At 41.0% G+C, this 144,179-nt stretch overlaps 1 protein-coding gene across 1 annotated transcript; it reads right to left on the bottom strand.

The window, feature by feature from the left end:
- Window positions 1-21,272: 21,272 nt before the first annotated feature.
- Window positions 21,273-70,743, bottom strand: LOC122548648 (axonemal dynein light intermediate polypeptide 1-like). Its single transcript, XM_087976633.1, has 7 exons — window positions 70,574-70,743; window positions 59,696-59,819; window positions 38,747-38,853; window positions 30,020-30,189; window positions 25,589-25,767; window positions 24,189-24,353; window positions 21,273-21,399 (listed from the first exon to the last, which is right to left on the bottom strand). Exons 1-7 carry the CDS (start codon window positions 70,741-70,743, stop codon window positions 21,364-21,366), a joined length of 951 nt encoding a protein of 316 aa, XP_087832759.1. The 3' UTR covers window positions 21,273-21,363.
- Window positions 70,744-144,179: the final 73,436 nt, after the last annotated feature.

Consider the following 144,179-nt stretch of genomic DNA (forward strand, 5'->3'; position numbering starts at 1 on the left):
AATCTTAAGGACAAAAAAATCTTGTTAAAGTGACAGCATTGTCTCAGCTGATAGGTGTAACAGGGCAAATTCACAGGAAATTGGATGGGAAGAATGTCAGATCAGCTATTATTCTAATGAATAGCAGAGCAAGCTCAAAGGACCGAATGACCTCTGTCCATCCTTATTTCTTACCTGTTAAGGCAAGACAAGGCAGGAATAGTGGAAGCATGAGGGTAGGCACTAAGTGAATAAGCAGTGAGACAGCAAGAGAGCAGCCCTGAGATTTAACCTGGTCTAATTTATGAGCTGAGTCCCGGTGCATGAAGTGTCCCTGCAGCATCTTTTCAGTGCTAGTGGCCAGTGCACCCTGGAGTGCATGTCTATACTTCCAAAGCAGCCTACAAAAGAATCAGCGAGCTGCCATATTGGTCATGAGTGATTGGCAAATGCCAATGTCCTTTGCCAAGGGGTGATACAGATGTCTGACTTTGTCTTCCCACTGCTCAAAATATTTTGTTTTGCTTTGTGCGTGTCCATGTTGGAATTTTAAAAGAGGGTAAAGGTTAAGTCACATAAATTAGAAATCCCTACTTTTACTGTTTGAGTTAACCTTTCTGGGATAATCCTGGTACATTAGCAGTTTTCGGGACAAAGAGTTGCGGAGCCTTTCATGAGCTTGCACAATATACTGTGAGAAATGATCTGATCATGATAGCATTATCTAACAGGATAGCTTTGATAAGCCCAAAATAAAGCATTAATGGAAGAAGTTATCAAGTTGTCAGTACATTCAATCTTATAATGTGTGAACTTTTAGGAATCCAGAGTGTGTATTGACCAAAGCAGGTTTGCAGTATATAATAGTAGAGAACCGCCTCGCTGAATATAGTATAAATATCAGGTGTCCATTTGAATTGGTACTCTTGCACATTATTCTGTTAAGTGTAAGATGAAAAGCTTCAATGAATGTGGTTTTTTTTTGCATACAAAAGTAGAACCAAGTTTGGAAATCAACAAAAGAGTTCAATTTACTGGTAAATTAAGAACAGGGAGCTTCTACTGAATTTCTTCAAGAATATATTATATCCAAGATTGTGCCGGTTTTCATTTCCAAGTAGAAGGACAATGCTAAAGTGATATACAATCCCAAAATTGAACAAACGTTTGTGAGATGAGATTGAGGAGATTGGGAATAGGGTTACTTATTTGGACTGTGCCCCATGTTGAGCTTGGTCTGAAGAGGGCAAATTTATTTTTCAATATGATCTTTTGGTGTCACTATATTGTTTCAAGAGATGACTGCACTATAAACAGTACCCATTTAAAAAACGTCTGCATCGTAAACCCACTTAAGTGTGTACAGCACTAACGTAAAGTGATAAGTTGGTCCTTGTGTATGGTTTCAATCAGTGTGCCATTATTCCACAACAAACAGGAAAAATTTGGATGAAAAAGGAGTGAGAATATGAATTGCCAACAGATGTCCCAATGGCTTACACAAGGAACACAGCTTATTTGTGTGGGGCTCATCCAGATCCTGTATAAGTGATGAGATGAAGAGATGCCTGCAAAGAAATAACACCCACATTGTACTGCCCATAGAACAAACTTTGAATGCATTCCTCAACAAGAAAACCTTCATAAAGAGTTAAAATATGTGTGCTGATCCAATAGATCTTTTGTGTGGTTTCATCATCAAATCATGTGAACCTATTAATATACAAACATTATAATTAAAGTATTCTCACAGTAGACCAGTGCAAAATACTATAATAATAGAGTAAGCTCATTTAACACCTGAAGTGTATATTGTAGCTAAGCCCCTCACAGCTATTACCTTAGAAGAGGTAGCAGAAAGCTATCCCTTATGAGGGGTACAGATCTCTCACCCACAGTTTGTCTATTTCTTCAAGGAATCACTGCAAATCCCGGGTCTGGTCTCCACTCCACATCCTTCCTATATCCCGGTTGTGCTTTCAGACCTGACAGACGAAAAGTTATTGGACTTCCATTCGAGCAACATAAATAGGTACAAGGGGCATATTAGACACAAGCAAAGTTTCCAGAAGGCAAACAAATGGAATAAATATTGAAAAACACTTTTAAAATAACACTGATTAACCTTGTACTGGCAAGCATAGCTTCTGAAGAAGTCTGCAGTCATTTTGAATTTACAAAAAACCTTTATTGACCCAGATTTGTCTTGGGTGTTGTATAAATACCTGCATAAACCTTATGCACTGAATGGCCTGTTTCTGTGCTCTAAGTACTACAGTTCTCAATAGATATCACTTGCAGTGAATGCACTTCTAATCCAAACTCCAGCGGACATATTACATTCAGCAGAAATTTATAGAGTTTATGTAGGGTTTTTGGCTGTAAGATCCTTAATGGAGCAATTTATGTAAAAGTGACCAATTAAAAGCACTGGTAACCCTCATTCACACATGTATTGCAGTGGTCAAATAGATAGTCCCTGTTAGAAGTTCTTGAATGAGTTAACATACCTCAATCTCGCATCTGAATCTGCTCATACTGTAGTTCATTCTCAATGGGCTTAGTCATACCCACTGCCTTTGTACTTGTTATTACAACACTTATGCTCTGAGTACTCTTTGGCTCCTTTCCCCTCTAAATGACGAGCTGTAAGGTGTTTGTCAGTGATCACAATGCCTTTGGTTCCCCCAGAACAGAACCAAAATGCAATACAACTCATAATTTGGTTCACCCTATCTAATTTGACAAGTGCTTTTTTTTTCATATTTGACCTTTCACAAGACATTAACAATCCACTTTTATATTGCCTTTTCATTTGTATTCTTGAGTACATTCTTGAGTAGATTTGAATGATTCTGTAATCATCCACTTCAATCATTCTTTGAAATGCATCACTATTTTTTCAATAAAATAAGTGAACAGAAGAAAATTATGCCGTAAAAATGCACCATGACAATTAGCTGATCTTTTAGAGTGATGCACTAAAATCAGTGCTGTAGTCAGATTTAATTATTTACATTCACTATTGAAATTTACCAGGAAGTTCAATACTGTTACTATAAGTAGATATAAATATTTATATGAACATACATATTTATTCAAACACTGAGCTCCACAATGACATGGCACAAGTTTTCGCTTCTTACTTCAGATGTAGCATGCTGACATAGCAGGGCATATTAACCTATCAGCTTGGATTTCCATTATGAGCTCCCAGCATGAGAAGTTTGGTACTGGAGGCAAAAATTCATTCCTATATTATTGCTTAATGGGAATTTTGGAAACACTGTATTTCTTGTGTATACAATGAGATCCCATTTAGGTATGCAGTAAATATTTTTGCAGAAGTCAATATGAGAGTTCTGAATTCTCTTTTTCAAGGAAAATTTTCATTTCATGGAAAATGAAATCATCTTGTGGGGTACTGTAATTTCTAAAACCCGGCATATATAAATCTACCAATTCAATACTTTTCCTGGAACATTTTTGGCATAAATTTACTTCTTGACCCTAGTTGTGTCAGATACATTTATGGAAGGACATTTATTTTCTAGCCTTCAGGAACACTGTGTGCTGCTACTCCAGATATTTTCTAGAGCTGTCATTTATATTGTTTGCTGATTTCTCAAATGGATTTAGGACGTTAGAAAACCTCATAGATTTCTGCTCCTGCTGCTGCTTTCTATCAGTGCTGAAGTCATAAGGAAGACATTAACCTGTCAACATCTTTGATGTACAGTTTTTGTTGTCCAAAACCAGTGATTACATCTAGGTCTTGCTGACAGCATGTCATCCTCCTTTTGAAAATAAAGGTATGGTGACATTCATCTGAAATTAATGTTCTCTTGCATCATGTTAAACAAAGTCTCACCTTCACAATTATTACATAACATTGTCAGAGTGAAGTAGGTGTTTAAAGGTAAAAAAAAGTACATTAAGAAAATGTAACCAAAATGTTATAAATGGAAGTAATTTTAATTAACCACAGAAATAGAAATTGTTCAGTGTTTCAACCTATGCTCATAAGATTAGAAAGGTCACAGCTTAGAGGACCAAAAGCTCTGCCAATAATTTAACATCAAACAAAGGTGCTTTGAAGTTTTTTATGTTACTAGTTTGCAAATACTTTGATATTAAAAAAATTGTCAACATCATTGAAAGCCCTTGGGGTACATTCATCTACTTATTTTAATAAAATTATTTCTTCAAATAGAACTTGTGATTTTTAAATCATTAACAGAGTGCCAGATTTTTCAAACCTTTTGGATGTAATTGCTGGAGTAAAATTCGACCAATTACAGTTACTGAAACATGCAATATAATCCGTTATACAGAAGGCAAATTATTAACATATATTGGACAGAATTCAATAAAGATGAAGCCCATTTATGTTAGATTTAACATTCTTGTAATTTCTTCCCTCTTGCCTTCCACACTATTTCTGATGTTCCCCTCTAGTCTTTTCTTGCTTTCCTCTCTTTCCCTATCCGTGTATTTGCTTAAATCCTGATATATCTCTAACTTTTCTGGTTCGGAGAAATAGACATTGACTAGAAATAATGGATGAAAGTTTGTCTTTTTAGTCCCTGCCATTGGAAACATTTTTTCCTCAGGAATCTCTTTCTGGGTGGAATTGGGAAGGATAAGCTGAGATTTCCAAACAAGCATTGATGGATTGTTTTTTGGCGCAATCCCAGCATGATTCACAATGCCAGCCATAATTACAGCATCCAGTGAGATGTGAAGGAACAAAAACTTGCAAAATGGTTGGAAGAATCGGAAAGTTTGTCCTGTAGTTTGTAGTCTTATTCCTGGAGGTGATCATTGATGCAGCAAGGGCAAGTATAGAAATCCTGTTCCTGAGGACAGCAGCGAGCCTCACTAAGAGGCGTGGCTACAAGTCACTAACTTACTTCTTTTATTTCCTTCAGTTGTGTTTCAGGTTCTGCCAAAGGAGCTACAGATGAACACAAAGTCTCAATTTCAAATAATGATGGGAATAAAACAATGAAAGCTTTCCGATTAAATCTGAAGTCAGATAGATGTACCCTTTCTCCACTATCCTATTTCTGTGAGTGTCAACTTTTTGCGGAGTCATAGGACATAGAACAGTTTAGCACAGTACAGGTCCTTCGGCCCTTGATGTTGTGCCAACCTTTTATCCTCAGCTACATACCCTTCATTTTACTATTATCCACGTATCTATCAAAGAATCGCTTAAATGTCTCTAATGTATCTGTGTATCCCACATAACCAGCACTCTGTGTAAAGACGTGACCTCTCACATCTCCCCAAAACCTTCATCCAATCATTTTAAAATTATGCCCTCTTGTGATACCCATTTTTCCCCTGGGAAAAAGTCTCTGGCTATTCACTATGTCTATACATCTCATCATCTTGTACACTTCTATCAAGTTACCTCTCATCCTCCTTCACTCCAATGAGAAAAGTCCCAGCTCCCTCAATCTTTCTTCAGAAGACATGCCGTCCAGTTCCAGCAGCATCCTAGTAAATCTCCTCTGCACCCTCTCTAAACCTTCCACATCCATCTTATAATGAGGTGACCAGAACTGAACACAATATTCCAAGTGTGGTCTAACCAGGGCTCTCTAGAGCTGCAGCATAACCTCGCAGCTCTTAAAATCAATACCCCTGCTAATGAAAGCCAACACACCATATGCCTACACCTTCCAGCCCGACCTCAAATTTACCTGGACCGTCTCAGACTCCTCCCTCCCCTTCCTAGACCTCTTTATTTCTATCTCAGGCGACCGAATTAACACGGACATTTACTATAAACCGACCGACTCCCACAGCTACCTAGACTACACCTTCTCCCACCCTGCCCCTGTAAAAACGCCATCTCATATTCCCAATTCCTTCGTCTCCGCCGCATCTGCTCGCAGGAGGACCAGTTCCAATGCCGAACAACCCAGATGGCCTCCTTCTTCAAAGACCGCAATTTCCCCCCAGACGTAATCGACGATGCTCTCCACCGCATCTCCTCCACTTCCCGCTCCTCTGCCCTTGAGCCCAGCCCCTCCAATCGCCACCAGGACAGAACCCCACTGGTCATCACCTACCACCCCACCAACCTCCATATACATCATATCATCCGTCGTCATTTCCGCCACCTCCAAACGGACCCCACCACCAGGGATATATTTCCCTCCCCTCCCCTATCAGCATTCCGAAAAGACCACTCCCTACGTGACTCCCTCATCACGTCCACACCCCCCACCAACCCAAACTCCACTCCCGGCACCTTCCCCTGCAACCGCAAGAAATGCAAAACTTGCGCCCACACCTCCCCCATTACTTCCCTCCAAGGCCCCAAGGGATTCTTCCATATCCGCCACAAATTCACCTGCACCTCCACACACAACATTTACTGCATCCGCTGCACCCGATGTGGCCTCCTCTATATTGGGGAGACAGGCCACCTACTTGCGGAACGTTTCAGAGAACACCTCTGGGACACTCGGACCAACCAACCCAACCACCCCGTAGCTCAACACTTCAACTCCCCCTCCCACTCCACCAAGGATATGCAGGTCCTTGGACTCCTCCATCACCAGACCATAGCAACACAATGGCTGAAGGAAGAGCGCCTCATCTTCTGCCTAGGAAGCCTCCAACCACAAGGGATGAACTCAGATTTCTCCAGTTTCCTCATTTCCCCTCCCCTCACCTTGTCTCAGTCCCAACCCTCGATCTCACACCACCTTCCTAACCTGCAATCTTCTTCCTGACCTCTCCGCCCCCACCTCCACTCCGGCCTATCACCCTCACCTTAACCTCCTTCTACCTATCGCATTTCCAACGCCCCTCCCCTAAGTCCCTCCTCTCTATCTTTTATCTTAGCCTGCTTGGCACACTTTCCTCATTCCTGAAGAAGGGCTCATGCCCGAATCGTTGATTCTCCTGCTCCTTGGATGCTGCCTGACCTGCTGCGCTTTTCCAGCAACACATTTTCAGCCTTCTTGATAACCCTATCAACCTGGCTGGCAAGTTTGAGGGATCATGGACATGGACCCCAAGATTTGTCTGTTCCTCCACACTGCCAAGAATCCTCTCTTTAACCCTGTATGCTATATTTAAATTCAACCTTACCAAAATGAATGACTTCACAATTTTCCAGGTTGAACTCCATCTGCCACTAATCAGCCCAGTTCTGCATCCTGTCAATATGCCGTTGCAACCTACAACAGCCCTCCACAACCACTCCACCAACCTTTGTGTCATCAGCAAACTTACTAACCCACCCTTCCACTTCCTTATCCAAGACACTTATAAAAATCACAAAGAGCAGAGGTCCCAGAACAGAACGCTGCGGAACACCACTGGTCACCGAGCTCCAGGCTGAATACTTTCCATTTACTACCACCCTCTGTCTTCTATAGGCCAGTCAATTCTGTATCCAAACAGCCAAATTTCCCTGTCTCCCATGCCTCTTTACATTCTTAAAAAGCCTACCATGGGGAACCTTATCAAACACCTTGCTAAAATCCATCCACTGCTCTAACTTCATCAATGTGTTTTGTCACATCCTCAAAGAATTCAATAAGGCTTGTGAGACATGACCTGCCCCTCACAAAGCCATACTGACTTTCTCTAATCAAACTGCAGTTTTCCAAGTAATCATAAATCTCGTCTCCCAGAATCCTCTCCAATAATTTGCCCACCATAGACATAAGACTGACTGCTGTGTAATTCCTATGATTATCCATATTCCCTTGTTTGAACAAGGAAATAATATTTGCCACCCACCAATCATCTGGCAGAACTCCAGTGGACAGTGAGAACGCGAAGATCATTCTCAAAGGCACAGCAATTTCTTCCCTTGCTTCCTGTAGGAACCTTGGGTATATCCTCTCTGGCCCAGAGACCTCTCTACCCTTATGTTTTTCAAAACGTTCAGCACATCCTCCTTCTTAACATCAATCAATTCGAGTATATCAGCCTGTTTCACACTGTCCTTACAAACAGGTCCCTCTCAGTACTGAATACTAAAACAAAGTATTCATTAAGCTCCCCCCTACCTCTTGCTACTCCAGTCACTAGTTCCCTCCACTATCTCTGATCGGCCCTACCCTCACTCTTGCCACCCTCTTGTTCCTCTCATAAGTGTAGAATGCCTTGTGGTTTTTCTTAATCTTACCCACTAAGGCTTTTTCATGCCACCTTTTAGTTCTCCTAAGTCCATTCTTCAGTTCATTCCTGGCTATCTTGTAATCCTCCAGAGCCCTGTCCTGATCTTTGCCTCCTCAAACTAAATTAAGCTTCCTTCTTCCTCTTGACTAGATGTTCCACACCTCTTGTCATCCCAGGTTCCTTCGCCCTACCATCTCTTCCCTGCCTCAGTGGGACAAAGCTATCCAGCAATATCAGCAAATTCTCCATAAATAACCTCCAAATTTCCGTTGTGCATTTCCCTGAGAACATCTGTTCCCAATTTAGGTGCCCCAGTCCCTGCCTAATAGTATTGTAATTCCCCCTCCCTCAATTAAATACTTTCCCATACTGTCTGCTCCTATTCCTCTCCATGACTATAGTAAAGGTCAGAGAGTTGTGATCACTATCACCGAAATGCTCTCCCACCGTAAGATCTGACACCTGGCCTGGTTTGTTGCCAAGCACCAAAGCCAATGTGGCCTCCCCTCTAGTCGGCAAAAGTGAGTACTGCAGATGCTGGAGATTAGAGTCAAGACTGTGGTGCTGGAAAAGCACAGCAGGTCAGGCAGCGTCCGAGGAGAAGGAAAATCAATGGATTGGATATACGTGACAAAATCTACTCCATCCAAATTATTTGGACTAAGGAGGTTCCAATCCCTAAGAATCTTGTAGACTGGATCCGAGACATCCCTGACCCTAGCACTCGAGAGGCAACATACCATCCGAGAGTCTTGTTCGCGACCACACAATCTCCTGTCTGTTCCTCTCACCATCTCACTATCGCTCTCCTATTCGCCCCTCCTCCCTTCTGAGCCACAGAGCCAGGCTCAATGCCAGAGACCTGGTGACTGAGGCTTTCCCCTTGTAGGTTGTTCCCTCCCAACATTATCCAAAATTGTATACTTAATTGTTGAGGGGGATGGCCACTGGGGGGGTCGGGGTCCCTGCACTGTCTGCCTTTTCCCTTTCCTTCTTCTAATGGTCACACAGCTACCTTTATCCTGTAACTTAGATGTGATGGCCTCCCTTTGACTCCTCTCTGTCATCCTCTCTGCCTCCTGAATGATCCAAAGTTATCCAGCTCCAATTCCAGTACCCTAACATGGTCTATGAAGAATTGGAGTTGGGTGCACTTCTCACAGGCGAAGTCAACAGGGACTCTAGTGGTGACCGTTACTTCCCACATCCTACAAGAGGAGCATGCAACTGCCCGAGCCTCTATCTCATCTGATCTAAATTGCCAAGAGAGATTGAATAAATTTTTAAAAATGCTTACCTTACCAGCCCTCCACACAGTGTCTTGTTTTTTTGGTTAGATGAGGACAGGTGGGAGACACTACACGTGTAGTCTCTCCTGTCAACTCTCCTGTTTCTCGGATGCTGGCTGACCTGCCGTGCTTTTCCAGCACCACACCCTCGACACTACCACATGTAGTGTCTCAGGTTCCGCCACATCCCGAATATATCAGTTCACGTAATCGCAGTCCCCATATCCACTTTCGTTCCTGTTGAGTCTTCGCTCTGCCTATTCATGTGGTAAGTATTTAACAGGCAAATTTACCATCCAAGCAGCCCCCTGTTCTGCACTCTCACCACTCCCGCTGCTGCCATCAGGAAGGACGTAGGTATGTGGAGTAAGAATCCCAGGTAGTACAAGCACTTGGGTCAATGTGTCCCTGTCCATAGATGTTGCCATCATCCTATGTTTGGTTCTGGTGTTGGAACGCAGACTGTTGAGCATCTGAAACCAGTTTGAACTGGTACAAGGTAAATTAAAACAAGAGTGAGGTTCTTGTCAAAACAAATGTCAACAAATACAGGCAGATGTTTCTGTGATCTTTGCTGATGCTGCTTGCTCAAAAACCCACTCTTGAGGATTCTTCGCAGTACTCTTCAGGAGGATGGTCAGGGTTCAAAATGGGGCAGAGCTCTAATTACTGAACTGAACCCAGAACAAGTTATTTTTCTAGAAACAGGAGAGCTGGACAGGGAAGCTCTTATCCTTCTCTACTCAACTGAAAAATCCAAACAAACAAATTCCAAGACAGATGAAACTCCAGGTATACGTAAACAAGCAATTATCACAAGATAAGTTACTTGTTAAAAGCCTATTTAAGGTAAAGCTAGGTATCCACAATCCTTTAAACTCAAGTCCACAAACAATATTGAATATGAAGCCTTCATAACACCTCCAACCTTGCAAAAAAGATAAAGCCATTTTAAATTTTTTTTATGATAAAGAGTTGGCAAAAACAAAATATATTTTAAGAATTAAGATATATGTATCCACTCATTCCTATTTGCCTTTCTCCCCACTATTATCTACCCTGTATATAGGTTTTCTCACACACTTCTGGATAGTTAGATAATTCAAACAAAGTTACATTCTTAAAGCATTGGCAGTTACATTTTTCCCCTCCACCATGTGAACAATTGTTGTTAAATAGTGAAGCTAAAATATGGAACTCCACTGAAGAAGCCTAGCATTTTGTTTGTTTTTTAACTTTTTCTACAAGGGCTCAGGGGATTTGATCAGAATAAACCAATGTCTCCCTGTAGCTATGACACAGACTTCAAAATATTTAAGCACCAGGAACAATTTTCGGGTTGTTTCAACATTCAAAAGTAACTCATTTAATGTTCATTTAATTGTGCCAACTCATGATCTTGCAATAAGGATGCACCTACCTCAAAGGCATCAGCAGCAATTGCTACCTAAATTTGCCTATGACCCAAAGATAAAGAGGAAAGTGATTTGTGAAGAGGACAGAATGAGCCTACAAAGGAATATGGATAGGTTAAGTAAGTGGACAAAGATCTGCCAAATGGAGTACAATGTGGAAGATTGTGAAATGGTCCATTTTGATAGAATGAATAAAAAAGAATCATATGATCTAAATGGAGAGATTTCAAAAGTCTAAGATGCAGAGAGAACTGGTATCCTCATGCATGCCTCATTGAAGGTTAGTATGTAGCTACAGCAAGTAATCAGGAAAGCTAATAGAAATTGATGCTTTATTGCAAGGGGAATTAAATGCAAGAGTAGGGAGGTTGTGCTTCAGTCATATAATGCATTGGTGAGTCTGCATCTAGAGTGCCATATACATTTCTGGTCACCATAATAGAAGGATGTTAGTGTGTTGGAAACAGTTGAAAGAAGTTTTACTAGACAGCACTTGGAATGAGTGGATTGCCTTGTGAGGAAACATTAGGCAGGTTAGGCCTGTATTTTTTGGAGAGTCAGAGGTGACTGAATTGGTACATACAAGATCCTAAGGGCACTTGACTGGTGATGTTGAAAGGATATTTCCATTTGTTGGACAATCTAGAACTAGAAGTCATAGTTTAAAAATAACGAGGTTGCCCATTTAGAAGAAATGAGGAAATATTCTTTTTCTTTCAGAGAGCTGAGTCTTTGGAATTCCATTCCTCAAAAGAGAGTAAATGTAAAATCGTGAAATATTCTTAATGTAGTGGCAGATAGTCTTGCATAACATTTAAAAGTCAAGAATCTCTCATGGATATGCAGGAATGTGCTGTTGAGGTTAAAATCAGGTCAGTCATGATCCCATTAAAAGGCAGAGCAAGCTCAAATGGTCGAATGGCATACTCTTCTTTCTTTGTTCCCGTGTTCACTTTATTAAAATAAGGGGCAATCAACATAAGTTCATTGATCAAAACGTTTTGCAGTCTCTCAAAAGCTGCTTGGCAATCCCCTGATCAAGCTACCTTAACTAACTTTCTTCTCCAGCAAATCACTGGAGCAACAGTAGTGCTGAGGTTTGATATAACCCATCAACAGAAACTACACATGCCCAAGAATCTTAGTTTCTCATTTAGTTTCAGGAGCAGGCGATGTAATGGAAGCGCATACTTCTGCTCTTCATGATAGCACTTGTTCTTCCTCTACTACTTACCCTATGTAGATGACCCACACTTTTGAAAATGCACTTTTGGCAAGGCTAAGCACTAAATCGGTTAATTTTCTAAGTAGTATTTCTATTTTTAATAAGTTTGTACTTCCAAGTCTCAATATATACAGAGTGTCACCAAGTTTGGAATATTGTCTTGATTCATCAGTCTTTGGAAATTGTTTAGGACATTTTTCAGCCAAAGTGGCATCACTCTGCATTGGAAAAGACCAACTAATATGAAAAAGGCTATTGTGTGTTTAGCTTTGAATGTCAAACAAACCTATCCCTTTAACTCATCTGGTTTAGTAAGAAATCTGGTGCTGCCAACTCTGTTGACAGTCTTCCAAGCAAAGAATTGGATAAGAATTGGTCTTTATCACTGCTTTCATCTTTCTGCAGTCTACGCAGAATCAAGTGAACCATCAAGTTTAGAAACTAGCACAATTGGGGAACTACAGCTACTTTGACTTAAATCAGTTAGATAATATTCTAATGTACATTGGTTTCTACTTTTACCTTGACGTATTTCTCTGGATCTAAATGAGAAGCCTGTGTTTTGTAATACATAGGAGAGGGTTCTTCTACACCTATATCAATCCTGGTTAAACATGTACACCTTGGTTTATCTTTACACACTTGTTTAGATTCTGAGCAGCTTTACTGGGTTTTCTCATTCCACTGCACCTAAATAAGAAGGCATGATGTATAAGCTTCTCTAATAGTTCATTGTCAGCTAACCTGACAGCACATGGATTAATTTGAAAATTGTCTAGTCCTCCTTCTGCCTCATTCTCATTAGACCTTTCATTCTCCACTGTTGTTACCACCTGACGTACCATGCTTGCTGATTCACGTCCCAGTGGTGACCATAACACCATAAAATCTAGGAGCAGAAGTAGGCCATTCAGCCCATTGTGTTTGCTCCACCACCGAATTAGATCATGGCTATTCTAATAATATTCAACTCCACTTTCCTTCCAGTTCTAAATATCCCTCGATTCCCTTACTAATTAACAAAACTCAAAATCTTAGCCTTGAATACTTTATGACCCAGCTCGACAGACCTCTGTGGTAAAGAATATCACAACCCTGTGAGAGAAAATATCCTCTTCATCTCTTACTTAAAACGTGTGACACCCTTTTCTGAAATGATGGCCTCTGGTCTTACTGTCCAATAAGGGAAACAACCATTTAGCAACCACCCTGTCAAATCCACTACGAGTCTTGTGTGTTTCAATAAGGTTTCTAAATTCCAATGAGTACGGGCCCAACCGATACAATCTCATATGTCCCTCTATACCTTTCTATCAACCTAATAAAGCTTCTCTGGACTACCTCCATTGCCAGTGTTAGATAAAGAGGCGCAAAACTGACTCTGCTTGATTATGTGATATTATTTGAATATATTGATCTGAACAGCCGATTCCTCTTCTGGCTATCTGGGATGTCAAACAAACAAATTGCTTTGCCAATCCTATATGATCCACTAAACTGTGGTTTCAAACATTCACACTGTAAAGGCAATAATACTAAGGGATCATCCTTTGGTTGAAATGTTCAGGATATGTCAAGCTTGTTGGCCCATTTCTTCACGGTTGTCTGCAATGCTCTAACATGTTCTTGAGCTATTATGCAGGCTCCCATGAGCCACTCCCAAAGAATGTTTGAATAGTCTAACATGGAGGGTTCATCTTTCTGCTCTAAAAGCTTTTCTTTGACGAGCTTCAGAGAATCTCTTTTCTTGTGTCTCCAACTAATTAAAAAGAACCAAACTCAATAGACTCAATGGATGAATCTCAGGTGGCAAACAACAAATTTCTGTCTGTTGTTTCAATCATGAGCATTCTTATGACAGCGTGCCTTGATCATCATTTTGAAGATTTGACAACAACATTCTCAAGTCCTTCATGTCTGCAGTTGGTATGCTGAAGACTTTAAATGTTCTTCCCAGAAAACTCATAACTTCGTGAAATATCTAGACATAAAGTTCAACAGGATGTCCAATGGTAATCCATCTTGCATGAAGAACAGGGCTAATTTCAAAACACTACCTTAACAGTAATTGTCCTCAAGCATATGGCATCTGAGAATTAATGTCCATATTCAAAACAGCACTGGTGTCCTACTTTCATTTTTGGTAAGGGTTCTACACCAGCTCCTATCACCATACTCAATAATTCCTCAAATTTCGGTACAGGAATTAGAAGTGCTGGCTTGATTTATTTTACGGTTTTCCCAGCATTTGGCTGACACATTTTACAAATCTGCATTAAATCCTTGTGAAGAAGAGGCCAATAAAAATGTCAACTTATATGTGCTTGGCTCTTCCAGATTCCTACATATCATGCCATAGGAATTTCATAAGACATGTGCCTTTCAAGAAACGCCTTGTTGAAAAATGTGTCCTTTTATTGACCTCAACAAAACAATCCAAGTCTCCATAATTATTCAAACGCAAATTCAAGATAAAATTAAATGTGTAGCCTTCATAATGACAGGTAGAGGAGAAAAAGGCAAACCAACTGAGCACTGATGTAACCAGCCAGGCTGTCAAGGACTATAACCTGCAGTGCCATTAAAGTGAAATAAAGGAGCCTGCAATCCTTCTGAGAATCTGTTCTACTCTATCTAACTGTAGAAGCCTCAAAGTATTCAACTACTGGTGCCTTAGAGCTGCTGAATTCTCAGTCACAAGTTTACAACCCCTACGTTTCAAAAGAGAATTTTCAAGCAAGTAGCAGGCTTGCAATGATAATAGTTTGATATGAATATGACTGTACCAAGTATCTTTTATTCTCATTCGTTTGGCCGAACTGGTCCACACCCTCAATAATTTCTCCTTTGAATTCTCCCACTTCCTCCAATCAAAAGGGATAGCCATGGGCACCCGCATGGGCCTCAGCTATGCCTGTCTCTTTATGGGTTATGTGGAACAGTCCATGTTCAGCAGTTACACTGGCACCATTCCCCACCTTTTCTGCCATTACATTGATGACTGGATTGGCGCCACCTCGTGCTCCCACAAGGAGGTTGAACAGTTCATTCACTTCACCAACACATTCCACCCCAACCTTAATTTCACCTGGACCATCTCAGACACCTCCCTCCCCTTCCTGGACCTCTTCATCTCCATCAATGTTGACCAAATCAACACCGACATCTTCTACAAACCCAGTGGCTCCCACAGCTACATGGACTATATTTCCTCCTACACTGCCTCCTGTAAAAACGCTATCCCTTATTCCCATTCCCCCGCCTCTGCCGCATCTGCTCCATGGAGGATCAATTCCACACAGAACACACCAGATGGCCTCCTTCTTTAAAGACCGCAGTTTTCCCTCCCACATGGTCGACGATGCCCTCCAGCACATCTCATCCACTTCCTGTACCTCTGCCCTCGAACTCCACCCCTCCAACCACAACAAGGACAGAACTGTCCTAGTCCTCATCTTCCATCCCACTAATCTCCATATACATCACATTATCCTCCGCCATTTCCATTACCTACAAATGGACCCCACCACCAGAGATATATTTCCCTCTCCACCCCTATCTGCCTTCCGTAAAGAACATTCCCTCTGCGACTCCCTTGTCAGGTTCATGCCCCCCACCAACCCACCCTCCCCTCCAGGCACCTTCCCTTGCCACCACAGGAATTTCAAAGCCTGTGCCCATACCTCCCCCCTCACCTCTGTCCAAGGCCCCAAAGGAGCCTTCCACATCCATCTGCACTTCCACAAATGTCATTTACTGTATCCACTGCTCCTGATGCAGTCTCCTCTACACTGGTGAGACAGGACACCTACTTGTAGAGCGTTTCAGAGAACATCTCCGGGACATCCGTACCAACCAATCCCACTAGCGCGTGGCTGAACACTTTCACTCCCTCTCCACTCCACCAAGGACATGCAGGTCCTGGGCCCCCTCCATCGCCACCCCCTAACCATCCAATGCCTGGAAGAAGAATGCCTCATCTTCTGCCTCGGGACCCTCCAACCCCACGGCATCATTCTGGATTTCACCAGTTTCCTCATTTCCCCATCCCACCTTACCCCAGTTCCAAAGTTCCAACTCAGCACCGCCCTCATGACCCATCATACCTGTCCATCTTCCTTCCCTCCTGTCCGCTCCACCCTTTTCTCCAATCTGTCACCATTACCGTTACCTCCATTTACCTTTCGCACTCTCAGCTACTTTCCTCCCAGCCCTACCCTGCTCCCATTTATCTCAACACCCCCTCAGCTCACAGCGTCATTCCTGAAGAAAGGCCTTTGTCCGAAACGTCGATTCTCCTGCTCCTCAGATGCTGCCTGGCCTGCTGTGCTTTTCCAGCACTACACTCTTGACTCTGATCCCTAGCATCTGCAGTCCTCACTTTCTTCAAGTATCTTTTATCCCAGTCTACTTTAATATGTATCGATATTTAATAACTGTTGCTTTTCTATGAGGCACTTTCAGCAATGGTTGTGTAAGAAACTAATTTTCGATCTTGTTTAAAACTAAAGCTTTGCTGTACAAATTTACAAATTCACAGTTGTGGACCTTTTAGTGGACATGTCTGATGTAGTCGTATCAACGACAGTAATGCATTATACCACCCTGTTGAGCAAGGATGTAATTAATGATGTGGAAATTTGAAATGGCCTAAAACTTTAGGTATAAAATAGTAAATGGCAAGCAGAAGCAGTAAATAGCAGGAAAGCCACCGGAATTGAGAAGACATTCTCAAATGTGAAGAACACAGAAGACATTCATTTTAAAATCTTTAAAAATGTTGACTTTTAGCAAGCTGATTGCTTCGAAGATATATGACATTATTCCTCATTTAATACACTTAATCAGAGGTATAAACCAGAAAGTAATTACTTTGCAGAAATTTATATATTCATATTGTAATATTTATTTATTATATACTCACATCCTCTGCACACTTGCACACTCTAGATTCATTTCCTCACTTTCTGCTCTCACCCATGGCAGAGGAGGTGATGGCCTACTGGTATTATCACTGGACTATTAATCCAGAGACCTAGGTAATGTTCCAGAGACCTTGGTTCGAATTCTATCACAGCAGATGGTGGAATTTAAATTCAATAAAAATCTGAAATTAAGAGTCTAGTGATGACCGTGAATCCATTGCTAATTTAGCGGGGGGAAACGCCCATCTGGTTCATTAATGTCCTTTAGGAAAGGGAAGCTGCTATCCTTACCTGATCTGGCTGACATGTGACTCCAGATCTACGGCAATGTGATGAACTCTTAACTGACCCCTGGACAATTAGGGATGGACAAGAAATGCTGGTGTAGCCAGTGATGCCCTCATCCCATGAATGAATTTTAAAAATCCATCCTTCCTAGTATCTGGTTCTGATTTTCAAGTTCACCTCTGGCTTCAGTTTGGGCTCCTCACTTCTCCATCCCCTTATCCATATTCCCCATAACTAGCTCCAGTTTATCACTTCTTACACTAATATCCATCCCATGTCTTCTATGTCTGCCAAAATCATAGAAGCCAAGATTCACTTAATTGAATTTGCATCATTTGAAATCAAGAAATGGGTGAAGGCATTGGGAATAGAAAGGTCTCTGAGACCTGGCAACATCCAGTTGAAATGCTGAAAATATAAGCTCCGAACACCTACCTTAACCTTGATGAAACTTCATCACATATTGAGTCCTGTAAGGACTCTATTATATTCTCCCAGTTTTGCTCTCTTTGGTGTGACAGTTCAATGATGTAGCAGTACTTTCAATATGTCTTTCTTTTTCCTCAAATTTCCACTTCCAACCTGCTCCACCACTGTGATTGACAGGGCCTTCAGCCCTTCTGACCCATCTCCTGTTTTCAAAACAACAATAGCATTCCCTTGTCCTTATTATCCATCCCAACAGCCTCCATAACAAAGGATCATCCTCCACTATTTCCACACCTCCTTAGGGATGACACAACCAAATGTCTTTTCCTGTCCTCTTCGCTGGCAGCATTCCACAAGAAATGTTCTTTCCATGAAACCCTTGTTCATTCCTCCAACACGCTCAACATCTATTCACCCACCCGTCGCTTTTACCCATGCAGTTGCAAAATGTATAACACTTGCCCCTTTACCTCCTCCTTCCTCAATGTCCAAGGCCTCAAACACATGTTCCTATAAAGCAGTGATTTAAGTGTTCTTTCTAACCTATTATATTTGCTACTCACAATGCTGTCTCCTCTATATTGTTGAAACCAAACACAGACTGGGTGACTGCTATGCAAAACATCTATACTGTTTCAATCATCAGTACAATGTTATGTCTGTAAGAATAACCCCAACCCTCTGGTTGGGTTGCATTTCGATACACCATCTTGCTGTCATGCTAATATTTCTTTCCTAGGCTCCTGCAGTGTTCCAGTAAAGCCCAACACAAGTTGGTGAAACAGCACCTCATTTTCTACTTAGGCATTTTGCAGCCTTCACGACAGAACTCATGTTCCACAACATCCAACCATGAACTCTGGCTGTCCTCCCTTATTAATACAGCCTAACCCCACACCACCCCTTCCACCCCAACTATTATCTAGTTTGCATAAGTTTTCTCTCAGTAGAGGTGACCTATTTTCTGCTTTTAATACATACTCTGCATCAAACTCTTTTCTGTACTACCGTGAGCACTTTCTTTGGCTCTAGCACTTGGGAAACATTCACATCTGTACCATTTGAATTTCCTTCTCCTTTTACTACAGCATTATTCACATCACTTTTCCTGCCCTCTTCAGTTTTGACCGAAATGTTAACTCTTCACAGATACTGTGAGACCTGCTAAGTTTGATCAGCCCTTTCTGTTTAATTTTTAACATGAAGAGTCTGTATACTTTGCATGGTGTTTAGCCTAGGAACTTATAATATTGCTTCCAATTTTCTACAGTTCAGGCATTTACAGCATTTTAATGTGATGCCTGTCTTCAGCCAATTTAATTCACTCTTATAAAAGTTCCCCAATTAGCTGCACCCTTAGCCAAACTGCTTCAGTACCACTACAACATTGACATCAGTCTGCAATTTCCTCAGGTTTGCCCTGTACACAGGAAACAGGATAAATTCAGCTCAGTTAATTCCTAACCCCATCAGTCTACTTTCAATCAGTAAAGTGATGGAAGGGGTCACAAATAGTGCTATTAAACTTGTATAGCGATAACTCGATCACCAACACTCAGTTTGGACAAAAGAGCTGAAGTTCAGACGTGACGTGGGAATAACTGCCCTTAACATTGAGACTGCATTTGATTGTGTGTGGCATTTAGGAGCTCTAGCAAATGCTGAGTCAATGGGAATCAGGGGGAAGTCTCTCCATTAGTTCAAGTTATACATGACACAAAGAAAAATAGTTGTGATTGATGAAAGTCAGTCATCACAGTCCCAGAACATCACTTCAGACTTCCTCAAGGTTGTGTCTTAGGCCCAACTATCTTCAGCTCCTTCATCAATGACCTTGCTCTGCCTTTAGGTCAGACATGGGATGTTTGCTTAATGTTCAGCACTATCTGCAACTCCTCAGATATAGAAGCAATCCCTGTCTAAATGCACTGTGACCTGGACAAGACCCAGGTTTGGGCAGACAAGTGGCAAGTAAAATTCTCCACACACAAGTGCCAGACAATGACCATCTCTGTCAAGAGAAATATTCTAACCATTGCCTCTTGATGTTCAATAGTATTACCACGGATGAATCTCCCACTCTCTGAAGCCTGAGGTTACAACTTACCAAAAGCTGAACTGGACTACATATTTAAATATTGTGGTTCCAAAAGTATGTTAGGGGCTAGGAATCCTTCAGCAAGTAACTTATCTCCTGACGCTCAAAGCTACTCATCACTATGAAGAACAAGTCAGGGGTGTGCAGAAATACTCTCCACACACCTCGGGAATACAGCTCCACACAGCACTCAGGAAACTTCCAGGACAAAGCTGCCCATTTGACCAATCCGCAAACATTAACTCCAACATTAGCTCAGTGGCATCAGTGTGTACTAGATGCAATTGCAGAAATTCGCCAAGGCTCTTTAGCCAGTATCTTCCATACCCATGACTGCCACCATTTGGTGTCACAAAACCAGCCAATTCAGGAGAACATTATCACCTGCAAGTTCCCCTTCAAGACATCTACCATCATGTCTTGGAAATATATCACTGTTCCTTCAGTTTTGCTGGGATAATGGTTCCAGTGTTCCTGGATTTTAGGTTTACATTTTAGTTTTACATTCAGTGATTTGACTGCAGCAACTCAAGAAGATACCACACTATCACATGTTCAAGGGCAACTCGGGATAAGAAATAAATGCCAGACCAGCAACGATGCAAATGTCATGAATGAATAGCAAACATTATAGTTTTGGGACAAGCTTGTTACATGGCCTCTGCGTGTAGTATAATTATAATGGGGATATAACTATACCTGCAATGCACAATGACAGTGTGGGCTTCAATAAACCAGAAACTTTTCTTTCCTGTATGTCATTTCCATATATTCATAAGGTAATGTACAGATTTTGTTACTGAACTACTAATTCACAAGCATGGATCAAGAATGCAGAAAATTATAGCTTATACCTCACTTTGGCATATTATAATTTGAGTTCAATTCTTAGAAAAATGAAAAGTAAAGCTGTATCAGAAAAAGTTAGCAAAAAAGTATGTGAAGTTGTTGAAAAAACTTAACTGGTCTTCACATATCCTTTAGAAAAGCAAACTGACCAATATTACTGATTCTATTCCATACCAATATCATGACTCTTAACTGTCTTCTTGAGCGGTTTAGTAATCCATACCAATCCCCACAACCACTTCCTCACAGCAACTAGGAGTGGCCAGTGCCAGTGTTGTTGGTGGTGACTGCTTCCCAAAGATTAATAATTAAAAGACAACTAATTTTCAGTTCTGAAGAAGGATCACTAGACTCGAAATGTTAACTCTCTTTCTCTTTCAGAGATGCTGTCAAACCTGCTGAGTTTCTTCAGCAATTTCTATTATTGTTTGATTTTCATTTTATTGTTACTTAAAGCAACACATCATTCACCATTTTATTAAGATGATAAACCAACATTCACAATATCTATGTTTAATTAAAAAAAATTATGGTAAACATTAATTTATGAAAATTGAATTTGAGAATTTTAATTTCTATATTTATGCAACATTAATACATATGTAATTTTCTTCTTTCTTCACTTGTCAGGCATTAACCACAGAACTACTGATGAAAGGTGCATTAAAGGTAATGCCACCTTCAGAGGTAAGGAGTCAGAGCAGGATGCAATTCACCTTCTGTAAGTTATGACACCTTCAAGTTGTAGCTATGTTAAAGAAAAAAAACTTCTTATGCAAGAAAAAGTATGAAAACATTTTATACATAAAAACTGTAGAAAATATAAAGTATTTTGTTCCAACAGGACTATTGCCAGGATTTTGCATTTGGGCCCAGAACTCAATTTCAGTGTGACAATGCATATTCAAACCCTCCACCATGTTGAAAACAGCAATTGGACAGACCATCCAGATTGGTCAATGAGTAGGTTAAGGTCATGCTTATCATCAATGGACCTTGTCACATCATGAGGGTTATATATATTCTAGGTTAAATAAAATTGACATCAAAATCAGGCAAATCCCATTTTAACAATGCATACAGCTTTCTCAGATGTGTTTTTCTGTCATCAAATAAAATATGCTTAAGCAAGACAGTAACCAAAATGTGTAGAAATTCATTACAGGCCATATTGAGTAGTCTTACTTTGTATCACCAGGCCCTGTCTTCCACTTTACTACTTAATCCTCAACAGGCTGACCAATAGTATGGCGGGGGAATCTTTTCATCTGACAATCTATGGCTGAGGCTGTGTTCGGGTAGGTGTAGGTATAGAGATGTGTTGTGCTCAGAGATCTCCTGAACCATTGGCTGTCTGGTCTGCCACCAAAAGGCTACCTTCAGTCTGTTCCCTGGGCTGCTGAATTCCCAGCGCTATGCAAAAAGAATGGGAGTGGTGGGGGCCTCAAAACTGATCAATGACTTACTTAGCATTTTAATAATCCTAACAAGATACCACTTTACAGGTTGACAACTTTTCCATCTCTGATGCAAACTTCAGGAAATGTTTTTTTTCCTGGGGAGGGGGAGAGTAGTGACGAAAGTGTACAACCAGAAGCAGGAAATTACACACGTACTCAGCTCAGACCCTCACCAATTCCTGTCTCATATCTTTATTTACATTCCACCATATTTACTTTGGCATAAAGTCTCACCAATTGTCATAATTTTAAAAGATACTGTTCTGAACAAATCTGACCATCTCCAACAGTTTATATTTTTTCTCTAGATTTAATATTCTAGATTCAAGAATAATAACATAATTATGGGCTTAGGTGTGCGGAAGTAATCAAATTCAGAAATGTGAGTAGATGAATTAACGTATACAATTAAAATTAGAAGATGATATTAGCACCTTTCTGGTGTCCCTTTAATTGGCTATTAAAGATGCACTGCAGAAATTCATTAAAGGTCCTCAGACAGCATTTCTAATCCCATGATTACTTCCATCTAGAAGGACAAGGGCAATTGATACATGGGAACAACACCACCTTCAAGTTCCCCTCCAAGCCTCTCACCATCCTGACTTGGAAACATATCACCATTCATTCACTATCGTTGGGTCAAAATCCTGGAATTCCCTCCCTAAGGGCATTGTGGGTTGACCCACAGCAGGTGGACTGCAGCAGTCCAAGAAGGCTCTCCATCACCTTCTCAAGGGCAACTAAGAATCATAGAATCCCTACAGTATGAAAGTCCATTGAAGTCCACACCAACCATCTGAAGAGCAGCCCACCCCCAAGTAATCCTGCATTCTCCATGGCTAATGCACATAACCTGCACATCCCTGGAAACTATGGAGCAATTTACCACGACTAATCCACCCATCTTTGGGCCATGAGAAGAAACCCATACAGATACGGGGAGAATGTGCAAACTCCACACAGGCAGTTACCCGAGGCTGAAATTGAACCCAGGTATCTACCGTTTTGAGGAAGCAGTACTAACCACTGAGCCAAGGTGGTCAATTAATGGTGACTAGCCAGTGATACCTGCAACCTACAAATGAATGTTCTTATGAATGTTCTGTACAGTCGCAACATGATGTTCAATTCCTTTGCTCAATGCTCTGACCAATGAAGCAAGTGTGCTAAATGCCTTCTTCTCCACCTGTCAACCCCCTTTTTGAAAGGAAGTTGCACCTGGGAGAGATGCTAGTTAATTGGATTGGCCAGCAGTTCTGTGATACCAGCAGCACCACTGATAGCCATTGCTGGGACTACATGTCGTCCCCAGTGCTGAGGAACTGGTATCTGTGAGAGTGTGAGATCAGGGTTTGTGGCATTGGGTGAGACTCAAAAGAATTCCTTCTTAATTGCTCAACACCAGCCCACACTGCTAACACTACTGTGCTTCCTGTGTGGAATGAGCCTCTTCCTCACCTACAGGTGACATTCTATTAGCTCACCTTTTCATTTTATTGATAATCTCTCTTCACTGATAATTGATGGTCCATGGTGCTTTTTCATCAATATACAGGGCTGGATTTTACACACTCCCACAATATGGTATGTGCTCAGCTCACCTTCTACTCACACCCAAGCCTGATAGGCGTCAAAATCGGCATCCCAGCCACCATCTGTAAATCAGTCATTAACGATCACTTGAGGTTGTGGACAGGTGCAGTGGGTAAACCATTTAAATAAAAAATAAATGGGCGTATCCTTCGACTGAGAGACCTGGATTCAAATCCCACATGCTCCAGAGGTGTGTAATAACATCTCTGACCAAGTTGATGAGAAAAATAGGTAAATACGCTAAATTAGAAAAAGCAGACACAGGGACCCTTTTGTGGCATACTGGAAGTGTCTATAGTAAAAAATAGATGGATTGAAGAGATATACTATCTTTGAAGTTACCCTTGGCTATCGGGGCACCACCACCTACTATTCTTAAAAGACACCATCTTAATATAACAATCCATGCATGGCAGCATAAAAGCACAGATATTTTCCAGGGATACCTCTGCACAATTATACTCAAAACTTGTAACTTTACCTTCAGTTGTTGATTTGTTTTTTTAAAGGCCAATGCTTCTTCCGAATGCCTCTTGTCATCTAACATTTTCCTCTCAACAGCTCGTTTCTCAGCTGCTTCATATTTAGCTTCAATTTTACTAAGTTCCTTTTGAAGGTCGCTTTTTTCTCTTTCTAGTACATGTATCTATTAGTAAAAAATTTAAATATTTTCTAGCCTTTTGGATTATGAGTTTTGGAAAGAAAGAACTACATTTATACTCAGAATTCAATATAAAATATGCAAGTAGTTGAGTTAATACAATGACACCAGCATCAAGGTTGCCAAAATATTTCTCTGTTACTCTGTAAACTCAAAGAATACTGACAGAATCCATAGATTTATGCATGAGTTCACTACAAATACTTGCTAGAGTGGATTTTTTTGCAACAAAATTCTCATGGCCCAGTCATAAACCCTGAGGAGGCCCATAATACTGATAGTCAGTTCAGATGATTTTGCTGCAGACTGAGGCTGTCTCGCTCTCAGTTGGGTTGGCCTTTGGCACCGGGACACAGCTGGGAAGTAGAGATTAATGTCTCAGGGTGCAGATTAGAATGGTCAATAATGGAGGAGAGTGGAAGAGCTTTCTGGGAACTCGATTGGGAAATTGACAGATCAGTATGAGAGTGAAAGTGGAATGGGAGTTGGTGGCAGTGATGGAGAGATTGGAGGTAGGTGAGAGCTGGAAGCAGGTAAGCTGACTCTAAAAGGGAAATAAAAGCCAGTTACCTCCTGTAATTAGCAGTTCTTAACCCCCTTTAGCTATTGGATTTCCTGCTTAGGTCAGAAAACCTGTCCAGCAAGGAATAATGTTGAAAGAGTTGTTAATTCTGAGATATATTATCATAGCTTCATGATAATTTTTAAATGATCAACTCAACTCTTGAAAAATGGGTTGGTTACCTCCTTTACTTAACCTCTGTAAAGTGCAGGGGAAAGTGGATGGTAGGGTGCAAGTTTCAGATTTATTAACATTTTGCAGGCAGTAGTTTATCATGATCAGTAGTTAAGTTGTCTTGATCATTTTCATGGTATCTCCCCAATCCAGAATGGCCCAATACCTCAATTGTAATATTTTTAATAGGCATTATATATTATGCAAATGTGGTGACATTATTCATTGGCCTTTAATTGTCTTTAAGTAGTCCCAACTGGTTAATCGTGATCCTGAGAGTGGTTCAGTGACTGCAGCTCATGGACAAACCTCCCAACCCACAGTCAAACAATACCCAGTTCAGAGCCTTGTCACATTGCCACCTAATATGGTGGCTGTTCCCAAAAGGTGACAGCACAGGGCTGATGCCAATTCTTCAGTCAGTGACTAAGGCTCCCATCACATAGTTTAAGTTTTACACATGGCCTTTGTGGTAGCAACTTACACGGTTTCGGAGATGAATCTTTTCGAGATCCCCTTGCAGAGCCTTCCTCAAACCAAACGCAACACTACTTTCATACAATGTCTCATGAGTTTCAAGAGTCATGAGAAGTTCATTACGAATTCGAAGAAGCAATAATCCACGTTCTGGACAGTTGATGGTGATCTGTCTAATGAGCTCGTCTGTAAAATAATTTAAATCAAATGCAGTTATTACTGCAATATCACAGTCACTACTTTTAGCATTGACCTCCATCAATTTAAAAATAATGATTGATATTTTAACAAAACTTGGAAGTTTAAGTTTTATACAACCTGTTCTACTCAGTAGCAAATTAATTTGATCTGTAGAAGCTCTTTTTGATCTGTCATGCAAGTCATAAGAAGTGATATCTCAATCTGGTTACAACTACGGTACAATTGGGTCAATCCTTGGAACTTTGTTTAGCTGAAAAAAAACCTTTAGGTATGACGACCAGGAATAAGCAGCTATTATTTTCAGAGTCAGACTGATTTACAAATAATAGGTTCCAAATCAGTGGAAATCAACTAATGTATTATGTTCGAAGAAATTATAAAGAATGAAACATGAGCCAATCGATATGTTATAGAATCAAGACGACAACAATTTTGAAATAAGGAAAGAAAATACAACATGAAGCATAACAATATGGTGGTGTATGGTTCCAGAAGAGTACTGCATAAATAGGCCTTTCAGAAAAGGTGAGGAAATGGGCAAAAATTAAAAGGGGAAATGCTCTCTTAAGGTATTTACATTAAGACATTAAGACTGGCTAAACTCAGAACACCACAGTTCTTGATTATGAGACTAACTTACAAGAGTGTGCAAAAGTTTAAGAGAAATACTGGTTTGAAATTGCAGCATCTTCTGTCATATTGTGGAAGGAATAACTTTGATTATTGCTACAAATAAAAAAAAGGCATTTCTATAAATATAATACTTGCCAGAATCTACTTTCTCACAAAACATGTACCAAGGTACATAGTTGGAATCTTCCAAACAGTCATTCTAAGTTCAAAATCACATTTTGAGGGTTAGTAAAATACTGAGGAAAAGCAGGCGAGTGGTGATCCTAATGGGTCGGTGGTTGTCTTTGAAGGGATGGCAACCCCAATGGTTTTTAGTTACCCTAAAATATGATTATCAGTCTTGCAAATAACCAGGGCAGAGTCATATATGGCTTTCCAGCCTGCCATTTAACCCGTTTGTCATGTGATAAAATTCCAAACATGGACTGTAAAAATCAATCGATGATGTTGTGAATTTGTTATTATGGGATTCTGCTGAAATATACTTGAGGGCCAACAAATATTATATAGATTTTTTTTAGGTAATAATAGAAGTTAACTTATTATAGGGAAGAAGCTTTGAGTTTTCAAGTATTCCTGCACGGAATCTCCTGGGTCTCTGATATGGTTAACCATAGAAAACTTACATCACAGTCAGAGGCCTTCAAAACATCATGTTTGCGATAACTAAATAAATGAGCAGCCATTCTGCTTCCACTTTTCAGCACCTGGTCCTTATCTTTCCAGGTTAGAGTTCTTCAGGTTCCTTTTAAATTAATGATTTATTTTAAATGCAGTGAAGTTTGAGTGTCTATGTTGAGATTGGATGAATGTGTTGTTGCTAGTTCATTATCATGAGTCACATATGCAGCTAGTATAATTCAGATTATGCACTGATTACAAATTTGGCAAAACTGGTAATGTAGTGAATCTGATCAAGTTAAAGGCACTCAACACTCCTTGAAGAGAACTTGCACTCTGGTTGCAATCATCACATTAAACTTCTGAAAGAAATAAATCGGATTTCAGGAAGTCCGTGGAAGAAGTGGAAGTTCAGAAGTTCTTGATATATCCAGTCAGTGGACAAAAGGACAGTTCAATTCTCCAGAATGCAGGAAACTCATGAGAAAACACCTTCATTGGTAAGTGCAAAGTGGTCAAGGTACCACACTTAAGCTACTTAATAAAATAAAAGCTTTTGATACTGGTAGTAATGAATTAGCATGGATACAGACTTGGATAGCTAATAGAAGACGGAGACTTGGAACATGGGAGGGCACTTTCATGGGAGGGCACAGACGTTAACCTGTAACCACTAGTGTGCTACAGTGATTGGTGCTGGCTCCAAAATTATTTGCAATATATATTCATGACTCAGATGAAGTTAGTGAATGTATTTTTACAATTTTGCAGATGACACAAAAATAGGTGGGAAAGCAAGCGATAAAAATAACCATAAGACCATAAAACAAAGGAGCAGAAATTAGATCATTCAGCCCAACCAGTCTGCTCCTCCATTCTCCACCCTATTTCTCGCCTTTTTCCTGTAATCCTGGATCCCCTTGCTAATCAAGAACCTATCTATCTCAATCTTAAATAAACACAATGACCTTGCCTCCGCAGCCTCCTGTGGCAGTGAATTCCACCGATTCATCACTTGCTGGCTGAAGAAGTTTCTCCTTATCTCCGTTCTAAAAGGTCTTCCCTTTGCTGTAAGGCTGTGCCTCAGGTCCTAGTCTCCCTTACCAATGGAAACATCTTCCCCATATCCACTCTGTCCAGGCCATTCAGTATTCTGTAAGTTTTCATCCCTCTAAATTCCATCGAGTATAGAGTCCTCATATATTAAGCTTTTCATTCCTGAGATCTTCTTGTGAACCTCCTCTGAACATGCTCCAAGGCCAGTACATCCTTCCTGAGATATAGGACCCAAAACTCCAAATATGGCCCAACCAGAGCATTATACAGTCTCAGAAGTACATCCCTGCTTTTATATTCAAGTCCTCTCAAATAACCCAAAGATTCTGCAGAAGAATATAGGCAGGTTAATTGAGTCGATAAAACTGGCAGAATGCCGAAGCAGAGGGATCTGGGCACCATCATGTGTTAACTTACAAAATACTAGCTAGTAAAAGGAAAGGCGAACGAATGTTAGCCTTTATTTCAAAGGAATGGGGTACCAAAATAGGGAGGTCTTGCTAAAGCTATGTAAGGCACCAGTTAGACCACACCTCAAATATTGTGAAGAATTTTGGGACATTTATCTAAGAAAAGACATAATGGCATTGAAGGCAATCGAGAGAAGTTTCACTAGATTGATCCCAGGTACCAAAGGTTTTTATGGGTGAGGTTGAATAAGTTGGGCCTGTACTCTTTGGAGTTTAGAAGAAGGAGAAGACTTTGTTCAGGCATACAAGACTCTTCGGAAACTTGACAGGGTAGATGCAGAAAGGCCATTTTCCCTTGTGGGCAAGTCGAGGACCAGAGGACATAATCACAGAGTAAGGGCGCAGCCATTTAAGATAGAGATGAGGACGACTTTTTTTTCACCCTCAGAGGGTACTAAATCTTTGGAACTTTTTTTTTACTGCAGAGAATTCTAAAGGTGGGTTGCTAACAATATTCAAGGCTCAGGTGGACATTTTTAAATCAATAAAGGAATCAAAGATTATGGGAAAGTGGGGTTGAGGATTATCAGATCAACCATGATTTCATTGAATAGCAGAGCAAATTCAAAAGGCCAAATGGCTTACTTCTGCTCCTTTCCCTTAAAGTCGTATGAGGTCAATGCCAAAAACTTGGATTTGAGCGCATGGTTTCAATACTGCAAAATGTTCACTGACATCATTGAAATTGTCAAAATAACTGCTTTCATTTGTTCAGTTCACACCTTACTCACCTTCACAATTACTATTTACACACGCCCCTCCCCGATTCTTTTTACTTTCTTATATCAGTGCACCACAAATTAGTGAATTCCCTTCCCATCAGATTCACAACTACCACTGTTACAACCATCAGTACTCCACATCTCATTTTAAACATTATGCATGCCATGGTAAAATCGTTGGTATTCACTTTTTAAACAACTTAAGACTGTCACTAACACGTCCACCTCATTCTTATAAAAGAATGTCACAGATAACCTGCATCAAAGGCTGCCACTGTAGATAAAATTAACAGCTTCAACACACCTCCCTGAGAAAGCAAACATATAGGCGATGTTTATGACCAGGATGAGTAGTGACATTGCAACAGATCAAAACCCTGAAGTACCTATAGGTGTACGGAACTTTCAATTACATCATTTAAAAAGGACATATCATTCTAACACCACAGTGTGAAGGGTAGTTCCTGGCTTGCAACATCTAAAGTGAAGTGCTGTACAGCTGGGCTTTAAATATGCACCAGTAGCATGGACAATGGAAGGTGTCACCAGAGCAGCACAATTTCACGATGAAGGTCCCTGAAAGTCCAGTTCCATAATTAGTAAGAAGATAAGCAGAAGATAGTATGAGAAAAATCACGATACGTCTTAATGGAATGGAAGCCATGAATCTCATTCAACTTAATACTGAAAATGGGAACACACCTCCTATAATGTTTGAATAGATGCATCACTCACCAAGACATTGTCCATATAATTCCCGACGAACAGGGCAAATTCCTGTCATCCGAGCTTGCCTTTGTTGCAGTTTCCGATCCAATTGATCCTGCAAATTTATCACGTCTGTTCGTGTGGCTGGGGCGGTAGATATATATTGAATCCACATATTCCCATCCTCCATCCATTGTCTGAATAAAGAAGAAACAAGAAAACTATAACTATCCCATGTTGCCCTCACTATAATGTTTTCCCTGCAATGTATTCTATTGATTGTCTGAAAATATCCCTGTACATACCCTAAAGATGTAGACAGTTTTATAATATTGAAACCTTTCTAGCCTTTGAACCAACATTAGCATTTCTCCAGTAACTTTCACAATGGAACACTAAATATCAGCCACCTTTGGAAGGCAATGCAATAAGGCAATTGTTCTCATGGCACAAACTATTCTTTGCACCATAGAATATGGTTCTTCAGCAGCTTAAGTTTTAAAAAGTGTAACTTTGCATCAGTAGCATTTAATGCCTTCAGTATTGAAAATACTGAAAGTTTTGGAACCAGGGAAAGAAAGAACATATTGAATTAAATAGAAATTATGGGAACAACATGCCACAGCATTTTCCCATTGAAGCAGTTGAGAAAGGCTCCAAGGAGTCAACGTTTCAAGCTCATTTATTATAACCAGATGAGAAAGGGTAAACCAGGTTCCATTTCTTCAGCCATCTCAGCCGATCACTACAAATGTTTTAGCAGAAGGCTATAACTCATTTCAATTAAAATGTTGCTAACTATTTCTGCTGTATGCATCAAGTATACAATTTTCATGCAGACGCTTGGGCTATCACACATGCACGCACACAAATACAATGTCCAGTACAAATAAAGACAAAATAACACACAGTTTTAAGTTCTTTCGGAATCCTTAAGGCTCAAGATTTTAACCTGTGACCATGGTGGATTATTTGGATTCTTGGATGCAGTTAGCAATCATGAATATTGCAGTTTTGTTTTAAATCCTCCATTCCCTAGTGCTTATTTTTCAGCCAGTGTTGTTAACCTGGCACCTTTCTTCTTGGGAGTGAAGGAATCAGCTTTCTCAGTCCATGTTTATTTCAACATTCCATCCTTTGATTTACCAAGAACGTCCTTGAAATGGAAGCTATTTGTACATTTAGTACTTGTGGAGGTTATTGTTGCGGCTGGTAACTACAGCAGATGTTTCATTCCCAATAAATGAAGATCATCATAATGAAGAAGGTTCTCATAATGGGAAACATAGACCTTTTCACTCTTCCATTGTAGGCCTGATTGGTGTGGTTCATTGCCTTTGGAGAAACGTTAATTTCAGCTAAGACTATCTTTGATCTTAATCATGTTGGTTTCATGAAACCTGATCAACCCCTGTGTGGGTCAGGTGGTTCCTGTGAGTATTTGTTCCATTTTTAAAGTATTTCCATCCATGAAAATCCTTGGTATCAAGCAGGCCAATAGAATTCAAGGATCGTTCATTTGTATTTCAAACCATCCCAGAAAAAATGATTATTGAAAGATTTAGTGTTCAATTGCTTTGAAACAGTTTTCTACTAAATTAAGATTTATATGGTCGTTTTCTTCATGCATAGTTTTTAACACCATTTTTAGTGCATATCTTGGAAACTGATGCAGATTTAATCATTCCTGTGATATTTCAAAACATTGAATCCTTTCCTTTTGCCACCCAAATATCATCTATTGGGATTCTGGTAACATCAAGCACGTGATTCTAACGCCCAATAGCTTTTGTTTGTGATTGCTTCGAGGAGTTATGAAACAAAGATAAAATTATCCTGAGCAAACAGCTAACTGTGCAGACAGACCTTTTGCCTTTTTAATTCTTTCATTGGGTATGGGCTTTGCTGGCAAAGCCAGTATTTGTTGCTGATCCCTAATTGCCCTTAAACTGAGTGGCTTGTTAGGCCTTTTCAGAGAGAAGAGTCAGCCATGATAATGGAATCCCAGCCTTTTCTGAACATGGAAGGGCTTGAATTGAAATTCAGCACCGTATTGTCAGATGTTATGACCCAGCCAATGTTATCACTGGACAAGTCAGATTCCAGACTAAAACTTGGCTTAACAGATCTTTTTTTTTATTTAATATTGTGGTTTTTCACTGAAACATGTGAACACAATCTTGCAGCTTTAGTTTTAACAAAAAGTTATAATTAATTACACAAGAGAAAAAGTAAACTAGCACAAAACAAGCAATTTACATTTCACACAATTTAAAAGATTTCAAAATGCACAGTAAAAATAAAATTCAACCAAATCTAATACCAATGCACCTAATATGAATGCCATTACTTTACAGTACTAAAATAATAGAAAGAGTACCCTTCTCTATCACATTTTTGTGCTCAACTTTATTGTTTATTTTAATTCCTTGTGTCAAGAATTTTATTACCCTTTCCTTGATACACAATAGAACTTACATTTTCTTTGCTTCAAATAACCCCTTCAGGTTTCTAACCAAACACTTTAGATTAGATTACATTAGATTACTTACAGTGTGGAAACAGGCCCTTCAGCCCAACAAGTCCACACCGACCCACCGAAGCGCAACCCACCCATTCCCCTACATTTACCCCTTTACCTAACACTACGGGCAATTTAGCATGGCTAATTCACCTGACCTGCACATCTTTGGACCGTGGGAGGAAACCGGAGCACCCGGAGGAAACCCACGCAGACACGGGGAGAATGTGCAAACTCCACACAGTCAGTCGCCTGAGTCGGGAATTGAACCCGAGTCTCTGGCACTGTGAGGCAGCAGTGCTAACCACTGTGCCACCGTGCCGCCCACTTGTGCCACAGTGCCGCCCACTTCTAGTAAAGATTTTTCAAACTAAACCCTTATACTGAGGTAACCTATTTCCTAACTGTTCTGAACTAATTCCTTTCTCTAGGAGAAACTGTTCTCACATCTGACCCCAGGTCATCTGTGAGCTGAAAACTAAAATGTTCCAAATTGATGGTCCATCCTCTAGGAAAATTCATTTCTTCCATCTTCTAAATAAACTAAAAGCAAGCTAATGTCTTTCAAAGTTTGCTGTTGGATTGTAAAACCATTACAATAAGAACAAATTAACATTGTCACTCCAGGAGATGCCTAGTTACCTGATGCCTGAGACTTATTGCTTTAAAATAATGTGTCAAGAAAACCCACCATTTCCCCACATTCTCCTAATGAAGAAGGAAGTCCCAGTAGGAAGGCTCAATGTACTTAGTTATTGTTATTGAGGAGGGGTGGGAGGGACTTCCTTCCTGGAAATGCATAGAGTAATTGATTCAGGAATCTTGCATCTGGACATGAAATGCCACTACTCTGACACAAGTTGTTCCAGTACAAATACTGGCATCTACCCAACAATGTGAAAAATTGCCTAGATATGTCCTATACTTGAAAAGCAGGACAAATCAAATCCGGCCAAATGGTCAACTCTCAATCAAAGTGATAGAAAGGGTAATTAACAGTGCTATCCAGCTGCATTTGCAAAGGAGTATACTGCAGTCTGAGGCTCAGTTTGGATTCCATCAGGGCGACTCAGCTCCTTGGCCTCCAAATGTGATCAAAACAACTGAACTCCGGAGGTAAGATGAGAGTGACTGCTCTTGACATCAAGACAGTATTGGAACATAGGAATATAGGAACAGGAGTCGGCCATTCAGCCCATCAAACCTGTCCATCCATTCAATACGATCATGGCTGATCAAACACTTCAATGCCTTTTACCTACTCATTCTCGTAGCCTTATATGACACTGGTATGCAGAAATCTATTTGTCTCTACTTTAAACACACTCAAGGACTGAGCCTGTACACAATTTTAATTCTGGTTTCAGACTCCCTTAACCAGGGGAAACAACTTACTGAATCGCCATCTCTATCCCTTTCAGTATTTTGTAATTTTTGATGTGATTGCCTCATTCTTTAAAATGAAAAGAATAGAGGCTCACTTTGTCCATTCTGTCTTCCTTGGAAAAAAAATTAACCAAGCACGTTATCAAGGAGCACTAGCGAAACTAGAGTCAATGGGGATCCTGAAAACCTCTCCAATTTTGGGTCATACCTGGCAAAAAGATGGCAATGTTTATTGGAGGTCAGTCATCTCAGCTCCAAACATCTTTGCAACAGTTCCTCACTGTAGTATCCTAGGCCCATCTTCAGCTGCTTCAAATGTCCTCCCCTCCATCATAAAGGTCAAAAGTGGGGATGTTCCCTGATGACTGAGCAATGTGCAGCACCATTCATGCCACCTTAGATAATGAAGCAGTTCAGGTCTACATACAAGAAGATCTGAACACTGAGTCTTGGGTTAAGTGAAATGTAGTACTTAAATCACATAAGTGCTAGGCAAGGCCCAATTCCACATAAATCAGAAGGAACGGGAGTCAGGATGTGACTGAAAATATGAAAACTGTTTCCAATGTTCAATCGGTTTGAGGCTGCTGCAAGTGGGAAAGAAATGAGCAAAACAACCCTGCATGTTCTTCACTGTAGTGAGTGTATTAAGGCATCAAATATCAAACATAAGGCTATCTTTTACTGGAAAGTGGCCAGACTGGGTAAAAATTGAACTAGATTACATTAGATTACTTACAGTGTGGAAACAGGCCCTTCAGCCCAACAAGTCCACACCGCCCTGCCGAAGCGCAACCCACCCATAACCCTACATTTACCCCTTTACCTAACACTACGGGCAATTTAGCATGGCCAATTCACCTGACCTGCACATCTTTGGACCGTGGGAGGAAACCGGAGCACCCGGAGGAAACCCACGCAGACACGGGGAGAACGTGCAAACTCCATACAGTCAGTCGCCTGAGGTGGGAATTGAACCCGGGTCTCTGGCACTGTGAGGCAGCAGTGCTAACCACTGTGCCACCGTGCCGCCCACAAACTATTTACTATCAAGCTGAATGAATGGTCATCCTTTCAGGCACAGTCACACTGGTCACTCCCATGAACAGTCTTATGTTCAGGTCAGTGTTCATACTGCACAAAATATAATTATACCAAAGCATATGAACAACAGAAGCTGCTTGCAATCACTCTGGATATTGTCTTTTCCAGTAATCCTCTTGTATTTCTCCAATCTCTCCAAAAAGAAATTGAAAAACAAATCCAGATGAGAACTGCTTATGGAGAGGAAGTGAATGTAGAGTCATAGTCAAAGCCGATTCCATTTACACCAGTCAATTCCACTTACCTCCTTGAAAAATGAGCCAAAATATGAAGCAAAGGCCTCATCCCTTTCTGATTTATTTGTTTAGATCAGGGATGATGCTGCCGTGGGCAGCCGTTGATATAATATTTTAATGATGCTCCTAATGAACAAGGAGAAAGTGAGGTCTGCAGATGCTGGAGATCAGAGCTGAAAATGTGTTGCTGGAAAAGCGCAGCAAGTCAGGCAGCATCCAGGGAACAGGAGAATCGACGTTTCGGGCATAAGCCCTTCTTCAGGAATGATTCCTGAAGAAGGGCTTATGCCCGAAACGTCGATTCTCCTGTTCCCTGGATGCTGCCTGACCTGCTGCGCTTTTCCAGCAACACATTTTCAGCTCCTAATGAACAAGATAAACTTAATGGGAAAAAAATAGGCTCCAAACATTACCATCATAGCTGTCAGTCACTTAAAACTTGAGAGGCATCTGAGATGTTTTAAGAGTACTCAGCCAGGCCAATCCTAGAGGCACATGTCTTTGGCAGAGAGGATGGGAGGTTCTTGAGCTAGAGTTCTGCTTGTTCTCTTTCTATTTTTGACACTTCTCTTGTATTAATATAATGACTGGGTTATGGGTGCCTTTAGGAATGAGGACGGGAAACCATGCGAGTGAACACTCATGAACATGTATTGACTGTTTACAGTAGTTACTGAGACTCCATGAGAATCTTCTTCCCCTATGTTCTATGTACATGTAATTTTAAATCATCTGATATTACTAACAATGAATTCTTCCTATTAGTATGATAGTTACTAAACCATTATGCTAAAAGTTTTGTCTATGTTTTGGCTTATGAGATGAAGCCCTGTTATATTTTATTCATTCACTCATGGGACATGGGTGTCACCGTCTGGGCCATCTCTAGTTGCCCTTGAGAAGGTGGTGAGCTACCTTCTTGATTTGCTGCAGTCCATGTGCTATAGATAGACCACAATGCCATTAAGGAGAGAGTTCCAGGACTTTTGTCCAGCAATACTGAAGGAACAGAAATATATTTTCAAGTTAGGATGGTGAATGGCTCGGAGGGGAACCTGCAAATGCTGTTGTTCCCATATAACTTCTTCCTTTGTCCTTGTACATGGCAGTGGTTGTAGGTTTGGAAGTGCTAGCCAAGGAGTTCTGGTGAATTTCTGCAGTGTATCTTGTAGATAGTAGAGAGTATTGCTGAGTATTATTAGTGGAGGAAGTGAATGTTTGTGGATGTGGTGCCAGTCAAGCAAATGGAGTCAAGTTTCTTGAGTATTGCTAGAGTTGCATTCATCCATGAAAAGAGAGTATTTCATCACACTCCTGGCTTGTGCCTTGTTGGATGTTGGACAGCCTTTGGAAACCATGATGTGGATGAGCCAATGTTGGACTGGGGTGGACAAAGTTAAAAATCACACAACATCATAGTTCAACAGGTTTATTTAGAAGCACTAACTTTCGGAGCGATGCTCTTCATCAGGTAGTTGTGGAACAGGACCCTAAGGCACAGGATTTATAGCAAAAAATTACAGTGTCATGCAACTGAAATGATAGATTGAACAAACCTAGATTGTTGTTAAGTCTTTCATCTTTTAGAGTGTGTTTCAAGTTTCGGTTCATTAATATGTAAATCCCAGAACTTCTTTTAAGTCACATTCTTGAGATAACAAGGTTTTATAAAAGCTGACATCTCAGCTCAAACAATGCATTAAAGGTGGGAGGTTAGAGTCTCTCTGTATCCCAGTCTTGAGTCAGACTGGTTCTATTTCCAAAGTGGAATTTACAAAATATTACATGGATTGACTGCCTGCATTGACTGCCTGTGGATTGTGCATTTTTTGAGCAAAGTAGAATGTATCTGCAAATATAATTCTGCAAATACAAATTCACCCCATAGACTTATATGTGTGTGCGTATGCATGAGACAGAGAGAGTGAATGCGTGTGAGTGTGAGTACACGTGAGAGAGTGTGTATTTGCGTGTGTGCAAGCTTGGTAAAGTGTATGTGTGAGTGTGATGGAGTATAAGCCTGTGAGAGGGTGTGTGCATGAGTGTGAGTGTGGGGAGAGGGTATATATGTGTGCATGAGAGAGGATCTGCTTGAGTGTGTGAGTATGTAAGAGTGTGTGTATGTGATAAAACAACATGATAGACTTTGTATACTTATGAGGATCTCTGTTGCACAAACATTGTTTTGAAAGGCTTGACTTGCATAGTTGATTCTCAACTTCAGCTATCTTTCTCAAAGGTCACCATTATAATGGTAGGCATTTTCTTCAATGAGATCCAAAGCCTCTCCATCAACAAAATGCCAGAGATGTAGATGCATGTCCAGGAGAGGGCTTGTGGAGAATTGTTCTCACTGATGTTGAGTGAGAGACCGACTCCTTTGTATGCAGAGTTGAAGCAGTATTAAACAGAGTTAAGGACAGATAATGGCACAAGATCATAAGTAGAATAGAAGCAAGAGGTCATACGACCCTAGAGCCTGCCTTTCCAATCATTAAGATCATACCTCTACCTTTACTCTGCTTCACTGCCTAACCTACATATCCCTTAATTCCCTTAGCATCCAAAATCTAACAAACTCTGTCTTGAGTATGCTGAACCCATCATTCAAAGCCCCTAGAGTACAGTGTGTCAAGGATTCACTTCATCTACATTCAATACAGCTAGTCTGTTATACTGGGAAATGACTCCTAGTTGTAGCATCTGCAGCCAGGGGAAATATCTTCCTCGTATTGTCCTTGTCAATCCTTCTAAGAAGTTTAAGTTTTTCAAAGAGATCACCTGCTCATTTTTAAAAATTTACTGTTAAGTTAAACACGTAGAATCTACTGGAAGGATAAGAGTTAGTTTGACTAAGAGCTGATACTGGAGTTTGTTTTGTTTTAAAGGATGTTGTGCAAGAGTTGGACAGCAGAAGGTGGGCTACATAAAAGACAGGAAACTACAAGAAGAAGGAACATATCCTTGTAGTGTAGGAGGGAATAACGAAGCTATTCTGTTGTCATTAAGACAAAGTATAACATACTCATTATTCTTAAATTATACAGAAAATAATTTGTATGAAATAAAGAATGATTCTGACAAGTCCTACCTAAATCTTGCCTTACAATGCTAACCTAGAGATAGCTGCACAGTTATAGGACAATCATTTTATTCAGACATTTTTCATCTGCAATACTATGGAGATCAACTACAAATATTAAAAGTTATTGTCCAAGTTGTTTATTTTATAGTTTGACTGCACCCAAGAATACCATAAATATGAGATTGAAAAATGAAGAAAAGAGATTTTTGAGAAGATTTGTAGCTCAGGTTGATGATAAGTCTGTAAGTTTGCTCGCTGAGCTTGAAGATTTGATTTCAGATGTTTCGTCACCATACTGGCTTCGCCAGAGACGCTCACTGGTGATGTTACCCAGTATGGTGACGAAACATCTGAAAACAAACCTTCAAGCTCAGTGAGCTAACTTACAGACTTAATGAAGAAAAGCCCTCAAATCCACTTACCTTGGAGGTAATATTGCATTTAAAATGCATTCTATTGACTGTTTACTGTGTTCTTCTGATCCTTTAGTTGCTCCAAGAGTACATTTTTTAGGGCTTATTTTATGGTCCTGGGTAAACAAAACAGTTGAATAAATTATCAACAAGTAGAAAGGTCATTCTTCAAATTGATTATTTTATATTTTTGATAAACATTCAAGCTAATATATTACGTTTCTTCCTGTGTGATTTCCCACTTTCAGTCTCATAAACCAGAGTCTGATCCAGAAAATCTCTTTCTATTCTGCTCATTAATACGTCCACTTTAAATTCAGAAAACTAGAGTATAAATCTCTGGTGGTTACATTGATAGCCCCTTAAAATGATCATGAGCTCATGCTCGTAACGTTGATTCTGCTGCTCCGTGGATGCTGCCTGACCGGCTGTGCTTTTCCAGCACCACACTCTTCGACTCTGATCTCCAGCATCTGCAGTCCTCACTTTCTCCGATGAGAATTGTGCTGCCTGACCACCCCGTCCTATTTCATGTGTATGATCGAGTTACAAGAACTGTACTGTTTTTCTCATCACTCACTGCCCCACGGGTCACAACTAAAAGGTACAGGTAGTTCTCCTATAACACACTTTTATGAAACACGATTTTTCTGTAACATGATTTTTGAATTGCTGATCTTTTTTTAATAAAGCGAATTCCCGTTCTCTGTTACGCGATTCTCATCCCTGGTATCAAGAGTCGTGTGCGCGGAGGACTGGACTCCAATTGGCATTACATAATCACTCGGCTTGTGCACTTTCTCATGAAATGTTTTGTGAACGGTATTGTGTAATTTTTATGCTGGTGGACTTGGAAAAGCATTGTGAAAATGTCTCTACAGCCTGAGGACAAGAAGCTGGGAGTAATCTCTTAATTAAAAAACTTAGAGTTGAGATAAGAGTGAAATTTCACTGGATTTGATGAACAGTAAAAGGACAATGTTAAGGAGTAGTTTGAAACTTGATTTGTTGTTTGTATTAAGAGATTTATTTTCCTATTTTTGTTTAAAGATATGTTTAGATGTTAATATCTGCAGATTCTTGTGAATGTTTCAGTGACTAATCACTATGATAACCAACTGCAAAGAAAATACCAATACAGGGGCTTGGACACGGTCAGTCAAATGCTCAGATGGTCAGAGTCAGGAAATTCTGCTCATAGTGGGTGAGGGGGATGGTATATTGTTACTTTTGGTCCATGTGTGGAGATGTCCTGAGGGGCTGAATAGTCTGTGCAGAAGAGATTCAGGGTGAGTCAGGGTCAGATGTTAGTGAGGATGAGTAGGGAAGATGTTGCAAGAAATGGTGGGTACAGTACAGAGATAGAATGAGTGAGGTATCAGCAAGAAGATGGTGGCACTTTCACAGGGAGAGTGGAGAAGGTCATTGATCTTCTTCCTACATTCTGTGCATTCCTTCAGATGGTTGAGACTGCACTGGCCTGGATGATAACTCTGGTCCAGGTTGGTGTGGTTCCAGTAGATCGGTGTCCTCTGGTGGCATGGGAGAAAAGGACATCCTACCTTTGCATCACCCCATCCCCATCAGCAGCATCTCCATGTCCCTGCCCACAAAGAGAGGCACCAATTTTCCATTTTCTCCCACATCCAGGTTGAATATCAGGAACCATGCAGGGGAGCTCTGGTCTGACAGCTCTTGGCTGGGTGTGCAATGTCTTTTTACAGATGGTGCTGCACCACAGATGTTCATCAATTCTGGGATATCCAGGAAGTGGTGAGTTGTTTTAGAAATGGCACATAGTACAATGGCGCTAGAATGTGTGGGAGGAGCACCAAAGGGTGGGGTAGATAATAAAGCAGATGGGTTTTGTAAATTAGGTGCTAGACATCCCCAAGCACCACAATGTGAAACCCTCTGAAAACTTTGACAAAACTGACACTTAGTGAAAGAAATTAAGATTCAGCCCTTGATCTACCAAGGCAGGTTTCATTCTGGGATCTGACTTGTGCAGTGTTACCCTTGGATGGAATCAAAAGACTGGCTAGAATATAGTGCAGCCAACAGCTATAGATACCAATTGAGAGCAATCAGTTGAAGTTTCTGATGAATTGCACTAAACAGTACCATACAACAGTTACAACAGGTCAAACTTTATTTAGAATGTGCTATCATTTGTGTCAGGTAAAAACAAGGACTGCAGATGCTGGAAACCAGAATCTAGATTAGAGTGGTGCTGGAAAAGCACAGCACGTCAGGCAGCATCCAATAAATAGGAAAATCGACGTTTCAGGCAAAAGCCCTTCATCTATTCCTGACGAAGGGCTTTTGCCCGAAACGTTGATTTTCCTGCTCCTCGGATGCTGCCTGACCTGCTGTGCTTTTCCAGCACCACTCTATTGTGTTAGGCTACTACCATTTTTGTTTCAATCTTTACTGGTACTTTTGGTGATTTGTCCCAACCCTGTTTTTCCCATATGCCCATTATTTGTATTGCATGATTTTCTATAACACAGCATCGCAGAGGACCACAATTGCGGCGTTATTTGAGAACTATCTGTAATTGTTTTACCTGGTTTTTAATAATGGCCAATCATATGTCTCCTCTGTATTTGACTTAAAAGAAAAAGGTCCATCTTCCATGTTTTCTTGATAAACATAAAATTACTCATTATAAAGAAGACATATTCAATGAAAATGCAAAATTGGTCAACCTATTTAGTTTGCAAACATTCAGGAAAAATGATTAAAAAACACTTTTGGCCAATAGATCTTAGTCACTGGGTGAAAAATAAAGGATAAAGTGTAGAATGTTCAGACATCTCTTGGTCTGCCATTCTGGTGCACAAGAACAAACATTGCCAAATGCAAGGAGATGTCTCTGCGGACTTTGCCAACACATTTTGCTTAGGAAATATTAGACATAGAACATTACAGCGCAATAAAGGCCCTCGATGTTGCACCAACCTGTGGAACCAATCTGAAGCCCATCTAACCTACACTATTCCATTCTTGTCCATATGCCTATCCAATGACCATTTAAATTCCCTTAATGTTGGCGAGCCTGCTACTGTTGCAGCCAGTGCGTTCCAAGCCCCTTTAACACTCCATTGAATCAAGGATTCTTCCAGACACATCACAGGAGGACAATCAGGGTTCAGAACAGATACTACACTGGACCCACCACAAGAGGTTCCCTCATAAATAGATGGGTTGGATTGGGATGTTCATTCTTGCTCCAGGCTAGCCAAAAACTAGAAAATCCAAATAGACACAATCTCCAAAGCAAAGCTGTAATGTGACAATCATAAACCCGAGTAAGGGATCTGCAGTAAACAAAAATTTATCACAAGACACAGGACTTTCAAGAAATCTCTTTTCTAAAAGAAGGTTTCTCTTTAAGAAAAAACAAGTATCGTAAGGACAAGCCAGGGACCTATAGACCAGTGAGCCTGACATCGGTGGTGGGCAAGTTGTTGGAGGGAATCCTGAGGGTCAGGATGTACATGTATTTGGAAAGGCAAGGACTGATTAGGGATAGTCAATATGGCTTTGTGTTTGGGAAATCATGTCTCATGAGCTTGAGTTTTTTTGAAGAAGTAACAAAGAGAATTGATGAGAGCAGAGCGGTAGACGTGACCTATATGGACTTCAGTAAGGTGTTCGACAAGGTTCCCCATGGGAGACTGATTAGCAAGGTTAGATCTCATGGAATACAGGGAGAACTAGCCATTTGGATACAGAACTGGCTCAAAGGTAGAAGACAGAGGGTGATGATGGAGGGTTGTTTTTCAGACTAGAGGCTTGTGACCAGTGGAGTGCCACAAGAATTTGGTGCTGGGTTCACTACTTTTCATCTTTTATATAAATGATTTGGATGTGAGCATAAGAGGTATAGTACGTAAGTTTGCAGATGGCACCTAAATTCGAGATGTAGTGGACAGCAAAGAAGATTACCTTAAATTACAATGGAATCTTGATCAGATGGTCTCATGGGCTGAGGAGTGGCAGATGGAGCTTAATTTAGATAAAAATGAGATGCTGCATTTTGGGAAAGCAAATCTTAGCAGGACTTGTACACTTAATGGTAAGGTCCTGGGGAGCGTTGCTGAACAAAAAGACCTTAGAGTGCAGGTTCATAGCTCCTTGAAAGTGAAGTTGCAAGTGGATAGAATAATGAAGAAGGCGTTTGGTATGCTTTCCTTTATTGGTTAGAGTATTGAGTACAGGAGTTGGGAGGTCATGTTGCGGCTGTACAGGACATTGGTTAGGCCACTTTTGGAATATTGCGTGCAGTTCTGGTCTCCTTCCTATCAGAAGAATGTTGTAAAACTTGAAAGGGTTCAGGAAAAATCTACAAACATGTTACTGAGATTGGAGCATTTGAGCTATAGGGAGAAGTTGAATAGGCTGGGGTTGTTTTCCCTGTAGTGTTGAGGCTGAGGGGTGACTTTATAGAGGTTTATAAAATCATGAGGATAGGATAAATAGTCAAAGTCTTGTCCCTGGGGTGGGGGTGTCCAGAACAAGAAGGCTTAGGGTGAGAGGAGAAGATATAAAAGAGACCTAAGGAGCAACATTTTCACGCAGAGGGTGGTACGTGTATGGAATGAGCTGCCAGTTGAAGTGGTGGAGGCTAGTACAATTACAACATTTAAAAGGCACCTGGTTGGGTATGAGAATAGGAAAGGTTTGGAGGGATATGGGCCGGATGCAGGCAGGTGGGCCTAGATTAGGTTGGGATATCTGGTCAGCATGGATGAGTTGGACCGAAGGGTCTGTTTCCTGTTTCCATCTCTATGACTCTATTCCTTTGGATATCCATAACTTACAGTCCAAAATTCTCTACGTAGCAGATTTCAATCCTACTATTCACATTCCCTTACAGTTTGTACTCAATGGCAGGTATTAAATCATGACTAGAGGCCTGTGATCAGCAGTATGCCGCAAGGATTAATGACAAACATCTTAAATCCAGCACCAAGCTCATGGTCTACAAGCAGCAGTGTTACCTGCCCTTCTGGAATGTGTGCATCATAGTCATGAACAATGTACTGCAGATGCCTCAAAACCCATGAAAAAAAGCATCAGCAATGCCTCCACAAAATCCTGGAAATCTAATGACAGGAAAGGAACTCTAATATCAGTGTCCTTTCACTCAGGCCAACATCTTCACTACCGAGGCACTGGATACACTCAGTCAGCTGCATTGGTTGGGCCACATCATCCATATGATTGGTGCAAGTCTACCAAAACACATTCTCTATGCGAGGCTTCATCACAGCATGCAGTTATCAAAAGAGAAGAGGAAGGGCTTCAAGGATGTGCTCATTGAAGAAATGCAACATCCCACTGACTTGTGGAATCTCTAGCTGTGTGTCATGATTGTTAGGAGGTCAGCCAGGTGGGTATCATACAATATGAGTTCCCCGATTGGGGCTGTTAATTCAGTCCAATCAAAGCTCTGGCTGACAGATACAAAGAGGAGTATCAGATATCATGTTCATTCTGAGGGCTGGCTCTGAGGGAGCTGGACCAGTGTCAAAGACTTTCCGTGTATAAATACATCTGAGAATGGAATACAATCATAGAATCCCTACAGTATGGAAGCACACCATTTGGCCCATCAAGTAATACCAACCTTTGAATGACCATCCCACCCAGACCCACACCCCTACCCTGTCCCTGTTACCCTGCATTTCCCATCACCTAGACTGCACATCCCTAGACACTATGGGCAATTTAGCATGGTCAGTGCACCTCACCAGCACACTTTGGATTGTGGGAGGAAACTGGAGCACCTAGAGGAAACCCACACAGAGAAGGGGAGAATGAGCAAACTCCATACAGACAGTAGCCTGAGACTGGAGCTGAACACAGGTCCCCACCCCAATCGGTAGCAGTGCTAACTACCAAGCCACCGTGTTATCCATTTATCATTTGTGTGGATTAAACCTGATCTGTCATTTCTCTGCCCAAATCTGCAATCTCTCTATAGCCTGCTGTATCCTTTGACAATCCTCTTCACTATCTGCAACTCTGCCAATTTGGGTATCATCCACAAACTTACTAATCAGACCATCTACATTTCATCCAGACCATTTATATATACAAACAAAAAAGATCCCAGCACTGATTCCTACGGAACACTAAAGTCTCTGCAGAGACTTATTATTCAGCCTGTCCACACTCTACTCACACTATTTTTACGATCTTTTGATCTCTCTGCCTATAAATTATGTGCCTGTGTGCTTCTCTTCACTCCACCTGATGAAGTGTAGTGCTACGAAAGCTCACGATATCAAATAGATCTGTTGGACTATAAACTGCTGTTTTGTGACTTCTGACCTTCTCTGACCAAGCCAGTTTTAGCATCCATCTAGCCAGCTGGATCCCATGAGATTCTATCCTCTATACTAGCCTGCCATTAGGAACTTTATGAAATGCCTTACGAAGTTCCATGTAGATAACATCCATGACCCTTCCCTCATTAATTATTCTTGTCACCCCCTCAAAAAATTCAATCATATTGGTGAGACATGACCTTCCCCACATAAATCTATGCTGCCTATCACTAACAAGTCCATTCATTTCCAAATGTGAATAAATCCTGTCTCTCAGTATCTTCTCCAACAGCTGCTCCAACACTAACATCAGGCTCACCGGCCTGTAATTATTAGATTATCTCTATTTCCCTTCTTAAACAAAGGAACAACATTGGCGATTCTCCAGTCCTGTGGGTTCTCTCCTGAAGGCCAAAGAGGATGCAAAGGTATTTGTTAAAGCCCCAGCTATTTTCTCCCTTGCCTCCCATGGTATCGTGGGATAAATTCCATCTGGCCCTGGGGACTTGTCTATCTTAATATATTTCAAGGCATCCAACACTTCCTCCTTTATTATTTTGATCTGGCTGAGAGTATTCACACATCTTTCCCTAACCTCAGATTGATCTCTTTCCTCACTAACTCCTTGGGTCCCATCCCCCCCCCCCCACCCCCGCACCTTACTAGTTTAAATCCTCCCAAGCAGTTCTAGCAAATTTCCCTGCCAGTATATTAGTTCCCTTCTTGTACAGGTCACTTCTACCGAAAAGAGATTCCAATGATCCAAAAATGTGAATCCTTCTCCCATACACCAGCTCCTCAGCCATGCATTCATCTGCTCTATCCTCCTATTCCTGCCCTCACTAGCTTGTAGCACTGGGAATAATCCAGATATTACTACCCTTGAGGACCTCCTTTTTAAATTTCTGCCTAACTCTCTGTAATCTCCCTTCAGAATCTCAACCTTTTCCCTTCCGATATCGCTGGTTCCAATGTGGACAATGACCTCTTGCTGGACCCTCTCCCCCGTGAGAACATTCTGCACTCTCTCTGAGACATCCTTGATCCTAGCACCAGGGTAACAACACACCATTCTGCTTTTTCTCTGCTGGCCATAGAAACGTCTGTCTGTACCTCAGACTACAGAATCCCTAACACAATTGATCTCTTGGAAGCCGACATACCCCTCGTTGCATTAGAGCCAGTCTCAATACCAGAAACTTGGCTGTTCGTGCTACATTCCCTGAGCTTGAGTTTTTTTGAACAAGTAACAAAGAGGATTGATGAGAGTAGAGCGGTAGACGTGACCTATATGGACTTCAGTAAGGTGTTCGACAAGGTTCCCCATGGGAGACTGGTTAGTAAGGTTAGATCTCATGGAATACAGGGAGAACTAGCCATTTGGATACAGAACTGTTCAAAGGTAGAAGACAGAGGGTGGTGGTGGAGGGTTGTTTTTCAGACTGGAGACCTGCGACCAGTGGAGTGCCATAAGGATTGGTGCTGTGTCCTCTACGTTTTGTCATTTCCATAAATGATTTGGATGCGAGCATAAGAGGTGTAGTTAGTAAATTTGCAGATTACACCAAAATTGGAGGTGTATTGGACAGCGAAGAGGGTTACCTCAGATTACAACAGGATCTGGACCAAATGGGCCAACGGGCTGAGAAGTGGCAGATGGAGTTTAATTCAGATAAATGTGAAGTGCTGCATTTTGGGAAAGCAAATCTTTGCAGGACTTATACACCTAATGGTAAGGTCCTAGGGAGTGTTGCTGAACAAAGAGACCTTGGAGTGCAGGTTCATAGCACCTTGAAAGTGGAGTTGCAGGTAAATGGGATAGTGAAGAAGGCGTTTGGTATGCTTTCCTTTATTGGTCAGAGTATTGAGTACAGGAGTTGGGAGGTCATGTTGCAGCTGTACAGGTCATTGGTTAGGCCACTGTTAGAATATTGTGTGCAATTCTGGTGTGCTTCCTATCGGAAAGATGTTGTGAAACTTGAAAGGGTTCAGAAAAGATTTACAAGGATGTTGCCAGGATTGGCGGATTTGAGCTATAGGGAGAGGCTGAACAGGCTGGGGCTGTTTTCCCTGGAGCGTCAGAGGCTGAGGGATGACTTAATAGAGGTTTACAAAATTATGAGGGGCATGGATAGGATAAATAGACAAAGTCTTTTCCCTGGGGTCGGAGAGTTCAGAACTAGAGGGCATAGGTTTATGGTGAGAGGGGAAAGATATAAAAGAGACCTAAGTGGCAACGTTTTCACGCAGAGGGTGGTACGTGTATGAAATGAGCTGCCAGAGGATGTGGTGGAGGCTGGTACAATTGCAACACTTAAGAGGCATTTGGATGGGTATATGAATAGGAAGGGTTTGGAGGGATATGGGCCGGGTGCTGGCAGGTGGGACTAGATTGGGTTGGGATATCAGGTCAGCATGGACAGGTTGGACCGAACGATCTGTTTCCATGCTGTACATCTCTATGACTCTATAATCTCAATATTCCTGACATCACTCTCTTTGGTGAATACTGATGTAAAGTACTCAGTAAGGGTCTCACCCATTTCCTTCGACTCCACACACAACCTTCCTCCTTTATCCTTTAGTGTGCCTACGTTTTCCTAAACTACTCTCTTGCTCCTGATATATGCACAAAATGCCTTAGGAGTCTCCTTAACTCTGCCAGCCAACAATATTTCATAACTCCTTTTAGCCTGCTAATTCCTCATTTGAGCTCCTTCCTACTTTCTCTATATTCTTCAAGGACTTTGTCTATTTTAGTTACCTTGACCTTTGGAATGCTTCCTTTTGTTTGACTAAACTGATAATTTCCCCCAGGCTCCTGAATCCTGCCATTCCTGTCTTTCATTTTCACAGGAACATATCTGTCCTTCATTCTAATCAACTGGTCTTTAACAGACTCCAACATATTTGATGTGGATTTACCCTCAAACAGCCGCTCTCAATCTACCTTCTCCAATTGTTGCCTAATTCAGTCATAGTTGACTTTCCTGATTCCTGTTGAAGGGCTTATGCCCAAAACATCGATTCTCTTGCTCCTCGGATGCTGCCTGACCTGCTGTGGTTTTCCAGCACTACACTCTCAGCTCTGACCTCCAGCATCTGCAGTCCTCACTTTCTTCTCATAGTTAGCTTTCTCCCAATTTACCACCTTAATTATGGTCCACACTTGTCCTTACCCATAAGTATCCCAAAAATGTATGGAATTATGGCCATTATTCCTAAAATACTCCCCCCTTGAAACTTTGATCACATAGCTGGGCTCATTTCCCAGTACCAAGCATAGTATGATACCCCCCCTCTCTTTGGACTACCCGCATAATGTTTCAAAAAACTGTCCTGGAGACATCTAACAAATTGCTCCCCTTCCAAACACCCATCATTAAGGGAGTCACAGTCAATATGGGGGAAGTTAAAATCACCTACTGCAACAACTCTGCCATTATCACATCTTTACATAATCTGACTACATATCTCTTCCTCTTCAGCGTTGTGAATGCACCCTTCCTATTCCTGAACTCCACCCAAAGTGTCTCGCTGCATGATCCCTCCAGGGTGTCCTCCCTCAACACAGCTGTGATATGCTCCCTAACCAGTAATGCAACTCCCCTACCCCTTTTGCTTCCTCATCTGTCTCATCTAAAACATCAATATCCCAGAACGTTAAGCTGCCAATCCCGTCCCTCTTTCAACCACGTCTCTGTGATAGCAACACCATTATAATTGCATGCATTAATCCAAGCTCTCAGTTCATCTGTCTTCCCTCTTATACTTTTTGAATTGAAGCAAATATAATCCAAGCCTCCAGATCTGCTGAGCTCAGCAACCTCTCCCTAACAGTTCTTCCTCTTCGCGATATTCATCTCAGTCTTATGTTCTTCTCCAGTTTCTTTACTTACTGACCTGCTGCTCCAGTTCCCACCCACCCCCCCCCTCCCCCCCCCCCCCCCCCCCGCCGTCACACTAGTTTAAACCTCTCAAGTGCCACTATAGAACCTCACTGGATATTGGTGCCCCTCCAGTTTAGGTGCAACCCATCCTTCTTGCAGTGGTCTCCACTTCCCTGAAAGACATCCAATAATCTAAATATCTGAAGCTGTCTCCCCTACACCAGCTCTTTAATCATATATTCAATTGTACTCTGTCTCTGTTCCTTGCCTCTGTAGCACGTGGCATGGCGAGTAATCCTGAGATGGCTAGAGATCCTGTTTTTCAGTTTACTGCCTAACTCCCTGAATTGTCATTGCAGGACCTTGTCACTTGTCCTGTCTATGTCATTTGAGCCAATATGGACAATGACTTCTGTCTGCTTACCCTCCAGTTTCAGGATGCCCAGTACCCACTCAGATACATCTATGATTCTGGCACCAGGGAGGCAACATCCCATCCTGGAGTCTCTCTCGCAGCCACAGAAGCAACTATCTATGTCCCTGACTATCGAATCTCCAATTACCATTGCTCTACTACGTTTTGTCCCTTACCTCTGTTCAGCTGCTGTTGCTGTCACCTGATGGGCCAACCTCAGTACCCAAAACTTGTTTGCTTGTTTGACAGGAGAACGGCTGCAGGGCATTCTTGTACTGACTGCCTGCTACATCTAGAGATCACCTATCTTCCAATACATTGGGTGTGACCATATTTCTCTCACTTCTATCTATTATGCTCTCCACCATTTGTGTGCTCCTTAACATCTCCAACTGCTGCCCATGCCAATCCATTCATTCGGTGAGCAGCTGAGTACACTTCCTGCGGATATAATTATCAGGAGTGCACTCAGTGTCCATGATTGACCACATTTCGCAGATGGAGCACAAATCCCTTCCAACTGAAATGACTAACACTCCAGTGGTTGTTAGATTACAACCTATGACAGATTGAGAGTAAACTGGAGCATGGAACTCCAAAGTAGCTATGCTGGCATCAATTAAACATCGCACGCTGCTTGGTATCATGATCTGCCTGCTTCGCACACTGATGATAAAATCTCAATGAATTTCCAGTACAATATCCAGTATATTTCATATCAGTATGAGAAAAGAATCTGATATGAAATGGTTGATATTTTCGAATTTAAGAACTTTAATTGTTTAGTAGTCAAGCTTAAATGAAACTAACACAGCTATTTTGAAGCTCTGTCATCTATTTTACTTTTAATCTCCCACAGCTTTCAACACCATCAAAGGACCCTTCACCAGTATTACTTAAAGAGATCATCAACAACTTATAGATTAATTACCTCAATGACTCAGGGCCAATTAATGGATGGATTATAGTTATCTCTGAAAGAATTCTGAAATGTTATTTTAAAAACATGAGATTTATTTAACAGTTCTTAATAATGTTGATATATTATTTTGATTGTAACAAAATATTTGCATTAATCAGGTTCTTTATTTCTTATTGTTGAAGTTAACAAGATACTGCTGGGTTTGAAAGAATTGAACAGCCTATGCATATCATTGTAAATTAAACATACCATTAATGATATGTATAGATTTATGGATACTAATTTTGAGGTTCGGATATTACAACATCATGAGAATGAAGCTCAAATACAGAGGTTAATCAACATATTTTGTGAACCAGCAATGCTTCAACTAAATTTAAACCATAAGGCAAGTGAGTCAAAAATCTAGATTTTTACAGCCACAAATCAGGCAGTTCGCCAGTTCCCAGAAGCAAACATAAAATAAAGAATCATGTTGAATCTCTTCGAATTATATATTTGATATTTAAGGACTTTCTGAAAGAAAAGCTGAAGTTCTTTTGAAAATATTTAGACATTTGCTAGATTGTGAAAGAGGATTATCATGTGATTTCTTGGAAATTAAGGAAACAGTTTAATATATGCTGTGAATGATCCTTTTTATGGAAATTGAGCAACATTAGAAACAGCTAAGGAAAGTTTTCAGTACAATAAGAGATGGGGCTTACTCCCTTAATAACTTAGGGGGGTGGGGGGAATGGTTTTGAGAGAACTAAGGGCCTCTACATTAGTCGTTGCCTCATATTCCTCTCTGGACTTGCAGTCCTATTCTACAGACCCAGGAGTCATAGTAAGGAAGACATCTTTGAGGCTGCCAGACAGTCTCCTGCAAACCTGTTCTCACTGGAAGTCCCTGGAATCTAACAGAATCCAACTGCAGTCCCCAGGTTGCAAATGGGTTCCGTTCTGGAGTCCACTTATTAGTCAATTTTTTTGCAAATCAGTGCACAGTGCAGGACAATATAAAGAAGCACTTCTTAACTACAGGAAATGCTTGTATGTCAGGTCTTTAAAGTTACAATGCTGTATGAGATCACACTCGTAGCTAGGAGCATTCATAAATTGGACAAGCATAAATTGGGGAATCTTCTGTACCAGTAATCTAGTCTACATGATAAAGCCTGAAATAGTGCATTGTCACCAATCTCCGGAGCCTCAAATGAAAGCCAGTCAGAATCGAAACGGACGTTTATCATTCATCTATGGCTGTGTTCCATTCAGCTTCATCAACAGCAAAAAGTGGGCATGAGAAGTCACCATATTCTATACTTTGTTTCCAGACTCTTGACCCACTTTTTTTTTCCCTTTTTGCATTTTGTCTTAAACCTCTGACTCAGCAGTAACTTGTCTTTTTATGCTGTGTTTGGGTATGTATATGTGTGCAGGATTAAGGGAATATAGTTCTAATTCTCAATCCTAGTTTAGGTGATAACCAAAATATGCCACTTGCTTTAAGAATAGGTTTCGTTGTTAATAAACAGATTATTATGAGTTCATTAAAAGAAGGCTGGTTGTCATTAATTTTCTTTGGGATGGAAGCAATAAAGAGAAGCAATTAACCATTCTGGAGATGGAATAAACACATTTACATCAATGGTGTTTTTGATGGAGTAGTTGACTTAACTACTGATGCCTTCCTCTTGTCATAGTCTTCATAGTGGGCAAGACATCATCACACCAGCCTCAAACATCATGGAAAATGCTCAAATGCACAAGTCGGAAATCCAAACATCATTTTAAATAACTAATTAATGAGTCATTGTGTTTGTTGAAGAGCTTATGTCATGCATTTTTTTGTTCCTGTCTGCACTTTGCAAACATTAAATAGGAGGAGGTTTGGCAGTTATTTACAACAGTTTTCAAGGGCTAAAGAGCAGCCAGTCACTGGGATCATATCATAGCAGCACATGGCAGCAAATTCCTTTAGTGAAGGTGACAGAGTATGTACCTTTTTTAATCTCAATTTTACATTTCTGATTGCCATGAAAAAAAAGCAGAGACTGAGAGTGTGGGGCCTTTAAATCTGTAGCTGTGACAAACTTCCTGCTCACAGGATAACCCTCTGTTATTATTATTTGGGTCGAGATTCCAGCTACACTGCTGAGTGGCTGCCTTCCTGATAGAAGCCACTAATTGGCAATCCAACACTTGATTCACTGAATGGAGATTGGGGCTTGGAGTGAACATATCACTCACTTTCTATTCTGCTAAAAATGTAAAATGGTACAAAAAGAGGTCTAATGACCCAACATGTCTATGCCCACTGTCAGTGGAACAATCTAATCAGTTTCATGCTCCCACTCTATCCCCTTAAGGTTCTGCAAGTTTTTCTTTCTTTGAACTCATTGATCGCCTCTGCTTCCACCATCCTCTTTGGTAACAAGTTGTTATGTAAAACAGTTCTTCCTCATTTTCCCCTGTGTCTCCATCCATAGTCCTTAAATCTTAAAATGCACTATTTCAGATTTTACCATGTAGACAAGATTACTGGTATAGGATGTCCTTGATTTATGAACATCCAACTTACGAACATTCATAGTTATGAATGTGATCTCATACAGGGTTGTAAGTTTAAAGACCCAATATATGAGCATTTTCTAATTAACCGACTCAGAGTTGTTATTATACATCTCTGGATTAGGTGGAAACTGAAGCCAGACCTTTTGGCTCGGAAGTTAAGACTGCAGCACTGCAGTGCAAGGGCCCTTTCCTTAGGCTTTGTTCCATCAGCTATTAACAACAACCTCTCCTAGTCTACCTTAGCAAATGTGGTTATAATCTTGTACACCTCCATTGGAAATTCCTCTTCAATCTTCTTTGTTGCAAGAAGAACAGCACCAGCTTGTCCAACCTGACCTAATCTTCGAGATGAATGAAATATTTTATCTCTTTCATAAATTGTGGTTTGGCACCACTTCTAAAACAGGTATCAATCTATAACACGTTTGTTCCTTTAAAAGTCACAGAACAGAGTTGAATGTTGTGTTGAAGAATTCACAAGAAACAAGTGAGTACTGATTTAAATTTTACCAGTATGTAAAACATGTCTGGAGATGCAATCAATCAATGATCCTTGGCCTGATCAGTGAAAGTGACAGATAAAAGTTAACAGCCAATGGTGCGCACAGATGTATGTTTACAATGTATTGATAAATAAGAACGATTATAAGATGACAACAGCAAACCCAAAGGTTGCAAATTCGGAAGCTGCCCATTTATATATATTTAGTTAATTGGCAAAGATATGGGCAGGAACATGTTAAATCAGATTTACAAGAGTTCTGATGAAATAACTTGCCTTGGATGCCGGTGCTCCAGTATGCACAGTAATTAGATGTGGATTGCTAAACTTCAAAAGTGTTTCAGAGGCTGGGATCATTGTCTTATTGATAATAACAGTTCCAGGCAGCAACAATTAAAATGCAATTAGAAAGCAGGATCCAGGGTAAGATCACGTGCACACTCGCGTTTTGATGATAACACTGTCACAATTAGTTTCCAAGGGAACCGCCTGCACAACACGCCACTGATCCCCGAGCAGAGCAGGGCATGGTCTTCTTCCCTAGTCCCAGTCCGGGTGCACTCGCTCCAAAACAAAAAGACCTGGTGGGTGTTACCGACCTGCCAACATCTTTCCAAAGGCCAGTTTAAACGAAATGTCTGTTTACGATTGCTGGAAATCTGAAATTAAAAACAGAACATGTTGGAGGTACTCAGCAAGTCTTATCAGCATTTCTTAATGAACTGCTGAGTATTTTCAGCATTTTCGATTTTTATTTAAGTTTACTTGACATTAATACTGCGAGAAGACTTGCTATACTCCAAAAATTGCGTTACAACATGTCAGCCACAGAGTGATAATTCAATAGGGATGCTAAAATTAAATTTACTACAATCTTGAACTAAATATTAACTCCTTTTATATAAATTATAATTTATATAAAATGAGTTAATATTTAGTTCAAGATTGTAATCATACGTAGAACGCATTGAGAGAAAGAAACATGCATTGGTAAATAACTTGCAGCTTTTTCCTTAACCAATAACATCTCCATCACTGGTACCTCTTTTAGTTTTGAATTTAATCTTCTGACATCAATTAGTCTTCATCAATTTTACAGAAACAAAATGGCCTCCTTCTGAACCAGTTAAAGTGCTGAGAATACACATCTTATTAACTATCAGATTTTAAGGGTCAACTTGGTGTTTTCCAATGTGCATTTCAAATATCCAAGTAGACCATGGTGTTACTGATGTTACAACTGTCTCCTTTTCTGTAGCTGTCAGACTATCATGTCCAGTTCTCTATCTCTGCTCGATGTTCTCTGTTTTCTTCAAAAAGAGAACTAAAGTATGGATAAGTAATGGTAATATGATAAATGGATGGATGGAGAGCATTTGGTGAAGGTGAATATCAGGGAGAGATGTATCATTGCACAAAGATGGGGAATAATGTCAGTGGTGGTTGGGTGAATGAATTGACTACGCAGAAAGAAAAATGCAGATGCCAAAATCAGAAACAAAAACAGAAATTTCTGGAGAAACTCAGCAGGTCTGGCAGCAAAGGTGGAGAGAAAGCAGGCTTAAAGTTTCAGATCCAGTGACTTATTAAGAAGAAGGGTTCTGAAGAATGTTGCATACACAGAAGGGTGTATTTACAACAAGGTATGTTAATGTGAGTGATGATGTGCTGAGACAGGTTTGAGTAGGCAGATGGAGGATTTCGATTGATACAGAAGAGTGCAAATGAATATGCGACTACTCATCTTTGCCTTATTGCTGACATTATTAAATCACTTCTGGCATTGAGCGGTTGAAGCTAGAACATGTTTCTGCTGCTGACCTGATATCATACTCCAGCCATGCCATCCATGTAGTGAATTAGCACCCTGCAGGCCTTTCACAACTTCTAACATTACAGCCAATTGGTGCAAATAAAACAAAGTGCCAGCCCTTGATCATCTGAAATCCATTCTGCAATTCCTTCTGTTGTACTTCTGTATAGGATGGGCTGAAAGGCTAAAATTGTTGAAGATATTCAACAACTGCATGATCTTGAATGAGTCCTGTGGACATTCCCGTACGTGCTGCAGACAGCACAATCAAAACTTGTTTTCTGTACTAGCAAGCAGTTTGTCTGCTGTATCTGCTTTTTTATGCTGGCTGTTCCATTGAGAGAGAGTTTTGTTCCAAGATTCAGACTTCACCTCGGGCTGGGATCATGAATAATGCCAGAAACAAATCTAAGCCTCCAGATCAGCTGTCGACCGAGGAGTCCCCGATGGGCAGAAGGGTCTGAGGCTTGTTGCTTTTTCTCCTATCTTTTCCACTTATTATTATTACTTAATAAACGTTCGTTGTTAAGCAAATTGTTGTTGTCAAGTCTTCTTTAACCGAATCTGAAAAGAACTGCTTGGATACACTTTGTGATCCACGACACTTTTGGCGACAAGGATAGGATTGAGGAAAATGTTTAAGAGAAGGGAAAGGCAGCCTGATGCCCCAGAGACCTTCCGTATTCCAGGATGGGAAGCAGCAGACTCTGGTTTCGAGTCCATAACTAACTTGTGAGTACAATTAGCACTCCCACGAGAATGAGGTACAGTTACAGCCAGAAAGAGAGAGGAGGGAGTGTTATTCATTCAGGCTGTGTTGTACACAAGTGCTTGCAGGATGCAGGCTTCCTCAAAAGCAAGATCAGCGTACTTCAAATTGGATGGATATTTTCATCTGCTTTCTGTTCTACATGTATGGAGTTGGAAGAGTGACAGGCCAAGGAGAGGCAGCTTGAGGCTGCATGGACGGCGGTAGAACAACATAACCTCATCCTAACAGAAGCAGTTAAGACAACGCAAGAGAGAGCTGAAAATGTGGAGGAGAAGCAAAACCAGATAGTATACCATCTGGCTACGGTACAACAGAAAAAGAGAACAAAACATTGCAATTGGAAAGTTGACCCAGTCAAAGTACGCACGCTATTAACCTCGCAATGGGACCTCAACCATTGGGATGGAGACATTTGGTATTCATCTGATTCAGAGTATGAATGGACAGATGGGGAAGGGAATGCTTCACCTCTGTGGATGACCAAAGCACGATCCTAAATAGCAAATAAGGCTAAACAAGTAGGAGGACAAAACTCACAAAATCTGAGAAGAGTGAGAGATTACTTTGTGTTCAAATTGCAGGATTTGAGGTCACACTTTAAGCAGAAATCGGGTGAACTCTTGGCTGATGCGTTCATGGAACCAGGGTGCTGCCCATATTATGCTGAGTACCACAGAGTGAGGGAATCTGGGAGCATTCAATGTTGATCCACATATGAATAGCATTTTTAGAAGATTAGGCAGACTGGATCGTTGTGGAATGCATTGACATAAGCAGTAGGAAACAAGTACTCTTCCCCGATAGGTTGGTAAGGTGATGTTGAAAAATGGGAGCGCATACCAGAAGGTATAAAACATTTGAGGGATTTGGCTATACAAGTGGGTATGCATTCTCAAAAGTTCCAGGGTCCAGACCAGGAAGCTTTCATAGCCAGAGTAAGGAGCCTGCTAATGTGAAGTGGTCCAGGCTGGATGAGAGGTGCCTTGTTAACCCTAGTAAGCCGGGGATAGGCAGTGGGACATGTATGTTTGTTAGAGTTAGAGGATGTGGAGGATGGTAAGCAAAGAGTGAGCGACAAGGTGGAGATGGGGTGGGTTCGAAGCAAAAGGTAACCAGAAGAGAAATGTTTGCAGCATTATTGAAAGCAGGAATCAAGAGCAGTAGGATATTCGGACTATCTACGGATACCATGTACATTATGTGGAAGATACAATGTTCTTCAAAGGATAAGGAAGAGAGACTAAATCAGATGTGGAGGGAGGAAAGGAAACCACACCGACTGCGTCTCCACAACATCACTATACCCTAGCCTGGAGGAGGTCAGGCAGTTGTGGTGAGGCAGTCAGCCAATTGATAAGGGATGGTGCCAGGAATCCAGGATCTGTGTGAGTGTATTTGTTGGGACAACCGGAAACCCGAGGCTTCATGTCCCTATTACTGTTTATTGAAGGAAGGCAATGTACAACAAGACATTGCGTCATTAAACACTGGGACAGAAGTTACTATTATACATGGCAATCCACATAGACATGTAGGGCTCAGAACCATTATTAATGGATTTGTTGGAGCAATAACATTGGCAGTTAAAACAAATATTAGAATGGCCTCAGGGAATGGACTCTCACGAATAGTCCTGGTATTGATATCCAACATTCCAGAAAAGGTTATCAGTATAGTCTTATTAAGAGGTACCACCTTGCAAACCTCTCTGGACAAATTCTCATTTGGGATATGAGCTGTGATGGTTACTATTGGCAAGACAAAATGGAAACCACTCATTATTCCTCCACTGTCTCAGGTGATTTTGATGAAACAGTATCATATTCCGGGAGGACACAAAGAAATTGGGGATACTATACAGGGTCTGTTAGCTGTGAAGATTGTGCCATATGCAGTATCTGTGTACAATAGCCCTGAATGGCCTGTAAAGAAGCCTGATTGAAGTTGACGAGTGACAGTTGATTAGCACCAACTTAATAAATATGCTCCTCCATGTCGATGGCCATGCCTGATGTGGTCACTGTTATAGAAATTTTGTCACAATAGCTAGATGCCTGGTATGCCGTTATTGATCTGGCAATTGCCTTTTTCTCAATACCGACAGCCCCAGAATCACAAGCTCATTTTGCTTTTTCATAGGAAGGTCGAAAACATACCTTCTGTCAGCTACCACAAGTTCACCTACAGAGCCCAACCTTATGGAATGGGCCAGTACTAAGGGACTTAGACATGTGTCCGCTGCCACCAGACATTCATGTAGCACATTATATTGATGACATCTTGATCCATGGACCAACAGAAGCTGCTGTGGCGGTAGTTGTAGTCACCACAGTGCAAACAACGCGAGACAGAGGCTGGGAAGTAAACCCAAAAAAAGATGCAGGGACCAGCATAATCATTGCAGTTTTAAGGCATTCAGTGGACAAAAGAGGTTAGAAACATCCCTGGAAAAGTAAAGAATAAATACAAAAAAACAGTTGTTCCAACTAGCAAGGCTGAGGCACAGAAGTTTATATGTCTGCTCAGATATTGGCGCAGACCTATACCTCACGACCATATTGCTAAGACCTTTAAATGCTATTACTCGAAAGAAAGCTTAGTTTGAACGAGGCAATGAACAGCGGAAAATATTTATGGCCGCTAAAGATGCAGCACTAGCGTTGCTCCAGCTCCTTGGATATCTGGCTTACCCTTTTGAATTACAAATATCAGCAGTCTCAGATGTAGCCACATGGAGCTTATGGCAGAGACAAAAGGGGAAAGCAATACCTTTGGGCTTCTGGTCCAAAAAACTGACTGAGGCAGCTATGCATTACACACCATTTGAAAAGCAACTTCTGGCGTGCTAGTGGGCCCTAGTAGAAGCTGAAGGGCCCTGGTAGAAACTGAAGGGCAGCCAGGAAAGGGAACAAAGTATTCCTCAGACCTGAATTACTAATTCTGAAGTGGGTGTTACCTGACATTGCAACCCACAAGGCCGATGGAGCCCAACAAAGCTCCACTGTAAAATGGTATAAAGCTGATCTAGCCAAGAAAGGAAAATAAGGCATTGCCAAACTCCATGAACAAATAGCTGAATACCCACCAGGTGAACACACTCCAAGTTTTGACCTGGCCATACCTGCATCTCCCGTTCAATAGGGTGTGCTGTTTGAAAAACTGCCTGAAGATCCTCATGATTTGGAGGTGCTGGTGATGGACTGGGGTGTACAAAGTTAAAAATCACACAATATCAGGTTATAGTCCAACAGGTTTATTTGGAAGCACTAGCTTTTGGAGCGCTCCTCCTTCATCAAGTGGTTGACAACCACCCCTGATGAAGGAGCAGCACTCTGAAAGCTAGTTTTTCCAAATAAACCTGTTGGACTATAACTTGGTGTTGTGTGATTTTTAACTCTGAAGATACTTGTCACTTGGTTCACTGCTAGATCAGCACCTGGAAGAGTGTCCAAAGATGGTGTTGAGTGGCTGTGTTTAATCCCTCCACACAGACAATTATCCATAGTGAAGGAGATGGGGGAATTGAGCCAGTATGCCGAATTGGAAGCTGTGGCCCTACTGCTGCAAGAAGAGGGCTGGTGTCTGCACTTTTATATTAACTAATGGATGGTGGCCAATGAATTGGCTGTATGGATGCCAAACTAGCAGTCAAATGACTGCAAGATTGCTGGAAAGCTCCTGTGGGGAACAGAACTATGGAAACAAAAATGGGCAAAGGCACAGCACATGAAAATTACTAAGTACCATGTTGATGCCCATGTGAAGGATGGCTCGGAATCTGCTGGTCACAACAACACTGTAGATGGAATAGTAAAAGCCAGAACAGTTGAAGATGCATTTGGCGAGTATCACACTTGAAAATGGGCTCCTGAAAAATCAGGACATTTAAAGTATCACAGGACTGCAATGGGCAAGAGATTGAGGTCTTCATTTAGCAGCTGATCTGGTGAAAGAAGTCATTGGCAAGTGTGAGATATGTCAAAAGGACAACGATGTATCACTGCCAATCAAGCCAATGGCACAAATCAAGCAGGAAGATCAGCCTGCTCATATCTGGCAAATTGACTATGTTGGTCCATTACTGTTACAACAACGATATCAATATCTGTTAACCATGGTGGACACTTACTCTTGGCTAATGTTAGTTTTCCCGAAAACCAAAGCAAATCAGAGTAACACTGTTAAAGGCCTAGAGCAGTTGATATCCTACCATGCTGAATCATCAGAAATATAATCAGATAATGACTCACACTTTAAAGGTCAAAAGGTGCAGCAATGGACTGCAGACGATGGGATGCATTGAATGTTTCACATTCTTTACTACCCTCAAGTAACTGGCATTGTAGAATGAATGAATGGGTTATTAAAACAACAAATTAAATTATTGACCCCGATCAAACATTACAGGGTGGCTCAAAGTGTTGCCATGGGCATTGTATAATCTGAAAGGAGAAACATCCAGGAGTAGACTGTTTAAAGGGGGTGGCCAGTTACATCTTCCAAATAAATCTACAATGTCTGAGGATCTTTGTACATGGGGAAAAGTGGAGTTAGACCCACAACACTTGCCTAAGCCTGGTGGGATACTTGCCCATGGGTAATACCTTTTGGGTATTGATAGAGGGGCAGGAAGACTAGCTTGTGTAGACAGAGGGAAGTTAATGAAAAGAGAATGAGTTGTTAAAGTTTGTAAATCGATAATATATGATTTCTTCTCAGAACCATGCAAATTTATTATGAATGGATGCTGCTGTGGATGATTATCAGTTGGCAGCTGCTGTACCTAATCTCACAAAAAAGGCCACTGCGATCATTAATTTGATGATATACCCTATTGTTAGAATATTCGTATTAATGATGGTTATTTTCATTGTAGTTTTAATTTTCTGGTGTATGTAATATGGTCTTATTTACATTCTCACATGGCTATCACTGATTTGCATCTGTATGTGCAATTGTAACATACGCTGTCAAAGGTGGATTTATAGGATGGGCTGAAGGGCTAATATTGAATGAGTCCTGTGAACATTACCATACATGCCACAGACAGCACAATCAAAACTTTTCTGTCCTCGCGAGCAATTTGTCTTCTATATCTACTTTACTGTGCTGGCTGTTTGTTACACTGTAAGAGAAAGAGAGCTTTGTTCCAAGAGTTGAACTTCACTTCAGGCTGGGATCATGAATGATGCAGAGAATTAACTTGAGACCAGACCAGCCATCGATTGAGGAGTCTCCAGTGGGCAGAAGGACGTGAGACTTGTTGCTTTTTCTTCTTTCTTTTCCATTTACTATTATTACTATTATCATTATTACTTAACAAACATTCATATTTACGCAAACTGTTGTTGTCAAGTCTTCTCTTAACTATGTTGAACTGAATCCAAAAAGAACTGTTTGGGTACACATTGTGATCCAAAACAGCTTCCAAAATCCTTAAATTAATATATTTGAAATGTCCAAATGAATACTGGAATTGAAATTGATTAATATAAGTTACTATCATAGCCATTCCACCTTAATTATAGAACCATAGAGACAACAGCATGGAAACAGACCCTTCAGTCCAACAAGTCCACGCCAACCATAGTCACAAACGATAAGACCACAAGACGTAGGAACAGACATTAGACCATTCAACCCATCGAGTCTACTGTGCCATTCTCCCCCTTTCACCCCATAACCCTTGATACTCAAACACCTATCTTTCTGAGTCTTAAATATCCTCAATGATCTGGTCTCCACAGCCTTCTGTGGCAATGAATTCTGTAAATTTACCAGTCTCTGCCTGAAGAAGTTTCTCCTTATGTTCATTCCAAATCCCTTTACTCTAAGGCTATGCCCTCAGGTCCAAGTCTCTCCTACCAATGGAAACATCTTTCCAACATCTACCCTGTCCAGGCCATTCAGTATTCTATATGTTTCAATTAAATCCCCCGTTATCCCCCCTTATCCCAGAGTCCACAAACATTCCTCATATGTTAAACTTTTCGTTCCTGAGACCATTCTTGTGAACCTCCACTGCACAAGCACCAGAGCCAGGACATCCTTCCTGATATATGGGGCCCAAAATTGCGCGCCATACTCCAAATGTGGTCTAAACTAGACTCATCTACCTGTAGTAGGTCCATATCCCTCCAAACATTTTTTATTCACATACTTATTCTAAATGTCTTTTCAAAATTATAACTGTACCCATATCTACCACTTCCTCTGGAAGTTCATTCCACACACAAACCACTCTCTGCATAAATAAAGTTGCCCCTCACATCTTTTTTAAATTGCTCAGGAGGCTTGAAAATCTCACAGTAATGCAGTGAGTGGTTGGCTTTTTCACCCTCTACAGCTCACTTCAGCCTGTGTAAAGTAGAAAAACAGAAGTTGCTCAAAAATCTCAGCAGATCTGACGGCACCTATGGGGAAAAATCGGAGTTAACATTTCGGGTCCAGTTATTCTTTTGCAGAACATGCATTAGCATGAAATAAAATTGTAGTTTATTTTATTTTACATGAAAAAATACTCTTGTGATATTATTGCAAATTTTCAATGTTTCCTACTTCAGAGATGACATCTCAGATGGAAGATATCTCATAACTTGTAATATGACTCAAATAGTTTAATACTGTGCTCCTACAACTGATATTTTTGTACATAATATGCACAGAGTCACAGAGATGTACAATACAGAAACAGACCCTTTGGTCCATGCCAACCAGATATCCCAACCTAATCGAGTCCTACTTTCCAGCACCCGGCCCAGATCCCTCCAAACCCTTCCTATTCATATATCCATTCAGATGCCTTTTAAATCCTCCAACCATGGCAACATGCTTGTAAATCTTTTCTGAACCCTTTCAAGTTTCACAACATCTTTTTGACAGGAAGGAGACCAGAATTGCATACAATATTCCAAAAGTGGCCTAACAAACATCCTGTGCAGACACAGCATGACCTCCCAACTCCTATACTCAATACGCTGACCAATAAAGGAAAGCATACCAAACACCTTCTTCACTATCCTATCTACCTGTGACTTTACTTTCAAGGAGCTATGAGCCTGCACTTCAAAGTCACTTTGTTCAGCAACACTTCCTAGAACCTTACCATGAAGTGTATAAGTCCTGCTAAGATTTACTTTCCCAAAATGCAACACTTGCATTTATCTAAATTAACCTCCATCTGCCACTCCTCAGCCCATTGGCCTATCTGATCAAGATCCTGCTGTAATCTGAGGCAAACGTCTTCACTGTCCACTACACCTCTAATTTTGGTGTCATCTGCAAACTTAGTAACTATATCTCCTACATTCACAAACAAATCATTTATATAAATGATGAAAAGTTGTGGACCCAGCACCGATCCTTATGACACTCCACTGGTCGCAGGCCTCCAGTCTGAAAAACAACCCTCCACCACTACCCTCTGTCATCTACCTTTGAGGCAGTTCTGTATCCAAATGGCAAGTTCTCCCTGTATTCCATGAGATCTAACCTTGCTAACCAGTCTCCCATGGGAACCTTGTCAAATTCCATACTGAAATCCATATAGATCACATCCACAGCTCTGTCCTCATCAATCCCCTTTGTTACTTTCTCAACAAATCTCAATCAAGTTCATGAGACATGATTTCCCATGCACCATTCCATGTTGACTATCCCTAATCAGTCCTTACCTTTCCAAATACGTGTAAATCCTGTCCCTCAGGATTCCCTCCAACAACTTGCCCACCACTGACGTCAGGCTCACCACTCTGGCTTGTCCTTACCACCTTTTTTAAATAGGGTTACCACATTAGCCAACCTCCAGTCTTCCGGCACCTCACCTGTGACTATCGATGATACAAATATCTCAGCAAGGAGCCCAGCAATCACTTCCCTAGCTTCCCACAGAGTTCTAAGGTACACCTGATCAGGTCCTGGGGATTTATCCACCTTTATGTGTTTCAAGACATCCAGCACTTCCTCCTCTATAATATGGGTATTTTTCAAGATGTTACCATCTATTTCCCTGCATTTTATATTTTCCATGTCCTTCTCCACAGTAAACACTGATGCAAAATACTCATTTAGTATCTCCCCCATCTCCTGCAGCTTCACACAAAGGCCGCTTTGCTGATCTTTGAGGGATCCTATTCTCTCCCTAGTTACCCTTTTGTCCTTAATGTATTTGTAAAAACCCTTTGGATTCTCCTTAACCCTGTTTGCCAAAGCAATGTCACGTCCCCTTTTTGCCCTCCTGATTTCCCTCTTAAGCATACTCGTATTGCCTTTATTCTCTACTAAGGATTCACTCGATCCATCCTGGCTAGGCCTGACATACGCTTCCTTCTTTTTCTTAACCCAAACACTCAATTTCTCTGGTCATCTAGCATTCCCTCCACCTACCAGCCTTTCCTTTCAGCCTAACAGAAATTACTGTCTCTGAACTCTCGTAATCTCATTTCTGAAGGCTTCCCATTTTCCAGCCATCCCTTTACCTGCGAACATCTGCCCCAATCAGCTTTTGAAAGTTCTTGCTTCATACCGTCAAAATTAGCCTTCCTCCAATTTCCCAAGAGTAGGTCAAGTTTTGCACCTTCTTTAGTAGGTACATCCACATACTGAATCAGAAAATTTTCTTCTACACACTTAACAAATTCCACTCCCTCTAAACCCTTAATACTGTGGTCATCCCAGTCCATGTTTGGAAAGTTAAAATCCCCTCCCATAACCACCTTATTATTCTTACAGATAAATGATATCTCCCTTTCGCGCTATTATGGAGTCTATAGTACAATCCTAATAAGGTGATCATAATTTGCAAGATCAGTAATCATTGTGATACAGTGGATCAGATTAAATTGCATTCTTTGACATAATTTATTGGCTTGCAGCTTTGGAATAGTTATGTACAAATTTGTAAAGCTTTCACATGAACAGAATGATGAATATAGCACGAAAGTTTAGGAAATACTGCAATGTAAGTACAAGGGAATCTATTGCATGGAAATATGTTTCATTTATCTCAGTAAATCTAGATCTGTCATTCCCATTGCTGAAGCCTTTTTGAACTATTCATGAAACTCTATAAATAGTCCGTTTTTGATGCCCCCAAACTTTGCATTTCCAGACAACTGTCTAGTTTGCCTTGTCGTTGAACAGGTTGCCAAAAACTTCAGGAACCTTTTTTCGGAATCTGTGGTTTAGACTAACATGTATACTGCTTGTTAAGTTGCCACTTTTTTCCAGCTTCTTGAAGATTGTCTGGTTCCTAAGCATGTGGGCAACTGCTAAATGTGTTGCAAACCATTAATGTCCAAAGCATTTAACGGGCTGGGCAGATTTAGACAAATAAAACCAAAAAGATTGTAAAAGTTCGTTGTTCACATACTGCTAAATAATACATAAAAGTGTGAATCAAGTCACTTTAATTTCAAACAGACAACCCAAGAATTGATCATTTTAAGATGTCAGAAAGCCTGAAGATTAAAAAAGTTTGTTTTTTTTTTAGTCAGGAGATGGGTTTATGTGATTGATAAGGATGTGGATTTTATGGGCATTTTAAGTAGGTTTAAGTGCATTTTTATTTTTACTCTAGCAGGTCCCATTAAAATCCATTCAGTGAACTTCACTTTATTGCATTCCAAACAAACACAGATGTATAAAAATGAAATATATGCCAGAACTTTTATTTAGAAATTAGCAGTAAGAATGTTTTTGAAGAGTTAGAACTTGATACCTTTTCATCAATGTAATTTACTTCCATTCTAAATAAAAGGGCAAACTGTTAAATTATTGCCCCAGTCAATCGCTGAATTGCATTCTCAGTCTGAAATGACCACTTTTGAAAACTGCCAGTTCTTTATATGAGGGTGTTATTCATTTAAGAAAAGCTAAATGAAAAAGATGAAAATAATTTCCTCTGCATGACATTTATGAAAAAGAAATGTGCATACACAAAAAGGAATTCAATGTGGGAAGGAAGTGGTCATTTTTTTTGTACCCACTTCATAGCACAACTTTGAGAAATGACCCAACAGAGAAAAGTGCTCTTCGCGTTTTGAATGTTGAGCTGTTTGCTGCATTATATGGACTTGACAAGCAAAAATCTGAGTTACAGTTCATCCAAAAGGAGTTGTCTATTAAAAAAAATGATAGGTAGCTGGTATTGATTGATACAGCAGGAACAGGAAAGCAGAAAAATAGAAATAGTACTATTCATAAAATAAATAGCATCAGTAATGTAAGTATGCAGGAAGAACAAGATGAGCATTAGGTTCAGAAAGCATTCTGTAAAAGTCACCATAGTCCTACCTGAACATTGGGTTGCTCTGTCATTAGAGAGAGAGAATTGGTGGTGGTTTAACCTAAGGGCCATCACACCTCAGACGAGGCGACAAGTTGAGAAGATAAGTACAGAATTAATGTTTTGAGTCACGTGACCTTTTTATCAGAACTGAAAACAGCTTGGAAGAGGTGGTATTTATGCTGATGACCTGATAGGGAGAGGGTTAGGGAATGTGATGAGAGAACAGGGAAACAAAGCCCAGAGATGGAGTATGCGAGAGAGAGAAAAACAAGAGAAAGGATAGGCAAACATATAGAAATGTGATGATAAGCCCAGAGAGATAAATGCCTGGTAGGATACTAACGAGGAGTATGAAAATGGGTGGACTTTGCAAGGAACAACCCATAAAAAGCAGGACCCAGGGTGTGGGGGAGAGTAACGGAAATTGAAAAGGATGATTATGGATCTGGAATTGTTAAACTCAATATTGAGTCCTGAAGGCAGTAAGCTGCCCAGTCAGAAGATGAGGCGTTGTTCCCCAAGCTCGCATTGAGCCACACTGGAGCACTGCAACAGGCCTGAGACAGAAACGTTGGCATGGGAACATGGTGGTGTGTTGAAGTGACAGACAACTGGAAGCTTGTGGCCATTTTTACAGATCAAGTATTCAACAAAGCAGCCACCCAGTCTGTGTTTTGTCAACTCAACATACAGGAGACGACCTTGTCAGCAGTGAATACAATAAACTAGATTGACTGGCAGAAATTCAGGTAAATTACTGCATCACGTGGAAGGTGTGCTTGAAGCCTTGGATAATGAGGAGGGAGGAAGTGAATTGGCAAGTATTGCACCTTCTGTGATTGCAGCTGTTCACAACAAGTAAGATACTGACCATGCCCAACTAGCTTGCAAAACACATAAAACACAATTCCATATTAGATGGGATTTCATGATTAGCCAATGTCCAAATAATCCTGAGGGTGTGAATATTTACACTGACAACCAATTTAGAATTGTCAGTCAGACTTGCAGTATGGCATGCTTGCAAGAACTGGAAGCTAATATGGGATATTACTAGACAGTCTTTTTCTTCATGGACAAAAGATATGAGCACAAACTGCGCTTGTTTCAATTTAACAAACAAGTGAAAACAATTTCTGGTTAATTTAACAGGGCAAAGACTTGACCAATCAATTTTAAACCAGTCTGGTTTAAAATTTAAACAAAACTTGGCAGTTAATTATCAGTCATCAGTAAACACTGCATTCTCCATACAAACACCTCTCCCTGTAAATGACCATTAGCCAATGAATCAGCACTCTCCTCTCGTACAGTTTGATGATATTTTCCCTTTACTTTGGTATCTTTTACAAATTGTCCTGTGAGTGCAAGACAAAAAGCTTCAACAAAATGTGATTATGTTCAGCAAGGACTGGTTGGAGCGGGGTCTGTTTCCATGTTTCATGACTCTATGACTTTGACTTTTTTAGCAATACTCAAGTTATGAACTACTAAATTACTGTATGATTTACCAGTTTAGATTATCACCAAGGAATCTGTGAGACAATTATGCTTTTTAAAGTCTATTATGTCTAACATCTCTTTATTAGTACTGTTGTCTGAAACATTTAACCATTCATTTCAATTAATATAAAAGCAGGTTATTTCACTTTTGGGCTGACATCTCCACCGAGAATAAGCTCTGCAACTGGCTACACCATGAACTGGTACAGATTTGAATGCTACAAAAACAGCATTATTTATGCTGTGAGGATATTTGAGTTGTTCAATGCTTATTGGATAAGTTATCTTGTTGGGTTCCAAAGAGTCTGGGCTGAAGCAGAATTCACACCACTAAATTAGAACTGTCAGGATCATTTCAGTGATTGGTACATCATGTCTACACCACGCTTAAATAATAAAAGACATATTATAAAAAAGGAATGTAAATAATTCTTTTGGGCCACTCTCAAAAATACATCTATTCACTCGTAGCGACAATTGAAAAATAAATTCAGAGTCACGAATATATTTACTGATTAAGAGTGTAAGTAAGATGGGATAAAATATAAAATTGTTTCCTAATATGCATCTCAGAGGAGTATCTTGTCTAGCACCTGGTCATCCATTTTTCAAAAGCTATTGCAAAGACTTGTTTGCTTCACATATGTATAAGTTGAAGCAAAAATAAAATTATAAACTCATGTCAGAAATTTAATTCATTATTGCAGATGCTGTGGGCTATTGGCAATGTCAAAACACTGAAAACAGCTTTATTTGGTGGCACGGAAGGAAGATTTTTACTGCTATACTACTACTTAGATTAAGATCTATACACCGTGTTTTTTCTTACCAGTACCATCAGATCTGATCACTTAAACTTAAGCCAACCATTTCTTCTTTTCCCATTCCCTTGCCAATCTTGCAGTTGACACTTATGGTGTGTCAGTGCTGATAAAAAGATAGAAAACAGAAGTTTAATGCCAATTCTTCGAGGCGAGAGATTGATGCTTGCACTCTGCTGTTTTCACGAATGTTATAATGCCTGTACAATAAATCTAGCTTTGCACCTGAACACAAAATCTCAATCTGTTTATCATTCTTCCTGTGAGAAGTGGTGGAATTTTTAATGGTAGATAAAAAGCAAGGTATGCAAGAGTATAACAAATATATTTTACTTTCTCTTAGCTTTTAGAACAGGTCAATATGTATTGTCACTTATTGCTCAGTTTCTTGTTCTTGTAAACATGGTAATTGCATTTTTCTTTGGTAGAATATGTCTACAGAGATTTATTTTATCCAATGCTAGATGTACTCATATAGACAAATATCAAGTTTTTCTTTTGATGCAATATAAGTTAAATTATTTGCAAACTCCAATAGGATATTTTTATGCCTCAGGCACTGATGTATCATTAGAAAGCAGGGCATTTATTGTACAAACTCCATTATTCAACAAAACGAATAAGTTTCCCTGCTGGACAACAAATATCTCGGGATATTTGAGAGTTCTGCTCTCATGTGAAACAATCATCTGGACACAGAAATTATACAAGGACAGTATTAAATAGCAAAAGAAACATTAGGAACAGAGACAGATAAAATGGCTTGGATTTTCTTTTACAGTGAAAAGTGTCATTTTGTGTGCTATACAGGAGCAGCATACCATGCCAAGTGCATCAGGGTAGCAGAATAGAGTGCAGAATATAGTGTTACACCCACAGAGAAGGTACAGAGTGAGAGAGAGAGAAAGATCAGAATTGACATTTCAGACGTTCGTTCAAGAGTCTGATAACAACGGGGAAGAAGCTGTTCTTAAATTTATTCATACATATATACAACTTCTATAACTTCTGCACGACAGAAGAGAGTATAAGCAGTGGTAGGAGGTGTCTTTGATTATGTTGTTTGCTTTCCCGAGGCAGGGGGAAGTACAAGTGGAGTCAGTGAATGGAAGGTTGGTTTGCGTGATGGACTGAGCTGTGCTCACAACTCTGTAGTTCCTTGCAGTCTTGGGAAGAGCAGTTGCCAAGACATGCTATGATGCATCCGGAGAGATTGTTTTCTATGGTGCATTTATAAAAGTTGGTAAGAGTCCTTGTGGACATGCCGAATGTACTTAGCCTCCTGTGAAAATAGAGCAGCTGTTGTGTTTTCTTCACTATTAAGTTGACATGGGTGGACTAGGTCAGATTGTTTGTGATCATCACCCTCAGGAACATGACACTCTTGACCATCTCCAATTCAGCACTATTGATGCAGACAGAAGCGTGCCCTCCACTCAGCTACCTGAAGTCAATGACCAGCTCCTTTGTTTTGCTGATGTTGATGGAGAGATTGCTGTATTTATTCCATGCCATGAAGCATTCAAATCTCTTTCCTGAATTCTGTCTCATTGTTGTTTGAGAGCCAACCTACAATGGTGATGTCGTCAGAAACTTGAAAATGGAATTGGGGTGGAATTTGGCCACACAGTCATGAGTATGTAAGGAGTTTATTAGAGGTCTAGATAGGCAGCCTTGTGGGGCACCGATGTTAAGGATTATGGTGGGGGAGGTGTTGTTGCCTATTCTTACTGATTGCAGGCTATGGGTTAGGAAGTCGAGCATGCAGTTACAGAGACCAGGTCTTGGAGTTTAGAGATGAATTTGTTTGGAATTATGGTGTTAAAAGCTAAACTGTAGTCAATAAGTAGAAACCTGATGTAGGCATCCTTGTTATACAGATGTTGCATGGATGAGTGTAGGCCCAAAAAGATGGCATCTGCTATTAACCTGCCATTAATCTGCACAACCAGGCAAATTGCAAAGGATGAAGATAATTTGGTAGACAGGTAGATATGAGCTATGACTAACCTGTCAAAGCACTTCATGATTATGGAAGTCAGAGCCACCAAGCGGTAGTCATTGAGGCACACTGCATGATTTTCCTTTGGTCCCAGGAGAGGACTCAGATCAATTAATAGCTCATTGGCAGCCAACATAAAAACAAAATCAGTGATTTGAGGCACCGGACCAGATGTCATTGCAGGAAGTAGCACTTCTATCAACTGCACTAGAGATGACAATACTGTCCTTCTTCACCCTTCTTCATTACATGTCATCATAGGAGGTGATCAGAAATACAGGAAAGGCAGCTTTTTCTCCATTGAAGTGGTTGTGTTGCCATTGATATTTCAGGAGAAGAAGTATTGAGGCCAGAGGTCTATAAGGCAATGAGGTTTATTTTAGCAACGTTATTTCAAGTTTGTCAATAGTTCATCATAGCAGAAAATGTGTTGCTAGAAAAGCGCAGCAGGTCAGGCAGCATCCAAGGAACAGGAGAATCGACGTTTCGGGCATAAGCCCTTCTTCAGGAATTCCTTAGATGCTGCCTGACCTGCTGTGCTTTTCCAGCAACACATTTTCAGCTCTGATCTCCAGCACCTGCAGTCCTCACTTTCTCCTCGAAGTTCATCATAGCAGACAGGAAAATGGAAGTAATACCACAACCAAATCAAAAGAAGCGAAATACTACAGTTGCTTGAGATATTAAACAGGGAGTCCTAAAAAAAAGCTCAGCAAGTCTGTCAGCATCTGTGCAAATTAAAACAAGAGTGTCGTCAATCTGACAACCTTATTTGAAATTTTACCGACATTGGATTTTAATTTCAAGATTACCAGACTTTGTACAGCTGTAACATAACTTGCCAACATTTTTTGATGCCCTGTCCGACAAAGGCAAGCATGCTGTATATCTTCTTGACTATCTGTGTTGCCACTAACAGGGATCTGTGGACTTGTTTGCCCAGATCCCCCTATATGTCAATGCTCCTGAGGGTTCTGCCATTTATTGTATAATTTGCACCTGAATTTGATCTTTCAAAATACATTACCTCACATTTGTCTAGATTAAACTCCATCTGCCATTTTTCTGCCCAAATCTGCAATCACATTGTGTCCTTTGACAATCCTCCTCACTGTCTGCAAATCCATCAAATCTGGTGTCATCCACAAACTTACTCATCAGACCACTTATATTTTCCTCCTGATCATTTATTATACATTACAAACAACAAATGTCCCAACACTGATGCCTGCAGAACACTACTAGTTACTGATCTCCATTCCAAAAATCAATCTTGCACTGCTACTCTGTTTTCTTTGACCAAGCCAGTTTTGTATCCATCTAGCCAGCTCACTCCGGATCCCATGAAACTTTACCTTCTACACCAGCCTGCCAATATGAACCTCATCAAATACCTTACTAAAGTCCATGTAGACAACATCCAAAGCCCTTCCCTCATTAATTATTCTCATCATCTCCTCAAAAAGCTCAATCAAATTGGTGAGATATGACCTTCCCCACATAAATCTATGCTGCCTATTACAAACAAGTCCATTCGCTTCCAAATGTGAATAAATCCTGTCTCTCAGTATCTTCTCCAACAGCTTCCCACCATTGATGCCAGGCTCACCGGCCTATAATTATTTGGAGTATCGCTGTTTCTCTTCTTAAACAATGGAACAACATTGGCCATTTGTCAGTCCTCTGAAATCTCCACTGAGGTCAAAGATGACTCAAAGATGTCTGTTAAGGCCCCAGCTATTTCGTCCCTTGTCGCACATAGAGCCCATCTAGCCTAGGGGGCTTGACTACCTTAATGTATTTTAACACTTTCTCTTTTGTTATGTTGACTTGCCTGACAGTACTCAAACATCTTTCTTTAACCTCAACATTCATACACCCCTCTCTTTGGTGAATACCGATGTAAAGAACACATTAAGGATCTCACCCATTTCCTCTAGCTCTACACATAACCTCCCTTCTTTATCCTTGAGTGAGCCTACTCTTTCCCTAGCTACCTTCTTTTTCCTAATATATGTAAAAATGCCTTAGCATTCTCCTTAACCCTGCTGGCAAAGGCATTTCATAGCTCCTTTTTGCCCTCTTAGCTCCCTATTTGAGCTCCTTTCAACTTTATCTATTTTCTTCAAGAACTTCATCTGTTTTTAGTTGCCTAAACCTTAGGTATGCTTCCTTTTTTTATTGAAGCTGATAATTTTCCCTGTCATCCAAGGTATAAGACTCTGGTGCGGCCGCATCTGGAGTATTGTGTGCAGTTTTGGTCGCCATACTATAGGAAGGATGTGGAGGCAATGGAACGCGTGCAGAGGAGGTTTACCAGGATGTTGCCTGGTATGGTAGGAAGATCGTATGAGGAAAGGCTGAGGCACTTGGGGCTGTTTTCATTGGAGAAAAGAAGGTTTAGGGGTGACTTGATAGAGGTGTACAAGATGATTAGGGGTTTAGATAGGGTTGACCATGAGAACCTTTTTCCACGTATGGAGTCAGCTATTACAAGGGGGCATAGCTTTAAATTAAGGGGGGGTAGGTATAGGACAGATGTTAGGGGTAGATTCTTTACTCAGCGAGTCGTGAGTTCATGGAATGCCCTGCCAGTAGCAGTGGTGGACTCTCCCTCTTTATGGGCATTTAAGCGGGCATTGGATAGGCATATGGAGGATAGTGGGCTAGTGTAGGTTAGGTGGGCTTGGATCGGCGCAACATCGAGGGCCAAAGGGCCTGTACTGTGCTGTATTTTTCTATGTTCTATGTTTCTAAATCCTGCCATTCCAGTCCCTCATTTTCACTTGTCATTCACTCTAATCAATTGATCTTTAAAAGACTCTACATATCAGATGTGGATTCACCCTCAAACAGCCACTCCCCCATTCCATGTTCTCCAATTCTTGCCTAATTTGGTTATATTTGGCCTTCCCCAAATTTAACACCTTTATCCAAGTCCGCTCTTAACCTTATCCACAGGTATTCTAAAACCAGAGGCAGATTTTGAAAAGGTGTAGTGTAACAGGGTTGTTGTCATGAGTGGCTTTAACTTCCCTAATATTGATTGTAACCTCCTTTGTTCAAATAGTTTGGATTGACCAGTTTTTGTCAGGTGTGTCCAGGAAGGGTTTCTGATGCAATATGTACATAGGCCAACCAGAGGGGAGGCCATATTGGATTTAGTGTTTGGCAACGAATGAGGCCAGGTGTCAGAACTCGTGTTGGGAGAGCATTTCAGCGATAGTGATCACTTCTCCCTGACCTTTACTATAGTCATGGAGAGGAATAGGAGCAGATGGTATGGGAAAGTATTTGATTGGGGAAGGGGGAATTACAATGCTCTTAGTCAGGAGCTGTAGTGCCTAAATTGGGAACAGATATTCTCAGGGAAATGCACAACAGAAATGTGGAGGTTGTTTAGGAGAGGATTCTGAGAGACAGGATTTATGATTACTTGGAAAACTGTAATTGTATTAGAGATAGTCAGTATGGCTTTGTGAGGGGCAGGTCATGCCTCACAAACCTTATTGAATTCTTTGAGGATGTGACAAAAGATGTTGATGAAGGTAGAGCAGTGTATGTGGTGTACATAGATTTGAGCAAGGTATTTGATAAGGCTCCCCCATAATAGGCTCATTCAGAAAGTAAGGAGGCATGGGGTACATGAAAATCTGGCTGTCTGGATATAGAATTGCCTGTAGAAGACAGAGGGTGGTGGTATTCAGCCTGGAGCTTGGTGACCAATGGTGTTCCACAGGGTTTTGTTCTGGAACCTCCGTGCTTTGTGATTTGCTGATGTACGTTTGTAAGTTTGCCGATGACACAAAGTTTGTGGATAGTGTGGAGGGCTGTTGTAGGTGCAACAAGACATTGACAGGATGCAGAACTAATAAGTGGCAGATGGAGTTCAACCTAGAAAGTGTGAAGTCATTCACTTTGGAAGGTCAAATTTGAATGCAGAATACAGGATTAAAGGCAGGATTCTTGGCATTGTGGAGGAACAGAAGGATCTTGGGGTCCATGTTCATAGGTCCCTCAAAGTTGCCACCCAATTTGATAGGGTTGTTAAGAAGGCATATGGTGTGTTGGCTTTCATTAGCAGGGGGATTGAATTTAACAGCTATGAGGTTATGCTGCAGCTCTATAGGGTCCTGGTCAGATCTCGCTCGGAATATTGTGTTCAGTTCTGGTCACCTCATTATCAGAAAGATGTGGAAGCTTTAGAGAGGGTGCAGAGGAGACTTACTAGGATGCTGCCTGAACTGGATGGTGTGTCTTGTGAAAAAGGTTGAGGGAGCTGGGACTTTTCTCACTGGAGCGAAGAAGTATTAGAAGTGACTTGATAGAGGTGTACAAGATGTTGAGAGGCTTAGATAGAATGGATAGCCAGAAACTTTTTCCCATGGTGGAAATGTCTATCACAAGGGAGCTTAGCTTTAAGGTAATTGAGGAAGGTTTAGGGGAGACGTCAGAGTTGGGTTCTTTACACACAGAGTGGTAGGTGTGTGGAATGCACTGCCAGCGATGGTAGTAAAGTCAGATACTTTAGGGACATTCAAGTAACTCTTGGTTAGGCACTTGGAAGACGTACAATGAAGGGTATGTAGATTAGTCTGATCTTAGAGTAGGATAAAAGGCCGGCACAATATCAAGGGCTGAAAGGCCTTTACAGTGTTGCACCATTCTATGTTCTATGTACCACACTTAATAAGATTGTCTATTTAATAAGAGCTTAAGGTGTTTGGGGTTGTATATTCACATGGATAAAGGATTGGATAACTGGTAGACAGCTGAGTTGGAGTAAGCGGGCATTTTCAGGGTCACAACCTACAAGTAATAGAGTGTCAGAGGAATTGGTGCTGAGGTCACAGGGATTTATCATATATATTAATGACGTGGATGAGGAAAATGAATATGCTATAATCCAGCTTGTAGATGACGCAAAGATAAGTGGAAAGTGGTGAGGATGACACAAAGAACCTGCAGAAGGATATAGACATAGGATGGGAAAAACTTGGCAGTGGGAAAGTTATGCATGTTGACCATAAAGGAGCTGAATTTTATTTAAATGGAGAAAGACTGCAGAAAGTTTCAAAAGAGGGATTTGGGAGTCCTCTTGCATGAATCACAGCAAGTTATTATACAAATTCAGCAGGTTAATCGGGAAGGCAAATGGAATGGAGAGTGAAAATAGGGACTTTTTGCTAAAAAATATACGAGGCACTTGTCAAACCACAGCTGAAAATGTGTTGCTGGAAAAGCGCAGCAGGTCAGGCAGCATCCAAGGAGCAGGGGAATCGATGTTTCGGGCATAAGCCCTTCTTCAGGAATGAGACTGGTGTGCCAAGCAGACTAAGATAAAAGGTAGGGAGGAGGGACTTGGGGGAGGGGCGTTGGGAATGCGATAGGTGGAAGGAGGTTAAGGTGAGGGTGATAGGCCGGAGAGGGGGTGGGGGCGGAGAGGTCAGGAAGAAGATTGCAGGTCAAGAAGGCGGTGCTGAGTCCGAGGGTTGGGACTGAGATAAGGTGGGGGGGTGGGGAAATGAGGAAGCTGGAGAAATCATCCCTTGTGGTTGGAGGGTTCCTAAGTGGAAGATGAGGCGCTCTTCCTCCAAGCGTCATGTTGCCATGGTCTGGCAATGGAGGAGGCCAAGGACCTGCATGTCGTTGGTGGAATGGGAAGGGGAGTTAAAGTGTTCAGCCACGGAGCGGTTGGGTTGGTTGGTGGGGGTGTCCCAGAGTTGTTCTCTGAAACGTTCTGAAAGTAGGCGGCCTGTCTCTCCAATGTATAGGAGGCCACATCGTGTGCAGCGGATGCAGTAAATGATGTGTGTGGAGGTGCAGGTGAATTTGTGATGGACATGGAAGGATCCCTTGGGGCTTTTGAGGGAAGTAAGGGGGGAGGTGTGGGCACAAGTTTTGCATTTCTTGCGGTTGCAGGGGACGGTGCCAGGAGTGGAGGTTGGGTTGGTGGGGGGTGTGGACCTGATGAGGGAGCCGCAGAGGGAGTGGTCTTTCTGGAACGCTGATAGGGGAGGGGAGTGAAATATATCGTTGGTGGTGGGGTCTGTTTGGAGGTGGTGGAAATGACGGAGGATGATACGATGTATCTGGAGGTTGGTGGGGTGGTAGGTGAGGACCAGTGGAGTTCTGCCCTGGTGGCGATTGGAGGGGCAGGGTTCAAGGGCGGAGGAGTGGGAAGTGGAGGAGATATGGTGGACAGCATCATCAACCATGCCTGAGGGGAAATTGCGGTCTTTGAAGAAGGAGGCCATCTGGGTTGTTCGGTTTTGGAACTGGTCCTCCTGGGAGCAGATGCGGTGGAGGCGAAGGAATTGGGAATATGGGATGGCGATTTTACAGGGGGCAGGGTGGGAGGAGGTGTAATCTAGGTAGCTGTGAGAGTCGGTCGGTTTACAGTAAATGTCCGTGTTGAGTTGGTCGCCCGAGATAGAAATGGAAAGGTCTAGGAAGGGGAGGGAGGAGTCTGAGACAGTCCAGGTAAATTTGAGGTCGGGGTGGAATGTGTTAGTAAAGTGGATGAACTGTTCAACCTCCTCGTGGGAGCACGAGGTAGCGCCGATACAGTCATCGATGTGGCGGAGGAAAAGGGGGGGTGTGGTGCCAGTGTAGCTCCGGAAGATGGACTGTTCCACATATCCGACGAAGGCTTGTCAAACCACACCTGGAATACTTTGAATATCTTCGGATCATGGCCAACTGTCTGTTCAGGGGTTCAAGGCAAGGTATACATACTGGGGGCATACCAGCAGGCTGAGACAGCAAGGTATTAACACTCGTGGGCAGCCTTGACTGGGGCCAATCCTGTGCAGTGCTTGTATTTGATGCAACTGTAGATTGCTGGTTGCCAGTGTGCCCAGCTAGACACGTCTATCCTTGCAGGACACCCAATCAGTACGTTGAAGGATGCCTGATTGTTGGTGACACCTCCTTGAAAGTCAAGTGCCAATGTCCACAGTGGAAGGAAGTGTGGCTGGAGCTCATGGATCATGCCCTGGTCTGCAGTTTGTGCATGGCCAAGATGAAAGTCATTCAGACAAGGCAGTGATTTGTATGCATCAAACATCTACTGTGGTTTCCATGTTCAGTTTTCTCAATGGTTTGTTTGGTGAGTTTCATTGATCAAGATTGCAATTGGATATTAATAAGGCAAACGGAGTTGTTAACAAGGTGTTTAATAATTGTTAAATGTCAATTGGGAACTTACTGCTGTCAAGTAAGAATCTTGTCACGCTGCTTGAAAAGAGCATGAAGAAAGGTTAGTGAGATGATCAAATTGAGATGACCTTTGCTGAACATCTCATCCAGTCCTGCCACATGGCTATAGCCCACATCACTCCAAGCCTGATAAGATTCTACCCGATGTGATTACCTTTCATTCTGCAAAATTGTGGAAACTTTGGCCCAGTTTTCCCAATCTCTTTTCATAGGACAGTCTCACCATCCTGGTAACAAGTCTGGTAAACCGTTGTTGCACTCTGTCAGTGGTACTAATATCTTTCCTGAAGAGAAGAGACCAAAACAGCACACATCCCAGGTGCAGTCTAACCAAGCTTCTATATTGCAGTAGTGTTCTTACCTCTGAGCCAAGAGTCCCAGGTTTAAGTCCCATTTGCTCCAAAGGTGTACAATAACAGTCTGAGAAGGTTGATGAGAAAATATCTGTATAATTGAAACAAAACCTTACTCCTCCACTACTCAACATTCCTATAGCCTCTCTAATAGTTTGCTGTACCTGTATGTTAGCCTTCTATGACTTATTGACAAGAGCAATCACATCCCTTTTCACATCTACACTTACCAATCTCTCATCATTTCAGAAATACACTACACATCTGTTCTTTCTACCAAAATGGATAACCTAACATTTTTTCACACTGTGTTCCATCTATGTTCTTACCCATTCATTAGGACTGTCCAAATCTCCCAAACATCTTTCTCACTACACACAATTCTGCTTGTCTTTGTATCATCTGCTGATTTGGACTATCACATGAGGTCCCCATGTCCAAATTAATCCAGAATAAGACACAGCAAGTTTGTCATGATCACCCCATCTAAAATGTAATCCAAATTACTTAAAACCAAATGCTTTATTTCGCTAAAACAAGTTGGCTGGTGGCTATGAATGAATAGGAAATTTCCAAGAAACTTGGCATATGTAAAATATAAAAATAGTAAAATGTAAACTCAAAACCACAAATAACTTGATGTCACAAATATCCCCTGACATGTTGATACCTTGTTTCTTTCTGAAAAGAGTGGCAAATGTGAAATTATTTCTAGGATTAAGGCTGTGAAATTCCACTATAACAGAAAGATTGATGGCAATTTAATCAGTTGTCTCTGAGATACTTCCCTGACAGATGGATAGATTTGCATTAACCAGTAAATTCTTACTCTTTTACAGCTTATGAGTCCCAGAGGAATAAACTGAAACTTTAAATTCCCATTAGTACTTTTCTGGTGTGTTGGCTGGGAAATCTCTTGCTTCAGCAGCAATAAACCAAATATGATATCTTACATTCTCCAAGAAAAGGTCTATAGGTAAAATTAGTTATGCAGTAAAACAAATTATTTCCATTAACCCTTTGATGTACATTTGTTCTTGGTACATATTCATAGCTGTTTAGTACCTGTTACTGAATAATCTTTCCTTTGCTATGGAAACTCCTGTAAAGAGTAATGTGCCATTACAGTACTCAGATGATGGCAATAAGACAAATTGCATTCTTTATCTTCCACAGAAAAGGCAGTCAATAGATGTTTCGATGATAAGGTAAAACATTGTAATTCCTCACAAAGGCTGAAGAGACTTTTATTTTAATTATATAATTGAAGCAATGGATAGTTGCTGAAAATGTGTTGCTGGAAAAGCGCAGCAGGTCAGACAGCATCCAAGGAACAGGAGAATCGACGTTTCGGGCATAAGCCCTTCTTCAGGCTTACGCCCGAAACGTCGATTCTCCTGTTCCTTGGATGCTGCCTGACCTGCTGCGCTTTTCCAGCAACACATTTTCAGCTCTGATCTCCAGCATCTGCAGTCCTCACTTTCTCCGCAATGGATAGTTGGCATTGAATAGTTAGCAAGGTACAAAATGAACTATTCATCTATGGTTCATATGTGTCTTTGTGAAAGAATAATGCACTGAATCGGTTAGATTTAAATTCACTTCTATATCTCACTGTTGTAACACCAACAAATGGGGAAGATAAATACAGAGCAAAACAATGCACTGTGAAGAGTAATGATAACCATTGTAGCTGTTTTATTTTACGCAATGAATTCATTAGCAATAAAGGTCAGGTCCTTCCAAACCCAGAATCGTCAACATAGACCATCTGAAACTCACTTCACCATGTATACCTCATTTGGAATGTTACTGCTCATCTCAAAAGAGCAGGAAATAGAATGGCAGGATATGAAGGAAACCTTGTGATTAAAATTACTGTGGCCTCATGCAGCTATCATGGGGTTGGAAAATAACTATATCAGGATTACTTTGACAATATCTCCCGGCCCCATGATCACTAAAACCAAGCAGTCACCTACTAGTTAAATGTGGCTTTACAAGCCATCCTGAATTGGAGATAAACTGCATTTATATTTATACATCATCCCTGGGTCATTCATATTAATGCAGAGACGGTTTTGATTTATTATGTCAAATATGTTTGGAAGTATTCTGAAATAATCTCAATGGTAGTACAATTAGCATTATTTCTATAGCCATATGATAACTGATAAGGGAAAAGCAAGATAAGGAAGATGCACATACAGCTAAAGAGAGAGGACTGCAGGGAGTTTAGAAAACAATTACCAGTTTTCTTTCCAGGATGTCTAGACTTGATCTGAACAGGACCAAAATCATTGTTCTTGCTGGAGTGCTGACTAGAATTTGGTGAGGCAGTTGGATTTAAAATAATATGGAAGGGTAATGAGAAAGGAAAGAAGAAGAGGAAAATGAGGGAAAAAAAAACAAAAAAGAAGCAGAAGTTGTCAGAAAGTTAATAATAGAAAAGTAATTAATTAAAAGGGAGAAATTAAAAAAGTAAGATTGACAAGAGAATTGAAGCTTAAGTTGTGCAAAGCACTCAATATTGTGGGAATTTTAATTGTCTTCTGGTAACGTATGATATAATAGCAATGGGTTTAAATTTCAACTGTATGGGCCATATGATATTCCTGAATATCGTATTTTCATAAAGAGATAGAAAGGAAAGAAGTAATAACAAAGGATTTTGTCATTAGGCCAGATTGTAACATTGTTCTGGAGATTTCATGAACGTAAAACCTTTGTAGTTAAAACTTAGTGTGTGTTATTGTGAAGATATTTTTAAAAAGTGGATATTTGTAGACAAAAGAATTCATAAGAATAAGTGGAAAGTAGCAATGGCTGTTCTGGATTATCCTAAAATATAGAACAATAAAAGATTTTTTTTAATGCACCAATGGCTGGGTACCATTATCAGCATGATTTTATTAAACAAATAAAAATATATTGTATCAATAAGGTTCAAAAAATAAGTGCGATAAATGTCTCAAACAACAGCAGGGGCCCAATTGCGAAACCATGATTACAACATAGTTACATTCAATGTGGAAATGGAAAATGACAACAAAGTCAAAGATAAGGTAGCTGGACTGGGAAAAAGCAAAGTTCAGCGAGATAAGAAAAAGTCTGGTCCAGATTAACTGGACAGAAAAGTTAGCAAGCAGGATAATGGATCAAGTGTAGGTTGAATTGGATAGAATACAAAACAAATAAATTCCTTAAAGACAAGAGAGCCAGTTTCTAAGGATAGAGTTTTGCAGATATTTTGAAGTTATGACCTACAGCAAGCAATCACCTCTATGTGGTTCAGCATTCATGTGACTTCAATTTTTTGGCACCATTCAGATGTATGCCAGTCCACTGAGCATGTCAATGCTTTGGCAGCTTATGCAATATTATTCAATGATATAATTGAGGTAGTGGTATAGGTCTGTGTAGTAATACAATGCTATTGACTTGCTCTACTTATGTCTATAAAGAATGAACACAGTCACAACCTTGCTAGTTTAATCGATGTTCAAAACTAAATTTTAAAAGAGTGATTATTAGCAGAACAACAGCACAGATATCCCTAAGTAGTTGTTTAGTCAGTTAATAATACAAGGCCAAACAATTGAAGCGTGTTGTGTAAGATTCTCTATCATTAATGGATAACAATGCCTTTTTATTAACTTAAATTAGGATCATTGGGCCACAATTTTGATTTAAGTTAAGCAGTTACCCCTAAATGTGTTGAAGCTTGTTGTGCAGAAACCTATAATTTGCCATTTAAAATTACTATAAACTCTTTTTGCCCATCTCTATCTCTCTTTCTTTCTCCCAATCTGGAATAATGAATAATCAGCAGCCTTTTGATGGCTGCTGTTGTGGTGCATCTTTAACTAAATGTGGCTAGGATATATATATACAGTGAGATAGGCAATGATGCAAGGAACTACATGATAAATAACTTGCAATGTGTAGCCGTTATTCAAAATAAGTAAGACAATTAAGTAAGTTTTACAAGAGCTCTTTGCAATTGTTTACGCATTGCATTAACACCAGTTGGTGCATTTGTGTTCAGTAGTATACAAATGAAACACAATAACTGGTATCAATGTTCTGATTCTTGTGCTTTTGACCCAACAAAGTAGTGCAGCCAGAGTGTCTGAAAGTTATGCAAATAAATTGACTTCATTTATCTAATTAGTTTCATTGGTTGGACACAATTTGTTCATTGTATGTATGAATTATTGGCTCCCAGATGTCTTGAATGGATTAAATGACCTATCCTTTTAATACAATCAAGAAAAAGACTCTTGGCTGCAGTGGTAGTGTTCTTACCACTGAATCAGGAGTGGGTTCAAATCCCACTTGCTCCAGAGGTGAGTCATATCATTCTGGAACAGGTTGATACTGAAAATATCTACAATTGGTTGGAAAAAGAAGTCATCCAGAGCATGTATGCTGCATGCATTTTCCCATATAATGCTGCCAAACCAGTGGGCAAGCCACTGTCACCAATTGATGTACCTTGCTGGTTATTTCAAATAAATTGAGACTAACTCAGCTTTCAATCACAAGCAACCTGCTTGATTTGCAGATTTCTAACCATACTTTGCTGTGTTGAATGTTTCTTAAATTAAACCAGCAGCAACTAAAAAGGAGGGAAATGGAATTTTGACATTTATAGCTAAAGGAATAGAGTATAAAGTAGAGAAGGGGTTGCTACAACTGTACATTAGGCATTAGTGAGACCGCACCTGGAGTATTGCATGGAAGTTTGGTCTTCTTACTAGAGAAGGGATGTAACTGTAATGGAGGAGGTTCACTAAATTGATTCCAGGGATGAGGGGTTTATTTTATCAAGAGAGAATGAGCAATTTAAAGCTATACTCTCTGGCATTTAGAAGAATGACAGGAGATCTAATTGAGGTATAGAACACCACCTGCATGTTCCTCTCCAAGTCCCTCACCATCCTGACTTAGAAATATACCACTGTTCCTTCACAATTGTTGGGTTAAAATCTGGGAATTCCCACCCTTTGTGTCTACCTCCCGACATGGACTGCTTTGTTTAAAGAAGGCAGCTCACCAACTGCTCAAGGGCAACAAGGGATGGGGATAAATGTTGACTAGCCAGGGACATCCACGTCCCATGAGAGAATAAAAAAAAAACAAATTGCACCACACCCACAACTGTGCACCCCCTTCATTATCAGTAGCAACAACAAGTGTGTATCAACTATAAGAAGCACTATGGAAATTCACCAAGACTCCTCCCAAACCCACAAGCACCATCATTTAGAGGATGCTGCCAGGGTTGGAGGATGTGAGCAAGATGGAGAGGCTGAATAGGCTGGGGCTGTTTTCCCTGGAGCATTGGAGGCTGAGGGATTACCTTACAGAGGTTTATAAATTCATGAGGGGCATGGATAGGGTAAATAGACAAGATCTTTTCCCTGGGGTAAGCAATCCAGAACTAAGGGGCATAGGTTTAGGGTGAAAGATATAAAAGGGACCTAAGGAGCAACATTTTCACACAGAGCTGTCAGAGTAAGTGGTGGAGGCTGGTACAATTACAGCATTTAAAAGACATCTGGATGGCTATATGAATAGGAAGGGTTTGGGGAGATATGGGCTAAGTGCTGGCAAATGGGACTAGATGAGGTTAGGATATCGGGTCGGCATGGATGAGTTGGACCAAAGGGTCTGTTTCTGTGCTATACATTTCTATGACTCTGGAGGGACAAGAGAAGCACATACTTGAGAACACCACCACCTGAAAGTTGACCTCCAAGTCTCTCACAATACTGACTTGAAAATATATCACTGTTCCTTTAGTGTCATTAAGTGAAAATCTGGAACTTCTTAGCTAACAGCTTAATTGGTGAGCCTACAACAAATAGACAGCAGTGATTCATGAAGACAGCTTATCTCTACTCTACCTTCTGAAGAGCAATTAGGAACGGGCAATAAATGTTGGCTCAGCCAGCAAAGTCCACATTTCCTGAATGAATAAATGGAGCTTTCAATCAAACAATGATCAAATCAGTTGGATAATTAATAGAGTTGCACTTTCACATCAGTTGCCTTTCATGCGTTCAATTAATGCTGTTAAGAACATTTTTGACTCATCATTGAGTGTTTTCAAATGCACACATGGGATTCTCGGTCATTGCAAAAATTAATGGTCATTAGAATATTTGGTTAGTTATTGTGGAAAGTAATTGCATACTTCATGCTGTGGTTCAATGATCATTTTTAATTGCATCTCTCTCTTAGATGGTTCATTAATTTCAAGTAATTTTGTGTCATTCATTTATCATTTCTCTGTCTGGCTTCACATTTATATAGGTGTTTATCTGTATCATGTGAGGCTGTAATATTCGAATAAAAATTTGTCATAATCCAAACTTTGATTAGCATCCTAAAATCTACCACATCGAATCATGAACATCAGCAAAATAGGGCTTCCTGAGCTGTGGTGAATTCTGCAATTCCATAATTTCTAACCTTACTAACTTATTTAGTTGCTCCATCTTTAGTGGCTGTTCCTTCAGTTACGAAGTTAAAAGTCACACAACACCAGGCTATAGTCCAACAGGTTTATTTGGATCTATAAGCTTTCGGAGCACTGCTCTTTCATCAGGTAGCTAGTGGGGCAACATCAGAGGACACAGAATATATAGTAAAAGATCAAAGTGTCATAGAACTGATGCAATGTATTGAACAAAACTAGATTGCTGTTAAGTCTTTAATCGCTTAGAATGGGGATGTAGGTTTCAGATCATTAATATATAAATCCCAGAACATCTTTTAAGTCACATTTTGAAGATAGCTTAAGGTTTTATAGAACAAAGGCGACATCTCAGCTTAGACAATGCATTAAAGGTGTGAAGTAGAATCTGTATCCCAATCTTGAGTCAGACTGGTTCAATTTCCAAAGTAGGAATTTATAAAATGAAACATTGCTGGAATTCAGAAGCAAGCTCAGCCTGGTTCTCTCTGTCTGATTCCTATCCTGGAAGAACTTGTGTTTGATTTTGCCTTTTGTGCCAAAGGGTGTTTATGGGAATTATTGCAAGTATTTTGGAGTAGCATCATTAAGTTGGGATAGTTTGTTGGGTTTTTGGATAGGATAAGTTATTTGGTATTCTGTTTTCTGCACTTTGTGTTTCATTCAGTAATCTTATAAACAAATTCTGTTTTGTTTAAAACTAAGTGGTTTGACCAGCTGATTCTCTCCTGGAATACCCACTTTACACCTGCTTAAAGCAACTAGCAAAGTTAGGGTCTGGGCTACCTTCTTGAAATGTCTGGCCTGGTCCATAACAGTTTGCAGAAGCTCACTTATCAGTCTCATTAATTCATTCATTAGATGATGCAGTCATTTACTAATAATACCTTTTGTACTTGTGATTTGAACAAAATCGATCAGTATTAGGAGAATTTGTGCTTATCCCCAATAACTGTCACTATTCCATTTAACTTAAAGCTATAACACAAAAAATGCATTTATTTCCTAGCGCAAGAAAACATACATACGTTAGCAACAAAGGCATCTTTAAATAGCATGGTGACTCAGTGGTTAGCACCACTGCTTCACAGCACCAGGGACCCGTGTTTGCTTTCAGCATCAGGCAACTCTTTGTGTGGAGTTTGCACCTTCTCCGTGTGTCTAGATGGGTTTCCTCCGGGAACTCCGGTTTCTTCCCACAATCCAAAGGCGTACAGGTTAGGTGAAATGGCCATGCTGAATTACCCATAGTGTTCAGGGATGTGTAGGTTAGGTGCATTAGTCAGGGGTAAATATAGGGTAGGAGAATGGGTCTGGGTGGGTTACTCTTTGGAGGGTTGATATGGGCCGAAGGGCCTGTTTTCACGCTACAGGGATTCTATGACTCTATGACTAACTGCCTGCAAGTTGTGCACATTTTGAACAAAATAGAATCTATCTGCAAATACAAATCTGCAAGTGCAAATTCACCTCAATGACTTATTTATCTGTGTGTGTGTGTTAGTGTGTGTGTGAGAGTTACTGTGGGTATGAGAGAGGGTCTGTGAGTGTGTGTGTGTGAGAGAGTGTATAAGGTAGTGGGATCACCTGTTGTGTGACATGAACCCAAATGTGAAATTTTTTAAAAGTACTTGATATTTCAGAGCACTAATTCATGTATTGTGGGAAATATCAGGTTCTTTAACAGGAAGCACAGGAGATCAGAAAATGTATGTAAATAGTCAAGATTTAAATGTAGGTTTTCAGATTTGGGTCCTTGAACAAAGACATGCACAAAATAAATGCATGTATTGCAGTTAGAAAGGCAATATCTTATTGGCCTTTATTGCCAGGTGATTAGAGTACATTCATAAGGAAATCTTGCATCTGTTATACAGAGCTTTGGTAAGATCATACCTGGAATACCATGCACAGTTTAGTCACTGTCGGTGGCAGGATATATTTACTTTGAAGACAGTGAAGCAATGGCTCACCAGATCGATTCCAGGGATAGAAGGGTTTTCCAGCGAGATGATATGGATAGAATGGACCTATGCTCTCAGGTGTTTAATGAAGTAAGAAGTCATCCTCTTAAGACATATTGAGTTCTGAGGGAACTTGAGTGCTGAGGGGACTCCCCTTGCCTGGGGAGTATCAAACTTGTGGGCACAGGCTCAGGATAAGAGGTCTAATACTTTAAGATTGATATTGGGAGGTTTGAGAATTCACTTATTCCATAGGTTTGAGTAGATTTAAGTTTGATAGATTTTTGGACTCAAAGGAAATTAGGGGATATGTATCAGGGTGAGAAGGTGGAATTGATGTCCCACTTCTCTTCTCTCTTTCATCTTTTTAAGAGTTTCAAAATCACAGCATGGCTATCTTCTGAAAGAGGGTCCAGGTCAAGGTCCAAGTCTAGATACTCAGGGGGGTTCCATTCTGCCACTGAAGCAATAATCTGTGTATTCCATTCTTCCAGGTCTTCTGGTGAAGACAGGTTTGGAGGTGGAGGTGGGTGCATGGACATGGTAGTATGGAAAGACCTCATTACGATCATTTGCTCACCTTGACTATATGTTGTAACCAATATAGCTTGGATATAACTAGTTGGTGTGCTCCTGCTGTTTTCCTTTTTACATGCATAAGATTCAAAATCTGAACTTCACTGATCAGAAAACAAGTCCACTTCTCAATTTGCAGTAAGGATTTTCTCCCATTCATGTGTGGTGGAATCTGTATGTTAAAAGTTTGCATTTCTTGAGGCAGGCCCTACTGGAAAATAGAAACTGAAAAAGAAACCAGAAAAGGAAAACGTAGGAAGAAAGTTTACCTTGTCAACTTCTAAGGAAAAATAAATAAACTGATATGTGGAAACCAAAACTTTAACTTAGCTATAAAAGGAACAGAGATCAGTTGGAGCAATGACAGCCTTTCATAGTAAGTTATTGATTGTTAATTCATGTTTAACTTATATTGACCATGAAGTAGGAAGCTATCTAAAATTCTATTTAATATTTGCTTTGTTGACTCTTGAATAGCAAAAATTATTTTGTTTTAAACTATGGAATTTTGGAGCTTCATTCCTTCAATAAATACACTGGATTTCAGATTTTTTCAATGTTTTAAAATGGTTACTGGTCTTTAACAAGATTGTAACATATGGTAAGTGGAAAATATCTTAAATAATATTTTAAAACCATTTCAAAGATTTTCTAAACAATTGATTTTTCAGGTATTAATCTGTGATTTCCAAGTACATTTTAAATAATGGACATATGCTAGATTTTTTCCAATCCTCAGGAAATTTTCTCACAGTTTACAAACTTGAAAACTGCTACCACTGGACACTTGGTTAAAGTGGACCATAAACTGTCTGTGTTGTAAAGTTTGAGGTTTGGGCTGAATGGCCCATTTCTTCACTGTGCATTCCATACAATTCTAAGTTACCTGCTGGAAATTTGACAACTTGAATTTACTAGTTGAAAAATGTGAAAGAAGAGGATAGCAAAGAGACTTTGCTGTGGAGCATTCTGGGAGACATTGTTTCAGTCACCACGACTGATCAGTGGAGTGAGGAAAGAATCTGGTGTCATGGAATGCCTGGGATAAGTCGGCTCAGTCATCATGATCAGTGGAGTGAGGAAAACCACCCTCCTGTGACTTATAAACTGTAAAATGGGCATTAAAATGACCAGTATTAAAGTGCATAGTGTTAAATCCTCTACGTGATGTGTTTCTACATTGGCCTTCCTAGCTAATGTTAAAGCTGATGTCCTGTTTCTGCAGGAGTGTGGAATATTGCACCTCAGCAGCTATAGGTCGAGCTTGTGGACCCATGGGGCCATCAGTTTGGTTGGGAAGCAATTATAACCGTTCCTCTGGTCTGCGAGGAGGCAACTTCACTATCTCCGAGGTTAAGGAGGTGATGGGCGGGTGCATCCTCGTTACCGATGTGATGTACAAAAATGCTCCCCTGAGACTGATTAATGTGTAGACCCCAGCGGGTAAGAGTAAATGGTTGGCCGTCCTGCAGCAGCTTCCACTGTTACTGGCGACATCAGCCCAGTCATTCTGGCTGGAGACTTTAACTGTATCATTGATGCAGATGGACGATCTGGTGGGGGGTTAGTAAAAATGCCAAGCTGCACGACGCCTTCAGCACCCCTGCAGATGGAGTGCAGCGTAGATACACCTGGTCACGGGCAGACGGGTCTATCTGCTCAAGGATAGATTACCTGTTTGTGTCCCGAACGTTCTCAGTCAGATCCACCGACGTCAAGCAGGTGTTCTTTTCTGACCACTGCCTCCTGCTGGCCGACTGTCACCTACAGGACGAGCAGCGGGCTGGTAAGGGAACGTGGAAGCTGAACACCAAGCTGTTGACACCAGGAAACAGTGAGGAGCTCAAGAGGGATTACGCAGATTGGAGAACCGTGAAGCCCCTCTTTGAGTCTCCAGCAGACTGGTGGGAAACAGTTAAAGGCAATATCAAGAGGTTCCTCATCGTCAAAGGTGTTCAGGAAGCGAGAGAGAGGGGGGCAAAACTATCCCAGCTCCAGGAAAGTATGCAGAACCTGCTCCTGCTGCAGACGATGGGGGTCGATGTCACAGAGGACCTCCAAGAGGTAAGGGGCCAGCAAGCCTCGCTCTTTGCCTTGGAGGCGTCCAAGATAATCGTCAGGCAAAGGGTCCACTCCGTGGAGCAGGACGAGACGTGCTCACGTTTCTTTTTCCAAAACGTGTACAAAGAGAGCTCCGTGCTCAGTAGCCTGAAGGAAGAAGATGGCTCGGTAACGTCATCTCAGGCTGACATCATGAGGATCAGCAAATCCTTCTATGCCAGTCTGTATGACTCGAAGTCAACTAATAGTGCAGCCTCCCAGTCGTTCCTGTCCTCTATCACGGAGGTCTTAGACGACAGAACACAGCTGAGGCTGGACCAGCCGCTATCTCTGGATGAGCTGACCAAGCCCTCGAGTCCTTCACAATGAATAAAACTCCCGGAAGCGACGCCTTACCCGTCGAGCTCTATTCTGCTCTGTGGGACTTGATGGGCCAGGACCTGCTGGAGGTGTATGTCAGTATGCTTCTGGCAGGTACCATGAGTGAATCCATGAGGAAAGGCATCATCACCCTCATCTACTATCAGAAGGAGGAGAGGGAGGAAATTAGAAATTGACGACCAATTTCATTGTTAAAGATAGATTACAAAATCTTGTCAAAGGTCATTGCCAACCGGGTCAGGTCTGCTCTGGGATCGATGATTCACCTTGACCAAACCTGTGCTGTACTGGGCAGGAAGATCGCTAAGAGTCTCGCACTCCTCAGGGATATGATGGCCTACGTGCAGGACAGAGGTGTGGACCCCTGCCTCATCAACCTGGACCAGGAGAAAGCCTTCGACAGGATATCGTACATGTACATGAGAGATGTTCTCTCCAAAATGGGCTTTGGGGAAGGAATCTGCAATTGGATCAGACTGCTCTACACCAACATTGTCAGTGCAGTCTCAATCAATGGATGGGTGTCAGACAGCTTTCTAGTCAGATCTGGAGTCCAGCAGGGCTGCCCTCTCTCCTGCCTTGTTTGTGAGCTGCACAGAGCCATTTGCCAAGTCCATCAGGAAGGATGTGAGCCTGAGAGGGGTGACTATCCCTGGTAGCGGGGGCCTACAGGTTAAGGCATCCCTGTACATGGATCTGAGCCATTTTCTGCTCAGATCCGCAATCCGTACACAGACACATGCATCTGTGACCAGTTCGAACAGACCTCGGGGGCCAAGGTAAACCGAGGCAAGAACGAGGCAATGCTCTTTGGGAACTGGGCCGACCAATCCTCTATCCCCTTCACTGTCAGGACTGACCACCTGAGGGGGCTGGATATTTAGTTCGGAGAGGCTGGGGCGTGTGCACGTCTTGGGAGGAGCATATCAGTAAAGGAAGGCAGAAACTGGGCAGATGGAAGCAACGGTCGCTCTCCATCGTAGGTAAAAACCTGGTCATCAGGTGTGAGGTACTCCCTGTGTTGTTATACGTGACACAGGCCTCGCCTATTCCCAGAACCTGTGCCACTACAGTCACCCAGGCCATCTTCTACTTCACGTGGAGATCAAAGATGGACCAGGTCCGGAGGGACACAATGCATAAAGATCTGGGCAACAGGGGATAAAACACACCCAATGCTACCTGCACCCTGATGGCCACCTTTGTGTGTGGCTGCATCCAGCTGTGCGTGGATACCCAGTACACAAACACCAAGTGTCACTACGTACTGAGGTTCTACCTGTCCCCGGTGTTGCGAAGGATGGGCCTGGCCTCGCTGCCGCGGAACGCTCCGAGTAGTTGGACCGTTCCGTACTACCTGTCCTTCGTAGAGAAATTTATGAAGAAAAACACCTTTGACCACAAGTCCATCAGGAAGTGGTCAGCACGTAGTGTCCTTGAGACTCTTCGGGAAAAGGAGAGGGCGGATCCTGTCGAGCGGTTCCCTGAGCAGACTGTCAAAATCATTTGGCAGAATGCCTCATCGCCAGAACTTTCCAACAAGCACCAAGACATGGCTTGGCTGGTGGTGAGAAAGGCTCTGCCTGTGAGATTCTTTATGCATGCCCGGTCTCTCTGCTGCACCACACGCTGCCCTCAGAGTGGCTGTGGAGGGGACGAGAATGTCACACACCTCCTTCTGGAATGTGCCTATGCAAAGGAAGTCTGGAGGGGAATGCAGTGGTGTTTGTCGAGGTTTGTCCTAAGCAGCTCCATGACGTGGGACTCCGTGCTGTACGGTCTGTTCCTCGGACGCACACTGTGACGAGCATCAACTGTGTCTGGAGGATCATCAACTCAGTGAAAGACGCTCTTTGGATCAATCTGAAACCTGTTGATCTTCCAGCTAAAAGAGGTGACCCTGACTGAGTGTTGCAGACTGGCACATTCCAAGGTCCGGGACTACGTATTGAGGGACACGCTGAAGCTTGGGGCAGCTGCCGCCAAGGCGCGGTGGGGAAAGACCACCGTATAAGATCTGCCTGCCAAAGGACAATAGAGGACCCACTCAGTAATTGGACTCTGCTGATGTCTCAGCTAAACATCTAGAGACTGGATGGTTAACATACAGACTTGTAAATACAAGTGACTCAGTCTGTCCTCTGTATGTAAGTACATGTAATGTATTTAAGTACATGTAATGTATATATGAATGGCATCACTAATTGTACATATCAAAAGATTTCTATGAACAAAGTATATTTTTGAAATAATTTTTTTTAAAAACCCCTCCAGTGATACGCAGGAGGAAGAGCATCCAATAGAGGATAGCAGAGAGTCTTCACTAAAAGGCTCTCTGGGAGAAGTTGACTCAGTCACCAGAATAGATTGGTGGAGTGAGAAAGAACCTGGTGTCCTGTGCACTTGTTCACACCTCCACATTATTGTAATTTAAGTAACCAGTTAGTGCTGCTAGTTGGTTAAATGCAGGCTTAGGTTAACACTGAGCTTCAGTGAGTAAGTCGAGCAAGGTAAAGACAAGGCAAGGTAAGATTCTTTAATCTTTCTTAGTGTAAAGGGGCAGAGACGGTAATTAGGGCAGTGATGTGCTCCTTTTGTCAGATGTGGGAGATCAGGGAGCAGTCTAGTGTCTCTGACAACTATGTCTGCAGGAAGTGTGACCGGCTGCAGCTCCTCATAGACCATGTCGTTCTGTTGGAGCAGCAGTTGGACACACTGAGGAGCATACTGTGGGCAGAGTGTGATAGATACTAGTTACAGGGAGTTGTTCACACCACAGGTTCACTCAGGTGACCGCCAGGAGAGACAGGCAGTACTGCACAAGTCTCCTGTTGGTATTCCCCTCTCTGGCAGGTATACCATTTTGGATACTGTTAGGAGAGATAGCCTCTCAGGGGAGTATAACAGCAGCAGCTGGCCTCGGCTCTACAATTAGCTCTGCTGTAGAGCACAGTCAGGCAAGATCTAAGTGAGCACACTCAGGCATTTCTGTGGCTATGTTTGAGACTCCAGAATCGTGTGTTGCCTCCTTGGTGCCAGGGTCAAGGACATCAATGAGCAGTTGCATGAAAGTCTTAAGGGGAAGGGTGAGCAGCCAGAGGTATTGTGCACATTGGTACCAACAACATAGGTAGAAAGAGGGATGAGGTCCTGCAGAGTGAGTACAGGGAGTTAGGAAAGAAGCTGAAAAGCAGGACCTCAAAGGTAGTAATATCTGGGTTACTACCAGTGCCACGTGCGAGTGAGGCAAGGAATATAATGATATGAGAGATGTATGCGTGGCTAAGGAGCTGGTGCAGAGAACAGCGTTTCAGGGTCTTGTTTTATTGGGATTTCCTCTAGGGCAGGGTGACCTGTACATGAGGGATGGGTTGCACCTAAACTGGAGGGGAATTATTATCCTCACAGGGAGGTTCACTACTGCAACTCGGGAGAGTTTAAAATAGAATGACAGAAGGCTGGGAACCAGAGCAGCAGATCAGCAAGTGGAAGGATTGAGGGGAAGGTAGATATTAGGACCAGTTAATCAGAAAGAAAAGACAGACAGGTAAAATGAACACCATGGTACTAATAGGTTGAAGTGTGTTTATTTCAATGCAAAGAGTGTTATAGGTAAGGCAGATGAGTTTATAGTATGGATCAGTACATGGGACTATGATGTTGTGGCCATTACAGAGACTTGATTGAGAGAAGGATAGGACTGGCTGCTTAATGTTCCAGGGTTTTATTATTTTAGACGAGATAGAGAGGAAGGTTAGAATAGAAGGATAGAACAACAGCGTCTGCTTGAAGCCCGCTTAAAAGCGGCTGAAACAGCATACACTGATAGACCTATTATTAAATTGCAAAGGATTACAGCTCTTAGGACAGCTCTATACACTACGCTTACTCAAATGGCTAAGAGGGAAATATTATTTGCAAAGCAAAGGTTATATGAATATGGCGACAAACCGGCTAGATACTTAGCATTTCTTGCAAAGAAAAAAAAGGCCCCTCAGACTATTACGTCTATCAAGGAAAGTACGGGTACTTTGACTCATGATCACAAAAAGATTAATGCGATCTTTAGAGAATTTTATTCTGAGTTATATAAATCACAGGATTGTGAAGATAGGACAAAGAGGATGCAGTCATTTTTTAAAAATTTGACTTTTCCAGGCCTAACTCCGGAACAAGTATCGGTCCTAAATGCTCCTCTTACACCCCAAGAAATAGTTGATGCAATTAGGCACCTTCAAAATGGTAAGGCGCCGGGCCCAGATGGTTTTCAAGCTGAATTCTATAAAGAATTTACAGAAATATTGGCTGGTCCACTTATGGACATGTATAACTATGCATATAGTCAGGGCTGTCTCCCGCCTTCGCTGAAAGAGGCAAATATCTCTCTTATCCTTAAAAAAGGAAAGGACCCAGAAGATTGTACATCATACAGACCAATATCCTTGCTAAATGTAGATTTTAAAATCCTCTCTAAAACGTTAGCACTGAGACTAGAAAGGATAATGCCACATATTATAAAGGAGGATCAGACGGGGTTTATTAAGGGCCATAGATCATCCAATAATGTTAGAAGGGCTCTGAATATGATTCAAGCTTGTCATCAGGGAAAGATACCAGGAGTAGTGGTTTCATTAGACGCGGAAAAGGCATTTGATAGGGTCGAATGGTCATATTTGTTTTACACATTGGAGAGGTTTGGCGTTGGACAGGTGTTTACCAAATGGGTCTCAACATTGTATAGTGATCCCAAAGCAGTTGTGGTTACCAATGGATTAGGCTCGGATAGCTTCAGTGTGGGTAGGGGCTGCCGTCAGGGATGTCCCCTCTCGTCATTGTTATTTACGCTAATAATTGAACCACTAGCAGAAGCTATACGAGCTGATCCTAATATAATGGTCCCAAGGATTGGTACAGGTAAACATAATATTACCCTTTATGCAGATGATGTTCTTCTATTCCTCAGTAACCCTTTGATGTCCATACCTCGCTTAATCCAAGTTATTAATACATTTAGTGCATTCTCAGGCTATAAAATTAATTTTTCAAAATCGGAGGCTATGCCAATGGGTGGCCTTGCTATGATACCCCACTTAGTAGACGGATCCCTTTTTCCCTTTCGCTGGTCCTTGGAGGGCTTCTTATATTTAGGCATTTTTATTACCCCAGTATTTGGTCAGTTGTATAAGGCTAATTTTGTGTATTTATTGGAAAGGATAAGGCAGGACCTCCAGCGATGGGGAGACCTACCAATTTCCTGGTTGGGTAGAATAGCATTAATCAAAATGAATGCCCTGCCCCGTCTCCTATATCCTATGAGAATGCTTCCGGTGATGCTGCCGAGGACGGCTTTATGTAAATTACATGGCTGGCTGAGTTCCTTTATTTGGAATCATAGGCGGCCCCTCATTAAGCTGAAGAAGCTACAGCTTCCACAGGCAAGGGGTGGATTGGACTTCCCAGACTTTAGGAAATATCAGTTAAGTTCCCTATTAAGTTACATAGCTGATTGGGTCTTGTCTGATCCACAATCAATCTGGTTGGACATCGAGGCTTCTCAAGTAAAATACCCACTTATTAACCTTTTATTCTCAGACAAGAGGAAAATCATTACAGATCACTGTAAAAACCCTATAATACTAAATACAATCAAGGCTTGGAATATAATGCGGCAAAATGAGGGCAATTCACATAAAACATCCCCCTATGCACCAATAGTGGGAGCATGGGGATTCCAACCGGGGTTAACAGATGCCACTTTTAAACTCTGGAGATCCAGGGGTATCTCATGTCTAGGGGATCTATTTAAAGATAGGGTCCTGATGTCTTTCGAACAGCTGCATCAGAAATTCGGATTACCCAATGGAGATCTCTTTCGATACTTCCAAATTCGAGATTATACACAGAAGAAGACTACGTTATTAGATAGTCTTTATAAATCTGATAGAGAATGTAGTGTCCTACGACCAGTGGGGGTATCTTCCGTCAGTACTATTTATCATTTACTACATGATGAAGTATCGGGAGATATGGATAATCTGCTTAAAACATGGGATCACGATCTGGGACTAGAAATCTCCACAGAAACGTGGAATGATATTTGGGAAAATGCTAGAAGAATTACTATTTGTAACAGAACCCAGGCTATCCAGCTGAAGATACTTCATAGGGCCCATATAGCACCGGTTCGATTGGCAAAACTTAAGGCAGGAGCATCTCCAATGTGTCCTAAATGCAAAACAGAGGTGGGCACTCTTGTACATTGCTTATGAACCATAGATATTGGACTAATGTAGAAAGTACCCTGACAGAAATTTTAGGAACGGAAATTAAAGTGGACCCTGTATCTCTCCTCTTGGGCTTTTCGAACTTTCCCTCCCTGGACACGTACGGGAAGAGACTATTTTCTATTCTTTCTTTCTGTGCAAGGAAAAATATTTTGGTGAACTGGGTGGCTGAGGGCCCCCCGGACTTTCAAATTGGCACAGACTAATTATGGAATGTATTCCCTTTGACTTCCTTACAAATATGGTGCACCGAAAGACCGAATTATTTTATAAAATATGGCAGCCCTTTTTGAATTACATAAATATAGATATTTCGGCTATCCTAACAAGGGCTTTTATTTAATTGAGATTACAAACCTGGCTGGTCCGCGGCCCCTCGGGGGAGGAATCCCGCACAAATACGGGTTTTATTATATCTGATGCTAACACATCCTGAGCATGTAAGAGACTTAAATATACACTCTGGTTAGTTGTAGGTTAGATTAGTAGATAGTTGAGTTTTGTTTGTTTTTTTTTCCTTTTTTTTCTTTTCGTTTTTTTTTGTTGTTTTGGTTTTTTTGTTAAATTTTGGCTATTGTATATTTGAGCTAATTGTATATCAATGTTTATATCTGAGAGTTTTGTTTATTTTTGTAAACTTGTAAAAATGTTAAATTTCTAATAAAAATATCTAGAAAAAAAAGAATAGAAGGATAGAGAGAATGTTACATCTGCACTCAGAGGAGATATTGGAGGGGTGATCCACTGAGGCAATATGGGTAGAGTTCAAAAATAAGATTAGTGCAATCACCCTGATAGGATTATGCCATAGGATCCCATCAGCCACTGAGACAATGAGGAACAAACATGTAGGCAGATTATGGAAAAATGCAATATAAACAGAGTTGTCTTGGTGGATGACTTTAACTTTCCCAATATTGACTGACACTTCATTGGAGCAAGAGGCTTAGGTGGGGCAGAATTTGTTAATGCTTCCAAGAGGGTTTCTTGAAACAGTATGTGGATAGTCCAACTAGAGGAAGGGCCACACTAGACCTTATATTAACTAATGAAACTGGCCAGGTGAATGACCTATCTGTAGGAGAACATTTTCGAAATATAGATCACAGCTCCTTATGTTTTAAGATAGCTATGAATAAGGATGTCAGGACCTTGTGGCAAGGTACTAAGTTGGGGGAGGGCAAATTATGTCAGTAATAGGCAGGAGCTAGGGAGTGTTAATTGGGAGGAGCTGTTATTAGGAAAGTCAACATTTGACATGTGAAAACTGTTTAAAGACCTGCTGATGAGACTTCAGGACTGGCACATTCCAGAAAGGAGGAAGGACAAGGTAACAGACCCTTGGTGTCGAAATGATCAGCTGGATAGTACATTTAACTCAGCTTCCTTTATTACTTGCATTAAAGCAGAGTCAACCAGCAGGTCCACAGAACCCTAGCCTGGTGAGTCTGCCTTTCGACAGTTACAATCACACTTTTATGCACGAATTGACGCTCTTCTTATTGACCAATCACATTTCAATTTCAAGCCTTAACAACATTTATTCCCCTAATACATCACCTGCCTTAAGCTCTTGAAACACCAGTTGAGTATGATTTAGAACTTATGGTTTTCTCGTGCGGTTAGCTAGCTTGTATACGTGCCTGGCTGCACATTTTTTCTGTCCCAATTTTGATTCCTTCCACACTCTCCTATTTTGGGCTTTCAGTACAAGCTTCGAGTTCAGTCTGATCCAGTCTTTGGAATTTTCTACCCTTATCCTCCGGTACTATCATCTGTTGGACCATCGGCTGGCCATAGTTTGTTTCACACAACTGGTGCAAAGGGTCCTGATACATTCTATCAGAATCAAGACCATAACAATCAGGAACAGTATCCCGATACACCACTGAGCAATTGAGCTTCCTCAGTGCCCCAGGGTAGCTTGAGGTTAACCTATTGGGCCCCTGAAACCAGAGGGCTGCCTTACCTACTGGCCAACTTTCCAAATTAGCTCTGCCTGGATCTGAATATGAATGGCGAGGTCAGGTACGTTCTCAGAATTGTCTGAATTGTAGGTACAACAGTCCTTATTTATTATAGCCATGCACCCTCTTCCTAGCAAAGATAAAGTCAAGGGCCATTCAATTTTGCAGCACCATAGTCTTAATTTTAACTATCTCGGTGTTTATCTCCTGTATAGCCTTACTTGCCTTCTGAAGGGCTTGTGCCGTTCCATTAGCATTAGAGCAGTGGCCACTGCCATGGCTTTTCAGGACAACTAGTATATACCATAGTCTGGGTACATAAGGGACATGAACTGGTCCAACCCTGTCAGAGCCTTTTTCCACTGGTGTCATTGGAAGTCTGTGAACATTTTTTTATGGCTTTATGGTCCTTCAGGTGTGGTATGGAGTACACCTATGGAATCACCTAACCCAAGTAGCAACATCCCTAACATGGCTTATGGTCTGACCATACTCTGAAACAAGAGACGGGCTGATCCAGCAGCCAAGAAAATGCCCTGTCTCTACATACCCAGTAAGTCCCATTCACTGCCAAAAGGGGATCAGCTTAGAATAATGGTTATTACTCAATACCTAAGAACCATGTCTTTCCAACAGTATTGCAATAGCAGGAGGGGGCTCCCTTTCAGAAGGTCATCCAGAACACTGTGGGTCTCTGATTTATATTGAAATGGGGCTGATACCAACACTGGAAGCAATCGTAGGTGTGGTCACCCTTCGAGGTGCACCGCCCAACCTCCATTGTCTCTATGTGGCATTATCAAAGTAGAAAACGGTTTGTATTTCACTCTCACTTCACGGGATGGGTAACATATCAAAATCCCCAGCATGCTGTGGAATCTGTGAACAGACCCATCAGCTATTTCCCTTATGGGCTTCTGCAGTGGAATAGGACAGATGTAGCAGGTGTTCCATGGGGGTTCTTACAGGTTTGTAAAGCCAATCTGTTGCTGGTGTTCTAACTGGCGCTGGCAGTATTGCAAGGTTCTCAAGTTTTCATTCAAGTTTTTAGTTTACAAAAATTGTAATGGGGGGGGACTGCTGAGGCAGCCTGATTTTGGGACCCTCTAACTGCCATCCCTAGACCCAGCCTTCTACGGGCCCAGTGGTAAAACGCTGCATTGTCATGACTTTGAGTCTCCTTGTCACTACCATTCTGACCTGCAGACTTTATTAGAGATCATGATTTTTGTCACTGTCTTTATTTGCCTCTACCCTGTGACCCTTAATGGCTTTCTTTCTGCCCTCTGAGTTCTTTACTCTGTCATATCGACTGACTCCTCCTTTCTCTTATTAGATTGCATCAGCCAAGAACGATAAACTGACCACCCGATTTTCCTTCTTTTTCTTTCTTTGTTTTGTCCCTAAAATTTCTGCCAATTATTTTATGCGATCACAATTTAACGTGGCAATAGGTGGGAATGGTTTCTCAAATTTCTACATCCATTTCATGCATTTGTCGACAAATGTTATGGAATCAGGCCTGTAATGGACAGACATGTATGCCAAAGGTGTTCCCTTCTGAGCATGCACCTCATGAGAGACGTTTTTCCCCATTCTGTTGACAACTGACTTACAAATACATTAACACACACACACACACACACCATCACAATCATACAATTGTTCAAACTGGACATCCTTTATTTCATACTTTACAATTTACCAACTTGCACAATATCATACAAGGAATTTACCATGTTGCCCAATTTCGTGCAAGGAACTGTAAACCCTTTTCTCTTCATCCCAGATTATTGTCAGTTGGGGTCGCTGACTTTTCCATTAATACCTTAGGTTTCTGTCAACTGGGGTCCCTAATTTCTGTATTTTCTCTCTTGACTATTTTAGCACTCCAGACGTACATTTATCACCCATACACGCACACAATGCTGTACTATTGTCACTCCTGATTGGCTTACTTCATACTCAGATATTGGTCACAAGCCCTGTTTCTCACTGGTAAGCAAGCCAAAGGGATAAAGTCCATACCTTTTATTTGCTGCAGCTAATTCTTTTACCGTTGAGGTGCAGTATCCAGACCCATGCCTCAAGCCAAAGGTTTAGCCATCTCAGTAGGAACTCCACGAATTGGCAAAATGATCAGCCGGAAGATACTACACTTAACACAGTTTCATTTATTTCTTGCATGCAGGGAGAGTCAACCAGCAGGGTCACAAAACCCTAGCCTGGTGCACCTGCCTTTTGGCGGTTACAATCACACATTGTAGGACGGGTTGCACCTGAACCAGAAGGGCACCAATATCCTGGGGGGTAGGTTTGCTAGCACTCTTCGGGGGGGTTTAAACTAATTTGGCAGGGGGATGGGATCCGGACTTGTAGTCCAGCAAGTAGGCTAGCTGTTTGTCAGGATGTCCAAGAATGTAGGGAGGCTGTGAAGAAGGTAGCACTGACAGGGAATACTTGCGGACACAGAGATGGGTTCAAGTGCGTATAATTCAACGCAAGGAGTATCAGAAATAAGGTGGGTGAACTTAAGGCGTGGATCGGTACCTGGGACTACGATGTTGTGGCCATCACGGAAACGTGGATAGAAGAGGGACAGGAATGGTTGTTGGAGGTTCCTGGTTACAGATGTTTCAGTAAGATTAGGGAGGGTGGTAAAAAAGGAGGAGGGGGGGGTGGCGTTGTTAATTAGAAATGGTATAACGGCTGCAGAAAGGCAGTTCGAGGGGGATCTGCCTTTGGAGGTAGTATGGGCTGAAGTCAGAAATAGGAAAGGTGCAGTCACCTTGTTGGGTGTTTACTATAGGCCCCCCAATAGCAGCAGAGATGTGGAGAAACAGATTGGGAAACAGATTTTGGAAAGGTGCAGAAGCCACAGGGTAGTAGTCATGGGTGATTTCAACTTCCCAAATATTGATTGGAAGCTGTTTAGATCAAGTAGATTGGATGGGGCGGTGTTTGCGCAGTGTGTCCAGGAAGCTTTTCTAACTCAGTATGTAGATTGTCTGACCAGAGGGGAGGCCATATTGGATTTGGTACTCGGTAATGAACCGGGACAAGTGATGGGCTTGTTAGTGGGTGAACATTTTGGTGATGGTGACCACAATTCTGTGACTTTCACCTTGGTTATGGAGAGAGATAGGTGCGAGCAACAGGATAGGTTTTACAATTGGGGGAAGGGTAATTACGATGCTGTAAGGCAGGATCTGAGGAGCATAAGTTGGGAGCATAGGCTGTCAGGGAAGGATGACGTGGAAATGTGGAACTTTTTCAAGGAACAGATACGACGTGTCCTTGATATGTATGTACCTGTCAGGCAGGAAAGAAATGGTCGTGTGAGGGAACCTTGGTTGACGAGGGAGGTTGAATGTCTTGTAAAGAGGAAGAAGGAGGCTTACATCAGGTTGAGGAAACAGGGTTCAGACAGAGCAGTGGACGGATACAGGATAGCCAGAAGGGACCTGAAGAAAGGGATTAGGAGAGCTAAGAGAGGGCATGAAAAATCTTTGGCGGATAGGATCAAGGATAACCCAAAGGCATTTTATGCGTATGTGAGAAACATGAGAATGACGAGAACGAGGGTAGGTCCGATCAAGGACAGTAGTGGGAGACTGTGTATTGAGTCGGAAGAGATAGGAGAGGTCTTGAATGAGTACTTTTCTTCAGTATTTACGAACGAGAGGGACCGTATTGTTGAAGAGGAGAGTGTGAAACGGACTGGTAAGCTAGAGGAGATACTTGTTGGGAAGGAAGATGTGTTGGACATTTTGAACAACTTGAGGATAGACAAGTCCCCTGGGCCTGACGGGATATATCCTAGGATTATGTGGGAAGCAAGAGAGGAAATTGCAGTACCGTTGGCAATGATCTTTTCGTCTTCACTGTCAACGGGGGTGGTACCAGGGGGCTGGAGAGTGGCGAATGTTGTGTCCCTGTTCAAAAAAGGGAATAGGGATAACCCCGGGAATTACAGGCCAGTTAGTCTTACTTCGGTGGTAGGCAAAGTAATGGAAAGGGTACTGAGGGATAGGATTTATCAGTATCTGGAAAGACACTGCTTGATTAGGGACAGCCAGCACGGATTTGTGAAGGGTAGGTCTTGCCTTACAAGTCTTATTGAATTCTTTGAGGAGGTGACCAAGCATGTGGATGAGGGTAGAGCAGTGGATGTAGTATACATGGATTTTAGTAAGGTATTTGATAAGGTTCCCCATGGTAGGCTTATGCGGAAAGTCAGGAGGCATGGGATACAGGGAAATTTGGCCAATTGGATAGAAAACTGGCTAACCGGTCGAAGTCAGAGAGTGGTGGTAGGTGGCAAATATTCAGCCTGGAGCCCAGTTACAAGTGGAGTTCCGCAGGGATCAGTTCTGGGTCCTCTGCTGTTTGTAATTTTTATTAATGACTTGGAGTTGTGGATAGTGAGGAGGGCTGTTGTCGGCTGCAAAGAGACTTAGATATGATGCAGAGCTGGGCTAAGGAGTGGCAGATGGAGTTCAACCCTGCCAAGTGTGAGGTTGTCCATTTTGGAAAGACAAATAAGAATGTGGAATACAGGGTTAACGGTAGGGTTCTTAGTGAGGTGGAGGAACAGAGGGATCTTGGGGTCTATGTTCATAGATCTTTGAAAGTTGCCACTCAGGTGGATAGAGCTTGTAAGAAGGCCTATGGTGTATTAGCGTTCATTAGCATAGGGATTGAATTCAAGAGTCGTGAAGTGATGTTGCAACTGTACAGGACTTTGGTTAGGCCACATTTGGAGTACTGTGTGCAGTTCTGGTCGCCTCACTTTAGGAAATGTGTGGAAGCTTTGGAGAGGGTGCAGAGAAGATTTACCAGGATGTTGCCTGAAATGGAGAATAGGTCGTACGAGGATAGGTTGAGAGTGCTAGGCTTTTTCTCATTGGAACGGCGAAGGATGAGGGGTGACTTGATAGAGGTTTATAAGATGATCAGAGGAATAGATAAAGTAGACAGTCAGAAACTTTTTCCCCGGTGCAACAGAGTGTTAAAAGGGGACATAAATTTAAGGTGAAGGGTGGAAGGTATAGGGGAGATGTCAGGGGTGGGTTCTTTACCCAGAGAGTGGTGGGGGCATGGAATGCGCTGCCTGTGGGAGTGGTAGAGTCAGAATCTTTAAGCGGCAATTGGATAGGTACATGGATGGGTGCTTAAGCTAAGACAAATGTTCGGCACAACATTGTGGGCCGAAGGGCCTGTTCTGTGCTGTATTGTTCTATATTCTATGTTCTATTTAAGCATGAATTGGCACTCACATCTCAATTTATTCCCTTAATAGGTCTTCTGCCTTAAGCTCTTGAAATACTAGTTGAGTGGGAAATCAGGTGTAGTTAGCTAGCTTGTGTACATGCCTGGCTGCACATTTTTCTGTCCCCATTTTGATTCCTTCCACAGTGGAGAAATGGAAGATGGAATTTAATCCAGGTAAGTGTGAGGCACTGCATTGTGGAAATTAAGGAAACGTATGCAGTTAATGGCAGTGCCCTGAATAGCATTGATTTTCAGAAGGATCTTGGAGTTCAAGTCCATTGTTCTCTGAAAGTGGCCTCTCAAGTAGATAAGGTGGTAAAGAAGGTGTATGGCATATTTGCTTATATTGGTTGGGGAACTGAGTACAAGAATTATGATGTCATGTTGCAGCTTTATAAGTCTTTGGTTAGGCCACACTTAGAATATTGTGTTCAATTCTGGTCACCACATTATAGGAAGGATGTGGAAGCTTTAGAGAGGGTACTGAAGAGATTTACCACAATGCTGCCTGCATTAGAGGGTATAAGCTATAAGGAGAGGCTAGAACACCTTAGGTTGCTTTGTCTGGCTTGGCGAAGATTGAGGGGAGACTTGATAGACGTCTGTAAAATTAAGAGATGCATACGAGGGTTGATGGTCAGAATCTTTTCCCAGATTTGAAATGTGTAGAACTAGGTGACATGTATTTAGGAATGGGGATGGGGGAGAGTTCAAAGGAGATGTGAAGGGCAAGTTTTTACACAAAGTGTGGTAGGAGTGTGGAATGCGCTGCCAGGGGTGATGGTGGAGGCACTTAAGGTGTTTAAGGGACTTTTAGATAAGCATGCGAGGAATGAAGGGATATGGACTAATGTCAGGCAGAAGGGCTTAGTTTAATTTTGTGGCATGTTTGGGACAACATCATGGGCTGAAGGGCCCATTTCTGTGCTGTACAGTTCTATGTTCTAAGAACAAACGAAAGAGAGGAAAACAATTTATAATGAAAACAGGAAGCTCTTAATTTGTACATTGACGTATCAGAATAATCCAGAACAAGCAACAACTGGCAAGAGAATCAGGGACTCGGGGCTGAGTCTTACTCCCAGTGGAGAGTCGCACTTACAGGCAATGTTTCATTGGACGTCACAGGTACATAACACATCATTTTAATGGTAAAAATATCACAGGCTATATACACACAGTATTCTCCAATGTACACACATGAGAGCACCAGTTCTGCTTTTGCTTCTGCCTTAGATATGTCGGCATATCAGAGTAATACCTACATTCTGTCAGCATTTATATAGGAAGTGCTAGATAAACCAGTCATGTTCTGCTCTGACACAAGTCCAGGTAAAGAGAACTTATCAATAGAAATAATCTAAATAAGGATTCTGAAGATTTAAAATGATGGGCTTTAGGTTATTTCCTTTAGTGTGACAGCAGGAAGAGAAAAAAAGACTGGAGAAAATAGAGAATGCTGGTGGAAGAAAAAGGAACAAGGAGTAAAATGCAGCAACCTAGGATGTATTTGAACCTTTGCTTATCTCGCTGATAAAAGTCATTACACAATACAATGGTTTTAATCTACGTAATGATTTTGTACAAAACTAAAAGACTGTTTTACCTCATGAGGCCATCATGTCTGCACTACATCACATGCCACCTCAGAACCAAAACCCAGCTACAGTCATTGAGAACACACAGCCACAGTGTGCTCAGTCTGCCTAAAACAATTCCTTTAATTATATGGCAGACCTGAGGCTTCACTTGGAACTCAATACCAGGGTGACATTTGTTTTTAAAACCTTTTACAAAGGAGGATTACTGTTGTGTTAGTAATGAAAACAACCAAGAAGTGACATGCATCATAAAATGAACTTTGATTTGCAAAAATATTCAGAATGGAACAAGAAAACTCAGCAGCAACCTTGGGTTAAGATTTTGAACCAAATATAAGTCTTTCTCTCAATACTGAAGACACGTCATATTGGTTTCAAAATGTTAACTGTGTCTAACTCTGTAGATGCTGCCAGATCTATTTTGTTTCTCCAGTACTTTCTGTTTTAATTTTAGATTCCCAGCATTAACAGTATTTTGCTTTTATGTCACCATAATGATAATTGTGTTTTTTTAGTGAGGATGGTGTGGTTGGTTGTTTTCAACATTTGGAAACCACTTTCCTAACCTACAAAAATGTGCATTGCCCTTTGATTAACAGACTGTTATTTCAGAGTCACAATTCAGAATCTTAAAGAAGCTGCTCCACACTGCATGGTGATCTGTAGCTAGGCTTTGCAAATGTGGTCCTTTAATGCTCTCTGATCTTTCTCAATTCTCAGGACTTCAGATGAAATTACATGGTGTCTTTATTACCAATAGGCCAAGGGTAGAATGCTTGAGTGAGATAGAGTCATACAGCAAGGAAACAAGACCCTATGGTTCAACTCATCCACCAAATCCTCCAAATTGTGTATGGGTGAATTTCATGTATGTTTTAAGAAGAAAAAATGCATCCTCTTTAGTCTGTCAAATCAGTCATAGCCACAAAACAGTTTTCCCAATGAATCAACTGGCTAGATTGTACCAGTCCTCAAAGGAAGAGGTAGGATGCATGGAGGGGAAATGGTGGTCCATGTAAAATGTCTCGGGTAGTTAGGAAGATGAAATGCCCATTTACTTTCAACGCCCATTTCATATTTGAAAACTTCCCAGAACATCAGTTTCACTGCAGAAATACTCCCCGCTTTGTTCTTGCTGCAGTGATTCTGACAGACTGTTGAACATCAGAATGTAAGACTAAATTGAAAATTAATTTTCTGTTTGCATGTTATAATGATTTTCCTGAGGAGACTCCACTTGTTTCCAAACTCACCTGGGTCAAACATAGAAGAAAGTGGAAGTATGTCAGCTTTTTGGTGATTTAATCCTCAATTGAGCCAACTTTCTCACACCAGTGTCCCCTCATCCTACCACACAAATTCGATTATGTCTACGTTGCCAAATGTATATAATAAATTGTTATGATATTGTCAGTTTCAAAAATTCTAGCAGCTTCTTGAAGCAATTTACTTGAAAGTAGTTCTTCTGCCTATAGAAATTACATAGTGTCTTTATTACCAATAGGCCAAGAGTAGAGTGCACAAGTGAAACCCCCATTTACTTACAACCGCCATTTCATTTTACCAGGAAATAAGATGGATGACAGATAACCAACTTTGATGACAGGCCAGTTGAGCCACTTAGGTGGCCAATTAAGGAATCCTAGTTGTTGTCATTACATGTTATTTGAAGTGGACTGACCCAGTTTGGAGAGAGGTCTGGTTTTCAGACCTGATGTCAGTGCTCCCATTACATGACTAACTTCCAGCCAATGGTTCTACAAGCTAAAAAATGAAGGATTTCTTCGTGCTGTTACAATGATTGTAATTAACTGCCTGAGAAAAGTGTCTCTTTAATTAAGGCTTGGCAGAAATTTGCTGAAAGACTGAGATTTTAACAAGAACTCCACACTATAGGGAATCTAATCTAATCATCCACCATCCCTTCACAATTTATAGATTATGCAGACATATTTGTCAGTGCAAAAGCCCAAACACTTTCCAAGAGAAAGCTGTCAGGGAGGCGAAAAGCTAAGAAGTCAAAAATGTTTGTGAAGTTATAACAGCATCTAATAACTGCATGCCTCACGTCAAGGCTTTGTATCAAATAGTCGGACAAAATAAAATTAACCAAACAACAAAACAAAGCACCCTCTGTTCTTTCAATCCTGTGTGTAAATGTTAGATAATGCCCAGATGTGCCCAAGGAGAAAAATAACAAATATAGACAGAATTGAGGGTAAACTTGACATTACACCTCATGAAAGACGAAGCAAATCCATCATCTGAAATCACTTATTTAGTTTATATAATTTTGTAAATCCACTCCAACTCAAATTACGTACTCAACAATTACCATTGCGTATTGTATAATCTAGAATGGTCATAAATCCTTTAAAACTTAAGGTCTTGGCACATAATCAGTTGCATTCTTGCAATCTTGCAGAAAGTTTAATTATTGTTCAGTCAAAAAATCATGAGTTTAGAAATTAACCTAAATCCACAATCAGTGGATCCCAAAGCAACAGACCTAGGGAATAACAGAAATGAGTCTTGGGCCTCATCAGTTGCTGGCACTAATGAAGTCACAGGTAGCTCATCAGAGCAAAGATGTTAGTGGGGTGCTTAGAGATGATTACATGAGAGGTTAGGGGATGTTCCTTTGTGACGCCTGTGAAACTGGGGTATCACTCCTGTTACTTCAGCTCCACATTTTCATTTTTGTTAAGTATTTCACAACTTACCTTCCTGTGGGTTGCCAGGCCTGCTGAAGAGTCCTGAATGTGTTAATCCTCACACTCTGACCTAATTGTCAAATTTCTAAAAATGTTCAGCCCAAATTACACATGCAAGGGACCTGTTACTTTTTTTCAGATATCTGAGAGAGTTGGAAAAGAGGGGTGCAGTTGGAGCAAGGCAGGTAGTTAATGAGGAGATGGTAAAATGCAATGAGGAAATCCCCGAGGTCTCATGCATGGTATTCGAACAAACTGGCATTTAGACTGAATCTTATTTCTCGGCTAAGATTTAATCTTTTTTTTTGAGTATTTACTCCCAGTGGGTGTTATTTTCTATTAGAAGTTTGGCATCAGAAAGTTATCTTATGTAAATTGAGTAGTAATTTTCAGTTGAGCAGCTCATATAAATGTTAGTAAATATGTTATGATGTGGAGGAGTCGGTGTTGAACTGGGCTGGACAAAGTTAAAAATCACACAACATCAGGTTATAGACCAACAGGTTTATTTGGAAGCACTAGCTTTCGGAGCACTGCACCTTCAGCTACCTGATGAAGGAGCAGTGCTCCGAAAGCTAGTGTTTCCAAATAAACTGGTTGGACTATAATCTGGTGTTGTGTGATTTTTAATTATATATGTTGGAGTTGCTTCTTCCCTTCCAAGTTGCCAATATCTTGCTGAGTAAGTCTTCTTAGCTGTTTGGTCTGGATACTTTTGTGTATCTGCTGGTGCATTAAATGTATGCAATAAAAACTATGTTTAATATTTCTAGTGCAAATTTTCATGTGAATTATATTGGATGGAAAATCATGGCCCATTCTCTAATTCACTATCCTGAATTTTCAATATGCTTTTTTGATTTATACTTTTCAATTTTTTTGGCATGACTAGTTAGAAAAGTCTGATATCTCATTTATGGAAAATAGCTACTGATACTCAAAATTTAGAAAGGGATTATCATCATCTTAGGGGTTACAATTGACCAGATGCTGAACTGCACTAACCACATAAATACTTTGGCTACAAGAGCAGATCAGAGGCTAGGAATACTGCAGCGAGTAACTCACCTCCTGACTCCCAAAGCCTGTCTACCATCAGCAAGGCACAAGTCAGGAGTGTGATGGGGTATTCTACTTGCCTGGGTGAATGAAGCTCCAAGAATACTCAAGAAACTTGACACCATCGAGAACAAAGCAATCTATTTGATTGGTACCACCTCCACAAATCTTCACCCCCTCCACCACTGATGCTTAGTAGCAGCAGACTGTACTTTTGCAAGGTGCACTGCATAAAATCAAAAGTCTCCACAGAAAGCACCTTCCAAACTGATGAACACTTCCATCTGGAAGGACAAGGGCAACAGATTTATGGGAATGCCATTATCTGCAAGCTGTCCTCGATACCACTCACCATCCTAGCTTGGAATTATATCATTGTTCCTTCAGTGTCACTGGATCAAACTTCCTCCCTAATGGCATTCTGTGGCTACGTACACCAAATAGTTTGCAATACTTCAAGAAGAGAGCTCACCATCATCTCCTTAGGGGTAACTAGGGGTGGGCAATAAATGTAGTGATACCCACATCCCATGAATGATTAAATCAAAAGGAAAATGAGATTCAGCACACAAGGATCAAATTATATGAAAACAACCTGACCACGCCCTTGACTAGCCCCCACCTCCACTGCACCTCCAAAAACTCAATCAAAATATTCAATGGGCCAATTAAAGGCCTTTTACCTGTTCCAAATCTATCATACCAGCCCTAGGATGACACTCTGCCATGTGGAGAAACTGCCTGCTAATCTGTAGTGGTCCCCAGAGATTCACCCTTTATTTCGGGCACTATTTTGGCATATGGCGAAAGCCACACAGAATGGTGTAACCTCCTTTCAGCAATAACTCCCTCTCAGTAGAATGTGCCTGATTGGTATCAGCGTGTCCAGATCTCATGTGGTTTTAATGATTAACAGCCATCAATGGATCCTCACCACGCGATTCAGCCTCTGTACTGGTCACCGTGAGCAGTTACACTGCTGAAGCTGTTGAGCCATTAACCTTCTCATTTTGAGAACATCTCTTTTAGGCAGGCTACCATACTTAATAGGGATGAGAGCAGAAGTGGCAGCCAATTACTTAGCTGGTGCCTAAAGGTATGGTCGTGAATTCCACCGACCACTGAACCTTGGCCAGCCCCCAATCCCACCCTGATTTTAAGTTCTGCTGGGTGGGTAGGACTCGTGTCACCTACTTAAAATCCAACCCAAAAGGTCAAGCACTCGTTGTATTTCTAAAGGCAAGATGGGGTGTGCCACAAGGATCAATGCTGGGTCCACCGCTTTTTGTCATTTATATAATAGTTTGGAAGTGAATATAAGAGGAATGATTAGTAAGTTTGCAGATGACACCAAAATTGGAGGTGTAGTGACCAGTGAAGAAGACTATTTCAGAGTATGACGGGACCTTGATCAGATGGGCCAATAGGTACAAAGGTGGCAGATGGAGTTTAATTTAGATAAATGTGAGGTGTTGTGTTTTGGTAAGGCAAATCAGGGCAGAACTTATACGCTTAAAGGTAGAGTCCTAGGTAGTCTTGCTGAACAAAGAGACCTTGGGGTACATATTCATAGTTCCTTGAAAGTGGAGTTGCAGGTAGACAGGGTAGTGAAGCAGGTGTGTGATACACTTGCTTTTATGATCTATGCATTGAGTACATGAATTGTCATGTTATGACTGTACTGAACATTGATTAGGCCACTTTTGTTACGCCACATTCAGTTCTGGTCTCCCTGGTATAGGAAAGATGTTAAACTTGAACAGGTGCAGAAAAGATTTACAAGGATGTTGACAGGGTTGGCGGATATGAGCTACAGGGAGAATCTGAATAGGCTGGGGCAATTTTCCCTGAAGCATCAGAGGCTGAAGAGTGGCCTTATAGATGTTTATAAAATCATGAGGGGCATGGATAGGGTAAATAGCCACAGTCTTTCCCCTGAGGTAAAGGTGTCCAAAATTAGAGGGCATAGGTTTAGTATGAGAGGGGAAAGATATAAAAGGGACTTAAGGTACGACTTTTTCACACGGAGGATGGTATGTGTATGGAATGAACTGCCGGGGAATTAATGGAGGCTGGTACAATTAAAACCTTTAAAAGGCATCCGGATAGGTACACAAATAGGAATAGTTTAGAGGATGTGGGCCAAATGCTGACAAATGGGACTAGATTAATATAGAATATCTGGTCGGCATGGATGAATTGGACTGAAGGACCTGTTTCCAGGCTGTACATCCCTATTACTCTATGTTGTTGATATTGCCAACAAATCGACTTGGAGACCAGTTGTGTTCCAAAAAGATCAATGTGAGGGCCATTGTTCTTTATTAACCATAAATTAGGAGTTGCTGGAAAGATCAACAAAATTGTGCTAGTATTAGGGCTGGGAGGAAATTTCTACAAGCAAGCTTAGATGCTCTGCTTTTATAATCAGCAGGACTCATACCAAGTAAATACACACTTTGCATGGAAAAGAATCAAATTTGGTTCAGAGAGAAAAGAATCTAAATCAGAGCTTATAATTCTTTAAAGTCCCATGGTCAATGTAATCAAAAGAAGAAAAAAAATTGCTTCACAGTCAGTGGGATCCTTCTTCAGAATTATCTGAGTGTCATTTCTGAATCTTTGATGCAAGTAAGTTCATCAAGCATCATTAACACTACTTTAAAATTTTGAGCTATATAAGTAAAGTGCCCTCTCATTAAAAACAGCCTTAAAACTTACAGCAAGCTTTGAAATATAACATGGTAGAACCCAAACATAAAAGCCAATTTTTAACAACCAAAGTAAATTTTTTTATGCTGTCATGGAATGCATTTATGTTTGAAAGTATTATTACTTTGGTGAAATGTTGCAAAAATACAACTTTGGGTTGTAAAGTTGGTATTTGGTGCTTATTCCTATGATAAACATGTCCTAAGATTTTGGATTTGTCTGAAGCTAGGATAACCTGCCAAGAGAAACTTTACCTCAGATGGATGACTTGGACTTAAAACAAACAATACAATAATGGTTACATCAAAGGCAGCAGAAATGTTTCACATATTTTTAAACTTTTTTTTATTTAAGCATGGAATTGTCATACCACATCTGGACTGTGGGTTTTGTAAGTTTATTTGATCCATGTACATCTGATATTAATAAGGCCGAAGATATTTTTGTCAACATTTCACATCATTCAAGGCTGCCTCCAATTAGCAATAAAGTGTGGGAGATTTTCAGGCCCAACTCACAACATTTTGGAGGAGGTTCGACATGAGTAGGTCCTTTACCAACACATTGGGTTTATAAACACAAGCTAATCTTTCCCACATACCCACCTGAAGAATATCAGAACTGACAGCTGTTTAAATCTGGAGGAATACTAATGACTTTTTAAGAGGCAGGCTTATCATCATTTGGCAAAGCTTGATAATGTAAAACTACCAAGGGGTAAAATGTTTATAAGTGTTTTTAAGTGCTCCAGCTTGTAGGTCCTTTTTAGAGGCTTCTATTGACAATATCTCTTTCTTTGTTTGCATTGCCAAAGGACAGTATCCAAGCTGTTTACAACGTGAGATTGTAAGCCTATAATGAGTTGAATGTATCTGGAGTGTAGTACTAGATTGTCATTAGCAAATTGTGGTCATGATGTTCTAGAATATTTATTCTTTTTATCTTATTTCAATTCCCAAGGTCTTCAGCAGATTTTATAAGAATCTTACAAGTTTGCTGAATTGGCACTCTAAGGGTGAGAAGAAAATCTGTCGTATTCTGACTGTCATTTAATATAATCTGTGTGGTGTTTATAGAAAAGATATGATGTCAACATTGTGACATTTATGATTTACAATTTTCAAAGTAACAGAAATTGTTTAATATTGTCTGTAATTTAAACTTGCAAACATAGCCTTGCGCATTTTAATTTTTTTGAACAGCAACAAAAGAGACACTTTTCCACAGGGTATCAGTAGCCAACAGACATACGCATCAACCAGCTGCTTCTGATGCTAATGTGGTGTTTTTTAGTATTCTGAGATCAGTGTCCACTTACTTGTCTGCCTGTATAGATACAAATCAGTGCCAATTTTGGCTTTAATCTGATGATTTTGCTCCAACACTGAGCTACTGCTGTGAATGAAAATTGTCATAATAGTTTTGCACTTCATTCCCTCGGGAAGCAACAGCACAGCAGGCAAAAGCAGTGTAGTTCCAATGAAAATATGTTATTGGCCATTGCCTGTAGGAAGAACTAAGCACAAGCAAAGTATCAGTGGAGGAAGACAAGACAGAATGAGAAAGTTAGTCCATGTCATTTTTCTGCTCTTAATGCCAAGTCTGGGCATGTAATTTGGAGGGAAAAAATTATGTTGGCATGGTACCAGTAGAATTGGAGTAGGAAAATATGAACTGACGATTGGGAATGGGGGTGGGGTAGACGTGGGGTTGGGGTTTTGGGATGGTGGTGGTGATAGGATACTAGAGAAGAGTTCCTCTGAGTCATTGCGATTATTATAGAAATGATGTTGAAAGAATTTACCAAAACAAATCCAGACCAACCTGAAACCTTTCAAGAGATGAAGCAAGAGTCGACAATTTTTGCAATAATATTTTGTAAAACAGGTAATGGAATTTTGGATATACCTAAAGTTTGAAACAGAATGAAACTAGCTGCATTGCATACACACATTTTTTATGGGGCCCATTAAATATCACATGTCCCACCAGCCTCGGATGTACCTGTACCCTCAGTCATTGCTACAGATATTAAATTGGCCTTTTTAAGTATGAACCTATAGAAAGTCACTGGCCCAAATGGAATTCCCAGCCGTGCACTCAGATCCTGTGTGGACCAGCTAGCATGAGTATTAGCAGACAACTTCACCCTTTCCTTACTAAGATCTGAAGTCCCATCTGCTTCAAGAAGACCACCATCATCCTGATGCCAAAAGAACAATCAAGCAGCATGCCTCAATGACTACTACCCAGTGGTTCTAACATTCATAATTATGAAGTGCTTCAAGAGGTTGTTCATGGCTCCCGGCACAACAGGTTCATGGGAGATGCCATCTCCCTGGCCCTACTGTCATCCCTGGAATATGTGGATAACAAGGATACAAATGTCAGGCTCCTACTTATTGACTATAGCTCTGTCTTCAACACCATAATACAAACAAACTCATCTCCAAACTCTGGGACCAATATCTCTGCTCCCCCTTCTGCAACTAGATTCTCGACTTCCTGACCAACAGATTGCTGTCAGTAAGGATAGAGGACAACACCTCCTCCATGATAATCCTCAACTCTGGTTCCCTGTAAAGCTGTGTATTCAGCCCTCTACTATACTCCTTGTACACACACGACTGTGGCCAAATTCCATGCCAACTCCATTTACAATCTTGCTGATGATACCAGCATAGTAGGTCAGATCTCAAACAACAATGATATGGAGTACAGAAAGGAGATAGAGTGCATAACAGCATGGTGTTAACAATCTCTCCATCAACATCAGCAAAACCAAGGAGCTGGTCATTGACTTCAGAAGGTGGAGTAGAGGACAACTGCGTCTGCATCAATGGTGCTGAGGTGGAGATGGTCGAGAGCTTCAACTTCCTGAGAATGACAACCACAAACAATCTGTCCTGGTCCACCCATGTTGACACAGCAGTCAAGGAAGCACAATAATGATTCAACTTCTTCAGGAGGCTAAGGAAATTCGGCATGTCCATAAAGATTCTTACAAGTTTTTATAGATGCACTATAGAAAGCATCCTATCTGGATGCATCACAGTGTGATACGACAACTGCTCTTCCCAAGACCACAAGAAACTACGGAGAGTTTTGCAGATATATATGAAACAGCTGGAATTAAAACATCTAGGAACTGTTGCAATGGCCTTTTCAGTAAATTCAGCAATCATGGCTATTTTCCTTATTAATTCGGAAGCTTTTTTTTCACTTGTGGGACGTGGGCATGGCCAGCATTTATTACCTGTACCTTTCTGCCCTTGAGAAGGTGGTAGTGAGCTGCTTTCTTGAACTGCAGCAGTCTCCATGCTGTAGGTTGACCCACAATACCCTTAGGGAGTGAATTCCAGGATTTTAAACCCAGCAAAAGTGAAGGAATAGTGATGTATTTCAAAGGCAGGATGGTCAGTGTCTTGGAGGTTGCCCTTGACCTTCTAGATGGAAGTAGTTGTGAGTTTGGAAGATTGTGTCTGTGGATCTTTGACGAATTTCTGCAGTGCATCGTGTAGATAGTACACACTGATGTTACTGAGCATCAGTGCTGGAGAGATTGGATGTTTGTGGATGTGGTGCTAATTAAGCGGATTACTTTGTCCTGGATGGTGTCAAGCTTTTTGAGTGTTGTTGGAGCCATGCCCATCCAGGCAAGTGGGGAGAATTTAACCATACACCTGGTTTGTGCCTTATAGATGGCCGACAGATTGTGTGGAGTCAGGAGGTAAGTTACTTGCCACAGTATTCCTAGCCACTAACCTGGTCTTGTAGCCATTGTTGTTTATGTGGTGAGTCCAGTTGAGGTCTGGTCAATGGTAACCCCAAAGTTTTGATAACGGATATTGATGGTAACATCATTAAATAACAAGGGGTGATGGTTAGGTTGCCTCTTATTAGAGATGGTCATTGCCTGGCATTTCTGTGGTGCAAATTGTTAGCAAAATTGTCACTTGTTAACCTAAACCTAGATATTGCATCTGAACATGGAATGCACCAGTATCTGAGGAGTCAATATGGTGCTAAACATTATGCAATCATCGACAAACATCCCCATTTCTAACTTTATGATGAAGGGTAGGTCATTGATGAAGTAACTGAAGATGTTGGGCCTCAGATTCTCCCCTGAGGAACTGCTGCAGAGATGTCCTGGAGCTCAGATGACTGACCTCCAACAATCATTGCCATCTTCCTCTGTGTTAGGTATGACGCCAAGCAATGGAAAATTTGCCCCTGATATCCATTGATTCCAGTATTGCTAGAGCTCCTTGATGCCACATTCAGTCAAATGATGCCAAGGGCTGTTACTCTCACCTGACCTCTGGAATTCAGTTCTTTTGTCCATGTTGGGACCAAGGCTGTAATTAGGTCAGGCGTTGAGTGGCCCTGGCAGAACGCAAATTGGGTGTTACTGAGAAGGTTTTTTGCTGAGTTGGTACTGTTTGATAGCACTGTGAATGAGACTTTCCATCACTTTACTGATGATCAAGAATGGACTGATGGGGCAATAATTGGCCAGTTTGGATTTGTCCCCCTTTTTTGTGTACAGGACATACGTGGACAGCTTTCCACATTTTCAGATGGATGCCAGTGTAGTAAATTTTGGATATAGGTTTGCTCGCTGAGCTTGAAGGTTTCCAGACTTTTCGTTACCCTACTAGGTAACATCTTCAGTGGGCCTCAGGTGAAGCAATGCTGAAAATTCCTGCTTTCTATTTATATGTTTGGGTTTCTTTGGGTTGGCGATGTCATTTCCTGTGGTGATGTTATTTCCTGTAGTGAAGTCACTTCCGGTTCCTTTTCTCAGGGGGCGGATGATGGGTTCTAATTGAATGTGTTTGTTGACAGAGTTTCGGTTGGAATGCCATGCTTCCAGGAATTCTTGTGCATGTCTTTGTTTGGCTTGTCCTAGGTGGATGTGTTGTTCCAGTCGAAATGGTGTCCTTCCTCATCCGTATGTGAGGATACTAGTGAGAGAGGGTCATGTCTTTTTGTGGCTAGTTGGTGTTCATGTATCCTGGTGACTAGTTTTCTGCCTGTTTGACCAATGTAGTGTTTGTTACAGTCCTTGACATTAGTTTTGCTCATTGTCTGTATAGGGTCTTTCAAGTTCATTCACTGCTTGTTTTAGTGTGTTGGTAGGTTTGTGGGCTACCATGATGCCAAGGGTCTGAGTAGTCTGGCAGTCATTTCCGAGATGTCTTTGATGTAGGGGAGAGTGGCTAGGGTTTCTGGATGGGTTTTGTCTGCTTGTTTGGGTTTGTTGCTGAGAAATTGGTGGACTGTGTTCATTGGGTACCCATTCTTTTTGAGAACCTGGTATAGTGATTTTCCTCTGTTCTGCGTAGCTGAAGTGTGTGTTGGCTCGTTGAAATAATGTTCTGATGCAGCTTCGTTTGTGGGTGTTGGGATGATTGCTTCTGTAATTCAATATTTGGTCTGTATGTGTTGTTTTCCTGTAGACGCTGGTTTGAAGTTCCCCATTGGCTGTTTGTTCAACTGTGACATATAGGAATGGCTGTTTGTAAATGTACTGGAGGAGCTTGGCTAAGGGAGAAGCAAGGTCAGGAGCACAAGTCTTTTGTACTGTTGCTGGAATGTTGTCAGGACCCATTGCCTTTGCAGTACGTAGTGCTTTCGACTGTTTCTTGATATCACATGGAGTGAATCAAATTGGCTAAAGACTGGTATCTGTAATGCTGGGGACCACTACAGGAGGCCAAGATGGATTATCCACTTCCGGCTGAAGATTACTGCAAATGCCTCAGCGTTATCTTTTGCACTGTTTTGAGCTTCTGTGGCCGGGCCAGCATTTATTTTCTATCCTAAGATTATACAGCACCACTTTTCATGAGTGTTCTGATTCTAGCTGATGTAATTACCAGACAAGTGTGATCCCAGATTGAAACTGGCTTAATCGTTCATATTTTGTTTTATTTTATTAATAAGTTGCTCTTTCACTGAAACACAAGCACACAATACTGCAGATCTGTTTAAACAATGACAGATTGTTATGTAAAATCAAGGAAGATAAAATAGAATGTACCAAGCTATTTATGTCTACCAATTTGAAAGATTTCAAACCACGCAAGAAAATACAATTTTCCATTTACTCGGATAACATCTATAGGTTTGACTTAAACGTTTTCAATTCCTAGTCTTGAGAGTTCGATGGCCTCTTCATTGCATATTCATATTACTGAGCTTAGGCTTTCTCAGCTTCACCTAGCCCCCAAACACTTTAGAAGTTTATGCACTTCTAGTCTGGAACTTTTAAACTAAGATCCATACACTGAAATGACTTATTTCCTAACTTTTCTGAACTAACTCCTTTCTTCAGGAAAGATCCAACTTCAACCAAGATGCTTACAAATTGAAACCAAAAGATTTCCAACTGATAGGTGTTTCCCCCAAGCAAAGACAAAAACATTGCTTTAAATTGAAATCAGCCCAATGTTCTTCAATGTTTGCTCTGTCTGCTTATGAAGCTCTTCTAATGCAAACGAATTCCCATTAGTAAGCCATATCTCTCCTATACTGGCTTCAAAAGTACTGATAAGTTCATCATTAAACCTTAGCATACACAGAGACCAAAACCCACATCAGATGTAGTGTGTGATTATATATTTCCAGTGCAACACTTCCTAACCTTTAAATAAAGCACAATTGTCACTTCCTGGTTATTAACAGTACATTGCCATGCCCAGTGAAACAGAAGCTAGGAAGACAGGCCTTCTCTGACGTATCCAGGTAAGTATTGTTGGAGATCTAAATATGAATCCATGAAGTAAAGAAAAATATAAACAATATGCCACAGTTATCGGTGATATTAGCTTGTATGATAGTCTTTTAGTCGTCAGACTGATGTTTGCTTTAATGCATACTATTTTCTTCATATAGCTATGATGAACCGAACAGTCCACATAAACCCTCTAAGGCACTGTACTCAAAAGAAATATGCCGCCTGGTGAAAATTCCGCATAATGTCTTGTTGGCTCTTCCTGTCCAAAAGGAAAGTGGTGACAGCCTTGCCTGTTGCAAACATAATGTTGTGACTTCCATGACTTGTATGCACACTGATGATTGCTTGAAGTGGCAGATACCCCCAGTGGGGCTTTGAAGCATCTGCGAGCATGAAACCATCATGCTGTTATAAACTTCACATCTAAGGGAAGAGCCATTCAGGTTCCAGATGTTTCTGCAGATGTGGAGAAATTGCATCAAGCTGTCTTGTGCAATATAAATGAAAAAAATTCTCTGTCTTTATAGCAGGTGCAGACAAACTGCCCCAAGTGTCAGTGCACCTGTATTTCTTGTCCTTTCATTATTTCATTTTCCTCATGCAAATGATTTGGTCTTTTGTAGAACTCCAAGTGATATCCATCTTCATCGCTTTGTATGGCATTTGTTAAAAGGCAGCTTAGTAATGCGATGAACAAAATGTCAAAAATGATGGACTACTAAAATATATTTTCAATCACAAAACATGAACTGAAAGCAGACATACTAATAATAATGATTTCCTTTTAATGAGTCAACTTGAACAAACCAGGTCCCAGAATTCCAAATGTGCTCATTTTATACAATGAAATTCAGCATGAAAATATATTTAAATAAGCACTTCATGTTCAGGACATGTATGTGTCCCTGGAATGTCACCTTCTTCTGTTCAAAGTCATATAGTACAAAATGTGAAATACAGCAAATTTTGTTCTAACTGGCACCTTATGAACTGGCACTCTTGATAAACTGGCAAACATTATATGCTTCAAATACAATGAATTTTACTAGATCATTCTGTTCAGCTCTTATAGTTTTTAAATTTATTTACCTCAGTGTAAATATAATCATTCAATTGAATGGTCACATGTAATATCAATAGTTGAATAAATTTCAAGTCAATTTCTCCTCAAATACTGTGATGTCCCAGTCATCAGTTGAGGGTGCGAGTGAGAAAGCTCTCTGCTGATAAATCTTATTTAAAGCAAAGTTTCATTATTATTTCAGTGATTTATCCTGTTAATAAAGTATAATAGTGATGTGTATACTCCTGTATTACATTTCTATTACTTACTGTGTGTATTTACATTGATTATGTGGACCTCTTGATTATCCAGAAATATTTTTCTATCATCCATTAATACAAACTTACCAATCTAGGAATAAGAGCAGAAACAAATATGGCTGCTTCATCATTTAATATAATAATAGCCGATCTTCAGCTTCAATCTCACTTTCCCACTCTCACCCCATATCCCTTGGTTTACTGAAAGACCCAAAACCTGCATATTTATGCCTTAATTATATTCAGGGCAGCCAGATGAAATATAATATTTGCTTTATGAATACATAAAACATACATTGCCACTAAATGGAAGTGAACATGGAGTACGTGTATACATGTTGCGTTTAGTTTTCAAAAATCGGATAGGATTCGATATAGTACGTTCAGAAGTAGAAAATTTAAAGGTGTGTTGTGAAAGGTGTGTTTTGAATATTATGAAAAAGATACAGTTAGTTTTGCTTACACAGTTGTCATATTTTTAGCTCCAGAGAAGGTCCCCTTTATTAGTTAGTGCTCTTTCCAGCAGCACTGATCCCTATTCCAAAGTCTCTTTAGGTTCCTTTGGATCTTGGTTGTACTGTTGCTGTTGCCTCTCTCCTTCAATTTTTCGTGTTGCTACATTTGCACAGTGGGCAGTAATGTGACAATTGTTGAAATATTAGCCAGCCTGAATTCCAACATAACCCACTGTCTTTTCCAGTACCCGAAGCTGTGTATCACCATTCAAGAGAAGTTCTTGATGATTACTTGGCTATAAACTTGCTCTGGTTAGTGAAAGTTGCCAAGAGCTGGATTTTCAGAAGACTGTTCGTGTCTTTTTTTTCAATCAAGTATCGGTACGATTATGAAATGCTTTGAAATTGAGACATTATGATCTGGAAATGAGAAGTGACTTAGATAATCTAATACCAATGATTGCAAGGTGAGCTCCACATTCTGAGAGTAGGATCCTTTACATTTCATATAGGTAATGGTATTGTGCAATAAAACTCAAATGGTGATGTATGTGTAAACCTGAAGATTTTTGAAAAAACTGGCACTTTCACAAAATTTATACAGCAGCCTCATGCTATTAGTCAATATCTGTGGTGAAGGAGATAAAATTAGTTGCTTAATCAAATAGATAGGCCGCGTTTGTTTGAGGCATCTGTGTAGCATAGATTAACCAATATGGTTGATCTTACCTGTAGTGAATGAAACAGAAGAAAAGTTAAGACTACTGTAATCTGCTTAGTCACTGCGTCTGTGCCTGTGAATGGGTTTTGCTTCAATAGCAACTTGTAGTATGTGGCATTACTTCATGTGAGCTGCAAGTTTGGATGTTCACTTCTGGGATAGAAGAGCTGGGACAGTCCCTGGTTCCACAAATCTCATCTGAGAAAATGTAGCCCAGGAGTAAGGGATTTTCATTCAAGAGTAGCAGGATCTCTTAATACTCAGGCCAGATAAGCTCATGACAAGTGTAAAGGTCAATGTTGTGGAGGTAGACCACACTGAAAGTCTCCCTCAGTGCACCAACACTGTGTTGAAGTTTAATTTAAAAAGAATAAAACAAAAGTATCTATCCACATTCTCACCTCTCACACCCTTTGCCACCCAAACTTCCTCATTCAGCATTCATGCTAAGCTAGCTCCTTTAATCAGCCCCATGGCCCGTTAAGCCTTCTATGCCAACATATACACCTCTACCCACTACCCTTTGATCTTACACCAACTATGTCAATTCAGCTAGAATCCATCATGGGCGCATCTCAGGATCCACACAGGGATGAGATAAAATAAACTTGTAGGAGTTCAGTGCAGAAATCACTGCATTGAAAGAAAGAACACCCACATATAAAAGCACTTTTATTACATTTACATTCTTCAACTACATGGTACCTTAAAGTAACAAACTATTCATTCAAGGGCATATTCCCATTGAAAAACAAGCATTGAAATGCATTTAAAGTCTCAGGGCAAACAGTCTCTGACCACTTAAAGATGTCAGCCAAACTATGAAATAGAAGGTACCCTACTGCGATAAGGGATGATTGTGAAATTGGTTGCACAGCAGTAACCCAGTGATAGAAGCCCCCAGGCTTCGGTCAACAGACAGATTAAAACTGTGAGCAAACATTTTTGATTTAACACTCCAAGAGTCTTTTTTTCAAAGACCAATGAGATTGAGAAAAATAAGGAGCAGGACAAAAGTATCTAAAATTCAGTATTTTAATGAAAACAACTTTTATATTGTAACCGAAAATATTCGCAAAGCCATAATAACAGCACAACATCACTTGATTCCATTTAAAAGAGCACAAATATCTCAGTTAAAAAAGCACAAACTACACAACCCATCTATATTTTAAAAAGAGCTTTTACTGATAAAGCTTTATTAGCTACTTATCTTTGTTATCACATAAGTAAAGAAAGTAATTCTAATGTTTAAAAAAACTTGCTGAAGAGGTCAACATTTCAAATGGTTGAAGTGATGTAAAGATTAAAACACAGAAAGCAATGCCAACTCTATCTACAAACAATTTAAAACACCTGCAACAGCTTTCAGGTAAATCATTTAAATAAAAGGACCAACAATAGTTAAATACAATGAACCCCAAGAAATATATTACATCTTTAAAATCCAACATCATTTGGACAGGGAGTTAGACTGAGAAATATAAAAAAGACAATCAATGCAATATGGAATTGCTTCAGGATTACAGAAGAAGCCCAGAGGTCTGGGATCAGGTCCATTGGTTTACCTCACTTCTTCCAAGAAGTTGGCTAACTCTCCAAAAAACATTCACAAAGCTCAAACCTGTACTTACCAAGTCTGTATATTTCAAGTTTCACTTTTCAAAGTAATGAAAATCCAACTTCATTGGAAAACAGTCAAATGTCTCCCATAAAACACTTATGCATGAAGGCAAACTAGTGCCATTCCCACTTTGTAAAAATGGGAAGTGCCATGTTTATGAGCCAGAATTTAGGAACTGCAGTATTTTGTAGTGCACGTTATGCCAAAAACTCTCCTGTGTTGCCCAGTGTGCCTTGTATCCCTCTGTCGGTATCAGTCAAATTCTAAAAGATTCAAGCACAGAAAAATCCCTATGGGTAACTCATTCTTGTACCTTTAATTTGTGGGTGGCACGGTGGCACAGTGGTTAGCACTGCTGCCTCACAGCGCCAGAGACCCGGGTTCAATTCCCGCCTCAGGCGACTGACTGTGTGGAGTTTGCACATTCTCCCCGTGTCTGCGTGGGTTTCCTCCCACAGTCCAAAGATGTACAGGTCAGGTGAATTGGCCATGCTAAATTGCCCGTAGTGTTAGGTAAGGGGTAAATGTAGGGGTATGGGTGGTTTTGCGCTTCGGCGGGGCGGTGTGGACTTGTTGGGCCGAAGGGCCTGTTTCCACACTGTAAAGTAATCTAAAAAAATTAATACTATTACACAAAATGAAACTAAGTTAACAGTTGGAATGAGGTTTGCTTGAATACCTAAATAAAAACAAGAAAGTATCAATAAAAAAATCATTTTCACAGTAAAATATAATTCTCCTCATAATAATCACTCAACTAAAAGTCACTCTGATCAACAGCTAGACTCTAAGCAGCTCTGGAAGCTTATTTTCTGTCAACAAATCAAATAAAAATTGACATCCATACAGGAATGCTGGGAATTTCTATGAAAGAAATGCTAAATATTCATTGTGGCCTAAATTACATATGCAAACTATCAATCTGGCAGATGCCACAATGTGCCAGAAAGAAGACACAGAACATTACACAAGATGTTAAAATGGATGAGGAATAGATGTGACAGTTTTCTAATTCAATTTCTGCCAAGTTTGATCATTTAGACCATAAGAACATAGGGTGTAGGAGCAGTAGTAGGCCATTCAGCCCATTGAATCTGCTCTGCCATTCACTGAAATAATGAAAATCCTTACTTTGCTTTCCTGCCTTTTCACCAAAGCCCTTGATTCTCTTACTAATTAAAAATCAGCCTACTTCAGCCTTGAATGTACCTAATGGCCAGTTTCTACAGTCCCTCATAGTAAAATATTCCAGACGTTCTCTGCCCATTGACAGAGAAAACGTCTGCCTAATCTTTCATTAAGTGGGTGAATCCTTACTTTGAGATTACACCCTGTGGTTCTAAACCCTCCCACAAGAACAAATAATCTCTCAGCATTAACGCTGTCAAGCTCCCTAAGAATTTTACATGTTTCAATAAAGTTACCTGTCATCTTTCTAAACTCCAAAGAGTATATAGGCTCTGCTGCTTCAACCTCACTTCATAAGAAAATCCCTTCATGCCAGGATCAACGTAGTGGATCTTCTCTGGACTGCCTCCAAACTTAGTATATCTTTTTTGTAGATAAGGGGACCAAAACCTTTCACCATATTCTGGATTTGTTCTTACTGGGGCTTGCATAGTTTTAGCAAGACTGCCCTATTTTACATTTGACTCCCTTTGAAATAAACATCAAAATTTTACTTACTTTCACTATAACCCACTGAACTTGGAATGCTAATTTTTTTTGTGACTTATGCACACAGACTGCCAAATCCTTCCATACTGCAACTTTATTTTAAAAAATGGATATATAAGTCAAAATGATGACAGTTGCCATGCCATGCCATGCCTTTTAATTCAGATGAACATGTCATATGATCTTGTAAAGCAGCTTCATAAGCTCCAACATGTGTTCATATGTTGCTGCTATATAAATTCCTTGGGTTTGGTGTCTCTTACCACAGGACTTTTCTTGTTCTGGTTATTTGACTATTCAGTCAAGTGCTTTCAAGTGCCTTTTTTTATCTTCAATTACTCTGTTCCTTCTTGCCTGTTTGTAATTGATTCATTTCTGGATTTACTAGGAAAACTGAATCACATTTAATGTTTGGCTAAGGCTAGTAAACATTTTGACAATCTGTAAAATATAAGGGAGAGACTTTAATTACAGAAGACCATTCAACTTCAACCATTGTTTTAATTACTTCTACGTTGGAATCTCATACTAATCGATTTGATTTTTTATTATTGTGGAGAAAAGCCAGCACAGCAACATGTTTAATTAGTATGTTCAAGGCACACAAACAAAATGTGAGCAATGCAAATCTCAAGCTGTGCAGTTATATTTCTATGCCAAAAATGTAAGTGTCGAAAAGTGATAGGTGTTAACCTTGAATTCACCTGTACGCATATATGTGTGTATATGTGTGGGTATATATATAATTATATGAACAGGCAGAAACTGTGGGGGATTGGTGGCGTGTGATGTAAAACCGTTTTGTAAATAAAAGCTTAAAGTCATGGAGTCATAGATAGAGTCATAGAGATGTACAGCATGGAAACAGATCCTTCGGTCCAACCCGTCCATGCCGACCAGATATCCCAACCCAATCTAGTCCCACCTGCTAGCACCCGGCCCATATCCCTCCAAACCCTTCCTATTCATATACCCATCCAAATGCCTCTTAATTGTACCGGCCTCCAACACATCCTCTGGCAGCTCATTCCATATAAGTACCACCCTCTGCGTGAAAAAGTTGCCCCTTAGGTCTCTTTTGTATCTTTCCCCTCCCACCCTAAACCTATGCCCTCTAGTTCTGTACTCCCTGACCCCAGGGAAAAGACTTTGTCTATTTATCCTATCCATGCCCCTCATAATTTTGTAAACCTCTATAAGGTCACCCCTCAGCCTCCGATGTTCCAGGGAAAACAGCCCCAGCCTGTTCAGCCTCTCCCTGTAGCTCAGATCCTCCAACCCTGGCAACATCCTTGTAAATCTTTTCTGAACCCTTTCAATTTTCACAACATCTTTCCGATAGGAAGGAAACCAGAATTTCATGCAATATTCTAACTGTGGCCTAACCGATGTCCTGTACAACCACAACATGACCTCCCAACTCCTGTATTCAGTATTCTGACCAATAAAGGAAAGCATAACAAACACCTGCTTCACTATTCTATCTACCTGTGACTCCACTTTCAAAGAGCTATGAACCAGCACTCCAAAGCCTCTTTGTTCAGCAACACTCCCGAGGATCTTACCATTAAGATTTGCTTTCCCAAAATGCAGCACCTCACATTTATCTAAATTAAACTCCATCTGCCACTTCTCAGCCCATTGGCCCATCTGATCAAGATCCCTTTGTAATCTGAGGTAACTCTCTTCGCTGTTCACTACACCTCCAATTTTGGTGTAATCTGCAAATTTACTAACTATACCTCTTATGCTCACATCCAAATCATTTATATAAATAATGAAAAGTAGTGGACCCAGCACCGATCCTTGTGGCACTCCACTGGTCACAGGCCTCCAGTCTGAAAAACAACCCTCCACCACCACCCTCTGTCTTCTACCTTTGAGCCAGTTCTGTATCCAAATGGTTAGTTCTCCCTGTATTCCATGAAATCTAACCTTGCTCTGCAGTCTCTCATGGGGAACCTTGTTGAATGCCCTACTGAAATCCATATAGATCACATCCACCGTTCTGCCCTCATCAATCAAGTTTGTGAGACATGATTTCCCATGCACAAAGCAATGTTGACTATCCCCAATCAGTCCTTGCCTTTCCAAATACATGGACATCCTGTCCCTCAGGATTCCCTCCGTTTAGTATCTCCCCCATCTCCTGCAGCTCCACTCAAAGGCTGCCTTGCTGATCTTTGAAAGGCCCTATTCTCTCCCTAGTTACCCTTTGTCTTTAATATATTTGTAAAAAACGCTTTGGATTCTCCTTAATTTTATTTGCCAAAGCTATCTCGTGTCCACTTTTTGTCCTGATTTCTCTCTTAATTACACTCCTACTACCTTTATACTCTTCTAAGGATTCACTCGATCTATCCTGTCTATGCCTGACATATCCTTCCTTCTTTTTCTTAACCGAAGCCTCAAGTTCTTTAGTCATCCAGCATTCCCTATACCTACTAGCCTTTCCTTTCACCCTAACATGAATTTACTTTCTCTGGACTCTTGTTATCTCATTTCTGAAGACTTCCCATTTTCCAGCCATCCCTGCGAACATCTGCGCCCAATCAGCTTTTGAAATTTATTGCCTAATACCATCAAAATTGGCCTTTCTCCAATTTAGAACTTCAACTTTTAGATCTGGCCTATCCTTTTCCATCACTATTTTAAAACTAATAGAATTATGGTCGCTGGCTCCAAAGTGCTCCCCCACTGACACCTCAATCACCTGTCTTGCCTTATTTCCCAAGAGTAGGTACATCCACATACTGAATCAGAAAATTTTCTTGTACACACTTAACAAATTCCTCTCCATCTAAACCCTTTACACTATGGCAGTCCCTGTCTATGTTTGGAAAGTTAAAATCCCCTACCATAACCACCCTATTATTCTTACAGATAACTGAGATCTCCTTACAAATGTGTTTCTCAATTTCTCTCTGACTTTTAGGGTGCCTATAATACAATCCCAATAAGGTGATCATACCTTTCTTATTTCTCAGTTCCACCCAAATAACGTCCCTGGATGTATTTTTGGGAATATTCTCCTTCAGTACAGCTGTAATGCTATCCCTTATCAAAAGCGCCACTCTCCCTCTTCTCTTGCCTCCCTTTCTGTCCTTCCTGTCGCGTTTGTATCCTGGAACATTAAGCTGCCAGTCCTGCCCATCCCTGAGCCATGTTTCTGTAATTGCTATGATATCCCAGTCCCATGTTCCTAACCATGCCCTGAATTCATCTGCCTTCCCTGTTAGGCCTCTTGCATTGAAATAAATGCAGTTTAATTTATAAGTCCTACCTTGTTCTCTGCTTTGTCCCTGTCTGCCCTGACTGTTTGACTCGCCTTTGTTCTCAACTGTACCAGTCTCAGATTGAAATATTTCCTCACTACCCCCCTGGGTCCCACACCCCTACCTTACTAGTTTAAATCCTTTGCCAGTATATAGAGACTAAGCTACAGTTATGACATTCATTCCTGGCTATTTTGTTTGTAATATGCTGATAACCAACTTTATACCTCATTACCAACTTTTTCAACTCCCATCATCTCTAAACAACCAAACTGTTTGTTCAACATTCAATTCTGAATGAGCAGAAATGTCCACCAATTAAATGCTGACAAAACCAAAACATCAGACTCTTCAATTCCTGCCACAATCTCTGTTTCCCAGCTATTGACTTCGTTTCTCTCTCTGTTTGAGGATGAATTAGATTGTACACAATCTTGGTGTTATGTTTGCCCTTAAGGTTTGCTTCTGACATCACGTGAATTTGGCTATTTCCACTTCCATAACATTACCCATTTCAGTTCATCTGTCTGTGGTGCTGCCAATTTAAGCTGAATTATCTCAAAAGACTCTTTTGTTCCCCTGGATATATTATGCTGAGTGTCAAAGAAGCAGTTTCTCCTTTTTAACAAAAACATTCTTATCCTGATATAATAATGAGATGTTAATTACTCAGTTTTCAATGAGAGTGTCTATCTGACTTATTCCACACCCTAAAAATCACAATATTTGGCTAAAACATGTAACCACTGAAATAACTCAGCAGAGCCTAATATCCTGTCACCAAGTTACCTTTATTTACTTGTGGAGAGTCATTGACACTGATCCAACTCCCTCAGAGCCAGCTCTCAGAGTGAACAGGATACCTGACACTTTCGTTCTTTTTTTTTGGGTGAACTAACTCCACAAAGGCTGGTATCCTATCACCAAGTCATCCTTTATTTACACGTGGAGAAATCTTTGCACAATCCAGCTCCCTCAGAGCTAGCTCTCAGAGTGAACAGGATATCTGACATTAGATTAGAGTGGTGCTGGAAAGTACAATAGGCCAGGCAGCATCCGAGGAGCAGAAAAACGTTGATTTTGCCCGAAACGTTGATTTTCCTGCTCCTCAGATGCTGCCCGACCTGCTGTGCTTTTCCAGCACCACTCTAATCTAAACTTTGGTTTCCAGCAACTGCAGTCCTCACTTTTGTCTAGGATCTCTGACATTCCTGTTCTTATCTGTCAGCCAGGGCACCCTGATTGGACCAGATTAACAGCCCAGTCAGGGAACTCATATTCTATGAGGTCCACCTGGCTGACCTCATTACAACCACAACATCCCTTCTCCTTTGAGTCCAAGATATATGGCTGGTTGTTTTTTGTTATAGCTCTTCCTGGGGTCGGGTTCCTCCAACTCTGTCTCTGATACTGGCAGCATGTAACACACCGTAGTTTGCTTCTTGCACCCAAAGCAAGTCAGAAGAAATTCATTCACTTCTTTAGGTGGCAAAGCTGTTGAAGCAGCAACATCCACAGTGTCTGCCTTAAGTTCCGAGCTATCTTTAATGGTTGATAGAAAGAGCGTACCCATGGGTTCCGAAATAATCAGAACTGCAATCAAGGAGCTGGCCACATTTTGCTCCTATACCATTTGTGAGTTTTCAGCGTTCATATAGAGTCATAGAGGTGTACAGCATGGAAACAGATCCTTCAGTCCAACCTGTCCATGCCGACCAGATATCCCAACCCAATCTAGTCCCACCTGCCAGCACCCGGCCCATATCCCTCCAAACCCTTCCTATTCATATACCCATCCAAATGCCTCTTAAATGTTGCAATTGTACCCTCCTCCACCACATCCTCTGGCAGCTCATTCCATACACGTACCACCCTCTGCGTGAAAAAGTTGCCCCTTAGGTCTCATTTACATCTTTCCCCTCTCACCCTAAACCTATGCCCTCTAGTTCTGGACTCCCCGACCCCAGGGAAAAGACTTTGTTTACTTATCCTATCCATGCCCCTCATAATTTTGTAAACATCTATAAGGTCACCCCTCAGCCTCCGATGCTCCAGGGAAAACAGCCCCAGCCTGTTCAGCCTCTCCCTGTAGCTCAAATCCTCCAACCCTGGCAACATCCTTGTAAATCTTTTCTGAACCCTTTCAAGTTTCACAACATCTTTCTGATAGGAAGGAGACCAGAATTGCACGCAATATTCCACCAGTGGCCTAACCAATGACCTGTACAGCCTCAACATGACCTCCCAACTCCTGTACTCAATACTCTGACCAATAAAGGAAAGCATACCAAACACCGCCTTCACTATCCTATCTACCTGCGACTCCACTTTCAAAGAGCTATGAACCTGTACTCTTTGTTCAGCAACACTCCCTAGGACCTTACCATTAAGTGTATAAGTCCTGCTAAGATTTGCTTTCCCAAAGTGCAGAGCGTCGCATTTATCTGAATTAAACTCCATCTGCCACTTCTCAGCCCATCTGGTCCAGATCCTGTTGTAATCTGAGGTAACCCTCTTTGCTGTCCACTACATCTCCAATTTTGGTGTCATCTGAAAACTTACTAACTGTACCTCTTATGCTCGCATCTGAATCATTTATGTAAATAACAAAAAGTAGAGGACCTAGCACTGATCCTTGTGGCATTCCACTGGTGACAGGCCTCCAGTCTGAAAAACAACCCTCCACCACCACCCTCTGTCTTCTAACTTTGAGCCAGTTCTGTATCCAAATGGCTAGTTCTCCCTGTATATGGTTCACATACTTGTTCAGGACCGTTGCACCTACCCAAACTTTATACATCATTGTACATGACCTCATGTCGACCATGTCTCTTAGCCATGCAGAGCCATTACCATGGTTTCTCCACCAAGGTTTGTCCCCAAAGTGTTTTTTTCTCCCTTAGCAGAGTCTTGAGTGAGGCATTGGATTCCTGATGCTATTTCACCCCGCCCCCCTCCAAATCCAGGAAGATCAGATTTAACCTGATGTAGAATCTTCTCCCTGTTAGCAACTCTGCTGGAGCTATCCTTGTAGTTGCATAGGGGTGCTCCTGTAATCAAATAGGAACTGGGACAATTTGGTATCTAATGAAGCTGTAGGTATTTCTTTAAGCTATCCTTGCTGGTAAATGATGGCCTGTTCTCTGAGACCAACACTTCTAGGAGTCTGTACATTGCAAGAGATGTGTGTGGCTTTTCAATTTTCATTCCCATATTTGGCAAATGAATTCTCTGCACATCCAGCCACTTTGAGTGGGCGTCTACAGTGACTACGAACATTGAGCCTCTGAAGTAAACCTGCATGGTCAGAGTGTAACCAAGTTCAGGGTTTACCCGGCCATTCCCACAAATGTGGGGGAGCTGCTGGTGGTAATTTGTGTTCTTTTTGGCACTTTGGATACTGCCCTAGTAACACAACTGTGTCTGCATCCAATCTGGGCCATTAGACATAACTTCTCACCAACATTTCCATCTTGAAAGCCTTGGATGATCCTGGTGGAGATCAGCCAGTATCTGGTGTCTACCTTTGCTCAGGACAATCACTTTTTCTCCCCATAATAATATGCCATCCTCGACTATGATCAGGTCTGTCTGGGTCCAAAAAAGTTTCAATTCTGGTTATAAACCCTTTGGTTTCCCCCAACACTACCAGCTGTTTCAGCTTTGCCAAGACCATGTTTTTCTATGTCCAGAATCTGATATTGTCAGTTGTGACTGGAAGAGTGTCCAGAAAATTTAAAACCATCATGCACTGTTCCAGTGCCAATACCACTGCTGGTATATCTGCCAGTGGGAGGTGGCTCAATGCATCCACATTTTTTCGTTGCCCTTCCAAATAGTGTTCCAACTTATACGCATCTAATATTAGAGCCCATTGCTGAATTCAGCCTGAAGCTATGGGCGATATTGCCTTGTCCTCTTTAATTAGACCCAGCAATGGTTTGCCATCTGTTATTATTACGAATTTATGTTTGTAAGGGTATTGATGGAACTTCCTGACTCCAGCTAATACTGCCAAGCCTTCCTTCTGTATGTATATATGCTCTGCATTAGCCAAATTCCTGGATACATAAGCTATTGGGTGTTCCTCTCCATTTGACCACCTATGAGCTATTATTACCTCAGTGCCTACAGGGAAGCATTGCATGTCAATATCAGATGTCATTTGGGATCATAGTGTGCCTTCGAGGATGATAGTTGTTTCTCCATTTATCTGAAAGGAGTCATAGAGTCATAGAGATATACAGCACAGAAACAAACCCTTCAGTCTAATTTGTCCATGCCGACCAGATATCCTAGCCTAATCTAGTCCCATTTGCCAGCACTTGGCCCATATCTCTCTAAACCTTTCCTGTTCATATACCCATCCAGATGCTTTTTAATGTTGTAATTATACCAGGCTCCAACATTTCCTCTGGCAGTTCATTCCATACACGTACCATCCTCTGTGTGAAAAAATTGCCCCTTAGCTCCCTTCTAAATTTTTCCCTTCTCACCCTAAACCTATCACTTGTACTTCTGGACTCGCCCACTCTATTTACTCTATCGATATCCCTCATGATTTTATAAACCTCTGTAAGCTCACCCCTAAGCCTCCACTGCTCCAGGGAAAACAGCCTCAGTCTATTCAGCCTCTCCTTATAACTCAATTCCTCCAATCCTGGGAACATCTTATGGGTATTAATTGTAGCATAATTCTGTGAATTCTCAACTAGCCCAATTGCAAGTACAAATGGCTCATGTCCAACTTCGTGAAGGACAGCCCTCCAGCCAGCTTTGCATTTAAATCCTCTAAGTGAGATATATATATCCAGCTATGAAAAGTGTTTTACTGTTTGTTTGAAATCCCCACAAAAACTTCACAATCGATGACCGGTGCTGCCCGTTCTGTAAAATGGACTAGTTTGCTCATTCCTTTGCAATCCCTACAGTGTGGAAGCAGGCCTATCAGGCTAACAAGTCCATACCAACCCTCTCAGCATCTCACATAGACCCACCCCATCCCTGCATATCCCATGGCTAATCGACCTAGCCTGCACATCTCTGTTAGTGATGGGCAATTCAACATGGCCAATCCACTTAACCCCCCACATATTTGGACTATGGGAGGAAACTGGAGCACCCAGAGGAAACCCATGCAGACACGGAATGAATGTGCAAACTCCACATAGACAGTTGCCCAAGGGTGGAGTCAAACCCCGGTCCCTGGTGCTGTGAGGCAGCAGTTCTAACCACTGAGCTGCTGTGCCTCTGCTTTTGCTGATAAGGCAAATGGCACTGGGCAGGCTTTGCAGAATTGTGAAAATGCTTCCTGATCAATGTGCAAGATGGCCTTGACTCCTCTGATAGATCTAGACCTTCCTGAAAAACCTCCATGTATTTAATTAGGACTTCACCCAGACAGCTATTTTCTAATCGAGTCAATCTAGGTGAATCTTTCTCAACCAGTTTTGTACCATCCAGCTTGAGCCTGAGCCTTTTACAACAATCAGTGGGAACGGAACCAAAGTCACATGCCCGTGCCAGTCATGTTAATCTTGTAAAAAATTCTGATACAGATTTACACGGTTTTCGAATTGCCGAGCAAAACTAATAGAGTCTCAGATTTAGTCAAGGCTTGGGTGTCATAATATTCCTTAACTAAATCCATCAACTCTGGAAAGGTTTCATATCTGATGCCTCAGGGATGTGAGGCTCCTGATAACCAAAAATGTTGTGGGTCCTCAAGCAATTACTCATTGCTTTTCATCTGCTCCAACGTCATTTGCCTAGAAAGAATAACAGATTTTTTCCACATACTGGACCCAGTCTTCAACGGTAGGATTGAACGAGTCAAGTTTCTCAAATAGTAGCATGATGACCTAAAATGCTTACCCCAATTCTCTTCTGCTCTTCAAGACTTGAGCACATGTTTCTCACTTCTATGCTGGTTTTAGGACAACATCATCATATACATCATCATCATTAACCCAATCATATCCCATTATGCAACAATTACCTATGAATTTGTTGTACTGTTTATTGACAAATAATAATTTTATATAATTTCTGGGTTTTTTGTATGTGATAGCATATTGTTATTGTTGCACCTGGACCTGAAAGAGTCAGAATGAGTTAATTCAGAGGAGACCCATAAACCCAATCCATTATGCCGATGAATGAATTGATTTGACTTGATTTATTATTGTCACGTACCGAGATACAGTGAAAAGTATTGATTAGATGCTAACCAAACAAATCATAAATATATCAGAACAATAGAACAGAATGCAAAATATAGTGTTACAGCTACAAAGAAGGTGCAGAGAAAGATTAACTCTAATACTTGGGAGATCCATTCATAAATCTGATAACAATGAGGAAGAAGTTGCTCTTGAATTTGTTGGTATATGCTTTCAATCATTTGTATCATCTGCCCAATGAAAGGGATCCTGGATTATGTTGGCTGCTTTCCCAAGGCGTGGGAAGTATAGACTGAGTCAATGGAAGAAAGGCTGATTTTCGTGATGGACTGAGTTGTGTTCACAAATCTCTGTAATTATTTGCGGTCTTGGGCAGAACAATTGCCATATAAAGCTGTGTTGGATCCAGATAAAATGATTTATATGGTGTATCTATAAAAATTGTTTAAGAATCATTGTGTACATGCCAAAATGTTTTAGCCTTCTGAGGAAGTAGAGACATTGTTGTGCTTTCTTGACTGAATCAGTCATGCCACTGTAATTTTATCAGAAGTGTGTCAAAAATTTTGAGAATAATGTTCCTACTTTCATTTGAAATGTCTTGTCAATTCAAGACACCTGGTCCAGCATGGCTCAGAGCAATCTTTCTCAAACAATCTTCGACTCATCACCTCATTCATCATAGAGCCACACTGTACAGAGCCATTTTCAATTAATTGTGAGGCAGAAATTCTCACCACTGCAGGCATCTTCTGGCATTCATGCAACATATTTAAATCTCAAACACACACTACTTCGTGTACGACAAGTCAGGAATTACCCCTCACACTCTGGTGCTGTATCATTACCACACAAAAGAAACAAAAGCTTCACCTGCTTCACAGAGATCTGGAGGTGTTGGTGGATGAGATAGACAAGAGGAGAGCTGTCCTTTTTCTAGCTGACTATTCCACCAGAGTTTAGGAAGGGTGGAATAGTCAGCTAGTTTTGCTATCTCTGTCTCCCTCTTGGCTAAAAAGCAATCCAAACTACAGAAGCTGCTCATAACTGAGCACTGAAGATCCCGACTGTTAGGAAAGAATGTGACCAAAATATAGTTTGACAGCCCATTAGTAATTGCTGAAGTCAGACAGCTCCAGCAACCTCATCAAGCTGACCCAGTGCCTGCCCCCAAGAGAAATTAAAACTAATAGTTTATTTTAAGTGTAATCAATTTAGCATTATCATTATTAATCTGGCAACCATCACAGCAGATAGTAGAATTTGAATTTAACACCAATCTGGAACTAGAAGTCTAATGATGACTATGCAACCATTGCCATTTGCCAGAAAAAAAAAGGTCTGGTTCACTACTGTCCTTTAACGAAGGGAACTGCTGTTTGTATCTAGTAGGGCCTACACGTGACTCTAGACCTCAGCAATGTGATTGACTCTTAACTGCCCACTGGGCAATTAAGGACGGTCAATAAATACTGGCTAGCCAGCAATGTCCACATCCCATGAATAAATAAAAAAAATCTATGTTGGGATTTAAGACACCCTTGCAGGGGAAGCCAAAGCAGACAGTGGCCTTTTCTCTTGGAGAGTGAGGCTAGGATGCACTGAGCTGTCTCCTGCTGAAACTCAGCAGAAATGACATCAGCATGAAACTGCAAGAGCTGTTCCTGACAAAGAAATCAGTCCTGGGCAGATGCTACATATGAAAAAAGCAGAGTAGGTCAAAAGACCCTGAAAGATTCCTTGTCATTCTTGGTGATTACACTTGGTCTTCTTGTCCATAAAGATTTTGTGCAGAAATGTTTTTAAAAAACCTTTACCTTCACATTTCGTCTTTGTCCTTTCCAGCTTACAAGGATTCATGTATAGTCAAGGAATCAAATTTAAAATGATCACTGTCCTGCTTAAAAGTATTTGTGGCTGAATTCTTCTTGTCTTGGAGTTTCTGACAATCCTATAAAATCACTCAATCTCCATCCTCTCACATCCTATAGCTTTACAGCATTTTTCTTGCACCACTGTCCAGGCCTCACTTTCCACATATTTGGTTACATCCCTTTGAAGCCTACTGTGAAGTAAAGGGCCTACATGTGATGGTTGTTTTTGCAGGCAGTTTGATCTTTTTTACTACACTCAGATGATGAAATAATCTCCATCAGTGGTGTCACAATGCTAAGTAATTTTACAGGCAGATACCCACATGCATGAGCAGTATTCATAACCTTGTCAATTGATTAAACATCCAAGGAGAGATGTGAACATTGGTTCATTCACCACTTAAATAACTTCCATATAAACTATATTTATTTATTTTTGAAGTTTTTTTTGTTATGCCCCAGATTTCTATTTCCTGTCAATACAGTTATGTAATGAATAATGATACTAACTCTGCTGAGAAATTCAAACTTTTATAAACTGCACATCAATACATCATGCCATGAAGACCAGATGTTGTGTGGTACAGCCCAGATTGCTTTAGTTCTACATCCATGACAGAAATAACACAGCAGGAGCATTTTCAATGATCAAGTGTTTAAATAACAGTGCCTTAGCAAGTAGACACTCAGCCAGAGTTTAGGAAGGGTGACCATGGGATTTAAGAAATCTATTAAAGAGGTTAAACCATATGAAGTGAATTCCAGCAAGTCAGATTTTGATGCCTAAAGATATGCAAAGCAATGGAAAAAGAAAAGGACATGTGCAAGAGGTTAGGAGTAAAGAATAATGGGGTATTGAGTCTTTTTGCAGAGGTAGGTTGCACAGATAGGCAGAAATGATGCCATGAAGAAATTTAAACAAGGGTGAGAATGTCTTAATTTGACACATTGAGCGAGTCCAAATGTCAGGTCAAAAGGTATAGGGATGTTGGATGAATTTGTCCTGATACTAATTAGGATATGAGTAGCAGATGTTTTCAATTAGCGTAAACGTCCGGATTGTAAAGGTGAGACGTTTTTGGAGAAATTGATTTTGGACGTGATAAAGGCACAAGCGAAGCGTTCAGTGTTGGAAAGGACGAGGTGGGGCAGAAGCTGACAATTTTACGTAGGTAGAATTAGGTGATTTTTTTTATAGACAGGATGTGAGGTGAAAGTCAACTCAGGGTTAAAAACAGTCTGGCTCAGCCTGAGACAGCAAGAGGTGGAGACCCTGACAATGCTACAACTTTGTAGTGAAAACTGAAGATAATGCACGAGTCTGCTTGATAATTCATGGAATAAATTTACTGCTTATCCAGTAGTAGATGTCATACAAGCATAGAGGCAATGGAGCGGTCCATTGGTGCAGAGCAACAGCTGGGTAGCAACAACATACATATAACATTAATAGGGACAACATGTAGTTAAGAAAAATAAGAAAGCCACAAATTCAATTTTGGGTTACTCTGGAGATAATAATATCATTTGGAATGGGGGTGGAAGAGTTGTCATTGCTAGAAACGCTCTGGTTGTGATTATTTTACAAAAGTAGAATCCAGGGTGAATCCTGTGGAGCTGGGCGAGGTGCAGGAAGAGGATTGATGTGATCAACTGTGTCAAAGACTGCAAAGAGGTCAAGAAGGATGAGTAGAGATAATGAAGGCAAAGAGACAATCAAGAAAATGTCATTCGAAACTTTCAGTAAGATTGTTGTGATATTGGATAAGGGACAGAAAATGGGAAATGTAATTGGAGAGACTCAAGGACAGAATTGCCAAGGAATTGGGCATAGAGCTGGGAGGTATCAACATATTATTAGAACTTCGTAGCTATGAAGGATGGGTGTGAATTGTATGGGTTGATGTCAAGGATCGGTTGTTTGAGGTAATTGTGTGACTGATTTGAAAGAGAGAAAGTACCTGAGAAGGCAAAACTACAAAATAGATTAAAATGGGAGCTAGGGAAGGAATTGTGTGATTAGAGGTTTAGTAGCTTCGCACCAGAAGTAGATGAAGTGGATGCAAGGAGCTTATAGAGAGAGAGAGAGAGAGAGAGAGCAAAGAGGTTTAGGGAAGAAGACAAGAGATAACTATGGCCGACCTTAAGAAGAGAAAAGAAGTGAAAGCAATCACTGTGACTAAGTGGGATTTATTTTGAGGATAAAGTAAGTCATCTGCTATTTACAAAAAAATACAGTTTTTGTTACAGGTGAGAGCAGAAAGTTGTGAGGAGACAGGAGAAATGGAGTATATGGTTCAAAACAAAAGGAGCTTTCGTTGAAATGATTCGTTAAGAGTCTCTGATTAGAACAAAGAACAATGAAGAACAAAGAACAGTGCAATAGAGGAACAGACGCTTCAGCCCACCAAGACTGCACCCATATATGATGCCTTTTTAACCTGAAAACCTTTCGTCTCAGTGCAGTCTGTATCCCTCTATTGCCTGTATCTGTCAAGATGCCTCTTAAACACTGCTATTTTATCTACCTCCACCACCTCTTCTGAAAGCACATTCCAGGTACTTAAGCACCTTCTCTGTAAAAAAACTTGCCTCTCACCTCTCCTTTACCTTACCCCTGTTTACCTTAAACCTATATCACCTGGTAATTGTCATTTGTACCCTGGGAAAAAGACTCTGACTACTCATCCTATCCAGGTCTCTCAAAGTTTCGTAAACTTCTGTCAGGTCACCCATCAACTTTCGACATTCAAGTGAAAACAATCCAAGTTTGTCCAATACCTCCTCATAGCTAATACTCTCCAAACTAAGCAACATCCTGGTTAAACTTTTCTGTACCTCCTCCAAAGCTTCCATAGCCTTCTGGTAGCATGATGACCACAACTGTGCACAATATTCCAAATGTGGCCTAATTAAAAGTGTGCACAACTGCAACATGCCTTGCCAATTTTTATACTCTGTGCCCTGACTGATGAAGACAAACATGCCATATGCCTTCTTGGCCACATTATCCACTTGTGAAATAAGAGTCCCCTTCAGGAAATGACCACAGCAGGACACGAACCTGCAATCTTCTGAAAACACCCTGATTCACATCGAAGTCAGATACCTTATCCATTAGACTATGCCACAACCTAAACTGATTTATTTATGAAGACCTGAATTTGACTTATTACAGTAGGTTAAGTTTTTAAAACTTCTCTTCCTTTGAAAATTCTATATAGAGCAATGATCCTCTCTAAAGCTGCAACTCCATTTTTGCTGCTTTTTATTATTAGCACATCTTGTAGTCTGGTAAAGACACACACCTGGCAAGCCAATGGCGGAAAATTAGAAATTCTTGACTGCTCTGCTGATAGAATGGTCAGTGTACATCTGATCCAAAGCAGAGTAGACTGTGGGGTAGGAAATCATTCTTACCAGTTTTTAAGGTCCAAATGGATGAAGAGAATGATTTATATTCCTGAAGACAGAAAGCCAAGAACAACAATAGGCGGGTGCTCTGGCCTAATCTGAATGAGCACAGTAAGCATTTTTTTTTTCTGTTAATGGGACATGACCACCGCTGGCTGGACCAGCATTTCTTGCCCATCATTAGTTGCCTTGGAGAAAGTCGTGGGCGAGCAGCCTCCTTGAACTGTTACAGTCCTTGAGCTGTAGAGACCATTCTTTCTAAGGACCGTGGCTCCATGGAAGATTCCATACATGCAATCAATGTGCCAATATGTTGGTCTCTTCTTCTGGAGGCTGCTACTGTGCAAGGACCTTGGAGGTCCATGCAATAGCAATAAAGAGGGAGCGTTGATGTAGGAACACTATCAGTGCTGATGGAGTTCCAGGATGTTGACCCAGTGATAGTGAAGGAACAGTGATATAATTCCAAGTCAGATTGGTGAGAGACCTGGGGAGGAACTTGCAGGTGGTGGTGTTCCCACATATCTGTTGCCCTTGTCCTTCTGGATGATAGAAGTGATGCGTATGGAAGATGCTCTGAAAAGAGATTTGATGAGCTTTTGGTACCTATTGCATTGACATCCATAGCTCCTGACTGAAGAAATCCCAGGAAAAGAGTTCACTGCAGATGTCAGTACTGTGGAATCAGAACATGTCTGCACCTCCTGGCTTCACACCAATTAAAACAGTAAATAAACTTTCTACTCTGGTTGCTAGCTGGACCTTACACAAGTCATGGTGCATGCTCACTCAAGGCAATCTCAAACATTGGACAGATATTAGAACTGAAAATTGTTGTGGTTCTGTTCGCCGAGCTGGAAGTTTTTGTTGCAAACGTTTCGTCCCCTGGCTAGGCGACATCATAAGTGCTTGGGAGCCTCCTGCGAAGCGCTTCTTTGATGTTTCCTCCGGTGTTTATAGTGATCTGTCCCTGCCGCTTCCGGTTGTCAGTTTCAGCTGTCCGCTGTAGTGGTTGGTATATTGGGTCCAGGTCGATGTGTTTGTTGATGGAGTTTGTGGATGAATGCCATGCCTCTAGGAATTCCCTGGCTGTTCTCTGTCTGGCTTGCCCTATGATAGTAGTGTTGTCCCAGTCGAATTCATGTTGCTTGTTGTCTGCGTGTGTGGCTACTAAGGATAGCTGGTCATGTCGTTTCGTGGCTAGTTGATGTTCATGTATGCGGATTGTTAGCTGTCTTCCTGTTTGTCCTATATAGTGTTTTGTGCAGTCCTTGCATGGTATTTTGTACACTACATTAGTTTCGACACGACCAGCTATCCTTAGTAGCCACACACGCAGACAACAAGCAACATGAATTCGACTGGAACAACACTACTATCATAGGGCAAGCCAGACAGAGAACAGCCAGGGAATTCCTAGAGGCATGGCATTCATCCACAAACTCTATCAACAAACACATCGACCTGGACCCAATATACCAACCACTACAGCGGACAGCTGAAACTGACAACCGGAAGCGGCAGGGACAGACCACTATAAACACTGGAGGAAACATCAAAGAAGCGCTTCGCAGGAGGCTCCCAAGCACTGATGATGTCGCCTAGCCAGGGGACGAAACGTTTGCAACAAAAACTTCCAGCTCGGCGAACAGAACCACAACAACGAGCACCCGAGCTACAAATCTTCGCACAAACTTTGAACACTTAAGAACTGAAAAATGTGTTGCTAGAAAAGCGCAGCAGGTCAGGCAGCATCCAAGGAGCAGGAGAATCGACATTTCGGGCATGAATTAGAACCCTTGTAACATATGCTTGTAGAATGCTCCTATCCAATTTTAGATTTTTTTTTTAGATTAGATTACAGTGTAGAAACAGGCCCTTCGGCCCAACAAGTCCACACCGACCCGCCGAAGCGAAACCCACCCATACCCCTACATTTACCCCTTACCTAACACTACGGGCAATTTAGTATGGCCAATTCACCTGACCCTGCACATCTTTGTGATGTGGGAGGAAACCGGAGCACCCGGAGGAAACCCACGCAGACACGGGGAGAACATGCAAACTCCACACAGTCAGTCGCCTGAGGCGGGAATTGAACCCGGGTCTCTGGCGCTGTGAGGCAGCAGTGCTAACCACTGTGCCACCGTGCCGCCCGCTAGATTTTTTTGAGTGTATTTGTATGCAGATTAGGGGTCACTGAAAATCGGTACAACTTTGCCCATCTCATTCCAAGTAGGTCAAATTTCTATTGCCAGGAATATATGTATCATTAGAGTGAAGAGCAAAAAAATAAATTTCTGCTTGTCAGAAAAAGGTTTTGGCTGAATTTTCAAACCATTAGGGATAAATTGGATGGAATTACTAAATAACAATACTGGCCAGCATCCCAGTTTTACGATGCCAACATTGGTTATGTTCACCAGGTTGGAGGCATTTGACAAGATTTTGATCAGATCCAATCCATGATTATTGGACTTGAAGAGCTCATTAAGAACTCATTAGGGAGGAAGTTGAGAGTCAGGAGTCGTGGGGATTCACAGGATGCAAATAGCTTGATCATTTGGGGTTCTACCTACCTTGCCAAATCTTATCACTTGTATTATCCCCTGAATATAGCACTGGAATAACAGCCTAGAGTTTCATAGTTGAGGCTCTGGAATATAACTTCCTGAATCTGAGCTGGGAGTGCTACCACTGAGTCAGAGGTAACAAAATATCGCAGGGTGATCTTTGTTTAATCTATTTATGGTGGACAATGTTTAGCTACATAAGCAATGATTCATGTGAAACTCAGGGAGAGGAATCAATCGAGACTTCCAGTGTCTCATAAATCAAATCAAATTGATCCTCTGTAACACTGAATCCGGGTTGCTCTGATCGCATTTCTGCCACTGACAACTGCAGCTATCTCAATCTGCATTTGAGTGGTCACCTCTCCTGCCATTCTCCAAAAAGATGTCCTCCCTTCTCTTCCTCAGGGCATCAAGCATTCCCCCACAGATAACTACTGAAGAATCAGGAATTGAGGGGCGGTGAGGGTTCACTGTTCTGTGTGCCAGATCTGCAGCAATCCATTGATTTTGCTGCACTCTGTCCTCTCCAAGTCTTACCTGAGCTGTTCTGTTTACCTGCTCAAAATTCAAGCAGCAACAACATGAATTTCCACTATGAGGTCATTAAACCTCACCCATACTTCATCTGACCATTTCTGCTGCTACCCTTCTGGTCTCTACTTGGCTGCTGAATAGAACTCTAATCCAGTTGGGTTGATACAGTAAGACTCATTCTTTTAATTGAATCTGGGAATGTCCAAAGTAAAATTTCAGCCCTTCGTTTTCACAGGTCTTATAGAAAGAGATAATGTTCTTATATTCCTTGGTGGTCAAAGTATTAGTGTGTGTCCGATCTCTGGTGGTCTAGACAATGCAACACTATACCTGTCTGAATTCAGCCTATATGGCCTTGATTTTGGATTTCACAAACAAATATTTTGGAATGAAGCCAAATGCTGAATAAATCCGAATGCTCATCCTTAATTTGTATATACTAAACTAATTGACAGATGGTTGGAGATGGATTACAGATGTGTACTTAGGTTCCTCATAGATATTTCAAGATAACAGAATGGTATCCATTCCATACGAACTGCTGCAGTTGATGTTAATAAACACAAATTGAACAAATATTTCACTGCAAATTGAAGATACATTACACATAGATGATTGAGATCTCCAATCACATTCAAGAACAAAATGCAATTTAATACAAGATAAGGAACACACTTAAGATGCTTCTTAAAATGAAAGATCTTACAAGCTGGCAGAATCCTATCAATTTATTCCTGTACTTAACTACAGGTACTTTGTTTTATGAGCCACTTAAACTCTTGATTGATTCCTTTCCCTGATTTGAACATGAATCAATGGATATGGAGCTACAATTTCCTTACAGTAAACATATTTGACAAAGATCATCTTATATTATCTTGTCAGCTCTGACTCAGTGGCAGCACTCCCAGTTCTGGTTCAGAAAGGGACACTGCAGAGGTTTGAGCATCAAATTCAAGACTGATATTCCAGTGCCATACTCAGGGAGGAATTCACTGAGAGAGGTGCCTTCTTTCAGATGAGAGTTTAAACAAATGATCTGCTCCCTCAGGGCATAAAACATCTCAGAGCACTCTTCTGTAAAAGAGCACAGGTGTTAACCAGGGTTTCCTGACCAAAGCGTATTCCTTGGACAACATCGGTAAAACAGATTACCTTCATGTTTGTGTTTGTGGGTGCTTGCTCTGTGTTAATTGCCTGCTGAGTTTCCTATATTTCAAAATACATTGTTGTTTATAAAGTGCTCTGAAATGTTTGCAGAGCACTGTGAAACGTGGAATACAAAGAGACATTTTTCATCGATCAAACATTAGAACCTTGACTGTTTGATAGATGCTCATTAAATTTTGATCTTTGAATTGACTTAATGGCATCCTACAGGCTCAAGACATCTCTGGATATTTGGTTTGAATAAATTAGTTTGGTATTTTATGTCAGCTAACTCTCACTGCTCTTGTTTCTGTTCCTATCATTTCTAAGTTGCCACAGAGATATATACTCACTACATTTATTCTCAATTAAATAAATAATCTGAAACATACAGAAAACACATTCTTTCCTAAGGCAATAATCAGATCTACAGTCAGTCACTTCATTGGGAGATCCCATTCAGCTCAAATCTGATCTTTGGCCAAGTTACAGTATTCCTCCAGCTAGACCACATTCAGATTCTTCTTGTTCTGCCCCACAAGATTTACCTACCTGTACATATTGCTTTTTTTTTCAAAAAAAAGCACATACAGGTATAGCATTAAAATTATCTTTTTAGCAATGGTCAAAGCCTCTTCTTTATGTTAGAAAGCTTTAGGCCAGCTGTTGCAAACATTGCCAGCTTTATTGTCCATTATTTACAATGAAAAGGAACTGACAATTTTTGTTATTCAGCAAAAATAATTTTTCTACTTTGTGTATTATTTTGAAATCTTTCCATTTTCTTTTCTGGAAGAATGCCAAGGAAGTATTATGGATCATATTAATTTAATATGTGGTATGCAAGTTACAACCCTTAAGCAACGTCCACAATCTGCTGGGAATAATTATACTCAAACTTGTTGGCAATGACAGAAAGATTACAAGCAAAAAGTCTTGAATGGGTGTATAGAATCTATTAGACCTTGACACCAGTTTCTACCAGAGTGTATCAATATTGTTTAAAGAATCCAGAGTGTAAAGCATTCAATCAATACATGGTGTGACTTCACACTAACTAATTGTATTATTTTCTGTGGAATACATGAAGTATGTGAATGAATAGTGCAATAATTTGTAGTTTAATAACTAATAATTACAGTTCTATGGACTCTTAAGAAATTAGATTAGATAGATTAGATTACTTAGATTAGATTACTTACAGTGTGGAAACAGGCCCTTTGGCCCAACAAGTCCACACCGACCTGCTGAAGCGCAAACCACCCAGACCCATTCCCCTACATTTACCCTCTCACCTAACACTACGGGCAATTTAGCATGGCCAATTCACCTAACCTGCACATTTTTGGATTGTGGGAGGAAACCGGAGCACCCGGAGGAAACCCACGCAGAAACGGGGAGAACGTGCAACTCC

Source organism: Chiloscyllium plagiosum, unplaced genomic scaffold (assembly GCF_037043375.1).
Source record: "Chiloscyllium plagiosum isolate Xiang-an unplaced genomic scaffold, Cpla_swu_hap1 HiC_scaffold_3, whole genome shotgun sequence".
NCBI classification, from domain to species: domain Eukaryota; kingdom Metazoa; phylum Chordata; class Chondrichthyes; order Orectolobiformes; family Hemiscylliidae; genus Chiloscyllium; species Chiloscyllium plagiosum.

Coding starts and splice junctions, on each gene's coding strand:
- LOC122548648 (XM_087976633.1), bottom strand. CDS start 70,743: ATGACATCTGGTCCGGTGCCTCAAATCACTGATTTTGTTTTTATGTTG. Junction 30,190..38,746: donor AATGCAATATTACCTCCAAG/GTAAGTGGATTT, acceptor TTCTTTATTCAG/ACAATGGATGGAGGATGGGA. Junction 24,354..25,588: donor AGATTCATCTCCGAAACCGT/GTAAGTTGCTAC, acceptor TTTTACTAATAG/ATACATGTACTAGAAAGAGA.